The sequence below is a fragment of the Hemicordylus capensis genome, chromosome 6, assembly GCF_027244095.1.
Source record: "Hemicordylus capensis ecotype Gifberg chromosome 6, rHemCap1.1.pri, whole genome shotgun sequence".
Taxonomy (NCBI): domain Eukaryota; kingdom Metazoa; phylum Chordata; class Lepidosauria; order Squamata; family Cordylidae; genus Hemicordylus; species Hemicordylus capensis.
In genome coordinates this window covers 15,374,438-15,506,538 of record NC_069662.1, presented here as the reverse complement: position 1 = coordinate 15,506,538, position 132,101 = coordinate 15,374,438, and the positions used below count along the sequence as shown (strand labels likewise).

General features: G+C 44.4%; 4 protein-coding genes and 1 long non-coding RNA gene across 10 annotated transcripts; 2 read left to right on the top strand and 3 right to left on the bottom strand.

Moving 5' to 3' along the window:
* Nucleotides 1-12,715: 12,715 nt before the first annotated feature.
* On the bottom strand, nt 12,716-55,797 carry LOC128330664 (uncharacterized). The gene is given in 20 exon segments (XM_053263831.1): nt 12,716-17,711; nt 18,902-18,973; nt 20,635-20,925; nt 21,398-21,460; nt 22,086-22,224; nt 28,807-28,935; nt 30,339-30,595; nt 31,297-31,520; nt 32,543-32,604; nt 34,057-34,133; nt 34,411-34,659; nt 36,472-36,699; nt 39,948-40,190; nt 43,383-43,628; nt 46,070-46,111; nt 47,018-47,266; nt 49,679-49,921; nt 50,765-51,013; nt 53,463-53,711; nt 55,258-55,797. Coding segments are annotated over 20 exon segments (6,240 nt in total). The 5' UTR covers nt 55,535-55,797; the 3' UTR covers nt 12,716-15,060.
* Nucleotides 19,479-30,576, top strand: LOC128330665 (uncharacterized). Its single transcript, XR_008310199.1, has 3 exons — nt 19,479-19,628; nt 22,168-22,291; nt 30,292-30,576. It is a non-coding gene; the product is annotated as an uncharacterized LOC128330665 (long non-coding RNA).
* Nucleotides 55,798-61,676: 5,879 nt separating the features above from the next.
* On the bottom strand, nt 61,677-82,552 carry LOC128330663 (interferon-induced very large GTPase 1-like). The gene is made up of 8 exons (XM_053263830.1): nt 82,489-82,552; nt 80,160-80,476; nt 77,614-79,212; nt 76,825-76,975; nt 75,514-75,809; nt 75,151-75,207; nt 74,209-74,280; nt 61,677-70,281 (listed from the first exon to the last, which is right to left on the bottom strand). The coding sequence occupies exons 2-8, from the start codon at nt 80,455-80,457 to the stop codon at nt 65,570-65,572; spliced, it is 7,185 nt and encodes a 2,394-aa protein (XP_053119805.1). The 5' UTR covers nt 80,458-80,476; nt 82,489-82,552; the 3' UTR covers nt 61,677-65,569.
* A 5,354-nt stretch (nt 82,553-87,906) lies between these two features.
* LOC128329418 (interferon-induced very large GTPase 1-like) lies at nt 87,907-113,810 on the bottom strand. Of its 6 annotated transcripts, none has more exons than XM_053260588.1 (9): nt 113,786-113,810; nt 106,748-107,343; nt 104,155-104,473; nt 102,444-103,004; nt 101,626-101,776; nt 100,729-101,024; nt 97,097-97,168; nt 95,290-95,361; nt 87,907-94,632 (listed from the first exon to the last, which is right to left on the bottom strand). In XM_053260588.1, the coding sequence occupies exons 2-9, from the start codon at nt 106,898-106,900 to the stop codon at nt 89,918-89,920; spliced, it is 6,339 nt and encodes a 2,112-aa protein (XP_053116563.1). In that variant the 5' UTR covers nt 106,901-107,343; nt 113,786-113,810; the 3' UTR covers nt 87,907-89,917. The 6 variants fall into 6 exon arrangements, with proteins under 6 accessions (XP_053116563.1, XP_053116560.1, XP_053116561.1 ...); XM_053260585.1 differs by lacking the exon at nt 113,786-113,810 and adding an exon at nt 111,524-111,864; XM_053260586.1 differs by lacking the exon at nt 113,786-113,810 and adding an exon at nt 111,613-111,864.
* Nucleotides 113,811-114,001: 191 nt separating this feature from the next.
* On the top strand, nt 114,002-131,798 carry LOC128329419 (up-regulator of cell proliferation-like). The gene is given in 6 exon segments (XM_053260592.1): nt 114,002-114,106; nt 114,532-114,651; nt 116,401-116,689; nt 122,521-122,769; nt 125,721-125,789; nt 126,479-131,798. Coding segments are annotated over 5 exon segments (5,340 nt in total). The 5' UTR covers nt 114,002-114,106; nt 114,532-114,618; the 3' UTR covers nt 131,179-131,798.
* Nucleotides 131,799-132,101: the final 303 nt, after the last annotated feature.

Below are 132,101 nucleotides of genomic sequence, written 5' to 3'. Positions count from 1 at the left end.
CTAGTCAAAGAGGGAGAGGCTGAGGAAGCTCCGCTGAAAGGGCATTCCAAAGGGGGAGGGGCCGCTACTGAAACAGCTCTACCACTAATGGCCTTGATGGCCACAACAAACCCCTTGGTATATTGTATGCACAAACCCAAAGTCTTGCTATACCATGGTCACCCAGAAGGTCCATTTCTGCCCACCCAACAGCATGCTTCTGGGTATCCTTTAATTACTATGAGAATGGCAAGAGGACTGAATACATGGCACCAATATATTAGATCCATTTGTTGGGTGGAGGAGTTTTCTGAGGCCAGATTCAACTCCTGCTTGGAGAAAGGAAAAGCAGCCTGGCCTGGCTGACTGATAAAGACAGCCTGGCCTTCCTGGCACCTTTAATGACAACTATTTATGCAGGAAATTAGCAAGTGGGGCTTTTCTAGGCACAGAGAAAACATTTAACCGGTTTTTAACTGGTTAATATTAATAATTAACCAGTTCTTAATTTTTGCAGGTCAATCTCAGTTAATCACAAATGCTTAGGGCCGGCTCTAGGGGATCTGGCGCTCCGATGCAACATTCTTTTGAGCGCCCCCCGCTTAGGAGTCAGCCCAGCCTTCCTTCCAAACCCAGCAAATTAGAAACACCACACACACACAATACAATATTCACATTGTGTTATACAATTTACGGAACACGCTTCATGCGTGTTGGAAACTTCAGGCTTTTTTAGTCTCTCAACTGTTTTGTTGGGCTGCATACAACCACCTTCACAAAATTCTTACTTCCCTCCATCTCATCATTGAAACTTACACAAGATCACACACAGGCTTTTTTCTTTGTGCCAATTAGTCTCAATTTTGTGCATACTTTCATGATTAAGCAGGCAAAACACTCAAGTAGTCCTTGCTGCTTATTTTCACCTTTTAAAAAATAGTCCCTACCTACGCCTGTAAATTCAACTCAATTAACTCATAATAATCATACTGAAAATTAAATTGAACATTATACTGCATTAAGGAATTAAAATGTACTGCATTTTTGCCCTGGATTCTACAGGCACTGCATGTTTTGCATTCAATGCACTGCCATCCCCTAAGGCCTTCACATTTGCTGTCAACTCCAGATACTTTTAAGACACGATGGATGTTCTATTAAAAGGCAATATTTATAGATGAGGTTTATTTCATGCTCGAGATAACCAGAAGCTCTATGACATTTCATCGTAGAGCAACATCAATGCTGACTATTCCCAGAGTTCACTTTTCTTCCCTCTCAGTGACACTAGGAGCACTGTTCCCTCTATTAGGGATTCCCAGATGTTATCCACTACAACTCCCAACATTCTCAGCTGCAGTTGCAGTTGGCTGGGGATTCTGGGAGCTGTAGTCAACAACATCTAGGAATCCCTGTTAAAGGGAACACTGTGGGTGGCTATGTAGTTATAGGTTGCTAGTTATTAGGCTACTGGAAGAGTGCTGTGCTGGGACTGGATAGGAACAATTGCTCTCCCTTTGTTTAAGACCGCTTTAAAAGGATCCACCACTTTAAGAGGTGCCTCTTTGCTCAGGTTCGCAGTTAGCAGCCTTAAACTAGAAGTGTGCAAGTTTTCCACTTCAGGGAGTGGAACCCTGTTCCACCTTAAGGCTGAATGCAAAGAGAGGAACTCTGATAAATTCTGCTGCTCTTCAGACTTCTGGAGTCTCCTCTCCTACACATGGGGTGGGGTGTCTTCAGAGGCGTATCTAGGGTTGGGCAGGCAGAGCACATGCCCCGGGCACCACTTGAAGGGGAGCGCCATTTTTTAAAAAAATTTTAAAAAATAAAAAATGGCAGCCAAAAACAAAATGGCCACCACGCATGCTCAAATGGCCTCTGTGAGGCCCTAGGCCATACCAAGTCTTGCAGAGGCCATTTGAGCATGTGTGGTGGCCATTTTGTTTTCAGTGGCCTTTTTTAAAAAAAAAATTAAAATGGCCACTGCACATGCTCAAATGGTCCCTGCAAGGCCCTAGAGGCCAATGGGGGAGGGGGGACCTTTGCAGACCCCCCCCAAAGCCCCCCACAGCCTTCAGTCCCCTGAAGGGGCTACAGGTAAAAAAAATTCTTTAAAAATATATATTATATAAGTCACTGTACACATATTCACTTTGGCACTATGTACAGAGAATCAGGGCCTGTGAATACTGAACTGAAGCTTATGAGCTAGGATTGAATTCATTTGCTCTTACTTTGCTTCTTGTGATAAGTGAGTTAAATGTGATGTCTTGCTAATATGGCTATTAATGGTGAGTTTGTCTTTGAATCAGTGTGAAATCCTTAGTATTAAGGCCCACTGGGAGTTTCTTACTCTCTTTCTCTCATTTTAACTGTCTTTCTGAAATACTAGAATATATTCCAAGCAGTGACACAGTTTACTCCGCATATCCTTTAGTTATTTTCGGAGTTTCTGGGAAAAGTCAAATTCTCCATTTATTTTTAAAATGTATGTAATAGTGATGCTACAATTAGGCAAGCACTTCTGTTTAGTTTTCCAAGTACACCTCCACATAGTATTTGGGTATTTCATGAGCCCCAGCATACTGAAATTTGTCGTTTCCCAGCATTTTTTGGTCTGGCTATGTCAACTGCTAAATAGTTTTTGAAATATTAAAAGATTAACGAGCTTGACTTGTATTTTTGAGCTGATATTATGGTAAAGTTATCTGAAAGATGGGTGTCAGATGTTTGGACAGGGGGCACAATTTCAGTGCTTGCCCTAGGCGCTATTTTCCCTAGATACGCCTCTGGGTGTCTTAAGCTTGCCAATCTAGAGGCAATGCAGGTGGTGGGGGGAGAAGGAGGAAGAGCGATTCCTTCAGTCCAGAAGCAAACTTTGCAGGGCTTGCACAACTTTTCAGATGGGAAGGGGGGAGCTGTTCCTTTCAACAAGCCAGGGAGGGGCTGCCCATGACCCTCTCAGTCCCAATTAAGAAAACAAGGAGGGGGTTTAGGCCTTCCCCGCCCCCCAGCAGATTAGCTCTGCAGATCACCTTATTGGTCTACAAACATAGAGGAACAATAGTTTGGATTTCCTGCATTCATCTCAGCAGACTGTAAGGTTTCCAGATCAATTCTTGCTGGTTTTGATGGGTTAACTCTTTGCCTTCCAGCTTCCACTTAGCACGCCCACTGAATTTCTTTCTGAAGCAAAGCCCCAAACCTTTTTCTTTCTTTCCTGAATTACAAATAGGACTAACTGAGTGGATCAAAAGACTCTCTCTCTCTCTCTCTCTCTCTCTCTCACACACACACACACACACACACACACAACACACACACACAGAGCTGCAGAAACTCTATCATTCACACTACTCTAGGAGTAATTGACTCCTGACCGTGGGTTCTCCTTTGGAGTTATTTCCACACAGAGAAAGGAGGTGGGGAACAAAACTCTGAATGTTTAAATTAAAAGGTTCTCAGTGATGTGTTCAGAAAACCAAAGAAACTGCATTTTGCCTAGAAAAGCTCATTTTAACTTAAAGTAACCTAACCCAAACTCAGGGACATCACTGCTCTCATGATTAACGTCATTATCTCTCTCCAGCTAAATTGTATCTATGAAACTTGCTAAGACAGCTAAGCTTCCCCACTGTAAGAAAACAGGATTTAACCAAATAAGGAGTAATCACCAGATGAACAATGAATCATTCGCATGCGTACTAGATACTTAAGACTACCATTTTATTGCCACATATACTGTGTCTAGGGTGTCAGCACCATTTAGATTGTCTGTATAAATGTAAGATGCACTTGTAACCAAACTGTAATCGGTTTGAGAGCATGAGCCTATTAATTACCTATTGCTGACTGCAGAGCAATAAAGCCTCAATTAATAAATCCCAATCCTTGTGTCTGACTGATTGGTTAAGTGGACCCAGGAACGAGCCCCATCCACATCATCAGGAATTCTGTACTTTGAGAAATCTGAACCTAATAGCAATTTTGACACACAACAGTGGATGTTTGATTCCAATGTGTGCAGAACATATTGGATCCCAGCAGCCATCACATTAAAAGGGCCATTTGGCAAGTAATATTAAGAATATATGTTTAGCCTCTTGTGCAAGCCTGACAGGAAGGCAGATTTATATTAATTAAAAATACTTGATGCATTGCAAATGAATGTGATTATGATGAGGTGCATTAACACCTTCCATGAAAACAGAAGTATCCAAATGACAATCTTTTGGCAGAAGGCACAGCCTCTTTCAATCTAAATTACACTAACATGCTTAATATTAAAAGGAGGAAATGCACAAATCATTCACAGTGCAACCCTAAGCATGTTTACTCAGAAGTAAGTTCCACTGAACTCAATGAGCCTTACTCTAGTAAGCGTGTTTAGGATTGCAGCCTCAGTTTATCTTTAGACAATTTCCACGGGCATCCCAATGTAAAGCTAATGAAGTTGGCAACACAGCAGTAGTTATTTCAGCTCTATCTAGAGGAGAGTAAAGGAGCTCACCTTAAATTTGGCACTTCCTTGAAAAGCAACGATCACAAATCCCCTCCAAATAGCACTAGATACCATAAGTGACTTTAGCCAACATGACTGTAATATAAGCTCCCTCCAAGCTCCCCTCAATCCATCCACTAAACTTTGAGACTCCTCTTGCTGCACATCTGAGTTACTTCTGGCTTTCTTTTTCCTCTTAAAGGTACACATTCTCATTCTTTATTTTTACTCTTTCCCAATCTGTCGGAAAATGCTAGCAACATTCAACAAGCATCTTCTCCGGCATTAATAGTTGGTTGTTTTTTAATCTAAGCTGCTTTTATTTATTTTACTCTCTGTGTGTGTTTTAAAAAAACTTTTACAGTTTAAAAACAAATAAGGACCAACTCCCTGGCAATTAAGTTATCTTTGAGACCCCTTTACACGCTATCTGTTCCTATTGTTGTTCTTACTACTCCCTCCTGTGCCACTTAACATAATAGATAACCCAATCAACACCATGGCACCAGGAAGACCTTGCTTAGACACCCTCCAGCGAGTGATGCCCTGATGCAGCGCATCGGCTGCTTACCCGATGAGCTGGACTTGGTAGTCGGAGGGCTATTGGCCACCTCTAGCCTCAGAGGCAAGATGCCTCTGAATAGCAGTTGCAAGGGAGTGATAGCAGGAGAGAGGGCATGCTCTCAACTCCTGCCTGTGGGCGTCTCAGAGGCATCTGGTAGAGCACTGTGTGAAACAGGATGCTGGACTAGATGGGCCTCCTTGGGCCTGATCCAGCAGGGCTGTTCTAATGCTCTTACGTTCTAATCCTTTTTTTTTTTTAAAGAAGGGGGAGTGGAAAGGGGGAGAAACTCCTCTCTTAAAGAAATGTACCCTTCCAAGGAGTCTAAAATACGATGTCATCTAAGCACCAGATCATTTTAAAAATGGCAACAGGAACAGACATTGACTGTGTGGTCATGAGCACAGGATTATTCCTTGGATTCAGTGTGCACTGAATACATAACAATGCAATGTACACATACTGTGTGTCTCAGATTTGAAAGAATGGCACCTACCTTCTGTTCCCTTTTCAATCGGCTAGAAGCACTGGGTGGGCCCTCTTTCACTTCAAACAACAAGAGAGCTCCGGAAACATGATCAGCCAACTTGAACACTGACTGGTTAACAAACTGAGAGGAAATGAAGTTCAACCCCTTCTTATCAGAACTGTGTGGATTTCCCATACAGGAAATCCACACAGTTCTGGTAAGGAGGGGTTGGAATTTATTTCCTCTCCGTTTGTTAACCAGTCAGTGTTCATGTTGGCTGTTCACTTTTCCGGAGCTCTCTTGTTGTTGGAAGTGAAAGCACTCAGTGCTTCTGGCCGATTGAAAACTCTCAAAGCATCTGCCTGCCTTGATATAACATGGAACTCAAACCAACTGTCTGCTCAGAGATCTTTTAGCAACTTTTATCTGATCTTTAGCTTTTTGTTCTAGATAAACATCTGTTTTGAAGCCAACTCTGCCCCACAAAGGAATTTTCTTTTTAACCAAGAGCTGAATTTGGATATATATGTTGAGCTGAATTTGAGCAGACTCACGAATGTGCCTTAACACTGGCTATTGGGCAGATTCATAGGAAGGCACTGAGAACATTCAGGAGCTCACTGGAATCTTTTCCTCGGGTTTCTGTTATGAGACATGGAAAACAGATTATTTGGGGGCGCTCACTCAAAGCTGAATGGTTGGTTTTCACTTTCAGTTCTGTGAGGAAAACTACAGCACTTAATGGGCTGTTCAGAGTTGGCTGTGGGAATGGTTCCATTACTGTGCTTTCCCCTGGCTAATCTGATGAGTGATAAGGGGCTGAAAGTTACTTGATCTGACCAGTGCTTTGAAGTCCAGGCCCTGCTAAACCTCCATCTCTGTGGCCTGTTCTTTGCCTCTCTCCATTTCACTGCACCTTCTCTGTTCTCTACACCACCGCTGGTCTCTCTCTACCTCACACTGTCACCTTGTCCCCCCCACCCCATTCTTCACTACTCCAGACTGGATTACTGCAATGCACTCTATGTGGGGCTGCCCTTGTATGTAGTCCGGAAACTACAGTTGGTCCAGAATGCGGCAGCCAGGCTGGTCTCTGGGTCATCTAGGAGAGACCATATTACTCCTGTATTGAAGGAGTTACACTGGCTGCCGATATGTTTCTGGGCAAAATACAAGGTGTTGGTCATAACCTATAAAGCCCTAAACAGCTTGGGCCCTGGGTATTTAAGAGAACGTCTTCTTCGTTATGAACCCCACCACCCATTGAGATCACCAGGAGAGGTCCGTCTGCATTTGCCACCAGCTCGTCTGGTGGCTACCCAGGGTCGAGCCTTCTCCGTTGCTGCCCCGAGGCTTTGGAATGCACTTCCTAGTGAAATAAGAGCCTCCCCATCTCTGACAATTTTTAAAAAGTCTTTAAAGACACATCTACTCACCCAGGCTTTTAACTGACATTGTTTTGATTGTTTTAATGTTGTTTTTAGAATATTGTTTTAAATTTTAAATTGTGTTTTAAATTTCTTGCTTTTAAATATTTTGTTTTCATTTTTAATTAATGTTTTACTTTTTAATCTTTGTAAACCACCCAGAGACGTAAGTTTTGGGCAGTATAAAAATGTTAAATAGATAAATAGATAAATATTAGTATTACTACCACTACAAACTACTACTACTCACTAATATTCTCCGTTTCTACTCGCTTCTCTGCCACCCCATCTGTTTTTCTTTCCTCACCTCACTGATCTCTGCCTCCCATCTCCTCCACCTCTTTTCTTCTTCCCATCTCTTTCTTTGCTATGTTATTGCTTACCACTTCTTATCTCTAAATACTGATAGCTGCACACAAGGCTTTTAGTCTCCCTGCAGTTGGTACAATGAGCGGGTTCCAGTGTCACTGGTACAGGGTGTACTTGCAACCTCCGGCCACACTCTTGCCAGTTGGCTCACACACTGATAAGAAGCAAAATACCCTCTTTCCTCACTCCAGCAAGGAAAGAGGCCATTCTGCTTCTTGCCAGCATGTGAACCGATTGGTGAATGGGGCCAGTGGTAGCTGTAAGAATAAGGCTCCCTCCTACCTTAATGTGGATTGTGAGAACAGCCCTATTAATTGCTTATGTCCGTTATGCCTTTTCTATCAAGGACTATATCCCATAGTGCTCAGTTCACTTGGAGCACATTCTGACTGCAGCTCCAAATGGCCAAAACTCACAGCATCATCATAATTTCAAACTGTACTTATTTGGCTTGCTTGGAATTAGGGATGTGGACAAAAACCAGTTTGGCCTGTTTGGTTAGAATTCGAACCAGCTTTGAACCAGGGTGGGTAAGTTCAGTTTTGGTTTTGTTGAAACCACACACACACACACACACACACACACACAGTTTGACCCTTTATGGGTTTCAACTCCTGTTCTGCCCCCGTGAACTCCCATTCATGCATAAAACTGGGCGGTTTATAAATCTGCAAATAAATAAATCCCGAATTCTTGCCAGCCATGAAAGCCTAAGGATGGCTAGAAAAGAAGGCCTAAAATAATTAATTAATTCAAAACAGGGTTCATTAGGGTCACAAAATCTGTATTTTAATGGCAAGCCATGGAGTCAGTCCATCCCTATGGTTCTGGGGTTATAGGAAAGGACTTCTGGATCAGATGATCCAGCTGCCAGTTGTGCCTGAACCCTAAGCACCTTTAAAGAGTATTAAGCCCTGGTTGAGGCTAGTTCTGCCTCCATGTGTCACATTTACCTTGGAAGGGTGGTCTCTGAGCCTTGCCATCATTCCAGCAGCATTTCATTAGCTCGATCATTCCATCTAAGTTCTTCACTGTAGAGATCTTCTTCTCCAGCTTCTTGGTATTTGGTCTTTGCGGATGAACAAGGGAATGAGGGAGCACCTATTTTCAGCATGGATGTCTGAGAGGGATGGAGACATCGGCTTTACAGAGAACATTCCAGGGACACATGGACTGATAGATAACTGAAAGGCAGGCTCACCTTAGGGATGTGCAAACAGGTTCGGGGGTTCGTGATTTGGGTTCGGGGGTTTGACAGTTCGAACTCTGAACCAACCCTCCCCCCCCCGGCTCAGTCCAGACCTGGACCAGACCAAACCTCCCCAGAAGTTCGGGGGTTAGCTGACCAAAATAAAATAATAATAATAATAATAATAATTTATTGTTGTTCACACAGTCAAACAGGTGTTATTGACTGGTTTGTTTTCTCCAGACATCGAGTTCTTCCCAAGGACCTGGGATGGCTGGATTTTATTATCAATATGTTGTTGTTGTTGTTGTTATAGATAGCGTCGCAAAATATAGGCTGTTCCCAGTAAAGTTGCTTTTTGTAATTGGCTGATGGTGATTTCTGTGGCCCCTATGGTGTTGAGGTGCTCTTCAAGTTGTTTTGGAATTGCACCTAGGGCGCCAATTACTACTGGGACTATTTTGGTCTTCTTCTGCCACAGCCTTTATTAATCATCATCATTATTAAAAATTACCTTGTACTCCCCTCAGGGCAGTTCCTGGAGGCGGCAGGGGGTCCACAGAGGTTCCCCCTCCCCCTGCTGGCCTTCTAAACAACCCCCTGGACCTGTTAGGGCACTCTTCAGCCACAGTTCAGCCTTCAACTCAGGGGCCATATTGGGGGCTGTGCGCCTGCGCACATGGCTTCTGCATGGCCCGGAACTCACCCGAGAGGAGTACAAGGTAAAAAAAAAAAAATCCAAACAAACATTTTTATTTTGGGTCCGCAAACCCCCTGAACCAAACCAAACCAGGGGGAATTCGAGGGGGTGCTGGACCAAACTGGCCCAGTTGGGTTCGAGGCCGGTTTGGCTTCGAACCAAACTGAGCCAGCCATTTTTGTGCACATCCCTAGTTCACCTGTCCTTGTTTTTCATTTGAGGACACCACTACAGATCTCACACATTGGAGCCTCAGGCTTCCTCACCCTGGGCTGGTGTGACTAACCCAGAGGTTCTTAAACCTGAGGTCCACAGGAAATTAAATGGATGTAACGTGCCCACTCTGACAGAGCTACGTTGGCTGCCCATTTGTATCCAAGTCAAATTCAAAGTGCTGGTTTTAACCTTTAAAGCCCTTAATGGCTTGGGCCCTAGATATCTGAAGGACCGCTTGCTCCCAAAGGCTTTTCCCCGCCTGGCAAGATCGCCAGAGGGGATTCTGCTCCATATGCCGGCAATAAGAGAGGCTTGAATGTTGTGCGCACAGGACAGGGGCTTCTTGGTCATGGCTCCCAGGTCACAAAGTAAAATTACTTGTTTATCTTTAAAAGAAAAATTATAGCTTCTGTTTACTCCACACCATGCCAGGGACAGTTTTCTCTTCATGAACCCCAAAATATTAAATAAGGTATATAAGAACTAGCATAGCCCAGGGACAGCATGCATTGTGTGCCTGGGAACAGGGGCGAATTGATGCATAGGCAAAGTAGGCACTTTATGAGGGTGGCGGTGGAGGAGGAGACTCCTTCCTCCATCATCATAAGAGTCTGGGCAGCAGCCACCTGCAACCCATTTAATTACTTTATCTATCTATCTATCTATCCATCCATCCGATTTGTACACCGCCCCAAACTTTCGTCTCTGGGCGGTTAACAATAGCATAAAACAAGTTTAAAGCACATACAAATAACCTAAGACAATTTAACAATTTAAAAATCAACCACAGATTAAAACCAAAAAATTTTAAAGAGCTGAAAAAGCTTTGGTGAAGAGGTGGGTTTTCAAATACTTTTTCAAAATTGTCAGAGATGGGGAGGATCGTACTTCGGTAGGGAGCGCATTCCACAGTCTCGGGGCAGCAACCGAGAAGGCCCGTCCCTGTGTGGCCATCAGCCGAGCTGGTGACAAATGGAGACGGACCTCTCCAGACGACCTCAATGGGCGGTGGGGCTCATAATGAAGACGCCGTTCTCTTAACTACCCAGGGTCTAAGCCGTTTAGGACTATATAGGTTATAAGCAGCACTTTGTATTTTGCCTGGAAACCTTTTGGCAGCCAATGTAGTTTTATCAACAAAGGGGTGATGTGCTGTCTCCGAGATGACCCAGAAGGTGCTTCTTTGTCCTCCCCGCAGTGCTCAGAGAGCCTACAGAAAGTTGTACATGGGACTGCTACTGAAGATGACTCAGAAGTTTCACCTACTGCAAACAAGGCTAATCTAAGTAGGGGTGTGCAAGCCGGCTCCACTCAAAGGGTTCGGATGGAACCTAACTGGGCCTGGTTCAAGCAAGCTCAGAACTTACTGTTAAAAGGGGAATCTGGTAGGGATTCCCCTTCACCAGGAAAGGGGGAGCAGGGGGCTTCGCTCAAACTAGTTGGGGCAGGAGGAGAGTAAATTCTTGCCTTAAAAGTGCCGCCACTGGCAGCAGCTGTGACGGGCGTGGGTGGCAGCTCCCCCTCCATCCCCACCAGAGCAGGTAGGGCCAGTTCAGGCCTCTGTGTGTGCGTGGGGGTCCACCAAATGGCTTCCACGCATGCACAGAGGCCATTTGCGTGACCACACATTTACCACCCTCTGTAAGCCAAATTTTGGGTTACGGTCCATTTGACTCATGAGTATACCCCCTCAGGTTCTGGCAACACTGCGACTCCCGCAGCTGCCACGCTGCTGCCAGAGGTGGCACTTTTAAGGTAAAAAATTACTCTTCTCCCACCTCAACTAGTTTTAGCAAAGCCCCCTGCTCCCCCCCTTGCTCTCTACTAGTAAAGGAGAATCCTTACCTGATTCCCCTTTAATAGTAAAGCTTCGAGCCCACTCAAACCAAGCTTGGTTCAAAGCAAACAGGGTCCAGTTCAAGTGTGCACAAAACTGAGCCGGACCCGGTTTGGCTCAAGCCCTGTTCAATTCAAGCTGAACCGGGTTTTCCAGATTTCTGCACACCTCTAAATCCAAGTCCCCACTGCCACAAACCTGATGCAATAAGGACCCACTCACTGCTCTTCCCCCATCAGAGCTTGCCACTGACTACTCTTCCCTCCCCCATGGTGGCACACCCCACTCCCATCCTTACCTACGAGAAGAAACCACAGCAATACCTTACACACCATGCCAGTGCTGTAGGGCCACATAAAGGGGAGAAAAGAGGTGGGGGAGAGAGGAGAAGTGGGGCATCTGCCATGGCAGGGAGGTGGCACTCCCCTCCTTCCACCTGTCTCTCCTCATGGAAGGGCCAGGCCTGCCATTCAGCCAAAAGGTTTACTGCCCACCTTGAATACTGGGGAGGTGGGAGGACATATTAGCGAATTTGCAGCACTTGCAAGCGGTCTTCCAATCAGCTTCCAGACCTAATTCAAGATCATGCTGTTAACCTTCAAAGATGAGGACTGGCATATCTTCAAGACCTTTTCTGTGCTCCATATTATATCACTAGATCCTTGAAAGAGGTCAGAAATGACTGCAGCAAGGAGCACATGCATTTCGGTAGTAGCTCCAGAGCTAAGGAACGGATGTATCTCACCAAAGCATACCTTTTTATAATGTTTATAAAGCCTCCCTCATTGGGGACATTTGGAAGCAGAATTCAGATGATTAGGCAATTAATTATGGCTGTTCAATTGCTTTGTTGATAGCTTTAATTTTATTAGATTTTTGTCATTTTAATCTATTTTTCCGAGTTGACTTGAGGGCAAATCAAATTATAAATCAAACTAGCTGAGCCCTCACAGAGCATCTGTGTGCTCTTTGGGGCTGGCGGTTCCCCCTCCCCCGCCTTCTGCCCCAGTCTCTCCTGCCCTCCCTCCCGCCTTCTGCTGCCTCCGTTTCCTCCGCTGCTGCCACCTCCCCCACCGCTGCCACCTCCCCACCTCGGCCGTTGCCGGGCTGCTCTCTTTTGTCCCCGGCTGCCGGCAACACTTTCCTTCCCGGCCAGGCGTGGCTCCGCCTCCCGCCTAGCTGGGCTGCTCTCGGCGGCATGGCTCTACCGCCACCGCCTCCTCCATTTCCTCCTCCCCCCCCCAACTCTGCCTTTCCTCCTTTCTTCCTCCGTTCCCCCAAGTCTGTCGATTCCCGCCTGCCGCCCTTGCTGCCACTCCCTCCCAAGGCTTCCAGACGCAGTTCCCTATGTGGTCAGCCATAAGGGAATTAAATATATAGATTATTGCTCAATTAATTCTGCTGATTAACAGTTTTAATGGTAAGCCACTGTATTACATGGTAAATAATACAATGAGATGGTAACCTGATATCTTCTGACCATCCTTTTATTACTTTTTTTGGGCAAGTGTTTCCAAAAAATGGGGACAACTTGTGAAAAATATATCAATCCACCAATACATAGATTTTTGCCACTCCTAATGGCCATTGTTGACAAATTTAACTCTTAACACCAATAGACAGAAAGCATTAGCTTAGAAAAAGAGGAAGAAGAATGTGGGATATTGTCCAAAGAAGTCTGTTTTGAGTGTGATCGCCACAAGCTCCTTTAAGATTCCAGTTTACAACAGCAGTTTATAATATCATAAAAGAGCAGATAACTCTGGAGTTAAGGACAGAGAGAGAAAAGAGGGAAGAGGATGGACATCCACATTCTTATGAAGGGAGCCAGACGAGCTGAACATATACAAACACACAAAACTAGCTGCTTGAAAACGCAGCAGAATTCAAAACATCCAGACATAGAACGAGAGAAGAAAACCTGGGTCCTGGATGCAAATAAACCTTTTCCTACCATACAGAATATAAGTGTAACTGGATATGCACAGGATGCCAAAGTCATACTTGGTGGCTTGATGCTGGCTGGGGCACTGAAGAAGCAGACGACCCCTTTAAAATTAAATGTCATAGGGTGTCCTGCCACTGCTGATGCACCCCCTCATGCCACTGCTAAGCTCCACTCAGAGTCCAACCCACCACATGGCGAGCATTTGAGGCATCAGTCCAGCAAGGTTTTTCTTTTACTGGGCTGGCTCCTCAAATTTATTCATTCTATCTATCTATCTATTAAATAAATAGATAAATAGAAAGATAGATAAATAAATTTGTACACTGCCCCAAACCGTCTCTGGGCGGTTTACAATAGCATTACAAAAAACTAAAAACAATTTAACGATTTAAAAATAAACCAGAGATTTGCCACCATACATGCGCTTCGGCCAGCTGAGAGGCAGAGCACATAATGGGGTGGACTCCACACAGAGCAGGACAGTGGCACAGGGGGGCAGCAGAGGTGGGACATTTTTACAGATTTTTAAAGGTATAATCTGCTTACACACACACACACACTCCAGCCACCACTGGGAGTCACTATGGCTCTTCACTGGAGCGGGTGGGGCAAACCCCTCAAGTTTTGGTGCCCTGAAGAAGGGGTTCCCAACCTGTGGGTGCTCAAGATGTTGCTGAACTAATTCTGTATGCACAATTCCTTGCTTTGCTGATATTACTGTTACTATCGTTGCTGTTATTATATAATGATTATTCACTATATGAAGCTGGTTATTGGCTGTAATAAAAATTTGACTACAACTCCCATCATCCCCAGCTACCATTTATTGTGGCTGGGGATGATGGGAGTTGTTGTTCAGCAAGCAACATCTGGAGTACCAGAGGTTGGGAACCCCTGCCCTAGGTGACCACCTCAGTCTGTCTCGTGTACAGGCCAGCCGTGACCTTGCCCTTGGAAGAGGAAGGTCCACGTTCACTCTCTGCCAAGTCCCCAAAGCACCAATGTCAGCAGCTTCATTTTCCTCATCCACTTCTGGCAGAGCAGCTTTAAATGGTTCAAGAGAATTGGAAATGTGTACTTTGGCAGTAATATGTTAGCATTACTTTGCAGTAAGACATTTTCCGTTTATCATAATAAACACTTGTTTCACTAGCTTTGACATACAACTCTGCCATAACACGTGGGGCTATGTTATGTTTGACAGTTGCATGTGGCACCTGAGATTTTCACAGAGAAATCACTTATTTGTTAACATTGGTACATGATTCATGAATGCCACATTTTGATTGAAACCTCTTCTGTTTACTGTTCTTTAAGACAGGCTCTGTCATGGTTATGCTGCTAACTTCATACTGTGTCTCTCTTCCAGTGCCTGTTCTTTCTTATATGTTCCATTTATATGCAAAATCTGCCGGTTTAGTATTGTAGTCTCTCGCAAAGTCATGATGGAACTCTTTAAAAACAAACTTCCAGTAATCAGAAGCATTAATACTAAGATCTGGTCATAGCACCAGTCTGAATATCAGCCACAGTTGTACTTACACAATGCTATTCCTGTTTGGGTGTACACATATCTGAAAGTTCATGCTTCAGACCCTTGACACTCTTTAACAAAATCTTCTCTGTACTTTTTTTTTTTAAACAAGATGCACAATTGCTGCTCCAAAGTATTGCTCCAAACTAATCAAAATCAGTTTTTCTCCACATGACAGGGTTGTTTTGTTGTTGTTTTTTGAAACTCATGTTTCAATAAACCCTAATGAATCTCAGCAAGGGAAACATTCCTTATCACAGTTTCCTCCTCCGATAATCAAACATGCATCTATCTGTAGAAACTTCAGTACCATTCAGTGCATTTAAAGGTTATAGGCTTTCTGCTATGAGGCTGTTTCAGAAGCTGAAGAGAAAATTTTCATGTTCCACAGCATTCCACAGGCTCTTCACCCACTCAATAAAATCTGGAATGTTCTTGGGCGTCCTTTTATATGAGCGGTACCTTATGCATTCAAATAAGTACTTCTTTAACTCAAAGACCTTTTCACTGTAGCCCCTGTTGACTGGAGCCATGGGTGGGACTCCATGCCACAGACCTGGGATATACCAGTTGTGCAATTCTGGGTCATAGTCCATGATGTCTGAAAACTTGATATCTCTGTCCATGTTTTCCCTTTTTGCTGCAGCCTGAGTCATTGCATTGAGCTGTTCCAAAAGGCGTTTCCTGTCCCTCATGCTTTTGTCATGAGCAGAGACATCACTGACGTTCTGATGAACAAAGTGGCAGTTGGGTTTTTGCCCAACCATCTCCATCCTGAGGAAGGCATGGGTCACAATTTGCAAGAGGTCCTTAATTTCATTCTCCATGGCCATGTTCACTATTGTGATGTCACTCAGCCCAATCACTAGAGTGGCCAACTCATTGTCAGGTTGATAGCTTTCTTCCAATGTGGTGAATTCAGGGACTTTCAGTCCTTCAGTGTCTATCACCAGGATGAAATCACAGCCAAGCTCCTGAGTCATGGTTTCACCGACATTAAGAAGCGTCATGAAGGCGCCTCGTGTACTTTGGCCACTGCTGACAGCAAACTGCAGGCCAAACATGGTGTTGAGGAGGGTGGACTTCCCAGTGCTCTGCACCCCCAGCACAGTGATCACCACCATTTTGGATCGACCTCCAAGCTGGTTATGGAGTTCAGTCAGAACATCAGTTATCCACTGCAGGGGGATACTGTAAGCATCTCCATCAATCAGCTCTAGAGGAAACCCTTCCAGCAAAAGGTTAGCTGCAATGCTTGGGAAACAGGCAAACTGCCTTTGAGTTTCCGCTAATTTGCCCTCTTTAAGCCTTGAGCATTCAGCCTCATACGTCTGACCCAATTTACGCATGAAGTGCTCAACCTCCAAAGAACAGGAAGATATCTGTCTGTCTGCCTCCAACATCTTCGTGTGATCATCTCGTAAAGTCTTGGATTTTTCTTTGTACTCCGCCCGTAATCTAGAAAGATTCCCCCTAGTGATCTGATTCAGGATTAACCTCATCCATTTTAAGAAGTATTGTTTCTCTGTGCAACTCAAATGTTTTATTGCATCAATGAAATCAACTAAACCAGGGGAGAGGTTACACTCATCCTGCTGTTTACGCAGTTCCAATAATCTTCCATTCAGTTCTGATTTGTACTTTTCTGAAAGTGTGTCTCCTTGTCTTTTCATTCTACACAATTCTTTCTCCACTTTTGTCAGGCTTTTCCAGAGGTTGCCCTGGAGTTTCAACATATCTTTCTTATAAAGTGCTACATCTTTTATGCCCTGTGTAATTTTTTGAGCACATTGGAGGGCATTCTGACATTCTTTGCTGTTTTCATCCACCTGGATTGTAACCTTATGGGCCGTAGCAGCCATCTCTTCTACACTCACTCTCCTGGGATGGGTCTCAGCACTGAATAACCTTCCAACAGTAGTCTGTAGCTTTCCCACAAATTCTGCTTCATTTTTCATGGCAGCTTTTGATAGAATGTGTGATTCGTTGAAATGAAACCCTGGAATCAATTTCTTTAAGACATCTAAACTTTCGTTTAGTTGTCTGTCATCACAGTCTAAGATAAAGTAGCACTGAGTTGAGAATGCTTTCAATGACGACAAGTGGATATATTCTCTCTTCCCAATGGTTTTAGCAAATATAAATACAGCAGAGGAGGCCTCTATTAAGAAGCTAAACTGCACCCAGTGGTGTTCAACATCCCCACGGAGGTTTGCAACTGCAAGTGGCTCAGGGAAAAGATCTGAGCTCTTCTGCCCTCTAGGGAAGTACCAGGCCATCTCTACCAGCCCATCAGCAATTTCTCGAGGGACGTTCCCACTCTCCATGTCTTGGTGGATGAAGAAATTGTGGTGATGTTGGGAGGGACTGAGAAACAAATTGAGGAGTTTGGACTTGGAAAGTCCCAAGTTCCCCATCCGCACAAAGGAAATGGTGGGCATGGAGGTCATCACCAGGCTCTCTTCTCTAAAACCTCTGCTTTCAGCCAGGGAATGGGGCCTCCATCTTTTCACAATGTCTCTCATGGCCCAGAGCATCAGAGTGCACTTGGGAGTCTCCAAGGGAGGCAGAAGCAAAGGCAGAGCAAACTGGCACATGGACATTTTGGAGAAGATCCCCTGTTGGAGGCAACTATCTGAACAAAGCAGAACAGCACAAAGGACGTCAAGGGGGTTCACAGAAATTCTCTCAGCCAACTCGTTAGTAAAAACAATTCCCTCATCAATCATCTTTTCCTTCCCTTTTATTTTTCTTCCTTGGCCATCCAGCGTTGCCTGCTCAAGAGCTGTGTCCCTGGCTGTTATATTCAAAGCAAAGACCCTCCTCAGAAATTGCAAAGGCAAGTCTCCTAATGTATGAAGGGTGCATTCCTTTAGGCTTCCTGAACTTATTTCCAGAACTTCTTTCAGGGAAAGTCCTTTATCTTTTTGCTTCTGTAACTTTAATTTGGAGAGAAAATTCTTCAATGCTTGACTTCTTTCTGTAGAAAGAGACAAAAACAGTAGTAGCAGCAGCAGCACTGGTTTCAGAGTAGTACCACCAGGTTCACTGTGGACCTCATCAGCTGTATTCCCTGTAACTCCCAGCACGCCCAGCTGCAATGGAATTGGGCTGAGAATTATAGGAGTTGTAGTCAACAACATCTGGAAATCCCTGTTACAGGGAGCAATGCTCATCAGGCTCTCTGAGCTTTTCTTCTTTTTTAACTAGCTACTCAAGACTCTGCCTCTTGCTTCTTCCATCACCCATGCTCCTGCACTTTCAGAATAGCCACACTATGTATTGCACTTTATTTATTATGAAATATGCCTGCCATGTTGGGGCACCTGTAATGACTAAGAGCAGCAATTTGGTTCTTCTATGGCAGATCAACAAGTGGGATTGGCCAAATGACAGTTTCACCAAGTAACACTGGTCTAGAACCCTCCATTATAGAAAAGATGCATTTTATTGACTCTCCCTACTAGATTGCAGAATGAAGGATAAAGGATCAGAGGACCCGGACTTGTGTCTCTTTTGAGATGTACAATAACCAAAACTATGCCCATCATGCAAAAGAGAGGAAAAGTTTGCAACTAGGTAACTTAGATTCTGTAATCAAAATAATTATGTTAATTAATAATATAGATAGAGAGATATTGCTTGGCTTTGGAACCATTTTTCATCTCCTGCAATACAGTTTCCAAATAATTTGGAACTTTTAAGTTATATCCCCAAGATATGGGGATGAAAAGGACAAAGGCATGGAGACATATCTCAGCTGTCTTTCACAACCATGAGAGCGAGATGCTTTCATTTTTTAATTAAATCAAGCTGGTATTCTTAAGAACCACTCCAGCAAACATCTTTAATTTCTAGAGAGTTAATGTTATAATAAAAATGTAATGGAGATTATATATTCCTTAAGAGTTCTTTTTGCATTGTGCTACTCTGATAAATATTACTTATCAATTAAAAATAAATATAGTCTCATTGAGCTAATTCATCTAAAAGGAAGTGAAGTAAGTAGGCTGAAAGCTCCTCTGATATATCCATCTCCATCTCCAAAGCTGAGAAAATCTGGTCTGGGTAAAAGCCTGTATGGGGCACTATCTGGCAAAACACTCCTAACTGCTTGTAGGATGGACGCAGTTTGTTATAGAAAGGTTTGGGTAAGTAAACAAGAATTACCTTCGGCAAGGTGTTTCTCCTCTTGTTCTGGTTCTTGCTGAATTTTGTCTTCTTGTTTCAGATCTGAATAGTCTAGAAACAGACACTCACATTTAGTCATCAGTTTAAAAAAAAAAGAACAAGAGTTCAGGTCCTCCTGAGAATTTACTCTTCTAGCCACAATCTTTTTTTTTTTAATTTAAAAGACAGCCTTGTGTGTACATCTCAAATCAAAAGGACTAGATTATTTGAACAACTCTTAAAACTATAGCCTATTTCAGGAGTTTCCAACTGGTGGTACTCCAAATGTTGATGAACTACCCAGCCACAGTAAATTGTGGTTGGGGATGATGGGGATTTTAGTTCAGCAACATCTTGAGTACCATAGGTAAGGATGTGCAGGTCCAAGTTCAAACCAATTGAGCCAGGTTCAAGTCAAACCGGTTCGAAGGTTCTAGCCTCCATTTTAGGTGCTATCTCCATTTTGTGTCCCTTGTGTTGCTTGATTTCATTTGCTGAGACCATGCTTCCCTGATTAGCCAGATGAGTCTGGCTCTCTGGTAGGCTCTGCAGTGGTGCCAGACCTTGAGAACTGGGACCCTATTGGCCAGGGGGGAGAGCAAAGGTGGGGGCTCCAAAAGGAGGAAGTTTCAAATTTTATTTAAAGGCAAGCATCTGGCCTTGCAAAATCACTCTGGCTGCAGTCCTCCTTGGCTTGCTGAGTGCTTCTGTGACTGCAGCTTTGCTGGTGAGAGTCTGCCTGCAGACATGCTGTGTCTTTGTTCCCTTCTGCCTGCCTGTTTTTCTGCCCCGCCCCCCGCTTTAAACCTTTTTCTCCCTGGTGTGACTGTGTGTGTGCGCACATGCATGCATGCTTCTGCTGCTCCCCACCCACAGTGTGTGTCTCTCCCCTCTCCTGCTCCAGGCCCTTTGGCCTGAGGCCTGACTCTGGCCCATTTCCCTAACCCCCAGGCCCCACTGCCCCCCCCACCTTTTTTGTTCCTGTGGTGGCTCTTCCTCCTCCTCTTCCTCTTGCCAAGCTTGTTGCTAGTGCTAGCATGCAGATAAGGGGGAGGGTGGTGGTGTGAGAGAAGCCAGGGCTGCAGTGAGCTTGGGTCAGAGGGCGCTTCAAGAGCACCACTGCTTCTCCCATAGCACCGGTGCCGTGTCAGGCTGGACGTCCGCCAGGATTTTCAGTTGCTTCAAAATGGCACAGATGCAGTTTAGACAGCAGCTCTAATGCTCAGGAAAGGGACTGAGGCTCAGGAACTCATAATGTCTGTATGAGTTCTCTACTTCTCCCCTGCCCCGCAACAGGTTTGCTATAAAGTTAAAATACTACTAATAGACAACATAAAATAAAAAAATTAAAATGCTCTGTAGGATAAACTGAGCATTCAATATATAATGCACAGATAAATATTAGTATCGTTTCAAACAAGGCTTATTTCCCAGGTTAAAATTATGCATAGAGATAATGGGTACAGAAGAAAAGGGAGGAAAAATATGTAAGAAGACCGACAGCTGACTTAGAGTTTCCCCTCCAATTTTGCCAGGACACCTCAAAATTTATGGCAATGATTTCTGAGGCATTTCACCTAGTAATGAAAGTTACTCTCACTTCGAAATGAGTTGATCTGGTTCTATCAGCACCTCTACCCCGGGTAATTTGGATGATGTAAAATTATCCCTTCATGAGATGAACTAGATCAACAATTCCGTCCACCCCAGTGTTGGGACTCTCCTTTCCTTACCAGTCCCAACATCAGAGGAGAGCCTGTTTGCTTGGTGCTTGAGGTTGACAGCATTCAGCACCTGGATGGCCACCTCAACAGCATAATCTTCAGTATAGTACTCGATCAATTTTGCACTGAGGTCCAAGGCGTCCGCATCCTCCAGCTCCCCTCTGGGGATGTTCTTGAAGTTCCACTTCACTGGGAACTCATTGAGTTTGACCTTGAACTTCTTCATCTCCTGCTTTTCCAAGTTCTCCAGGATTCCCTCTAGGTGATCACGGTTGGTCTTCAGTAGTTTGATTGATGCTGCTGGTAAAAGGGGAGGAAGGCATGGTTTATGACCAGCAATGAAATGGTCCTGGCTGCCCTTCCCCACTCAGCTTCCCTGTTGTGAAGGGTGATGTGGCCCAGAGACAACAGAAATTCCAGTTCTGCAAATGTAGGATACAGTCTAATGCAGGCCTTTGGTTGGGGATTATGGGAGTTGAAGTCCAATAACATCTGGAGACCCAACATTGAGAACCCCTGGTCTAATGCATTCAAATAGAGTGAGGGTGGAAGTGGCACGCATTATATAGTCTTTATAATGTAGTCCAGTGCAGGCATGGCCAATCTGAGGCTCTCAGACTACAACTCCCACCATCCCCTGCTGCAAAAATGCAGTTTGAGATTATGGGAGTTGTTGTCCAGCAACAGCTGGAGAGCTTCAGGTTGGCCATCTAGTCAGCCTAGTGGATTTGGGCACAGAGGAAGAGCCTAGTGACACTTTCTCAGTCAGTACCTCTTGCTGCTTCTCTGGTTCCCATAACAGACACATGCTGATCTTCCGGTATCAGCACTTCCTCTGTGACAGAAGAAAAACAAGTTGAGCCTTTTCTTCTGAGATTCTTTTATGCTTTTGCTTCTGCCCTGCAGAGAAAGGCAATCCTGTACCGCTAACACATGAGTTGCCAAACCAATATATACATTCATCTGCTTTACACTGGCATACCCTTTAACAAATGTAATTCAGGGCTACCATTTAAACAAAGGTAATCTTCCCTCAACTCCCACACTCAGTGTTTCAGATCACACACAACTTATTCTTCAGGAGCAATTCTCTCCTCTCTCTGTTTATTATGAGATATTAAAAAAGTCATCACAACAAGTTCTCCTAAGCCATACTGCTTGATTTGCAAGCTAATCTTGACTATATCCAAGAAATATGTTCAAGCTTATAAAAAGCTGCCCTAGGTTTACTCGCCTGCAGCGAGTAAAACATCCAGGTGATTAAGAAGAATCACTTTTGTAAACTAGAAGAGCGTTCAGTTGTTTTCTGTTTTTAGTTCTTTCCAGGTTGTCAAAATGCAACCAACTACTAACGTATGTAAGTATGAGCAAGAAGGCTAGTAAATATTATTTGAGGCTATTAGCTTTGAAAGGCTTTATTACAGTTTATCCATAAAGACATATTATCTCACAGCATTTACCTGGTTCTAGCCAGATATCCCAAACAGAGCAAAGACCATCCTTCTTTTTCAAGCTGAGATACACCCTTTCTTTTTTCCTCAGATAAACTTCCACAAAGGGCAGCAGCTCTCCTGACTTCTGGTAGGAGAACTTGAGTTCCTGAAGAAGAGGAAAGACACCAAATTAGAAAAAGATGTCTCCGATATCTTACCTCCTTTACTCTGAGGTAAAGGAGCACAAGTCAACATCACATGCAACAATTAATCTACAGGCGACCCTTGTCACACTTGATAATTTACTAAAACAATAAAAACTATCATAAATAAAACAATTCAAAAGGTTGTGATAACCAAAGGGGACTCGGAATTCTGCATCAAGAGGATGAGCTTTACTATTCCAACTAAAGAAATCTTAAGGCTACAATTTTATGCAAGAGACTGGGCTGTAACTCAGCTTTGTTGGAGTTCCAGTTAATGGATTAAATCTGAACTATTTCAGTATGAATATAAAAATAGTTGGTTGGGGGTTAATGGTATCCCTTTTGCCAGTAGTCATCATCCCTAGAAGACACCTTCTTTGCTATGTGAAAGAGAAGGACAATAGGGGTGTGCACGGACCGGTCTGGGGCCATCTGGACCGGGCTGGAATTCAGCTGGCCCGGCGGTTCAGTGGTGGGGAGGAGTGTGTCTTTAAGGGTGTGGGGGGGGTAGTACTTCCCCCCACCCACCCCCGCCGGACTTTTCTAAAACGTTCTTGGGGCGGCAGAGTTCCTCCCTGCCACCCCTGCCCCTGTCATTGTCTTCCAAGAAGCCAAAAAAGATGGCGCCACACATGCGCCCGTCGCGGCACACGGTGCCACATACATCATTGTGACGTATGCGGCACACGCCGCAACGGGCACGTGTGGTGCCACTTTCTCCCACAAAAAATGGTTAAAGTGGGCATTGTAGGCCTGATAGTTGGCCACCCATAAGTGGAGAGCCGAGGCCGAGTAAAGCCTCTTCCCAAATGAGTCAGACTTTCTGCCCTCCTTGTCACCCGGCGTCGACTGGCTATGACCCCTGCTCTTCTGTAGAGACACCTCAACGACAAGAGAATTAAGGGTGCGATGATTCTTTAAGGCAGCTTATCCCGTGGTTGCACCCAATAGAAGTTCTACAAACGTCTATTGGGTTGTTAAAGGGTTGCAGGCTTCTTCCAATGACCCCGCATGACCCCCAACAAAGCGGAGTTAATGGGTAAAGTGGCCGGTACCTTGGCCTCCACATCGATGAGGCTGAACAAGGGATCCAGTTCCCCCTTCAACCGGTATCGATATCGGGTTTTCGATTTCTATGGGAGCGGATTCTGAATGCTCCAACTGTGCCGAAGAGGTCATCTTCACGGATGACTTCAACAATAAGGCTTTCGAAGAATGGAGAGCCAAGTCCCACAGGGCTGTGCACAGGCAAGAAGCCCTATTCTTTCACACCTGCTTCGCAAACTGCTCTGGCAATGAAGACAGGTCTTGACAATGTGGGATTCCCCCAGGCACAAAAGACACTCGGTCTGAATATCGGGGGAAAGGATCTTAGATCCGCAATGAACACACTTCTTGAAGTTCGTTGTACCCAGCATAAATGCTGTAGGCTAGCCGGCCACCATGCTCCATCGCAGCCAGGATCGGAGCTCAAGAGGGGAAAACCCGTAAATAACAAAGCTCCAAGAATAAAAATGCTACTAAGCAAAAAGAAAATAAAGGAAGAAATAAGAAGGAAAAGCAGGAAGAAAAAGCAAGAGGATAGATAATAATCCTACTCATTGCCGAGCTGCAGATTCCACAATGTTAACTGAAGCGTGGATGATGAAAGACTGAGGGGATGAGGAGTGGCGCAGCCGCATATAATGGCTGGGGGTGGGATTCCTACCCCAAAGCAAGAGAATTGAGCTTGTTAGGTTCTGACGAGGCCTCTGCACAGGCGCATAGCCCATTTGTGTAAAAGACAGAGACCACATTGAAGAAGTTAAGCAACTTTCTGTTTGGCTACTTTCTGACGACATTAGCTCTAAGTTTCACCTACTTCCTACTTTTCTATACTTGTGTAAGAAATGTGGATTCCAGTAAGCCAGCAGCATCTGGGGACTTTCCTTGACCTGCAGATAGGGTCGCTGTATTCTGGCATATATATCCTATACCATAAAACCCTTAAGCGTGCTGCCCGTGCTGCCCGTGTCTTTTTGGGCCGTTCTGGGCATGCACGGAGCGCATGCCCAGATTGGCCCAAAAAGACACGGGCGGCCATGTTGATCGGCCGGCTAAGGGGAGGCAAGAGGCATGGGTGGCCATGTTGATCGGCCGGCTAAGGGGAGGCAAGAGGCGGCCACGGGAAGGCCAGAGGGGGCGGCGGGTCCGGCCCGGACCCAATGAGAGCAGAGGACAGAGGCGGCAGGTCCGGACCGGCCGCGGGGCCGGTGGAGGAAGCTGGGTGAGACGGCGGCGGGGGAAGGCGGCCGAGGCTGCGGCAGAGCTGCAGCCTCGGCCAGAGAACACGATACGGCCAAACGGACGCGGAAGGGAGACTGGGCCTGCTGGCAGCGTTGGCCGCTGCGGGCCGACTGTGGCCAATGGCGGCAGCGGCCGAGGCGAGAGCACTGGGTCCGGCCCGCTGGCGGCGGCGGCTGCACTCGGCCCAGCCAGAGACCGAGGGAGCAGGAGCAGAAAGGAAGGAAGCTGGGAGGGCAAGAGAGTGAGCATGTGAGTCTTCTCTACTAGCGCCCGTTAATGAAACGGGCTTAAAGCTACTAGTGTATATGTGTGTGTGTGTGTGTGTGTGTGTGTGTGTGTGTGTGTATATATATATATATATATAATGAAAACTGAAATCTGGGTGAATCTGGGTGGGCTAAGCAATCTGGGTGAGATGCTTAAACTGCGGGTGAAACCCAGAATTCCAGGGGGCATGGCAACCCTACCTGCAGACCAGAGGCAAGTTGCAGACCAAGTTGTTTGGTTATATGTCAACAGGCAAACCTGTAATTGGCCACCACAATATAGATGGACCATTTTTTAAAGTTGTCCAGTTATGGATGAGAAGTTTTAAATCCAACTATCAATTGATTAAATGTTGCATTCCTAGCATAAGCACACGCTGAAACATCTTATTTCCTGTAGTGTATTCTGCCAGACATGGGGCAAAGAGCTATGCAGAGCTAGTGTTGCGTGGCGGTTAGAGCACGGGTGGGCAAACCTGGTCCTCCAGCTGTTGTTGGACTACAGCTCCCATCATTCCTCACCACTGGCTATGGTGGCTGGGGGTGATGATGGAGTTGTAGCTGGAGGACCATTTACCCACCCCTGGGTTAGCGTGTGGGACTAGGGCTGGGGACACCCAAGATCAAATCCCTGTTCAACCATAAGACTGACTGGGCCAGTCACTTCTCAGCCTAACATACCTCAGAAGGTTGAGGTGAGGATAAATATAAACCATGTACACTGTTCTGGGCTCCTCACAGGACGAGCAGGATAGGTTGGTAGGTAAAACACTGAAACCCTCCCTGCAGCCTCTGCCCTACTGGTCATCCTGCTTGGCTTGCCCTCTAACCTCAGAGTTTGCTAGTTGCCTTCTTTTATTTCTTATGTACTCCTAGTCCTGCAACTCCAACTAAAACAAGTTGTTCTAGTAAGAACTAATCAGCCTACTTTCCTTTCACTGTCTCTACTACATCTGGACTAAATTTGGTGCAAATCAAGGTCCACAAGTTGGATCTCTTGCGCCTCAAATGTTCATGTGTCTTCCATCTTGGATCGGGGTGGATGTCATCATTACAAACTGCACCACTGAGGTGTCCCTGTGTGTCACTCACTACAGCTGTTCCAAATTTGGTTCAAATCAGTTAGACAGTCCTCAAGTTAGTGCACTTGTGCTTCAAAAGTTTACATGTCCACCATCTTGGATCGGGTTGTGTGACATCACAAACTGCATCATTGGGGCATCCCCATGTGTCCATTCAGCTAGAAGTGTGCACGGTTTTGGTCCGGCCTCATTGGCCAGACCGCCGGACCGGTCTGGAGGTTCGGAGTCCCCCCCGGTCCGGAAGGGGGGGGGACTGTGACTTTAAGCGGGGGGGTGGTAGTACTTACCCACCCCCGCCGCGCTTCCCCCTCCGGCGCTGTTCCTTGTTAAAATCTTCGCGCCACTAGCGCTCGTCTTGCTGAAAGCCTTGCAAGCGACGATGGGGGCAGGGGCGGCAGAGCGGAGCTCTGTCGCCCCAAGAAGATTTTAACAAGGAACAGCGCCGGAGGGGGAAGCGCGGCGGGGGTGGGTAAGTACTACCACCCCCCCGCTTAAAGTCACAGTCCCCCCCCTCCGGACCGGGGGGGACTCCGAACCTTGCACACCCCTGCATTCAGCTGTAGCCAATTTGTTTCATATCGGTTAGACTGTCCAAGTTAGTGCACTTGTGCCTCAGAAGTTTACGTGTCCACCATCTTGAATTGGGGTGGATGACATTGTCACAATCTTCACCTTTGAGGTGTCCCTATGTGTCCCTAGAACTGTAGCAAATTTGGTTCAAATTGGTTAAGCGGTTCACAGGTTAGCTCACTTGCACCTCAAAGGTTTATGCTTCCGCCATCTTGAATGAGGGTGGATGACATCATCACAAACTACACCACTGAGGTGTCCCTGAGTGTCACTCACTACAACTCTATGTAATTTGGTTCAAATCAGTTAGCCAGTCCACAAGTTAGCCCTCTTGCGCCTCAAACATTCATGCGTCCACCATCTTGGATTGGGGTAGATGACATCATACAAACTATGCCATTGAGGCGTCCCTATGTGTCCCTACAGCTGCAGCAAATTTGGTTCAAATTGGTTAGGCAGTTCACAAGTAAGCCCACTTGCGCCTCAAAAGTGTATGCGTCTGCAATCTTGTATCAGTATAGATGACATCACCACAAGCTATGCCACTGAGGAGTCTGTGTGTGTCACTCACTGCAGCTGTACCCAGTTTGGTTCAAATAGGTTAGGCAGTCCATAAAATAGCCCACTTGCGCTTCAAAAGCTGGGGTGAATGACATCATCAGAAACTACACTGTTGAGATGTCCCTACAACTGTACCCAGTTTGGTTCATATTGGTCCAGGCATTGCAAAGTTGATGGGGGTGGGCGGGGGGACACACGGACACGCACAGAATGCCGGGTGATCTCATAAGCCTACTGGAAAGTAAGCTAAAAAGGGTCAAGTTCATAGGAGGGTCTTCTTGTGGCCGTCCCTCTTCTTTGGAAACCCTCCCCCCCCCCAGATTTGTTCAACTACCTACTTATTGGCTTTCAAGGCCCTTCTCAAGACCTCCCTTTTTTGCCAAGCTTTCGCCCTTTAAAAAAATAAATAAATTGCTGTTATTGTTATTGGCATTATTCAGCTCCTAGAGTTTTGGGAGGAGGCGGTATACAATATTTTTAAAATAAATAAATATAACTGCCTTAGTACATATCCAGCTGTTCGGACTCTCCCATCATTCCCCTCTCTTTGAATTTTTTTTTAAAAAATCTTGTCTTATGTGTGCTTATTGGATTTTTTTTTTTTTAATGTTGAGTTGTGAGCCACGCAGACAACAATTTGTTATGGGGTGGCTAACAAAGTTTAGTCGTAGTCGGCCTTACGGTCAGAATTTAGACTGTAAGCTCCTCAGGTCTGAGATATGGCCTTTTTATTGATATTAGTCTGTAAACAGTCAAGTGCATTTTGTATAAATAAAAATTGTCATGTGTCATTGCCACTGTAAAACCTAACCCCTTACCTTTCCTTTTAGAAAGGTCAGAGCCGCTTTTAGTGGGTTCCCATCCACCCACTGAGCAAGTCCATTTTTAGGCAGCTTCAGTGATGCTACTACAGTCACTGGGCATTGCCCACACAGACTTCCAAGGAAACCTCTGCAGCTTTAAGGGGTTAAAACTTGGTTTTTAAAAAAGAATTATTATTTTTTTAGTTTTAGTTTATTGAGTATTAGAAATATAGATTAATTTTACACAGGGTGGTACAGCAAGATACAAAAACATTTGCAATATGTACAGTTGGTATAGATTTTGTTAAACTGATATATCAATCATACTTATATATTCAATCCATCATCTTCTTAACCATTTCAACCAAGATCTTACTTGGATAAATCCTATTTATCTATAATGTATCTATAACTGGCTTCCATACTTGCTTAAATTCATATCTATTTAGCTTCTGTCGCATATTATTACATTAAAATAAAATGAGTTCTTCAAGCATATATTCCCATATTATTTTATACCAGTTGCTGATGTTAAGATTTTCAGTAGTTTTCCAATTACAAGCAACTATTACTTGAGCTGCTGGCATAAGAAACCTTAACAAAACATTGTTATCCTTTTTTTTTTAAATTTCCAGTGAACAAAAGCAGTAGTCCCAATTCAATATTGAGCATTATCAAAACTCTAAATTTAGCTATTTATTTTTTTAAAGAAAATTAAAGCCAAGAACATCAAAATGTTGGGTACTCTGTTTTCAATAGTCCAATGTAATATACACAGGTCTGCCCAAGTGGTTAACTAGCTGGAGATTAACTAAGAAACCTAAACCCATCCTCCACCACCCACAAAACCCACAGCTTATGTATCGTTTCTCAGTAAGATTCTAAAGGTTACAAAGGCATTCAAACAAAGAGGGTTACCGAAACCATTCATCCCAATACTGCAGACACATATTTGAGATGATGCATCTACTGACCTTTGGGTTTATCCGGAGGTCTGCTGAGCTAGATACAACATAGTGAGAGCCAAAATACAAAGGCTCGTCTGTCTGAGGGTGTTTCTGCACAGGTAAGGAATGGTACTTCTCCTCCTCATCTTTAACTGCCTGTTGAAATAGGAGGGGGGTATTTCTGGTCAGAGGACCATACAGAGCAGTGATCTTCACAATTTTTCAAGCCAGGACCACACAAAACCTTGATGTGAGAGCCATTTCCCACTGTGCTGACCTTCACACACTGCTGTGCTTTCCCAAGTGCAGGGAGGGCCCTTTAAGAGAGGCAGAGCCTCTGTGGGTAAAGCACAAGGAAGAGCTACACTTTCCAGAATTCCATGCATGCTTTCCAAGATGGTGCAGGGGCTCAAGGAGGCTCTATTTCCCTTAAAGGAAGCTTGGTGCAGCACCGCATGGTGGGAATGGTAGTCTCTTCATGGTGCTGGGGAATTGTGCAGAGTATTCAGCTTTGGTCAAAGCTTCTTGCTGGCCCAACGAACCACTAGTCAGGGCGGCACACTTAGGGCTCATAGAAGCCACCACTGGCTCCTGGGCCTTAAAGTGAAGAGCACCGACACAGAGGAAAAACACCCAATGCAGAGCAATATTATTTGGATCTGTATCCAGCTGTGAAATCAGGCTCTCAAGATCCTCCAATGCAAACAAACATTGAACAGAAGGCAGGGGAGGCCCTTTCATGAGTTGAGGGGAAACAAGTCACCACAGGTGGCAGATTGCTGGGGCACCAGCAGGGTGGCCCAAGTGCCCCCTGCCACAGGAGCAACTCTTTGGGACCAATGTGAACCTTGCAAACTTTGCAAGGAAGACTTCTCCTCACACTCCAGAAATATGCTCCACAGGGCTGGGGACCCATAGGAGAAGAGTTGGGGAATGCAAGGGACTTGCAGAGGATAGAGATGTGATTGCTTTGGGGGTTGGGTGGTAGGCACCCATGGGTGCCAACTACCACCCCACCCACTTTGGGAGGTTCAAACTGGTTCAAACCAGTTCAAACTCGAAACGAAGGGTTCAAGCAAAACCCAAACTGAACCTCCCCCTCCCAGTTTGAATTCGAACCGAACTGGGCAAACTGGCTTTGTGCACATCCCTAGCAGAGGAAAGGGGGAATCTGCAAAATTCATTCCTCCCCCGTTCCTTTGGCTAACAAAGCTACTTCTCTCCACATGAATACTAGTTGGGATCCAACTCATTGTGCTGACAATCTCAGCATTGATAAGATCGTCCAATAATCTCAGCATTGATGGTAGTTAACATTCACTGGCATATGTCTGAAAAGTAAAAAATATATTTCTAGACATTCAATCAATGCAGTTGGGATTGTGAGCATTTATCACATTTCGTACATTCACTGTACCATGTAATCTCCCTGAAAGGCTTATAAATATCAGTTCTCAAGGAAACCCATCCCTGCTTGCCCTAGCCTGCATTGTCTCTCCTGTTGTTCTGCAGGGGATTCTTTCTGCAGCTTCAGAATCAGCTGATCAATTCCAGCTTACCTGTATATAGTAAGAGTCGTTGGGAATCACATAGAGGTGAAGGATTGTGGGTCTATTCCTCTGATAAAGCTGCACCACAGAATGGATAGGGATGAAATTAAATAGATTGCAGATGCATTTATATATCGCGCCCAGCAGAGAGAATTTTGGATTCTCCAACACAACATGAAACGGGCTCACCCGCGATGGTGTCTCCAGGATCATTACTCCATCAATAAAATGAGCAATTTTCATCTGAGACATGTCTACCTTTGCCTCTGCAAACAGATTATTAAGAAACAAGTGTTTTCATCTATTACCTTTGTTATTATACTCTCAAGGAGGGAGCAAATTTCATGCCTAGGAAAGGGAAGAAGGGCTAGTGAGATTAGGGTTGGGGCGCCCCTTTTATGAGGCAATGTGAGGCAGTAGCCTCAGGAAGCAAATTACTGGGCACAAGCAAGGGGAAAAGATGCCCTCCTGCCCCCTCTTTTGAACAAAGAGGAGAAAGAGGGGGAGGAAGGTTCACCCAAGGGGGTGCCAACATTTGGCACCTGCTTCAGTCTTTAGTTGCCACTGATTAGGGTGACCCAGAAATCAGGATTTTGCCTGCTGAGGCAAAGCCACAATGAAAGGGGTCTAATCTAATAAGGAGGGATGAAAAGATGGCATCCAGATTCCTAGGTCATTTGTTCTAAGCAACAACTCAAGTGATTTAATATTCTCCCAATACTGTTTGCAATCTCAGTTGTAGTGACTAAGGGTTTCATAATGATCATGATTGGCTGAGCAACCATGACGTCACAGAGAAGCCAAATGGGCAGACAGGACTCTGGTAGCCATTAACGGAGCTGTCTGGATCCTGCAGATGGGTGTGGCAAGCAGGACCCTAAGAAAAGAGATAGAAAAAAGGAGAGGCCCAGGGAAGGAGGAGGCTGAGGCCTGAGAAAGCAAGAGGCCTTGCTTAAAACTTCCCTACCTTTGAGACACATAATGAGAGGGAGGTGAACAGCGGCCACCTCTCCTGCAGCATCTGCCTGGATGTCAAACAATGGGCCAGCCATCATCCAGTCCTGCATCTCGACCTTGTTCAGGTGCTCATTCCAGGGGCAATATGTGTATTTGACAGTCCCTGCTGTCCTCATCTCAAACTTGAATTTGGTTACTGAGCAACGGACGTTGCCTGCCTTGGGGAGGTGGATGCTGCATGTCACAGAGAGAGAAGAGAGGAAAACACCCACAACTGGTTTCTCAGAGAGAGTCAAAACTCCGATTTTTGTTAACACACAGTGGCAGCAAAGGGAAGTGGTTCTCCGAAAACTGCACGAGTTAGCAAAATACAGACTAACTGGGAAAGTTTCTTACAAAACAGGCCAGACAACATTGATTAGCGACTATGCTCAAGAATGCAGCATTAGTTGACTGACTCTGGGGAGGAGAGCTGGTCTTGTAGTAGCAAGCATTAATTGTCCCCTTTGCTAATCAGGATCTGCCCTGGTTTACATTTGAATGGGAGACATGTGTGAACACTGTAGGATATTGCCCTTAGAGGATGGGGCCACTCTGTGATAAGGTCCCAGGTTCCTTCCCTGGCAATCTCCCAAATAGGGTTGGGAGAGAGTCCTGCCTGAGAACTTGGAGAAGCCGCTGCCAGTCTGGGTAGACAACTCTGTTGCCTGATTTGGCTTTTTTAAAGCCAAATTTTGGGTTACTGGACAATACCGATGGACCAATACTAGATGGACCAATGGTCTGACTCGGTAGAAGGCAGCTTCCTATGTTCCTAAAACTCACAACTTAGCATGAAATACTTGTCGGTCTAACTTTTCTTAAGAGCTATGTTCAAGCATTGTGAAGCATGAATCTTAAGACACATGCCAGTAAGAAGAGGCCCCCAAAGCAGGACTAATTCTCAAGTTAACAGATGCTTTAGAGCAGGGGTGGGCAAACTTGGCTCTCCATCAGTTGTTGAACTACAACTCCTATCATCCCTCACCACAATACACTGTGGCTGGGGATGATGCAAGTTGTCATTCAATGCCACTGAAAAGCCAAGGTTGCCCACTCCTGCTTTGGAGACTTGTTAACATGTCTGCACAATAAATATTAACCGAATGCATTTGGAAGAGAGTGGAATGAGAGATGAGGCCCACTTTAGCTATGCTTCGGGCTCAAAGAGGAGAGAGTGGCCCAAATGCTCCATGGTAGGTACTCTGGATCCTCACCTGTACATCTTCTGCTTTCCACTAACATCTGGAACAACATCTGGTTGTACTTCTGGAAAATCCTGGAAAACAGGAGATTGCATTAAAGCAGATCCTACAGTGGTGGGGTTAGGATACTTAGGTTTGGTAACCAGGATCTTTGCAGATCTAAGGCAGAGTTAAATGTGTTGGCTGACATGTTATGCAGCAAAACTCTAGTGTCTCTCATTAGCCAGTGCTGCTGCTCATGTCTAGTCAAGTCCCAGTGGTGTCACACAAAAGCACTCTTGGAAACCATGTAAATAGTGCAGCACAAATGCAGCCATGCTGATTTAAATGTTTGCATAAGCTTTTGCACAACACCACTGGGGCTCAATTCAATGTGCACAGCAGCACTGACCAATGGGGAATGCCGAAGCATGTCTGCACAAAATGGCAGACTATCTAAGACCCATAAACACAATGTCCAGTTGCATCACACACCTGCAGTCAGTGAGGTCCTCAACTTAGGAACATAGGAACATAGGAAACTGCCTTATACTGAGTCAGACCGTTGGTCTATCTAGCTCAGTATTGTCTTCACAGACTGGCAGTGGCTTCTCCAAGGTTGCAGGCAGGAATCTCTCTCAGCCCTATCTTGGAGATGCTGCCAGGGAGGGAACTTGGAACCTTCTGCTCTTCCCAGAGTGGCTTCATCCCCTGAGGGGAATATCTTACAGTGTTCACACATCAAGTCTCCCATTCATATGCAACCAGGGCAGACCCTGCTTAGCAATGGGGACAAGTCATGCTTGCTACCACAAGACCAGCTCTCCTCTCCAAACTTCTACCATGCTATAGAAGTAGATACTTGGGACACATTATACGAAAACCCAGCTCCCTTGAGAAGTCCATAATGCTGGGAAATGTTGCAGGAAAGAGAAGAAGAGGATGGCCAGCAGCAAGGTGGATGGACTCTATTATGACAGCAGTGAATGCACCACTGTGAGACCTTAAAGGCCAAGTTGAAGACAGATCATCCTGGAGAGAATCTATCTATGTGGTCACTAAGAGCTGACACCAACTTGAATGCACTTAATCAACCAATCAACTGAAGTGAAGAGGGCTGCACTCCAGTCTCCCCTCCTGCTCAGTCTTTCCCCATCTCCTTTTACCTGGTGGTGGTGGTGACAGCAGCTCTTACTATTCATCCCAGTTCGTGTTTTCAAAAGGCAGAGGGTGGAGAAGAGAGTGGCAGGAAGCTATTGAAAGACATTTCCTAACACTGTGCCACCCTCTGGCTTGTGGGACGAGGGGGAGGGAGGAAGAGGGGGAAAATATTTCACCATTGGGTGAGGGAGGGGTGCTGGCTGACAGAAGCAGCACACAAGCAGTCTACTGCCTCTGTCAACTGATCTCATTTCTGCTTTAACCTACAAGGCCTGAGATCCCAAGTGGAAAAGAAGGTCCAAGATTGCTGGTTATGACCTCTTCCCAGTCTATTAGGTTGCATTCTTAAATGAAGGATACATGAACAACAACGAAAAGGCCCATACCTCCTCTTTCTCACACAAGTAGCATTTATTCTCTGCAAGGGGATCAGGTATCATGCCTTCTTTGCTGCTTTTCCTTCCTGCCTCAGAAGGAGAAATAAGATTTTAGCTGAACAGTAGTAAAGAATCAGCATATCACCTTTGAGCAGGTAACATATGCCTGATCTCTTCAGAATCGAGCACTAACTATAATCTCCAATTAGCTCTTGGGCAAAAAGAGCTAATAATAACTTCTCATAGTGTGCCAGCTTCTGTACTCGTGGTTTCCAAGTCTAGACGGAATTGTTTTCAGCGAAGGCACAGGCACTAGCCAATAAGTACTCTGACAGTGCGAAACAACCACATTCGTCAACTCACCCTCAAGCTCTTTGATCAGGTGTTCGTTTGTTTCCCTCAGTGCCTGGTAGAGACGGTCTTTCCACTCCCCGTTCCACCCTGGCACCACATTGTAGAGAGTCTCCATTTTTTCCTTGTCCGTGGGCTTACTTAAGATCTCCACATACAAACGATGGCAGATTGTGACTTGTAGTAGTTGTTTTCCAACCTTCTTGGCCCCAGTGCCTCTCTGGGTTAATTCTTTCTTGTGCCTCTCAACAAAGTGTCCCTCTGAGAAAGAAGAGATGTCAGAAACATGAGTCTTGCTTAAAGGAGAACTGGTCTTGTGGTATAAGTATGAACTGGCCCCTTTGCTAAGTAAGGTCTGCCTTGGTTTGCATTTGGATGGAAGACTACATCCCCTACTTAAGGGATGGGGGCATAGCTCAGCGGAAGAGCATCAGTGCAGAAGGTCCCAGGTTCACTCCTTGGCATCTTCAGGTAGGGCTGGGAGAAACTCCTACCTGTAACCTAGGAGAGCCACTACTGGTCAGTGTAGACAGTACTGAGCTAGATAGGCCAATGGTCTGACTCTATGCAAGGCACATTCCTATGTTCCTATGTCTAGAACATAACCACCCTGCTGGATCAGACCCAAAATCCATTTAATTCAGCTTTCTGTTTTGCACAGTAGCCAACCAGCAGCCTCTGAAAGGCCCACAAGCATGAGATTGACAATTCTCTCCTCATGACTGTTGCCTCTAAACCGGAAGGTAGCCTGGAGGTAGTTGAACCTAGAGATAGCCTAGGGCAGGGGGCCGCCAGTGCTTCTTTCTCTTGCTGGAGGTACACGTTGCCGACACCAAGGGCCCCCATCTTGTGCCCCCCTCTCTCTCTTGCACTCCCCATCCTGTATTATATTTACACTCTGCTTTTCTGGGAACCATTCAAAGCAGCTTACAAGTACTGAATAAAACTAAACACAATAAAAAGAGATAAACATACAAGGAAAAACTCTACATGACACAAAATTGAGAGCGTTCAGGGTGGCAGCCTCAAGAGCACAGCGGGCAGTTACGTGGTGTGCAAGTGGCTCATTCTAGCAAACAACCTTCACCCATCAACCTTTCAGCTCGTCAGAGCTAACATGGGTCATTCTCTCCAATCAAAATGAGAGCATAAAGGGAAAGCAGGCAATCAGTATACAAGTAGCTGGGCACTGCCCACATGAAGCCTGAGCTTCAATACAGGCCCATCCTGCAGAGGAAGAGGACTGTTGCTGAAAGACCCAGAAGAAGTGTGGAGACTAATTTGTAAGCAAGGAAGATATGTGAGGTTGCAGAACGTATTTCCTGCTTACAGAGTGCTGAAGTTAAGGTGAACACCTTAAGTTACGATGCATTAATATCAGAACAAATATTTACTTACTCCTTTTTAAACAAAAATTCTCAAATGGTTTACACAGCAGAAGAAAACAGAAGATGGTTCACCATTCCAGAGCAGTCTAAAACACCACACCACACCAGCAACAACAGAGATGCTGTGCTGGGCTGAATACAGACATTTTAAGAGAGGTGCCTTTTAACCATTTAGCAAGAGTATTTCCAGCCTTTTTGGTGCATGAGTGGATTTCTGGATGCCTTAACTTTAAAAGGAAGGGAGGAGGTTAATCCTAAAAATAGCTCTCTTGTAGATCTGGGCTTGTCTGCTTGTCAAGGAATAGTAGACCCACAAAAGGAGAGTGGTGATAGGAACAAATCCCAATATAAAATATATATTGACTCATTTTAATTTCTACTATATGTACCTGAACCCAAGACTAGGTTTTTTCCAAGTTGTTTGATATTAGAAATTGGGAGGTCATCTTAAATTCAGATGACCTTTTTGAGTAAACGTGGGTATAACCTGTATCTATCCTCTACTTTTTAAAGGGGCTTGTCTTACATTCAAAGTCATCTTCAATTTGGGTACAGTATTTCAGCCCCCTTGTGACTCCAGAATCTGAGTCCAAGAAGAGACTCTGTGAGTTAGTATGCAGTTTGCCAATTCCCAGTCAAAGTTCTAATTCAAGGAGAGATTATTTTTCTGACACCATCAACTTACCCTCAAGTTCTGCAATAAGGGGTCCGTGTGTTTTCTTCAGCACTGTGTGGAGGTGGTCCTTCCTTTTCCTGTCCCATCCCGGCACCAATTCATACAGCTGTTCCATTTTCTGCTGGTCAGAGCCCGTCAATATTACAGAACATCGATCTCGGAGCCGGCGCAATACGGCATCGGCACTGGAAACTCGATGAATCAGTTCCACTTGGTGCGTTTCGATGAAATGTTCCTCTAACAAGAAACATATAAAACTGCAGTGGCTGAGGTAGTAATAATTCATGGGATCTGGGGCTAGTCCCCAAAAGTGCTCTTTAGCCAGTTGCCCAACAATGTATTGGAAGCAAAACCAGAATGGTTGTGAGTGGGGATGGACAGACCTTGAGACAGATTCATTGCTGCAATGAGTCTATCTAGGGTGGAGACAGATGCAATATAAAAGGTTCAGGATGGAGCCCAGCTTGCTCCTAGCTTTGAAAATAAAACTGAAGACATGCCCACTAGTGAATTGAAAGCCCTTCCTACTCATACATCTGGTGGCCTGTCTTTTCTTAAAAACATATTTAACATCACTGAATGAACATTCACACATCTGTTCACATATTTATTAATAATTATAATTATTAATTATAAAGGTACATTCATGTGTACCTTATTTAAAAAGTATACATTTTAAAAGTTTTTTTTAAAGTTCTTTGAAATGTGAAACTGCTGAGGGGATTGGGGAAGATCTCTTCGTGACATCACAGGTGCCAGCCAATCAGTATTTTGCAAAGTCAGCTCCTGCTTCAAACTTGCTCAGCCTTTTAAAAAAACAAAAAAACCACAGCCTGACCCGGGAGCAGAAACGCTTGTTTGGACTGAAAGCCGTGAGAGCACTGCCAAAGAGCTCTCACTTCTCTAAAAAGTGACACATCCGTCTTCACTCCAAAGGTTGAGAAAACACATTAATACAAACTATAACTATATTCGGGGAATGGAACAAAGGCCAACACCCACAGCCAAAGGAAGCCAAGCACACATTTCAGAGTTTGTTGCTTCCTTCATAAGAACATCCTTCTCAGAGTTTATTCTCAACATTCTATAGACAACTGGGGAGACCAACAAAATAGTCTCACGCTTTTATTGAATTTGTATCCCTCCCTTCCTCTAAGCAGCCCAGACTAATATATATGGACCCCCCACCCCCATTTCAGTCTCACAGCAATCATATGAAAGATCTGGCTGCCAATTTCCAGGTCCAATTCAAGGTGCTGGTTTTGACCTTTAAAGCCCTTGTTTGGGCCCTGGATACCCGAGGGACTCACTGTTCCCAAAGGTTGCTGCCCACTTGATGAGGTTACCTGGGGATGGGGGCTCGGCTCCATGTACCAACACTGGGAGAGGCTCAGCTGTTGTACACACAGGACAGGACCTTCTCAGCTGTTGCCCCCAGACCCTGGAATGCTCTCCTGGTGGGCCATCGGCTCCTCTGTCTCCACCACAGTTTTTAGAAAGCGTGTGACCCAGGCTTTTATACGATTGTTCCTATTGCTGCTGCTTTGTATCTTTTATGGTTATATTGTGCTTGTTGTGCAACCTTTTAATCAGATCTGTATTTTTATATTTTAGCTGATATTTTAATTGTGTAATGTTGTATTCTTGTTTTAAGTTTTGTGTGAACCACGTTGAGGTTGTTTTAAGGCAGTACAGAGATAGATAGATAGATAGATAGATAGATAGATAGATAGATAGATAGATAGATAGATAGATCTTTGCTCAGCCAGGAAGCTCACTGGATGAGCCTAGCTGAAGCAATTTTGGCCGAGTGACCAAAATTATTATTACATAAAGTAGGGGTGATCTCAAGCTTGAGTTCCCAGATGATGTTGGACTACAATTCCCATCACCGCCAGCCACAATGGACTCCAGCCATTGTGGCAACATCATGTGGGGACCCAAACTTGAGGATCTCTGAAGTAGGGTCTTGGGGAGGAACACAGACCCCCATGGTCCAAGTCCGCAGGTCTCCCCGAGCCCAACTTCTTTCTTGAGAAGGCTCTTCTGTCATAAGGAGTTTATCAGAGAACAGCCAATCCTGTGACAACACCACGATAGCTGGGCCTCCCTTACTAAATGGAGGCAATAGTCATGCTGCTGTTTTGCCACAGCAACACATGACAAAAAATGGCTAGATGCGTACCATTTCTTCACCCAAGCTTTTTCAGCTTTTTAAAATTTGTAGGCATTAATTTTGTGGTTGATTTTAAATTGTTGAATTGTTTTAAATTTTTATGTGTGTTTTGTTTTATTTTTTATTATTATTATTTATTATTATTAATTCGATTTCTATACCACCCTTCCTATTATCTATTTATCTGTTAACTGCCCAGAGACGAAGGTTTGGGTGGTATATAAGTTTGATAAATAAATAAATAATAAAATAAATATTGCAGCCGTGCACAAAAGGACAGTTCTGAAGGGATTTGTAATAGGAGTGGGGGAGTTTTTCTACCATTTGCAGTTTCTAACCCAAATATTCCAGATAAGTATTCTTGTGCTAGAGCTGCAGAATACAAAATATGTAGCCTCTAGAGTGGGGATAGGCTAACTTGACCCTCCAACTGTTCAATTTATTGTGCCTGGGGATGATGGGAGTTGTAGTTCAACAGCTAGAGGGTCATTTGCCCATTCCTGCTCTAGAGAACTACATATAAATAGGATTTCGCCACTCTTCATTAAAGTCACAACAGGACACGCCAATGGGGCTTGTAGCCCTCAAGCTACAAACCAAAATTACAACAGCAATGAAGGTACTATCTGGAGAACAATTGTATTTTCCCCAGGTAATGAACACTGGTCAAAATCCTGACTAATGCTATGTCCATGAAGCAAGAGGATGCCCAGCTGCATGGTGGACAAACATTAGCATTCCCACTTAAGCACCACAGATGCTTGTGCATGGGGGAACATTTTCACCAACTTCCCTTTCCGCGGGAAGCACCGAGAGAAACCCAGAAACATGTCCCCGAGGGCTGCATGACCTTCAGTGATGTGTTTCTGTGTTGCAAAGAGCACCTCTGAGGCAAGGAGAGATCAGCTAAAACCGCCACCATGAGCAAGCTCCCACATTTCTGAAGTATAGGTGCTATTGCTGTGATCTTCCACTGCATGGAAGTAGCATTAGTGCAGATGTAGGTCAGTGGTTTGGAAGCAGGAATGAAGTTATATCCCACACCCAACATGGGAACTGTACCTAACTAGTGAAAGGACACAGTTCTGTGGCAAAGCAGATGATCCCAGAATCAATTTCTGGCATTTCCAGCTAAAGGTTTAGCAGATAGTTCAGCAGCAAAAACCTTGTATTTGAGACCCTGGAAAGCCCCTGTCTGTCAAAGCAAACTATCCTGGTCTGAGAAAACCTCTCAAGAGATGCTCTATAATCATGAACTCCTCCATAAATATCCGTAAGGCACAACAGGATAAGTTGCTTCTAGACTTACCCTCAAGCATTTCAATGACGTCTCTATTTGTTTCTGCCAGCACTCGATAGAGTTGGTCTTTTTGCGGCCTCTTCCACGTGTGTTCTATCTGGAACAGGCCTTGCATTTTCATCTTCTCAGTGGTACAGTTCACCAGAGTTTGATATTGCTTCTCATCTAGCAGAAGACCATGAAGCTTCCTCAAGGGGATGTCTTTCAAGTTCTCAGTCAGCTCCTCCCGATGCCTATCCAGAAAATGTCCCTCTGGGAACAGGAATGTGTGACAATCATATTCACAGGTTACTGTAGGAAATGGCCCCCAAGGGCATAGCTACAACTAAATGGGGGGCAGAGGGGAGAGAAGTGTCCCCAGGTACCCCGAGGGGGGAGCCCACTGACTGGATGATGACTTGCTTTCCCCCCTCCCCCCTTCACCCTCTCTGAAGAAGAAAGCAGGGATCAGAGGGCTTGCTTCCTGAAACAAGAATTCCCAGATGATTTTGATTACAGCCACTATTCCCTCCAACAGGGATTTCCAGATGTTGTTCACTACAACTCCCAGCATCCCCAGCTGCAACGGCCTTTGGCTGGGGGTTATGGGAGTTGTAGTCAACATCAACAGGGAATATCTTCATGTTTTGTCCCAGGGCCCACTCCAACCTTGCTATGCCCCTGATGGCTCCCACATGCCCCTCAACTCACGGCCATTAAAATGAGGGGCAGGAGTGAGAAGATCCCTAGAAAAGAGGAGCCCACAAAAGGTCATCAAACTTTACATTAAAAATGAAATGAATACTTTCTGAAAAGCTGTAGATCTTTGTGTTAAGGCAGGATGCCTCTGAGTACCAGTTGCAGGGGAGTAACAGCAGGAGAGAGGGCATGCCCCTTTCAACTCTCGCCTGTGGCTTCCAGCGGCATCTGGTGGGCCACTGGGAGAAACAGGATGCTGGACTAGATGGGCTTCCTTGGGCCTGATCCAGCAGGGCTGTTCTTATGTTCGTAATAAAAATAATGGCTGGCATACAGACTCGCAAAGCACCAGGGCAGCAGTGTTGCATTCCAGACTAAGGAGAAATGGTTCCACTCCCTCCCTTCCACAGCTGCCTGAACCACCCAAAAATATGCTCCTGAGCTTGACAGCATTTCAGTAGTCTGTAGTGTATGTCAGCCAATATGTATTTATATATGTAGTGATGGGAAGGATTTGAGGGAGGACTTGGCCTCACTTAGAGCAACTGCTGGGAGGGTAGGCCTTTCCTGTTAAGCGGGGACTACACTCACAGTCTCACAGCCACTTTGTTCTTTCTCAAGAGTGCCCTGAGGAAGCAGCTGGCCAAGAAGCCGCTGGGGAAATGGGAGGTCACAACCTGAAGTCTGGAGACAGCAGGCAGATCCCTGCCTCTGAATAACAAGATAATGACAAGTTCAGTTAGATGAGATGGTCTGACTCAGTATACGGCAGTTTCCTATGTTCCTATGTGCGAGGGAAGTTATTTCCCTGTACTGTATTGCTTGAATCTGAGTTGCCTGGTTAATAAAAACTTCTCTCTCTTACAATCTGCTTGATTAAGAGACAGTTGTTCTTATTGGATACTCTTGTTTTTCTTTTGCTCTAATAATAAACCCTTGATGGTGACGTGTGCTACTCTTCATTTTGGGTCTGCCTTATCTACAAGCCACTGGAGAACTAGGAACGCTCAGCCCCTTCGAGGGAAAGTTTTGCCACTCCCCCACCAGGAATCTTATATGGAGAGTGGTTTGTCCCACATTAAAATAAAGTGGATGGTGGCAGCTAACCATGAATCCCTTACAGTCAAGGATTCACTCCAGTGAACTCCCCCTTCCTCCTCTGGCAGGAGCTTTGACAATATAGCATGTTGCTATATAGATTGCTTGTCACCTTAAGTGGCACAGTGGGGAAATGCTTGACTAGCAAGCAGAAGATAGCCAGTTTGAATCCCTGCTGGTACTATACTGGGCAGCAGCAATATAGGAAGATGCTGAAAGGCATCAACTCATACTGAGCAGGAGGAGGCAATGGCAAACCCCTCCTGAATTCTACCAAAGAAAACCACAGAGCTCTGTGGGCGCCAGGAGCCAAAACTGACCTGACAGCACACTTTACCTTTACCTTATATAGACTGCTTAAGCTGCTTCACATACGCAATCTCAGTAATCTCAATAGCCTGCAAAAGGGCAATATTATGCCCACATTACAGACAGGGACTGAGGCTGAGAGATAGTGGCTTGCCTAAAGCAAGGGGGCTCATAGCTCACGTCCTGATGCCTTGGCTCCTCAGATGTTGTTGGACTACAATTCACATCGCCCCCAGCCACAATGGCTGTTGGCCACTGGCTGGGGATCATGGGAGCTGTAGTCAACAACATCTGGAGACCCAAGGCTGGGAATTCCTGCATTATGCTATACCAGTCCTCTCTTACAACAGGATGGCAGCTGGTCTTGAAGTGAAAACCTTCTCTGCTGCAGCAGCAGGAGGGAAGACGATGATAGATGATGATGATGATGATGATGAGTTGAATCCAGGGCAGATCCCAGTCCCTCCCCACACCGCCATGCTTCCACTATGGCCGGTGACACAGCAGCATGAAATATCGTCATGTGAATGAATGCAGTTATTAGAATATCTATCCTGATTTCTCTGCTTTGGCTTTTATCAGGGGTCAGGACCAAGGATGGGGACACCACCATTCAAGAGAGGATGCCTAAATCTCTCTTTTTGGTGTTTCCAAAAGGTGGCAGACATGTACTACACTTACCAACCACCTTATCAATACAGCCTAAAAAGGTACTCTCGGCATGGTAATGGGAGACTGAGGGTTTTTGAAAGGCTTCTGGACTGGTCCTGACAGGGACTGGAACAACTCCAGTGCTTGCTTCCCCTTCTGGGTCAGTTGTGGATGACCAGCCCTTGAATGTATGATCCCTTGGTTTATTTAGGGTGCATTATCTGCCATTTTATATCATTTGATCTTTTTAGAATTATTTTTTGTTGTTGTTAAGTACCCCAGTGATGGGACAGAAAAATGGGAGATATACTAAAGAACGGGAGGAGAACTGGTCTTATGGAAGCAAGCATGAATTGACCCCTTTGCTAAGCAGGGTCCTCCTGGGTGGATTGCATTTGAATGGGAGACTACATGTGTGAACACTATAAGATCCCCTTAAGAGATGGGGCTGCTGTGGGGTGATTATCTGCACAGTTGCATGCAGAAGGTTCCAAGTTCCCTCCCTGGCACCTCCAAGATAGGGCCAAGAGAGACTCCTGCCTACAACCTTGGAGAAGCTGCGGCACTGCCAGTCTGTGTAGACAATACTGAGCTAAATGGACCATCGGTCTGACTTGGTAGAAGGCAGCTTCCTATGTTCTAAAGAAGAAGAACTACAACAGGCTAAAATTAGAGCACCACCTTCACGTTCAACTTCAGTATATTCACCTGCAAGCTGCTCAATAAGCCGTCTGTTTGTTTTCATTAAGATACGCTTCATCTCATCTTTGTCTATAGTTATCCAGCTTGGCACCAGTTCATACAGTTTACGCATTTGCTGCTGATTGGGACCTTTCATTTCCCTTATTTGTTCACGAGTTATTATATTATTCCACTGCAGGTGAACGAAAATAATATCCACTCCAACAACACGTCGAATAAGCTCTTCCTGGTGCTTTTCAATGAAATGTTCCTCTGAGAAGAGATGATACAAAAGAAAGGCACTAGATCATAGAGACTGCATCCCATCCAGTTCTCTTGCACCATCCTGTATAAAGATATCAAGTCCCATGGAACCATTTTTGCTCATCAAGGCCACAAAGTGAAGCATTTTAAAGTCCCCTTTGTCCAGGCCTGCTCCACTTAGGCCCCCCAGCTGTTTTTGAACTACAACTCCCATAATCCCTAGCTACAGTGGCCAATAGCCAGGGATTGTGGGAATCGCAGGCTAACATCTGCAGGAGGGCCGAAGTTGAGCAGCCCTGCCTTAGTCAATGGCAAGGGTTCCCCATCTCGGGTCCTCCAATGTCATTGGACTACAACTCTCATCATCCCCAGCTAGAGCATTTGAGGCTCGGCGTGATGAGAACTGTAGTCCAACATCATCTGGGGACCTATGGTTGGCAACCCCTGATCAACAAGATCAGAAGTGCTTCTGCTTGGTTGGAGGTGTGTCCTTAAGATAAATCTGAAACAGAAGCCATTTTAAAAATCAGGTGGCTTCTCCAATTATAGTTTCAAGTTAAAGATAAACAGGAATTAGGCAAGATATAAATAAGGCAGGCATATATACACACACACAGGAAAGAAAAAACTGGGGGTAGATTATGCCTCACTCTCCAAAGAAAACAGCCAAGAAATTAAGAACTAGAATCAAAAGCAGATAATCTGTACCTATCTATATCTTCTATATCCATATATAATTCGCTAAGACATACCTGTTGCTAATCCCATGCGTGGCAGCTCTCGCAAGATTTCGCAAGTGAGGGGAGGGGGGAGAGGAAGGCAAGCAGCCACCGGCCAGCAAAAGGAAGCAGCAGCACTGGCCACCAGAAGAAAGCGCCGCCCAGCGAGAGGGAGCAGCAGCCAGGCCAGCTGGCCACCTGCCAAGAAGAAGTGGCGGCCACGGCTGAAGGGGTAGGGGAAAACAGGGGAAACTAGGGGCGCAGATGCTCTGTGCCAGGTCAGCTAGTAAAATATGGTTTGTGAAAAGGCAAGGTTCCAATGACAGCATTTGATGCCAGGGGAAATGCTTATAATTGTAAGTATGAGGAGGGACAGATGTAGATGTGCTCAGTTAATCCTTGGTTGAAATTGGAGTGGATTGTACCCCCAGGTTATTGTCTATGCATCTAATAATGGTTAGAGTCTTACAACAGCATGTTGGAAGTCTCTTTGGCCTCTAGTACCACAAGTACATAGTACTTTCAGTTAACATGAGAGCCAGAGTGGTGTAGTGGTTAGAGTGCTGGACTAGGACTGGGGAGATCTGAGTTCAAATCCCCATTCAGCCATGATACTTGCTGGGTGACTCTGGACCAGTCACTTCTCTCTTAGCCTAACCTACTTCACAGGGTTGTTGTGAGGAGAAACTTAAGTATGTAGTACACCACTCTGGACTCCTTGGAGGATGAGTGGGATATAAAGCATTAATAATAATAATTTTTAAAAACATGCAATGCAAAAGGGGTTATCCATACAATAAGGAGATGGTGCATGAAAGACCACAGGGCACTTAACCTTATTAAGGTTGATTCTAACCTGGAAGACAGAGTTGCAGAGCACTGAACACAAAGTTCTACTATTTTTTCCCTTCTCAAATGGCATATGATCCACCTCAGTTTTGACCAAGGGTTAATGTTCTTCTTATAATCCGAGCATATGAAATTATTAGATATCCCTTGTTCTGGACATGTCCTTGGACTGAGAAGCCCAATACATAGGACAATCGAGGAAGACAAGCATTTAATGGACATTTCACACATTATGTATCTCCTGTATGGAAGCATCACCTGCCATGCTCTTACACAGCTCTTGTTCATTTCACAGGATAGGGACATAAACACAAGGCCTTTTCCTAGGATTTTGACCTGCAGGTCAGATCTGTTTGTCTCTGCTTTGCAAAACATCCCACTTGGGGCAGCTGCCTTGCTTCATTGCTGGAACACCCTTACTTGGAAAGCACTTCCACAAGAAACAGCATAACTCCCACATACAGAGTACCATGATGTGATCATCATACATACATGTACATGCAGTAAAAATGCACACATGGTTAGTCATACAATTATCAAAACAATATTTTAAAATATTGTTTTAAGGTTTAAAATTCTTGTAATGTTTTAACTTTTTGTTGTCATTTATTTTAACCAATGTTTTACTTTGTCATTTATTTGCTTTAACTAATCTTTTAACTTTTTGTTTTTGTTGTAAACCGCCCAGAGACGTAAGTTTTGGGCGGTATAAAAATATGAAAAATAAATAATAAAATAAATAAACATGGACCTCCTGCTGTTTTTGTGTAGGAAATGCATCATATGTGAAGCAGGTTTAAGACAACAACATTTCAAAAGCTAAGCTGTGCTGTGGAGTAACATTCCCAGTGCAGTTCAGAAGGCAACTTTTCCACCACTCACCATCACTAGCAGAGGCCACAGGTTCTCCTTGTTCACTTGCACCTATGGGAGACAGAGTGGAGAATGACTGGGGAAGAGGAAACACAGTTTGGATATCAAAATGGAACACCATCTCAGAGCTCTGCCTAGACCTCAATTCTTTAAAGTACGTTTTTCTTGGATTCCCGCCCCCCTCTCCCACTGCTACTCATTAAAAACACATTGATCCAGCTGCAGTGAGGCTTGGTATCCAACATCTGTGCAATCAAGAGGTTTGGATTATTGCTGTCCATTTGTTAACCATGACATCATCATCACCTTTTCTAAAGACAGTTCGTCTTTTGCTGAATTATCACACTTCCCCCTCCAGAGCTCAAATGGCAGGTTTTGCTGCTGGGAAAATGGGGTCTCCACCACTCCCAGCTCACACCTACCTCTATTGCAAATTGGCAATGCCATATTTATTGTTGCTGGGCGAGTGTCACAGTAGCAGCCATTACATCTAGTGCCTGTGGCTGCACTTAGAGCAGATGATACAATCCCACCACCATCCCTGCGCCCTTCTGAGATCCTTTTCAAAGTGAAATTTAAGAAGTTTTCTCCAGCTGTGTTGTAAGACCATTAAAAACAAAAAGGCCGGTGTATGAATACCAGTAAGACTGCCCCCCCTCTCTCTCTGCAGCTATGTTCTGCCATCTGGTGAACTTGGCTTTCAGTGTGGCTATCTAACTGTTAGCAGACTGCACCCTCCAATATTGGTGCTCAGCTCCTCCTGCAACACGCAGCTCTTATAGTTGGGAAATGCCTCCTAGTGTCTAGCCTCAATGTCAGCAGGACAGCAGTTAGATGTCCAATTAGATGTCCAGTTGCAGTTATGCTCCTGCTCAATGCCACCAGCTAGCACAATGCCTTTGCACAAGCAGAACATTACTTGGATATCAGCCAGTGCTTCTGAAGCTATCCATTTACCCTCAAGGGCTGCAATTAGAGGCCCATTTGTTCGAATAAGTTCCCGATAAAGCCAGTCCTTCTTTCTTCTGTTCCAGCTCAGAGCCAGCTCAAGCAGCTTCTTTGTCTTCCTTGCGTCCGTTTCCTCAGCCATAATGTGGCAATATTCATCATGATTCAGGGCAAAGCCAAGTAGCTGGAACAATACAACATCTATCCCAGAGACTTGCCGAATCAGCTCTTGTTGGTGCCGTTCCACAAAATGCCGTCCTAGGAAGGATATTAGAAAACCTGCTGAAAGCTGTTCGTTCTTATTGGAAATGTATCCGTCCCACTGAATCGGAACTACAAACTCCAAGCTCAAAAGGGAGTCTCCAGGTTAGAGCATGACACAGCTTGTAGTACTGCTCTTAACCCTAGTCCCCTAATTCTCAGGGAAATATGCCCACTGCTGCCAGGTTGTACAACCCTTCTCTTTGAAAGCCACAAGGCAGGCATTCTCTTCCTTGGGTCCCCATGCTGGACTATAACTCCCATCATCCCCAGTCACAGATAAAGCTGGGGTGATGGGAACTGTAGCCCAACAATATCTGGCAACCCAAGTTTGAGAACCTCTGCTTTAAGGGCTAGTTTTGTTGTTTCTCTTTCAGAGCTGTGTGGAGCCTTCTAATGCATATGCCATTCTGTCTATGTCCTCCTCATCCCTAATGTCTAAAAGAAACACATATACGCATCGAAAGTGTTTTCTGTGCTTCCATACATATAGGGGGTCCATTTCTCAGCATTTCAGGCTGGAGAGAGAGAGAGAAGATGCAGCACCAAAAAGCTAAGATGGGGTGTGGGGGCGGCAGAATCCCCAAAGATGCTGAATACATACAGTGGGTATAGGAAATAATCACCCCCTTTGATAGACCTTAAATTCTGGTTCCCTTACATCCTGAAATGAAAACACAAAGAAAATTCCCTTCACCAGCTGTACCTATCCAATGCAACCTATAACATCCAACTGAAAAACATCACAATTACAGTCCAGAAAAAGTGTCAGAAATAAAAAACAAGAATTACTGAGATTGAAAAAGGATCCCCCCCCCATGTCAATATTTTGTTGAACCACCTTTTGCTTTAATAACAGCCTTGAGTCTGTTGGGATACTTCTCTATCAACCTTGCACATCTAGATGGAGCAATATTTGCCCACTCCTCCATACAGAACTGTTCAAGTTCAGTCACATTGGACGGGAGGTGTTGGTGGACTGCTATCTTCAAATTTCTCCACAGATTTTCTATGGGATTTAGGTCTGGGCTCTGACTGGGCCACATGAGGACGTTCACTTTTTTCTCCTTCAGTCACTGTGTGGTCAATTTTGCTGTGTGCTTCGGATCGTTGTCATGTTGAAAGGTGAATCTTCTGCCCATCCTCAACTGTCCGGCAGAGGATGGCAGGTTTTCTTCCAGAATCTGACGGTATTTTGCCCCATCCATTTTTCCTTCTACCCTAACGAGAGCCCCAGTCCCTGAGGCAGAGAAACACCCCCACAACAGGATGCTGCCACCTCCATGCTTCACTGTAGGTATGGTGTGTTGTGGATGGTGAGCTGCGTTGGATTTACGCCAGGTGTACTGTTTGGTGTTGAGGCCAAATAGTTCAATCTTGGTCTCATCTGACCATAAGACCTTTTTCCATTTGGCATCAGAATCTTCAAGGTGCCTTCTGGCAAAGCTCAAACGAGCTTTAATGTGGCCTTTCTTGAGAAGTGGCTTTCTCCTTGCAACCCTCCCGAACAAGCCACATCTGTGGAGCGCTCGTGAAATTGTTGTCACATGCACAGAACAACCACTCTTTGCCATGAAGTCCTTTAACTCCTTCTCCACTCTTTGCCATTGGCCTCTTGGTAGCCTCTCTTACCAGTTTCCTCCTTGCTCTTCCATCCAGTTTGGAGGGACGACCGGATCCAGGGAGGATAGCAGTCCAACACCTACCATCCAATGTGACCGAACTTGAACAGTTCTGTATGGAGGAGTGGGCAAATATTGCTCCGTCTAGATGTGCAAGGTTTATAGAGAAGTATCCCAACAGACTCAAGGCTGTTATTAAAGCAAAAGGTGGTTCAACAAAATATTGACATGGGGGGGGGGATCCTTTTTCAATCTCAGTAATTCTTGTTTTTTATTTCTGACACTTTTTCTGGACTGTAATTGTGATGTTTTTCAGTTGGATGTTATAGGTTGCATTGGATAGGTACAGCTGGTGAAGGGAATTTTCTTTGTGTTTTCATTTCAGGATGTAAGGGAACCAGAATTTAAGGTCTATCAAAGGGGGTGATTCTTTCCTATACCCACTGTATCAATTCTAACTTCAATTATTGCCCAACACATTTAAAGCTTAAAAGTGCTCTTCCTCAGACAATATTACATTATTATATGGTAATATCTTTCTCTGGGGATTGCATCCCGCCACAGGAAGAAATGTTGGTCACATTCCTCCTCTCCGAGGAAGAGCACTTTAAGCTCAAAGCACTCCAGACAAGGGAGGAATAAAGAACTGGTGTTTATTCAGCATCCTTGGGAATCCCTCCCCGCCACTTTTATCTTGGCTGGGCTGCTCAAAAGTACCAACTTTGGGTGGGGGGGAACGTAAGATACAATCCCTAGACACACAGACATTGGGATACCACAGGCCTACCTCCAATCTCTCTGAGGAGTTCTGCATTTGTTTCCATAATTATCTGGAGCAGCCGGTCCTTGTTCTCTCTGTCCCAGCTAGGCACCAGTTCATACAACAACTTCATTTTCTGCCTGTCTGTGCCTGCAGCCATGATTCGCTCATACTGATAAGGATCCAACTGAGACTTCAATGCACCCATGACATGCTGCACCTTAGAAACTCGGCGGATCAACTCTTCCTTGTGCTTTTCAACCAGATGTTCTGATGATGAGAAAGAAATCAAAAGATATGATTGCTAAACTGTGAAATATAAAACTGTTATGTGCTTGTGGGATAAGAGAGGGAAAGGGTCAATTTTTACATGAAGGGCATTTCCCTATGTCAATCAAGTGCAGGATGTTCAAAGCTTTCGTGCTAGTTCCAAGCACAATGCTACTCCCCATACACATCCAGCAGCAAGTTCCCATGCTGCTTCCTAGCACAACCTTGCGTGATTTTCACAGCGCCATCTGGTGGCCAGCTCATACATTTTGAAAAGATCCTGCCCTTTTTCATTTGTATGTTTGGGGCAACTGGGGAAAAGGGCAGGTTCTTCTCAGAATACAAGAGCCTGCCCCCAGATCATGCTGTGAAAATTGCATAAGGTCCCTGCTCAGTGTGTGTACACATAAAGAGTAAGCACCATCTGGAAAAAACCTTAGGGTCATACATGATCATCATCAAAACATGCCATCTTACCAGAACTCAAACCCACCATAGGCCCTGAAGGATATTTGCCACCAAAACTCTGGCCAAAGGAGGGGAAACCAGCAAAAAATCCCATTGAACCACAATACAGAGCAAGTCACAGGATACGTATAAATGCTTCCAGGTCAGGCTTGCTCTCAGGACTGAGCCATGCATCTAACTTGGCAGGAACCCGATCTGACACTTACTTCCGGTTTTAAGAGGTGGGGAAGAGAAGGGACAGAAGTCAAATATCCAGTTTGATTGATGGTGTTGTGAGAAAACATTGCCCCCAAATTATTTCCTTGTCACCCCAGCACCATATTTGCACCCAGGAAAACCAGCCATAGAGCCTTGCACGGCCTTCCGTTTCTTTACCCTCCAGCTCCAAAATAAGGCTTCTGTTTGTCATCTTCAGGGCCTCATAGAACTGATCCTTGCTCTGTCTGTCCCAGCTTGGCAAGAGCTCACACAGCTTCTTCATCTTCTGCCCTTCTGTGCTCTCAGCCTTGATGGCCTCATATTGTTCAGGATTTAAAACAGAATGGAGGAGCTGCTGCAGGATGTTGTCCACCCCAGAGACACGGTGGATCAGCTCGGTCTTATGTCTCTCCACAAAGTGTCCCCCTGAGGACGAAGGCATTATTTTATTTATTATTATTTATTTAAAATATTTCTGTACTGCCCAGAACTTGTGTCTCTGGGTGGTTTACAATTAAAATAATTTAAAAGATTAAACCAATTAACAATTAAAATCATTCAAAACCCAGTATTGAAATTATTTAAAGCCATACATCTAATTAAAAGCCTGGGTGAATAAATGTGTCTTCAGTGCCTTTTTAAAAGTTGCCAGAGATGGGGAGGCTCTTATTTCATCAATTTTATTACAGCCATTGGCCAGCAGAAATAGAAACAACAAACATATTCAATACAACAATATTAAAACACAATAAAACAAAATACAGTCATTCATAAAAAATTAGTTTAAAAAGCATAAACAGCTCCCACAGTTAAGCACTTAATTGAGGCCTTAACCTAATGGCAATATTAAAAAAATTTGCTACAATTTTTGTAATCTCAGAGCTTACATTTCAACAGGGAGCGCATTCCAAAGTCCAGGGGCTGCAACGGAGAAGGCCCGTTCTCGGTTAGCCGCCAGATTTGTTGGTGGCAGCCGCAGGTGAATGTTTCCAGATGATCTTAGCAGGCAGTGGGGCTCATGGCGAAGACGACACTCTCTTAAATACCCAGGGCCTAAGCTATTTAGTGCTTTATAGGTAATGACCAACACCTTGTATTTTGCCTGGAAACGTATCGGTAGCCAGTGCAATTCCTTCAACACAAGAGTAATATGGTCTCTCCTAGATGACCCAGAGACCAACCTGGCTGCTGCATTCTGAACCAACTGAAGTTTCCAGACTACATACAAAGGCAGCCCCACATAGAGCACATTGCAGTAATCCAGTCTAGAGGTTACCAGCAGATGTACAACCATTTTGAGGTCGTTAATCTCAAGAAACAGACGCAGCTGGCGTATCAGCCGAAGATGACAAAAAGCACCTCTGGCCACCGCCTCAATCTAGGACACCAGGGAGAGATTCGGATCCAGAAGCACTCCCAGACTGCATAACTGTTCCTTCCGGGGGAGTGTGACCCCATCCAGAACCGGCAGATCAAAGTCATCTCCAGAGTTTCAACCCCACACAATAAGTACCTCCATCTTATCTGGATTCAGTCTCAGTTTGTTATTCCTCATCCAGCCCATTACTGCCTTCAGGCAGGCATTTAGGGAGGTTATGTCTTCTCCTGATGATGTTGACATGGAGAAATAGATTTGGGCATCATCAGCATATTGATAACACCCTGCACCAAATCCACTGATGATCTCTCCCAGAGGTTTCATGTAGATGTTAAACAACATCGGAGACAATAAGGAGCCCTGAGGGACATCGTACGAAAGTTCAGATTTTGAAGAACAGTCTCCAAGAGACACCATCTGGAATCTGCCCAGATGGAGCAGAACCATTGCAAAACAGTGCCTCCCACCCCCAATCCCCTCAGATGTTCCAGAAGGATACTATGGTTAATAGTATTGAAAGCCACCGAGAGATCCAAAAGGACCAACAGAGTCACACTTCCTCTGTCAAATCCCAATTGGAGATCATCCATCAAGCCGACCAAGGCGGTCTTCACCCCATAGCCTGCTCGAAAACCAGTTTGAAATGGGTCTAGATAATCAGTTTCCTCCAAGACCACCTGGAGCTGGGAGGCTACTACCTTCTCAATCACCTTGCCCAGCCATGGAAGGTTGGAGAAAGGCCTGTAAGTTGCTTAACTCTGAGGGATCCAAGGCAGGCTTCTTCAGAAGCAGTCTAATGATTTCCTCTTTAAGACAAAGAGGCATCCTGCCCTCTCTCAGAGAAGCATTTATAATCTCTATCAGGCCCTCTACAACAGCCTCCCTGCCAGATAGTATAAGCCATGTCGGGCAAGGATCAAGAGGATAGGTGGTAGGCCGCATCATTCAAAGCAACTTGTCCACATTCTTAGGAATCACGTACTGAAACTGATCCAAGGTCATCACATTAGAGGAGCTGCTAGACATCTTGGCATCAGACTCTATTACAATTGTGGAGTTTGAATCGAAGTCGGCCCGAATACGAGAGATTTTGTCCACAAACAACTCATTAAAAACGTCACAGTGAGAAATTGTTGGTTTAAACAGGCCTGCTCAACTTTGGCCCCCCATCTGTTTTTGGACTACAGCTCCCATAATCCCCAGCCATAGTGGCCAATAGCCAGGAATTATGGGAGTTGGGGGCCAACATCTGCAGGAGGGCCAAAGCTGAGGAGGCCTGGTTTTGAAGAAAAGGTTAGTGAGTAATAGATGTGTGTTTGTATTCCTCTTGCATAAAGGCCGGACTATATCAGTCACATACTAGGCCAGATCAGAGAACATACAGAACCTCACTTAAAGCCAGGCTGTACCTATTGATTAAAAATGAGTGAGCTAAAACCTTTATTTCATTGCATCGCTTTTAACAAAGATGGATTTCACATTAGCAGATTGGGTTACCATTCAGTTCTGCAATAAGGAGTCCATTTGTCTCCTCCAGGGCCCGGTAGAGACCATCTTTGCAGAGTTTGTTCCAGCTCGGCACCAACTCATACAGCTTCTGCATTCGCAAGGCATCTGTGGGCTCAGACATGATATCTTCATATTGGCCATCGTCCAATACAACACCAACCAGTCTGTTCAAGACCTCGGGTACTTTGGAAACACGTTGTATCAGTTCATCCTGGTTTTGCTCCACAAAGTGCTTTTCTATAAAGGGAGAAGTGAGAATTACTCAATCTTTGTTCTCTGTCAGGAATGGGAAATGCTTTCATCATCTTCTCCCAGAAACATTTCTGCAAAATGAATCTGCAATTTCTCCAAGCTGCTCAGTTTCCCGTGGTCTCTCACCCAGACATTGATCAGACCCAGGTCTGCTAAAATGCTACATATTGGACAGACTTTCATGCCATAAGAAAGCAGTGAGGCAGTAAGACACACACACACACACACACACACACACGTGCCTACTGCTTTACCAAGAAAAGGGAAAAGGGAGAAGGGTTTGCACAAGAGGAAGAATGGCATTTGGCACCCTGCCTCAAGTGCACAGAGGTCTTGAGCCCCCAAGAACTGCAAGAGACCTAGCATATGCCCACCCCCTCTCTAGCAACTGCTACCCAAGATAGGATCACAGCCTTATTCCTTCCACTTCCCCCAAATCCATTGATCTTGACTAAAATTTAAGAAGGTCTGAAAGAACACTACTGCTTTTTTCATGATATATAGTTTTGGGACCATTTTTTCCATCTGCACATGTGTGTGTGTGTGTATAAAACATTTTACATTTTTTATCCCACTCTTCCTCCAAGGAGCCTAAGTACTACATACTTAGGTTTCTCCTCACAACAACCCTGTGAAGTAGGTTAGGCTGAGAGAGAAGTTACTGGCCCAGAGTCACCCAGCAAGTATCATGGCTGAATGGGGATTTGAACTCAGGTCTCCCGGGTCCTAGTCCAGCACTCTAACCACTACACTACACTACACCACACTGGCGCGCTCTCTCTCTCTCTGTCTCAGGAGTGTAACTACTATTAGGCAAGGGGAGGCAGCTCCCTGGGGGCCCCCACGCCTCGAGGGGCCCCCCAGAGACAAGTCACATGTCTATATATTGTGAAGTGTGTGTGTGTGTGTGTGTGTGTGTGTGTGTGTATCAGTGAGGGGCCCATTTTAAAATGTTGTCTCTGGGCCCACTCCAGCCTTGTTATGTCCCTGCACACACTCTCTCTCTCTCTCTATGTATGTATGTATGTATGTATGTATGTATGTATGTATGTATGTATGTATATTGAAGTGAGTAAAGGCTAGAGTTATATAGTCAGATTTGTCTCCAAAGTTTCAGGCAGGAGTCCTTCCCAGTCTAATCTGGAGCCTCCGTAATGTAAAGTAAAACAATGCAAAGAAAACAGGATGCAGACGTGGGAGCTCAGGAAAGGCACATTAGGAATAAATCCCCAGGAGTTGAACTATGTAGAGAGCAAGCAGCGAATATGTCAGGTTAAACTGCAAAGAATTCTCATTTATTTACTGACTTCTCTGGCAGTTTATTTTCAATAAAGGCTGGAACTGAAACTAGGGGAGACTTCCAGAGGTTATCCTCACTGAAACCAGATGCACAAGAAATCGGATGAGGTCACCAAATAACACGAAAGGGTTAAAACAGCCCCCCAATCAGAACAGGCACAAAAGGCCGGTACCCGGAACAAAGCTGAGGCATGCCACTTGCAGCTTCTCTGTCCCGGCTCTCATCTCTTACCAGCTCTCTGAGAGTCCACGAGGTCCTTCGCCAGGGTGTCCAGCGTGATCATCTTAAGTGCCTCCACGGCGACCTCCACCCCACGGTCCACCCCATAACAAGAGATGAGGTGATGAGCGAGCTCCTTGCGAGTTGCATTTCGGAATTCCTCCCAGGGGGTGCGCTCAGAGCTTTCCCTCCGGCAGACGACATCCAGCTGGTCCTTGAGCAACCTGAATTCAATCTCTCTCAGCTTTTCCAGTGTCCTCAGCAAACAAGCTTTTGCCGCGGCTTCCATTTCTGCTCGACGACCAAGCCAACCATCACGTTTAGCAAGACAGGGGTGAGAAAACCACCGCTCTGCTGCATCTCACTGGCAAAAGGCAACCACATTTCCCCCGCTCGCACGCAACTGGGCGTCGGCTGTCTTCTGCTCGACTCTGCTAACCACTTCCCGGTTGTGTGTGCTTTGCGTGTTGGAGAGCTTGAAGGGGAGGTTTCTCGATCTGCTGCAGCTGGCTGAAGCAGAAGTGCACAGGGGAAGAGAGCACTGTTAATATTGTCTGGAGACGTGCAGTTAAAGTTCCAAATAAAATAGTTTATTTAGGAAATCCATCCATCATATAGATTAAGCCTGCATGCTTAGATGCTGGGCGGGGTCAGGTGAGAAAATGAAACCTGAGACCATCAGCCTAGGGGAAGCGGGCAGAGGAGAAAAAGGTAACCGCCCGAGAGGGACTGCATTTACTGGCTAGCTCTACCCCTGAAGATGCCCCTAGTGGTCAATCAGGTTGCTGGTGCTAAGAGTGATGACCTCAGGAGCTGCATCACCAACACTGAGGATGTTTGTTTAGCACTAACATGTTTGATAAAGGTGAGTGGAGGTCAATGTCCTGATTGTTTTTCCCCTGGGATTGCACTTCTATGAAGCTCCATAAAGGCTCTCTAGCGCATTCCTTGCCCCTCTGCTGAAAATGCCCAGACATGCTTCATTCCATCCATGTTTCTAATACACTATGTAGCCAGCGTGGTGTAGTGGTTAGAGTGCTGGACTAGGACTGGGAAGATACGAGTTCAAATCCCCTTTCAGCCATGAGACTTGCTGGGTGACTCTAGGCCAGTCACTTCTCTCTCAGCCTAGCCTACTTCACAGGGTTGTTGTGAGGGGAAACTTATGTAGGACATTGCTCTGGGCTCCTTGGAGGAAGAGCGGGATATAAAATGTAAATAAATAAACTACCTATTACATCTATTTTATACTATCCTAACTGTTAGTACTTTCCCCAGAGAATCCTGAAAACTGGGATTACTGTTTGGCCACTTTGTCTATGGATATGGCTAATAATTCACTTACCCAGAAATCAAGGTCTGCAGTTTAGCCAATAATCTCTAACACAAGGGTTCTCAAACCTGGGTCCTCAGATGTCCTTGGACACTCCCTTCATCCAAGTCATCCAATCAGCCAAAGACTATTGTTGCTGTGGATGATGTGAGTTGTAGTCCAACAACATTTGGGGACCCAAGTTTGAGAACTCCTGGTGTAACATGATTCTGTTTGTGCTCTGTGCTAAATAATAGATACAAGTAATTTTTTTTAATTTATTTTTATCTTTATATCCCATTTTTCCTCCAAAGAGCCCACAGTGGTGTACATGGTTATGTTTCTCCTCACAACAACCCTGTGAGGTAGGTCAGGCTAAGAGATGAGTAACTGACCCAGAGTCATCCAGTGAGTCTCATAGCTTAATGGGGATTTGAACTTGTGTCTCCCTAGTCCTTGTCCAACATCAAGCAACTTTAAGCACAGATTCATCTCTGCTTTTTGTATCACTTCTACTACTGGTCACAGGGAGGAGCAAGGAGATATACAGGATACAGAAGCAATGGACACACACACATGCCCAGATTCTGCTATCTCAGCATATTTTGCAGTTTCAGATAATTTCAGGCCTTTCTGTGCAGTCATAAGGTATCCTTTTGAGGATACCATGGACAGCAAGGAAAACAAACAAGTGGATCAAAGAAAAAATCAATCCAGAATGTTCATGACCAGGTTCAAACTATCATATTTTGGACACATTATACGAAAACCCAGCTCCCTTGAGAAGTCCATAATGCTGGGAAAAGTTGAAGGAAAAAGAAGAGGACGACCAGCCGCAAGGTGGATGGACTTGATTACGACAGCAATTAATGCACCACTGAGGGACCTTAAAGGCCAAGTTGAAGACAGATCATCCTGGAGAAAATCTATCTATGTGGCCGCTAAGAGTCGACACCGACTTGATGGTACTTAATCAATCAATAAGGGTAATAAAATTGTTTTAATCAAAGAAAGCTGCCATTCCTGGAATGCCCAATAGAGGGCCAAATTACAGATTATTCAATTGAACGGTATCACAGATATATATTTTGTAATACCTGGACAATCCCACAAGTCTGTTGAAACCTTGTCTGTGGTAGTTTTATTTCACTGTTCTTCTGCTTGTCATGGGACTCTCAAGTTTGCTATTAGAGGTTGTGAGATGGTACTTTCTGTGGATCCACATCTGCTGACAAATCCCCATAAAGCTGAAAAAATGACACTTTCTGTTGGGCAGAGGAAATCTGGGGCAGCATTCCAGAAAGCTACACATGCCCTAAAGTTCCCTGCAAAGTGAGAAAGCCATGAAAACAAATTCCCAAAATTACTCTGGACTGATCCAAGGGAAATTCTTTCCTGATCCCAAATACTCAAATAAATAAATAAATACCTGGATACACTTCAATTCTCTAAAACAAAACCAAAAAAGTCCACAAAACACTAATAAATTTATTCCACATAAACTCTTCCTTTGAATGAATGAATGAATGTGCATATAAACAGTGTGTCAACTACAGGCACAATGTTACTAAAAGAGACTGCACATCTTGGGGAAACATCCTGGGAAATTAAGGCAAGTACAGTGTGATGAAACAAGAAAGCAACTGCCCCACAGCAGAGAGCAGGAACAAAAAACATATCATCATACTACAATGTCTCACAATCTGTTCCAACACCCTTCATTTGACACAGAAATTAGGCGCACTGTGTGAGGCCAGCAGGAAATGGTCACAGCTACCTCCCCCACATCCTCTTTGTAACACGTGGCATTGCGACAGAGTGCAGGGATTATATGGGAGTACAGGTGAAACTCGGAAAATTAGAATATCGTGCAAAAGTCCATTAATTTCAGTAATGCAAATTAAAAGGTGAAACTGATATATGAGACAGACGCATTACATGCAAAGCAAGATAAGTCAAGCCTTAATTTGTTATAATTGTGATGATCATGGCGTACAGCTCATGAAAACCCCAAATCCACAATCCCAGAAAATTAGAATATTACATGGAACCAAGAAGACAAGGATTGTAGAATAGAACAATATCGGACCTCCGAAAAGTATACAGTGTACTGTGCTTGATTGGCCAGCAAACTCGCCTGACCTGACCCCATAGAAAATCCATGGGGCATTGCCAAGAGAAGGATGAGAGACATGAGACCAAACAATGCAGAAGAGCTGAAGGCTTCTAATGAAGCATCCTGGTCTTCCATAACACTTCATCAGTGCCACAGGCTGATAGCATCCATGCCACGCCACATTGAGGCAGTAATTGCTGCAAAAGGGGCCCAAACCAAGTACTGAATACATATGCATGCTTATACTTTTCAGAGGTCCGATATTGTTCTGTTCTACAATCCTTGTCTTCTTGGTTCCATGTAATATTCTAATTTTCTGGGATTGTGGATTTGGGGTTTTCATGAACTGTACGCCATGATCATCACAATTATAACAAATTAAGGCTTGACTTATCTCGCTTGGCATGTAATGTGTCTGTCTCATATATCAGTTTCACCTTTTAATTTGCATTACTGAAATTAATGGACTTTTGCGCGATATTCTAATTTTCCGAGTTTCACCTGTATATTCTCTGGTTCTCCTTTCAAGATTACGAAACTGGTACACAGGGGCAGAGCCACAATTACGCAAACGGGTTCAAAGAACCTGGGCCGCCACACTCAGGGGCCGCGCCTCACACCCCAGCCACACCTCCTGCACCTGATGTCAGATGCAAGGGGCATGAATAGGGGGGCCATTGGCAGCGGACTGAACTAGGGCCACCACTGGCCTCCCTATGCTTCTGCTGGTACACTGAAATAGATTAAAGCATGCCCTTTTCCCAAGATGTGGGCCTTAAGGAGCTTCAGCTGATATGCCAACTGTGACCTTACCTGAGATAGCTTGGCCACAATTATTCATGCTCTGGTAACCTCTTGCTTAGATTACTGCAATGTGTTATACACGGGGCTGCCTTTGAAAACGGTCCAGAAACTGCAGCTGGTACAAAATAGGGCTGCAAGATTACTAACTGGGACTGGCCATTCTGAGCATATTACGCCAGTGCTTCATCAGCGGCACTGGCTCCCAGTCCATTTCCGGGCCCAATTCAAAGTGCTGGTTTTAACCATCAAAGCCCTTAATGGCTTGGGACCAGGTTACTTGAGAGAGTTCCTTGTCCCATTATGTTCCAACCCAGTCCTTAAGATCTTCGGAGGCCCTCCCCCGGGTGCCCCTGCCAAATGAGGTGCAGTGGGTGGCTACTTGAGAGGGGGCCTTTTCAGTGGTTGCACCCCACTTATGGAATAGCCTCCCCAGTGAGGTGCCAGACATTGTTGACTACAACTCCCAGAATCTCCAGCTGCAATGTTTTTTGCTTGGGGATTATGGGAGTTGTAATCAACAATATTGTTCCTATAGGTGCCAAGAAAAGACCTTTTTGTTCACTCAGGCCTTTTAAATTTTAGATTTAAATTTTTAATGTGATTGTTAATTTTAAATTATGGTTTTTAAAACTGGTTTGGTATTGTATTTTCTCCCCATGCCCTTTTCTTTTGGTCTGTTATGATTTAATATGTGTTGTCGTCTTATGTTTTAATGTTGTGTTGTAAGCCGCCCAGAGAACAATTTGTTATGGGGTGGCTAATAAAGTTTATTATCATTATCATTATCATCAATGCTATTATTAAAAGGAAAGGAGTAAAGCAGAGCTGCATGACTTCAGACCTACAGCTGTTGCCCTACAACTCCAACTATCCCTGAATTTGGCCACTGTGGCTGGGGATGATGGGAATTGTAGTCCAACAACAGCCAAAGCAGCCCTGCAATAAAGCAATGCAAGGCATTGAACAGGAATATATGAAGAGAGTGGCTGACATCCAGTCTAACCACATGTGGAATTAGTGCAAGGATGTTGCACAAGCTAGGTATGCTGGCTGTCTGGATGAGGGAAATTAGCCAAAGTAGTCCCATTGCAATTAAAAGGACCAATTAGGCAAAGTGGCCCCTAATTTTGATGGGGCTGTTTTGACTTATTTTCTGCATCCCGTCAGCTGCCAAGTCTTGAACTTGGATTCCAGACTAGTATTGCCCGAGTGCAAACTTCTTGTACAACCTGTGGAGCACCTCCTGCTGTGGAACCACCACCACATACATTTTGCAGGGCACGTTTGCACAAGAGCATTCTTGAGCAGACGTATATAGGGCAACTCCATGCACCCCCAACAATTCCACACAGCTGCCCGGCAGTGTTCCCTTTAACAAGGATTCCCAGATGTTGTTGACTACAACTCCCAGAATCCCCAGCTGCAATGTTTTTTGCTTGGGGATTCTGGGAGTTGTCATCAACAATATCTGGGAATCCCTGTTAGAAGGAACACTGCTGCCTGGCCATCTTGCACTAGTGCAACTTTGTTTGTTGCACTAGCACAGCGTTAGTCTGGATGTTGGCCAGTATCTCCATCAACATTTGATTATTTAATATGCTATGCTGCTCAGCATATAAGAAGACCCAACAAGGGAGGAATTTTAGTTTTGCAAAGACAGCAGAAGTCCCTTGGCTGCCCTTTGGTCAGAGACGTTTCTACCCCCCGGAGAGCAGGAGAATGTTTCTGATTATCAATATTCAACTGGTCTCACATACCATATATCTGCCAAACCGATTTCCCTTTGTTCTTCCCTGTCAGGTCGAGTACCAGTCTTCCTTCCCTTCCCTGCAGGGAGAAGTGAAAGTGATGTATGCTAACTCAGCCCCCAGCTTTGTAGCCAGCCCACCTTTCATGCAGGGTAAGCAGATCTTAAGACTGAAGGAACCCAGGTGCAATTCTGACCTTTCCCATGCGTCTTGGTTCTCTCCTTATCCTTAACCATCTCTGTGCCTCACCTGAAGTCTCACATCAATTGCAGCTGCCTTGTGTGCAAGGAAGTGTGGAGAAGCAAAGGAAAATACAGAGACTAAAGGCACATGACACAGCAACCTCACTGAAGCTAAGCAGTCTTGTGGTAGCAAGCATGAAGTGTCCCCTTGGCTAAGCAGGGTCTGTCCTGGTTTGCATTTGAATGGGAGACTTGATGTGTGAGCACTGTCAGATATCCCCCTTAGGGGATGGGGCTGCTCTGGAAAGAGCACCAGCATGCAGAAGTTCCCAGATTCCACCCCCACCACTCCCGGCATCTCCAAGATAGGACAAGATTATTATTATTTTAATAGGACAAGATTTTTTTATTGAACCAACAAACTACCAAAGCATACAGTACGTTGCCAAAGCACAATTATATACAAAGTGGTTGTTTGTACATGATATATCTACAAAGATTTACACACAAGAATTTGGAAACACACAAGTTATGAAGTATATGCAGGTAGTACTGTAACTCGGGGGTGGGGGTTACAAGGGACATCAGGTAATCTGGGGGGGGGTTATGTCCAACGTCCATTTCCACAATTTGTCCCATTGCTGTTTAGAAGAGATACTCTTGTCTTTTTGCACATAACCATACAAACTTTTCCAGAAGAGATTTACTGTCTCATCTGCATGAACCTCTTGGTCGTGTCTTCCCTCCCTATTCCTATGCACGAGCATTGCATAAATGACATACAAGTTTACTAACCTGATTACGAGAAGGGGAACATTCCAATTCCCTAGTATGGGGGCACCCGTTCCGTCCCGTTTCCTTGAAGGTTTCTTTCTGGGACCTCGAAAGGAGGTACTATCGCTCAAACCCGAGGTTAGTTCTTCCCAAGTCTGTTTTTCCAAATCAGGCCACTCTAACAGCTTGCTTACTCCCTGCCACACTCTTTTGGCTACCACACACTCTTTTAAGAAATGTGAGTGGGTTTCCCTGAATGTTTTGCCTAGCTCACTAGCTTTCTGTTTGCAGGTGATTTTAGGGCACTCTTGCTGGTCCTCTGGGAGCCATGGCTTAGCCGCATTAAGTGGTAGTACCTGATGGTATAAGCGCCACCTTGTTTCCCATAAATGGAAAGGGACTTTTTTCTCTTTAAAGAGAGCGATAGGGTGATCGGGTTGCAACAAGTATTGTGAAGTGCGGTGTTTGTAGTGTTTACGTTCTAAATCAGGTTTTAAGAAACCCACTTCTAGAATCTCTCCATAAATTGTTTTCCTTAGCTGCTTAACTGAGGAGGATCCTTTAAATAGATCCAGTTCAACCTTCCATTTTTTAAGTGTGAATAACAAATCTCTCAAGTAGTCTGGGTGTTCTCTTTTTAATACTTGTGTGATATTGCCATTGAATGAAACCTTTGAAACCTTTCCCCCATCATGCTATGCCCCATGCTGACTTGCGCCAACGCAGAGCGAAAAGCGAGACCCAGGTTTTTTGCAGGAGGTTGGACATATCATGGACATTCACGAAAATCCAGTTTCCAAAATTGTAGGACATGAATTCAGTTACAAAATAGGGTTGCAGGGCAGGTAGGGCTAGGCCTCCCCGCTCAACCTCCTTAAATGTACCGCACGGGCCAAAGGGAAGGACGCCGTGTGCCATACTAGACGGAAGATCTGGCTTTCAACTCTCCAAAGGAGATCGAGTGGGGGAGGATAGACTACTGCCAGGTTATGCACCAAGGGTATCAGGTAAGTCCGGATGTAAACTGCTTTCTGGTACATGGCAAGGCTCCATTTTTTCCACATGGTGATTTTAAGCATTACTTTTTCTTCCCAATCTGTCCAATTTCCCCCCCAGGCTTTTTCCTTAATCCCACATTCAATCCCCAAAATGTTTACTGTATCTACCCACTTCAGTTTGGACTCTGGGGCCCCTTTGCTTTTACATTCAGAGATGGGTAGGCACGAGAGTTGCTGGCGTCCGGGGTCCATTTTAACAAATACGCTTTTGTCAGCATTTAATTCTGAGCCCGAGATCTTGCCATATTCCCAGAAGAGGTTTAGTATTACAGGGATTTCATTTTCATTCGATAACAGTAATGTAACATCATCAGCATGAGCTACAAATTTTACCTTAAACTCAGAATGCGGTTCTGATTGGACAGGTGGTTCGGCTATCCATCACTCTCCCTCCTCCTCCCTCCCGGGAAGGTCTCGCAGGGCGGGGGGATAGAGACCAAGAGTCCTTGCAGATGGGGTTCTCTCTGAATCCTGATCAGGATCGGATCCAAGGCCAAAACATAAAGTAATGGGCTCAGTGGGCATCCTTGGCGGACACCCAAGATAGGGCTGAGAGAGACTCCTGCCAGTAACCTTGGAGAAGCTGCTGCCAGTCTGTGTAGACAATACTGAGCTAGATGGACCAAGGGTCTGACTCGGTATAAGGAAGCTTCCTATGCTCAGTGCCTGGATGGGAGCTGGCCTTGGAGCCCTGTATTTGGGCCAAACAAGAACCCTCTTCAGGCATTATGTGACCATGTACACTGTTGGAAAGCCCTGCTCCCGTGCTGGCATGCTCCTTCATGACTACCACCACTACCCAGTCTCCCTGGACATAGCGTTTATCTGCATGCAGTTTTCCGGTAGCTCCAGGCTTGCAGGGTGGCCTCTGGAAGGAAGTGTTGAAAAGGGGTTTTAAGAACTTCAGGAGAGTGTTTGGGAGCCAAGTCCACTTTCACTGCTCCGATTTGCTGGCTTATTCCCACCCACCCCCACGAAATTTATTTATTCCTATATAAGGTCAAAGTTGCTTTGATCTTTTATGCCAAGCCACCTCACAGGAGGTGTAGTATAAATATTGTTGCAAGGTTTAGATCTGGTCATCGGGAATAGCCTCTCACTGTGGTTTTGGACCCAGGGCAATGGCTAGTCAACGTGCCTGGATCTGATAAAGGGATGCTAATATTTCCTCATGGCTGGGGAAGATCTGTACATGTCTCTGGAATGTAGGGTGAATGGCTCTGTATGCATTCTGAATGAGTGAAGCCCGGAAGGGCCACGTAAGATTCACTTATGCCACCCAAGGGGAGTGATGGTGGCAAACAGTTCCTCCCCCACACATCCACTTTGAAGATGTGTCTGCATGAGGCCAGTGTGAAGAAACTGCAGGCAGCCTGCTGTGCAATAGATAGACAGATTGCAGTAATTCTAGACAACTGGAATGAAGCCCTGAGGCAGAAGGCTGAGGCATCTTAGGGTTAAGGGTCTGTTCTCTGGGAATGGATGTAACCTGTTATTGATGTATGGAAATACTCTGCTTCTACTGCTCTCCAACTCCATCCATTGCTCAAATATCACACAGACACTGTAAGACTCCAGTGACCTCTCCTCCAAGAGAAACCAGAACCCGAGAAGTGCAGCACTCCTGGAACTTCTCACCACTTGGAGAAGTGGGGTTAGAAGCACATAACAATATTTTGAATAAATACAATTGAGTAATGCTGCTTATCTACATGCGTCTATTGCAAGCCATTGATCAGATAGTAAACGATACACTATATAACCCATTGCATCTTTTGGCAATTTCTGTTATCTTTTTTTCTTTTTGAGAAATGTTACTTAAAAATTTACATATGAAAAAAAGATTTTTTAAAATGCATCAAGACAAATTCTTAAGCATTCCTAAAGTCCAAAGATTTGATTGATTAAGTGCCGTCAAGTTGGTGTCAACTCCTAGCGACCACATAGATAGATTCTCTCCAGGATGATCTGTTTTCCACTTGGCCTTTAAGGTCTCTCAGTGGTGCATTCAGTGCTGTCGTAATAGAGTCCATCCACCTTGCTGCTGGTCATCCTCTTCTCCTCTTTCCTTCAACTTTCCCCAGCATTATGGACTTCTCAAGGGAGCTGGATCGTCACATAATATGTCCAAAGTATGATAGTTTGAGCCTAGTCATTTGTGCCTCGAGTGAAAATTCTGGATTGATTTGTCCTACGAGTCCAAAGTTTACAGTTTTGCAATTCTAGTCTTTAGCTTCCCAATGAAGAGGATAAAAAGAGAGAGTGACTCTGTCGCAAGTGCTACCATTGCAGGTGGCTTTGAAACTCCAACTTGAAACAGCATCTCATGCTTACTTCATATTATAGATTTCCTTCAAGGCCTCCAGTGCATGTTCTTTGGTGATCTTTGCCCAGTCCTCTGGCAGATCTGCTGGTTCAAACTTGTAGTAACAGGCAAAGTCATGATTAAATTCTTTGAAAATGAACTTCCAGTAATCAGAAGCATTGATACTGGGATCTGGCTGGATGCACCAGTCTGGGTAATAGTCACGGTAATCCTTGTATGGACGCCATTCCCAATTGGTGTCAACATATCGGAATGTGCGGTTGGAAGCCACATTAGAAGAACAGAGATCGCAAACAAGCTTTTTTGAATCACCATATTTGAATCCCCATAGTCCTTGTGGTCGATGGACTGCAACAAAATGCTCCTTGTGAGCACTCCCTCCAGCTTCACAGGGGGCTTTGCAGAAGGGGCACTGCTGCCCACAACCAAAAACCCGCTTGAAGATCTCATCCTGGGGCTTCACAGGCAGTTTGGAGATTTTTGATTTAATAGACAAGGCTTCAAAGTCCAATAATATTTGTTTTTGCAAGCCGGGAAGGATGCTTTTAACACAAGCAGAAAACTGGACAGGATCAGACATATTTTTAAATTGCACACCTACTAGACTGTCGTCAGAAATGACCAACTCCTTCTGCATTTCTTTACAAAATTTGTCCAAGAACACAGAAATTGTGCCAACATCTTTTTGCTCTAGGTTTTCTAGAGTTCCCCTAATTTTCTTCAGTGCTGCAGAAAGAATCTCTTGCTCCAGCTTCTTGAGATCCTTATTTTTTGTATAATGATCCAACATTTGTCTCCAGATCCAGGTCTTGACAAACTCTTCATAGGCTGTGATGTATTTCACATATTGTTCAAAATTCTTCTCTTCCAACAGTTGCTTCAGAATAGTAAACTGGAAAAAGCTCCGACTGGCATACCCAATGGACTGTACGCTGCTGAGAAAGTTGTCCACGATTTCAATCCCAAGTCTCTTTTTGACATAATACAATAGGGCAGGCTGGAGACATTGGTTACAGAAATCCTTTGCTCTGATTTGTTGGGCATCTTTTTCCAAATAAACAGATTTGAAAGTGGAAAAATACTGAGGTTTCAGTTTCTCCAGACGTATCTGGGGATTATTTTTCTCAATAAATTTCTCATGCATTGCCTGAAATGCATGAGCTGCTTCTCCCAAAATGTGAAGCTTTAGGTCCACTTCAAAGCAGGCAGTTGTATGAAGTTTCTGAATATCACACTGATGAAGCTTCTCGTTGATTATACGCAGAAGTTCACCACAGTAGGTCTCATCATAATCCCCTTCAGAGTCTACCTTCATCTCAATGTATGACATACATTTGGTCTTCAAGGAGTGGACAGCTTCTTCTACTCTACTTATATATTCTTTTTTAGCAAACAAGTGCTTCATGCGGTCAAGGATCGACGGATGTATATACTTTTGCTGTATTTGGAAACTGTTTATCCTGTAGGTTAACAAACATTTTGCCCCTTGTATGTTCTGATTGACTGAACTGCCACGATGGGCCAACTCTTTTCTCAAATATAAATCAACATCTAAATATATTTCACGTTTCCTTAAGGGAATGAGTGATATTTCTAATAATGTTTCTGTCCACATGTTCTCAAACTCTCTTCTCAATTCTTCATCTCCTAATTTGTGCCTTTTCCCCCTGCATTCTTCAAGAAGTCTTTCAACCTTCCCTTCAATTAATTTCAAGTAGTCAGCTTGGAGATTGTCGATCTTGTGCCGACCCCTTTTAATCTGAATGGCTTCCTTACATTTGTTAGAAGAATAACTTTCCAGTTCATGCTTTAGACTGTTGGCACTTCTGACAAAATCTTCTCTGTACTTTTCTATTAGATGCAAATTTCCCCCTCCACTTTCAAAATATTGCTTCAGACTCTCTAGAATCTGCTGTTCACCACATGATAGCTTCTGTTGAAGTTCATTTTGCCAGTTATAATGATCAAGCTGGTCAAGAAAAGCATTCTGTATCACAGTTTCCTGTTCAGATATCCAGAGGTGCATCTCTCTACGGAAACCCCAGTCCCATTCTGAATATTTCATGGACAGCTGATTATAGGCTTCTGCTATGAGGCTGTTTCGGAAGCTGAAGATGAAGTTCTCATGTTTCACAGCATTCCACAGACTCTTCACCCATTCAATAAACTGAGGGATGTCCTTGGGCACTGTTTTGTGAGAACGGCTCGTGATGAATTCAAAGAGATACTTCTTTAGCTCAAAGATCTTTTCACTGTATCCCATGTTGACTGGAGCCATAGGTGGGACTCCATGCCACAGACCTGGGATGTACCAGTTGTGCATTTCTGGGTCATAGTCTATGATTTCCGAAAACCCGATATCTCTGTCAACCTTCTCCATTTTTGCTGCAGCCTGGGTCATTTCATTAAGCTGTTCCAAAAGGTGTTTCCTATCCCTCATGTTTTGGTCATGAGCAGAGACATCACTGACATTCTGATGGACAAACTGGCAGTTGGTTCTTTGCCCAATATTCTCCATCCTGAGGAAGGCGTGGGTCACAATTTGCAGCACATCCTTCATTTCAGTGGCATTCTCCATGGCCATGTTCACTATTGTGATGTCACTCAACCCTATCACTAGAGTGGCCAACTCATTGTCGTGTTGGTAGCTTTCTTCTAATTGGGCTAATTCTGGGGCTTTCAAGCCTTCAGTATCTATCACCAGGATGAAATCACAGCCGAGCTCCTGAGTCATGTTTTCTCTAACTTTAAGGAGCGTCATGAAGGCTCCTCGTGTACATCGGCCACTGCTGACAGCAAACTGCAGCCCAAACATGGTGTTGAGGAGGGTGGACTTCCCAGTGCTCTGCACCCCCAGTACAGTGATCACCACCATTTTGGATCGACCTCCTACTTTGTGATTGAGCTCAGTCAGAACATCAGTTATCCACTGCAGGGGGATGTTGGATGCATCTCCATCAATCAGCTCTAGAGGAAACCCTTCCAGTATCAAGTCAGCTGCAACCCTCGGAACATCAACGAACTGTCTTTTGCCTTTTAATATATTGCCTCCTTTAACCATTGAACATTCTGCCTCATAAAACTGCCCCAATTCACGTATAAAATGTTCAACCCCCAAGGAAGAGGAAGATAATAGTTTGTCTATCTCTGAGATCTTCTGCCCATCATCTCCTCTATCCTTGCATTTCTCTTTGTATTCCGCACGTAACTTCGAAAGACTCTCCCTAGCAATGTGATCCAGATTAAACTTCATCCATTTCAGAAAGTAGTGCTTCTCTGCCAGCTTCAAATGCTTGATGCCATTGATAAACTTCGTCAAACCACTCGTGAGATGGCACTCATTTTGCTGTGCACGTAATTTCAACAATTTGCCTTTCAACTCTGATCTGTATTTTTCTGAAGGAATGTCCCCTTGCTTTTCCATTCTGCACAGTTCTTTCTCTACTTTTGCCAGGTTTTTCCAGAGTTCCCCTTGGAGTTTCAGCATTTCTGTCTTGTAAGTTGATATCTCGGTTACATCTTGTGTAATTTGATCCGCACATCTGAGAGCATTCTGACATTCTTCACAATCTTCATCCACCTGGATTGTAACCTCTGGGGCCACAGCAGCCATCTCTTGTACACTCATGCTCTTAGCAGGACAACTGACTATACTTCTAATGGCAGATCGTAGCATTCCCACAAATGTTGCTGTATTTGTCATGTCAGATTTCTCTAGCAACTGTGAACTTTTAAGCACAGGAACCAATTTATTAAAAAAAACCCTAGTTTCATTGGATTTTTTACTATTCCGTTCAAGAATAAAGTAGTAGTGAGTTGATGATTCCTTCAGTGATGACAAGAGAGCGTATTCTCTTTCACTGATGCATTCAGCAAATATAAATATAGCTGAGGAAACTTCTGTTAAAAAGCGAAACTGCACCCAGTGGGACTCAGCATCTCCTCGGAGATTTGCAAATGCAACTGGCTCTGGAAAGAGATCTGACCTTTTCTGTCCTGGGAAATACCAGGCCATTTCCACAAGCCCATCAGCAATTTCTCGAGGGATATTTCCACACTCCATGTCCCGGTGGATGAAGAAATCATAATGCTGTTGGGAAGGGCTGAGAATCTCATTAAGGAGTTTGGACTTGGAGAGTCCTGAGTTCCCCAAGCGGACAAAAGAAATGGTGGGCATGGAGGTCAGCACCAGGCTCTCCTCTCTGAAGCCTTTGCTGTCAGCCAGAGAATGGGGCGTCCATCTTTTCACAATGTCTCTCATGGCCCAGAGCATCAGGGTGCACTTGGGAGTCTCCAAAGGAGGTAGGAGGAAAGGAAGAGCAAACTGGCACATGGACATTTTGGAGAAGATCTCCTGTTGGAGGAAGCTGTCTGAACTAATCAGAACTGCACAAAGGACGTCAAGGGGGTTCACGGATGCTCTTGAAGTCATCTCACTGGTGAAGGAAAATCTCTCATCAGCCCTTTCTTCTTCCTCCTTTCCTCTCATTCCTTGGTCATCAGATACCCCCTGGTCAAGGCTTGTGTTCCTGGCTGTTGCATTCAGAACCAAAATATTCCTCAAAAAATGCCAAGGTAAGTCTCCCAATGTGTGAGGGGTGCTTTCCTTCAGACTTCCTGAACTGATATCCAAGACTTCTCGCAGGACAAGTTTCTTGCTTTTATGCTTGCACAACTCTAATTTAGTGAGAAGGTACTCAAGTGCTTTTCTTCCCTCTGCAGAAAGAGATTTTAAAATTATTATTATTTCTACTAGTACAGCCTGGTACCCTAAGATCACATCAGATTGAGTTCACCAAGTGTCTCCATTAGTCTCTGCATCTTCCCGTTCCTGCTCCCATCACTCATACTCTTACATGGAATGGTTACACTTTGCACATAATAATAATAATAATAACAACAAAAACAACAAACAGCAAGTGCCGCCTTTGTAAAGAAGCAGATGAAACAGTGGACCACCTGATCAGCTGTTGTAAGAAGATCGCACAGACTGACTACAAACAAAGGCATGACAAGGTAGCAGGGATGATACACTGGAACATCTGCAAAAAATACAAGCTACCTGTAGCCAAGAATTGGTGGGACCATAAAATAGAAAAAGTTGAAGAAAATGAAGATGTAAAAATGTTATGGGACTTCCGACTACAAACAGACAAACATCTGCCACACAATACACCAGATATCACTGTAGTTGAGAAGAAAGAAAAACAAGTCAAAATAATCGACATAGCAATACCAGGGGATAGAAGAATAGAAGAAAAAGAAATAGAAAAAATCACCAAATACAAAGATCTACAAATTGAAATTGAAAGGCTGTGGCAGAAGAAGACCAAAATAATCCCAGTGGTAATTGGCGCCCTGGGTGCAGTTCCAAAAGACCTTGAAGAGCACCTCAACACCATAGGGGCCACAGAAATCACCATCAGCCAATTACAAAAAGCAGCTTTACTGGGAACAGCCTATATTCTGCGACGATATCTATAACCATTGACAATAAAATTCTGGCATCCCAGGTCCTTGGGAAGGACTCGATGTCTGGATAAAACAAACCAGTCAATAACACCTGTCTGACTGTGTAAACAAGAAATAATTTGATTATGAAATGTAGTGGCCCAGACTGGGGCACCAACAGGCATGGAGTAGCTAACAGATGGGAAAGGTGAATGGGTTGGCCTATTTGACATTTAAACCTGGCCTACAACTAGAAATTTAAACCTAGGTACTAGACATCAAAACATCTTTAAGCCTAGACATTTAAACCTGACAGTTAATGCTGGGCTAGAACTTTCAATTAAATGAGAAACATTTGGATCCATGAAGGGGCAAATTGTAGCCAAACATGTTTTATTCTCTGCCACAAAGTCTAGTTTCTGCAACCAGCGTTAGTTATGAGTGTTTGCTGGGCCTGTGCACTGTAGAAAAGGTCAGCTATGATACAACATGATTCAATCCGAATGCAGGACTCTCAAATTCAGATTGTGTCAGATTTTAGTCAGAAATGTCAGAATTGATTTCTCATAAGGATCAAATGGAATTTTTTTTAAAAATCTGAATGGTTCGGTGGAGACTTCTCAAACTGGTGGTAGTACTGATTATAGCATTAGGTATGGGGAGACTGAAGGAGATTGATCCACTGTTTTTAAACAAATAATAAAAACATTTTAATGCCTTATTTGCTTTTTTTTATGATAAAAGTTACAGACCACGAAGCACAAAGATGAAGACAGAAAAAACAAAAACTCCTCTCCCTCGCCATAGAATTCCTTTCAGCACTCATCAGACAGAGTACTAGCAAAAATGTGGAGAACAGCAGCTGAGCAGGGATAATAAAAGTATCTTCCTCCCTTCCCACAAGCTGTGATTGGAAGGCAACAGTTTCAAACCACTGTCATGCTCAAATGCTAATAGCCAACTTGATCTGTCACTCCAAACATCTTCCCCCTTTTGTGTTTTCCAAGTAAGGCATTTGCAAACAATTCCACTTAAGCAATGTTGCTTGTGCTTCCAGAAACCTCTAAACACCACATAAATCCAACAATTCCAACAGCAAATCCAACACAAAGGAGTTGAATTCCGATAATTCTGACATGACAGTTAGGGATGTGCAAACAGGTTCAACGGTTCAGGGTTGAACCAAACCATCCCCTGTTCGGTCCGACCCCGGACCGAAACCCGCCTCCCACTCCGGACAGGGGGTTCGGACTGGGGACCTTTTTAAAACAAACAAATAAATAAATAATTTTTACCTTACCCCCTTTGGGGGAGTTGTTAGAGGCAGGGGTGTGTGTGTGTGTGTCCGCAGAGGTTCCCCCTCCCCGCACTGGCCTCCCTTACAGCCCAAACCTGCTATTCGGCCCATTCGGGCCTTCCCCCTCCGGCGCGGTGGCCATTTTGGACGCTGCCACACCTGTGCAATTGGCCTCTGTGTGGGCTGGGTCACTGAAACAGTTCAGGAGGAGGCAAGACTAACATAGCTGGAGAGAAGGGATCCTCCTTTTGCTAGCATGCTTTTATCTCTCCCTGCATTCTTCCCAGAGGAGCTGCACTCAAGAACAGAGGAATATCCTTCCTCCTCCTGTCCCTTCCTGCCCATCTTGCTTCTGGAGAAACCAAACAAGTAGGGAGAACAAGACCTATTAAAGATACCCGAGGCAACCAAATGTGTGCCCATGTGTGCAACCAAATGTGTGATCATGAAAGGAAGGGCCAGGTTTGGAATGTTCCTTTAGCTTTCCTGGTCCTTCAGATGTGCCAAAACAATGATTTATTTATACATCACGGTGCTCTCTCGCTCTCTCACACACACACACACACCAGCCACCTTTCAAGCTCCCTGAAATAATTCCGAGGAAGGAGGAAAGCCAGAGGGGGGAAGTTCAGATTGTTTTCAAGACCTAAGAAGTTAAATGGTTGACTGACAGAGAAGAGCCCTGGAATATAAGCAGGGAAACCCCTGTTAGAATATGGGGAGAGAAGAAGCAGTTGGCAGTTAGAGAGAGCAGGGACTGTGGAGAGGAGGGTTGGGGAAGAAAGGGGAAGGTTTCCGGCTGCAAAGGAAGGAACCGGGATATTTATGAGGAGAAGCTGGGGGAGAGAAGAAAGAGCAGCAAAGGAATAGGTCACTCAGGATTGCGAAGACTAGGGTGATCTACATTACAAAGTAACGCCATACAATAAACAACAACTACCACGGCTCTGCTGTAATTTCAGTGTTATAAGTTGCTGAAAGGAATTTATTCAGAAGTGTATGCAGGGGCGTAACTATAATAGGGCAAAGGGAGACAGTTGTCTGGGGGCCCACTGCCTTGGGGGACCCCCAGAGGCAAGTGACATGACTGACTCCCCCAGCCGCACACCCGCCCAGGCTTCCTTCAGTTGTATTCATCCTCCAAAATTGATGTGAGTGTTAAGACCTGGAGCTACCAGAACAGCACGTCTTTCTCTAGTACCATAAAATGAATTGCATCGTCCACAATTTACAAAACCATTTAAAAAATAATTTAGGATGATGTTCTATTGTGGCACATAGGAGATAGATAGATATATAAAATAAATTTTACTATGCTTTTTGTTACCACTATTCAGCCTCATTTAAGATGTCTTTACTTCATGAGCTGAGCTTCAGTGAGGGGGCCCCCACTCAAAATCTTGTCTCTGGGCCCACTACAACCTTGCTACGCCCCTGAGTGTATGCTTATCTTTAAGTAACCTTTTGTTTAAAATAGATGGTGTTTTTTGTGTTTTTAAAACTGGTGTATCTTGTTCACCTCACATGCCTAATAAACCATGCACCACATTAAAGATGGCAGACTTAGGGATGCAGGTTAAAGAAGTCTCTTTGTGGTGGAACCAAATATTTAAACCACTAAGCTGTGTCAGGGTTGTTCTGCCATACTTGCTTCTGAAGAAAGCAGTCCGGAAACAAGAACAAGACCAACGAGTCGCCAGGTGACAGGTCTTATTTTAAAGATACCTTGGCAACCACTGAATATAATTCTTAAACAGAGATATTATTTTTATATTTATATTATCTGTACTTTTAATTTTAATTAAGCGTTATTTTAATTGTATTGTAACCCGCTTTGAGATTATTTTAATGAAAAGCGGTATATAAATCAAAAACAAATAAACAAAAGGAAGTACCTTTGAAATCTTTGTACTTTGTCCCCTCTGATGCTCTTGGGCTTTCAGCTTTAGCCTCTGGAATCAAATGCTCTGGAGAGAAGAACATGACTGGTAAACTTATTTACATAGGGCAAAAATGCTGAAGGAAACCCAGAGAAGCTATTTGTAAGTGTGCCAGTAAAGGAGATGGATTTAGGGTGGCGATCCTTGTCAGAGTGTGAAGGCTTTGTATGTGACAGTGAGATTGGGCAAGGTAAAATAGTGTACAGAATGAAGATCCCTCTACCCAGAAAGGCAAGGTAGGAGCTAGGCCACAAACCGAGCTCCACTCTTATGAAAAATCAATCCTTCCAGGCTGTGCTGATTGTCCTGACCAAAATAAGTTGGAGTGGGAGGAGATGGCAGACTAGTATTCAAAAGGAGGGGTGGCGATTAGAAAAACAGCCTCCCTCAAATACAGCAGCCCTAAGATGAGGCTACTTCCTCCCTACTCAAGGAAGCCCACCTCAAATTAGGAATCACACTAAGCCCACAACCCTCATCTGCCACTCTCTGCTCTCCCCACGCACCCTTTTCCTCAGGTAACAAAAGGGAGTTGAGCTGGTGGTGTAGTAGCAAGCATGAAATATCCCCTTGCTAAGCAGGATCCACCCTGCTTTGCATTTGAATGGGACACTGTATGTGAGCACTGCAAAATATTCCCCTTTGGGGATGGGGCCACTCAGGGAAGAGCACCTGCACGCTTCCATTTCCAGAGAGGGCCGAGAAGGACTCCTGCCTGTAACCTTTGAGAAGCCGCTGCCAGTCAGCATAGACAATACTGAGCTAGGTGGACAATGGTATATGGCAGCTTCCTATCACATAACATTAACTTCACATATAAGAATCGGAGATTCTTCATTTCAGGGGAAGGTGAAGCTGCCTCAGAGATGTGACTTTTCGACTGAGCCCAAAACTCACCTTGAAGGGATTCTGACTGCAGTCCTGAGTGGCATAACGACTGGACTGGAGGTTGACCTATAAAATCAGGATAACAAATGGCTTATGTGAAGACTTGGCTTTTTACTCAAGCTTTTATGTGATTGTCTCCATTGCTGCTTCTTTGTATGATATTTTTATGTATGTATTTTAAAAAATTTTAAATTAGAACTGTTTTTTATATTTTAGCATATTTTAATTGTGTAATTTTTATAGTCTTGTTTTTAACTTTTTCTATCTGAACCGCCTTGTGATTATTTTAATGAAAGGCGGTATATAAATTTAACAATTTAACAATAAATAAATATCTGATAAGTTCAGTGTGAGAGTGCATAAAGAACTCACCATGGACTAGAAATTGCAGAGCCTGAGTTGACCATGGGCAAGTGACTTCTAAACGTTCCAGGAACTGGCAACAGGCTGTTTCACCCCTTTTCTGAATTAGAAGCAGCAATTTTCTACTTTTCTTCTTGGCATCTCCCTCTATTTTGTCCAAGGTTTCATAGTCTTCCTCTGTGATGACAGACTGGGAGAGTAACTCATCTAAAACCATGTCTAGGTCTTTCTGAAGGATTTCAATCACTTGTTTTCTCCCTTTGGATATAATGTCATTGGCAGATGTCATTAACGAGTCTGCTGGCCTGTGATACAAAAAGTGCATTTTATCATATGCATTACAGTAAAACAAAATAATTCAAATGTGTAAGACTGTAATAAACTGAATTATAGAGTCTCAGAATAATGGTCAATCCAGGGTAGCAATGTTCCATTTCATTGGTCTTCAGCTTGTGGGTTGGAGCACACAATTAAGTCATGTCCTTGTCCAAAGGTTCCCTACCTTATGTTGGTGGACAACTGCCATCATCCCGAGCCACAATGGCTGAAGGCCAGTGATGGGAGTTATAGTCCAACAATGTCCGAGGACCCAAGGTTATGAACCCTTGGACTGGTCTAACATGGGCCATAGCAACAACTCCCCAACATTCTCTCTCTTCCCCCACCCCCACCCCCAGAGAAAGAGAAAAATGAAGGGGGAGCAAAGAGAGGGACAAAGGAAAAAGACAGTCATATTAAAAAGCTGCAACCGAGTCCCATCTTTCAGACTGTGTCTAGAGGTGGATCTCAGACCTAGAAAAGTGTAAGACTAGATTGGCATTAACTTTCCATGGGTGCTTCCACACTAGCCTTTTCCTCTGGAATAGCTTTTTTGTTCACTCCCTTTGAAGCATCCCCATGACATCGTCTCCATCTCCACGGAGCATCCCCACGACATAGTTTCCATCTTCAGTGTTTTCTGCTCTCTCCTTCCGTGTTTTTCAGATCCCACTCATTACTATCTTTTTGTAATAAAATGCAATTCCAGCTCCAGCTGATCCGGTATGGACAAAATACTATAAGACTTTTCAGGGCTCTTGTGCCTTTGAACTGAAAGCTTCTTCTTTGCATGTTCAGTCCAATTTAATGCTTCCTATTGATCTCAGCAGGTAATGAATAGCCTGTAATGCCAGTTTCTGTTCCCTGGTGTGGGGAATAACACTTAATTATTGATTCCCCCTCTCTCTTTTTTTCACATTTTAATAATGAAAGAGTACTACAGTGCTAATGCTGGACCTTTATTAACAAGGCTTTGCTTTATCATTTAAGCACAGCAATTACCCTTTGAGGGCTCTTTCTGATGAAGACTCTCTCTCCAAACACTCTTTTGTCTTCCTTGAAAATGATGTCCTTCCAGCCAGTGTTGATACAGGTACATTTCTCACACTTTCAATCTCAGCAAGACTTTCTGCATCTTTTAAAGAATGTGGCTCTGTTGGTAGAAATTGAGAATGTGAGCACATTTTTAAAAACTGCTCTTCTTAGTCAAATGGATGGCCTATCTGCAGTCTAGCAATGCCAAAATTGTATGCTGTTTGCACTAACGCAACAGACATAAATTATTCTCCTTCTAAAACTAGTGGCTGACATCCAGACTAAGTTACTCCGTATTCTCTAAGTTACTCAGGTTACTCATACTCTATATACTCATACTCATACTATACTCTAAGTTACTCAGGTGTTACAGTAAAGAACTACTTAATTTCAATAGGACTTCTCTCAAGTAATTTAGTCAGGATGCCTGCCAATGTCTTCAAAGAAGTGTGTGTGCAAGAGTCACAAATTTCTATGCTTAAGCAGAAAAACCCCATACCGACATTACAATGCTGGGGAGTTTGCAATTAGATCATTAGGAACATGAAACTACCCACAAAATCCATCATGCAGGAGACACAAAAGAGTACAAATGTGCTACCTTTTCTCACTCCTTTCAAAGTGGGGGGGGAACCCCTCAATCGCATCAAAGTTTTCCCAAATCAAAGCTTTGATTTATTACATCAGAGACTTTGGTCAAACTAAGCTACAAGTCATGCCTATACTCTCCCAAGTCCCCTTGAACTGAATACAAACCACTGTCCAAAACTTTCTCGGCATTCTCCCTTCTCACAGGGGAACTGCTTCTTCTTGAGTAATTCCGATCTTTGGGTCCTCTTTCTTCCTCCTTGAAGGTTCCTGGGATCTCAGCCCAGTTTCCTTTTCCTGGGGATCGAGAAGAGTTCCAATTCTTGGTTCCACTCCCTTTTCTACAGAAAGAAGGAGAACTGGGGTTCTCAGCCTTACTTTCTATCCCCCGAGATGCAGAAATCTCCAGTTTCTCAACTCTGTCATCCTTCTCTGGACACAAGACAGCAGAGTCTGTGTCCTGAGCTCCGTTAGGAGCATCCTGATTCTTCACTCCACATCCCTTTCTGGAGAGCAGAGTAAGCTCTGGGTTTTCAGCTTGCCCATCAAAATCTGTGCTCTCAACTTCCTTTATTACTTCAAAGGACAATGAACTGTCCATATTTTCTGCTTCACTGCCTTTCTCTAGGGACATGGCCTCATCCAAGTTCTGCATTCTGGCTTCCAGATACTGAACTCTGCTTTCTGTCTCTGTAATGCCTATGATTTCAAACTCACTTCCTCCCAATGAGGACAGAGGAAGGGGCAGATTCCCATCTTCCTTTTCTTTGCGCAGTAATATGAAAGATGTGGCAGAATCCATGTTCTGATCTCTGGCCTCCAGGTTTTTGACCACACTTTCTGTCTCTTTGGGCAAAGCAGCATCTGAGATTGGGGCTCCATTTTCTTTTTCAGGGGATCCAACAGAAGACAAGCAAGCAGTTGCACTTCCTTTTCCACAGGATGGAGGGAAATTTGGGCCCCTTGTTCTGCTCCTTGTCCCTGAAGGCATCACAGCAGGGTCTGTGTACTCCCCCTTGCTTCCCATCTCTGAGAGCACAGTACTCTCCTGATATCGAGCTCTGTCTGCTTTCTCCAGGCATGTGGCACTAGCTCCCAGTTCCTTGGCTCCATTCCTATTATGAGATGTATCCAGATCCTTAACTCCACTATTCTTTCTGGAGGAACCATCTGGATCCCCAGCTCTGCTTTCTTTCTCTGGAGGCATCGTAACAGTGCCAGAGTTCTCATCTTCCCATCCTGTCTCTGAGGACAAAGGAGGATCCAGATTCTCTGCATTTCCTTTTTCACGGGATCCAACAGAAGACAAGCAAACAGTTGCACCTCCTTTTCCACTGGACGGAAGGGAATTTGTGGCCCCTGAAGGCATCACAGCAGTGTCTGTGTTCTCCCCCTTGCTTCCCGTCTCTGAGAGCACAGTACTCTCCTGATATCCAGCTCTGTCAGGTTTCTCCAGGCATGTGGCACTAGCTCCCAGTTCCTTGGCTCCATTCCTATTATGCGATGTATCCAGATCCTTAACTTCACTATTCTTTCTGGAGGCACCATCTGGATCCCCAGCTCTGCTTTCTTTCTCTGGAGGCATCGTAACAGTGCCAGAGCAATCATCTTCCCATCCTGTCTCTGAGGACAAAGGAGGATCCAGATTCTCTGCTTCCTTTTCTTTCTCCAGGGACATTGCAGCATCCAATCTCTCAGCTGCGCTTCTTTTCTTCAAGGACACAGCAATGTTTTCGGTCTGAGGTTCATTCCTGAGATTTAAGGGGCCTGATAAGGAAAGGTAACAAAGATTCAGAACATTGAGGTTTTAAATTTCCTTTTTTCAAAAAGGCAATTTTTCTTTCTTTTAAACTCAACTGGTGGTAGCATACACAGAGTTTTTTCTTAAATCATATCCATTAGTGCAGATCTTCCTGGCATGAAAGGGCAGTAACTGGAAAAACAGCGTATTTTGAATTTTTGTAAAAATTATTTATTATTATTATTTATTCGATTTCTATTCCACCCTTCCAAAAATGGCTCAGGGTGGTTTACACAGAGAAATAATAAATAAATAAGATGGATCCCTGTCCCCAAAGGGCTCACAATCTAAAAAGAAACATACGATAGACACCAGCAACAGTCACTGGAGGTACTGTGCTGGGGGTGGAGAGGGCCAGTTACTCTCCCCCTGCTAAATAAAGAGAATCGCCACGTTAAAAGGTGCCTCTTTGCCAAGTTAGCAAAGAGGTTAGAAAAAAATGGCCCCATTCTTCCTGTCTAGCCCCAATTTTGCACCTGGATGGGGATGGGGTGGTAATTGTTCCTCCTGTTGCTGGGATTCCAAAGTCCTCTGTACCCCAGAGCGACTGTGGGGTCAGATCTTCACGCCACAGACCAAGTGGAGTGGAAGACTCTCCTAACTCCCTGGTCAGAAAACTCAGGGTGCTATCATATGCATGCTGGCCTGGGAGTAAGCCCCATAGACTTCAGTGGTGCTTACTTCTGAGTAAACATGCACAGGCTTCCGCTGAAGAAAAAGTTCAGCCAAAACTTGTGGAATTCTGGCAATACAGGATTCAATATAACAATACAGAGGAATCCTTTCTATATAGTCATGGGCAAAAAACAACTAGAGCATAATTGCTTGGAGATAATTCCGTGTTTTTACTGGATGTGAGAACCAAGCCCTTGGAAAACTCCCCAGCCCAAGAGTTGTAGGAAGCATCACTCACCATCTTCTACATATTCAGAGATGGCCTGCACACTTGGGAAGACGTGCCTCAGGATTTCCAGGCAATCTAGGAATCGTGTGTGGGTTGATTCTTCTTTTCCCAGCACTACATCGATCAGGTTTTCTACTAAATCTTGTGGATTCTTTATCTGCTTCAGGGCGACATACTCGTCTTTTGTGAAGAGCAGGTATGACTCTGCTGCATCCAAGATCAATTCTGAGTCTATTTCAGAAAGTGCTTCCACTAACTTCCTTCTGGCTTTCTTTATGACACTGAAGGCTTTTTTACCATATGACATAGTTTCCGAAGTTGTAGAGCTGGAAATTAAAAGAAAAATATTCACTTTTTTGTTTAAAGGGGCTATTTGAAGAGCGCATACTACATAATTGCAACAACAAAAACACAAACGGAACACAGGGAGCTGTCTTATTCAGAGTCAGACCCTTGGTCCATCTAGCTCAATATTGGTACACTGCCTAGAAGCCATTCTCCAAGGTTTCAGTTAGGAGTCTCTCTCAGTCCTACCTGGAGATGCTGCCAGGGAGTGAATCTGGAAAGTTCTGCATGCAGAGCATATCCTCCACCACTGTCCCCATCTGACATATCTTACAGCATCATATCATACAGCAGACAGAGCTCACACATGACTGTGTTCTTTGGGAAAACTGGATAAAAAGATTTGATCCACATACTGCAGCTATGACTCCCTTTTTTAGATCACCCAGTATTTTATAACCTTACAAAATTACTCCATTTAAGAGCTGGAAAGGATAAGTCCTCTATCGTGATAAAAGTCATATACTGGGGTGGGGTGGGGGGAATGAAATGAAAATTGAATGAAATGAAGAATTGAACTGGAATAGTAAATGGGAATTGAACTAGGAATAGTAAATGGGAATTGGTTCCTATCAGTCCATGTTCAGTTATTCATTTCTAACCCAGTTATCAAGGCGCAGGCTCCTAGACCTTTAACAGAATTCGAAGTACTGGGTGAAATACACAACCAAATAATGCTCTAAAAATTCTATAATATCCTAGCAGCACATTTAAAGGAGCTTTCACAGGGTCTAAAAGTTGCATGGGAACCTCATCAGGAATGACATTTGGTCTACAGATGTTGGATTACAACCCCCATCATTTCCAGCCACAATGGCCAAACGCCATTGTGGCTGTGGCTGATGGGAGTTGTAGTGCAAAAACATCTGGGGTCCCAAGGTTGGGAATCTCTGGTCTACAATATAGAATGATTTACGCTCCCAAACAATTTCTGACAACATTCTTTGAAAGTTATTCGGCACTGCCACTTAACACTTGTGAGGCTGAATAAAATATACAACGGCCTTTCTTCTTAATGTTAGCAGAAGTGCGGTGTTAGAAGGAACACGTTCCCCATGTAGTGGGCCTCTGCGTCCAGGCCTAATCATATTGGAATGGTATCTTCATGGAAAATATGTAATTCTTGGCTCTGAAATACAGCCTGTCTGAATGGTAGCTTTGTTAGGGAACTCTATTGAGATCTAAAGGTATATTATAAAGATTTTGTTACATATGGTTTAACGTATGATTTGGCATGGCTCAAGGATTATTTAGGGTGCAAAACCCTTTATTCCTAAGTATGGCCTGGGGGATCATGAATAAGCATAGAATGCAAAAATAGCACTTGGGGTCAGAAAGAATCCTTGTGCATAGCAATGGGGACAGCCTTCCAGCCATGCAGGCATAGGATATGGGGTGGCCCAAAGATTGTTTTGCGTGCAGGAAGAAACGGAAACATCTGCAGCTTTTTATTCAGGCTGCTTATGCAGTTCTCTGTCAAATAAGAAACTGGGAACAAGGAACACTCTAGAGTTCTTTTGTGTTGCCTCTAGAAGCTGTCTCCCGCCCTTCCCCAACATAGGTTGGATTGGAAGCTCAAGGCAGCACTGACGGAGGTTTATTCTGACATGCCATTAAGAACGAAAGGAAAGAAGAACCTTCCTGAAGCAGATGAGGACCCAACTTCAGTCTCCAGCATTAGCTAGCTGGATCTCTCTGCGAAACTCAGAAGCTAGTAATGAAGGCAACAACTCCCCACCCTCACCCTCCTCTGTCCACAGCCTCTGATATTCGGAGCAGGTAAAGTGCCTGTGGACAGGGAGGTTCCATTTCGCTGCCAAGGCTTCACACACAAAGCATGCCCCGACTCTGCACCTTCGTTTTCTATTGACTGAGGAACGGGATTCCTGACAAGATAAGCAACCCAAGGAAGACTACGAATATGTGGCAATCGGAAATCAAGTCCATCACTAACGATTTGACTGGGATATTCCTACGGAAAAGAAGACCCTACCTTCGGCTCCCTGTAAAAGCAACCGAAAGTGCCGGCTGCTCCCCTTCGTGCCTTTCCAGGAAGTCTCCCAAGCACGAAAACGAAAGCAGAACTGAAAAGAAGCCAAACGCCTCGCAGAGACTTCCGGAGACACGTGGGAAAGCCCGAGTGCTCCGTTCTCTGGATTGACACACTCGGGGGAATGTAGCTCCTCCCCCCAAATAGATTTTAAAAAATAATATGTGGAGATCTGCAGATTCTGCCACAGAGGCGTCGCTAGGGGAGAGGGGGCCGTGCTCACCCCCACTCCCTGGTAGCCCCTCCGAGTAAATGAAGACAATAGGGAGGGGTGGAGCTGGGGCCGGGTTCTTGGAACGCATTCGCTCGGGCTTCAGTCCCACTTTCTCGAGGCGCCGACTGATTGAACGGCCTTGAAGTTGATTCCTAATTGCCGTTCATCACACAGAGCCCGAGAACAGCAGCCTGAACAAGGAACCACATTTGCATGGCATCGCAGCCCAGAATAAAGTCTTGGGGTTGCCACATATCCTGTATGTCGTTGCCCATCCCTGCAAGCCCGTCTTCCACAGAGGCACGCCGCACGACGGCTCCGGCCTAACCCCGAGAGGGGTTTTCGTGGGAAAGGAAAAGGACGTTGACATACGACGATGTCCGCTCACGCTCAAAGAATTGGGAGAGACGGGGAGTGCACCCACTTTGGGGGAGGAGGGGTGCAGGCAGAGGGAAAGCTTGAGAGGAGCAGCTCTTCACTTAAAGGGGGCGGGGCAGGGATAGCCATGGGTTATGCTGGGTTTGGCGGGGGGGGGGGAGAGTTCTTGTTTAATCAGCGAGGACCTCCCCAAATTCTTAGGGGAAGGATCTGCTGCACTCCTGTCCTGCGTAGCTTTAAGAGAAACAAACTGCAGTGCAACCCCTTTTCTCAATGCATAGAGGGAAGACACGGGGAGGAAAGCTTCAGTCCATAAGGCTGCTGTCTCCCCCGAGTCTAAGCATGTTCCCCTGCACCCAGAGGGGCTCTTACCCCTGGACTTCAGGGCCAAAGTTCAGGGCCTCCACAGCCCCTGGGGGCCCCTATATCCTCTTTAGTCTGTACTGGGTGGTGTGGTCGCCTGGTTGAGCATGATGATGCTTAATTGGCGGGGGGGGGGAGGGCGGGGACCAAAGGCCTTTACGTCCAAGCTCCAAAATTACCTAGATGCACCTCTGCCTGCACCTGGATTCCCCACTTTCATTTCTTTTTAACTAAGGGAAAAAAGTGTGGGGGGGAGCTCTAACCCTTGTAGAAATGGAATTAAGGAGCAAAACATGTGGTCACTATTCTGTTTAACTGCTGGACATAGAGAAAGGCAGGTGAAGCACAGGTGGCTGGATGGGAGAGGTTCACAATATTTTATGTTTGAGTGTTTTTAATTTTTTCCCCCAGACACCACGAATTCTCCCTGCCCCTTGCTCTTTTCCAGCCTATACTGGTATTCTAAATCAGTACTAGTACTCTAGTTAATAGGATACTATTCCTAACCCTTGGTCCCCAGATGCTGTTGGACTACAACTCCCATCATCACCCAGAACAATGGCTGAAGGGAGTTGTAGTCTAACAACATTTGGGGAGCTAAAGTTGGGAACTTCTAGTATAGCACCTTGTAGAATTGATGTATTGCTTCTTCCAGCAGCCAAGAGGAGCTTAGCCTGCAAAGAGAGGACTTTCTAGCTGCAGAAACTCTCCTCTTTGCTATCCGTGTGGTTGAGGTAGACAGACTTGTCCGTGCCAATACCCTGCAGGGAATGACGAGTCAAGGTGCCTACCAGATATTCAGCTGAAATCATTAACACTGGAAGAAAAGGAAGAGCCAGGCTGGACAGAGCCCCAGACCTGTGCTGTAACCAGAAAAAGAGCCTGCTCAGCAAGCCAGAAGCTGAAGGAAGAAAGGACAGAGGACTCTGAATCGGGACCAGTATAGAGCCAGGTAGTGATTGTGTTTTTCCAGCTTTTTATTTCCCCCTGACCTGCTCTGTAAGTAACTGTTCTGAGTTTGTATTTTTTGCTGTAAAAGAAATGTTTTAATTGAACTGATTTCCCCCCCCTAAAAGTAAACTTGCTTGTTGAATTGTCACAGAACTCTGCTGTCAGTTTTGGTCTGTTGCCTAGTGGTTTTTCAAGAACCAGGCAAAGGAAGCAAGAATGGTATTTTATTCTTGATCAAGAATGGTGTCACCTCAGACTCGGGTCCAGAGGTAAGACCCCCGAATACAAAACTTAACTAAAGCATGTAAAGCAAGCTCATTGTAGTACCGGTACTATGGCTGGTATGCCAGCTGTGACCCTACTTTGAGAAATTGGACGTGACCACTGTTCCCTTTAAGGCGTGTTCATGCACGTGCGCTCACAAGTTTTTGCATGTCCACTCAGTTCATTTTCAATCCCGCTCAGGTTGAATCAGGAAGGCCCCACTCTGAATGCAGGTGCGCGCCCACTGTCTTGATACTGCCGCCCAGAACAAAACTTATTCCGCACAGAGATGAAAATAATTAGAGGGACCACTGGACCTGACCTCAGTCACTCATACGTTGGTAAAATCCAGGTTGGACTACTGCAATGTGCTCCACATGGGGCTGCCCTTGAAGACTGTTCGGAAGCTTCAGCTGGTTCAGAATGTTGCTGCAAGGATGCTTGTGGGTGTGGGTCATTTCATGAGTATCACACCCATCCTGCGGCACCATCATTGGTTACCGGTCCGCTTCCAGGCTAAACTCAAGGTGCTGGTCTTGACCTTTAAAGCTCTACACGGCTTGGGGCCGGGGTACCTGTCAGACCGCATTCACCCATATGAATCTGCCAGGGTCCTTTGCTCATCGTCTCAGTCCCTGTTCATGGCCCCACCATTAACAGAGATCCGGTTGGTGGGGACTAGAGACAGGGCCTTTTCGGTTGTGGCCCCTCAGCTTTGGAACGCCTTCCTTGCAGGGCTTCACCATGCTCCCTCCCTCAGTGTTTTTAAAAAACAACTTAAAACACACCTTTTAAAGGAGGCTTTTTAATGCTCCATTCTTTTTTTAAAAAGTTATATCTGGTAGGTTCTTTAGCTTTTTATAACGTTCAGTTTTTTCATTTTTTAAAAAATAACTTTTAATTTGAAACTAATGATGATTGTGGTTTTTAACCTTTTAACTTGTTGGTTCAACTTGGTTAATTTTATTACTTTTATTGTGTCTTGTATCTATTTTATTGTTGCAAGCCGCCCTGAGCAGTAGTGCACTGGAGGGTTGGGGTATAAATATTTTAAATAAACAAACAAACAAACAAATAAATAGCAAGCATGACTTGTCCCCTTAGCTAAGCAGGGTCCACCCTGGTTGCATATGAAAGGGAGACTAGAAGTGTGAGCACTGTAAGATATTCCCCTTAGGGGATGGAGCCGCTCTGGGAAGAGCAGAAGGTTCCAAGTTCCCTCCCTGGCTTCTCCAAGATAGGGCTGAGAAGAGATTTCTGCCTGCAACCTTGGAGAAGCCTCTGCCAGTCTGTGTAGAAAATACTGAGCTAGATGGACCAATGGTCTGACCCAGTGTGTTGCAGCTTCCTATATTATTAATTAATTATTACATTTATAAACTGCCCCATCTAGAGGCTCTGGGCAGTGTACAACAACTTTTTAAAAAGACATAAAACCCACAATTCAAACACAATGCTAAAAACAATATAAAAACAATTCAAAAATGATTAAAACCAATTAAAATACTTTTAAAAAACAACAACACTTTACAAGCCTTGGAAGGCCAGGCCAAACAAATAGGATTTTAGGGCTCTCTTAAAGGCCAACAGCGAACCTAAACTGTAGATACCCGTATTTTACAGACTATAAGACGCTACGGACTAGAAGACGCACCTTAATTTCAATCTAGTTTTTCAGAGTTTTTGAGCTTTCCTTCTCCTCTCCCCTCCAAGCCCTCCCACCGCGCCCCGCTCTGTCCTTTCCCTCCTTCTGCCATGGAGCAGAGCAGAGTGCCTTGTTTGCAGGGCCTAAGGCCCAGAACGGAGAAAGCGAGGGCGCAAACGGTGAAAGCGGACCGCTCCGCTGCGAGTGCGGCCGCCGCCAAGCATGCCTCAGAAGGACCACCAAGCATGCCCAGGACCACCGTGTCCCCCCCCCCCCGGGCAAAGGGCCATCCACGGCGACGCTCCCCACTGCGGGAGCGGGCGCCTCAAAGAAGGGCTGCCGCGGCGCGTGCACGCACAGCGATGGCCGCCATTTTGAATTGGAGTATAAGACGCACCTGAATTTGGGCGGATATTTTTCGAGGAAAAAAGTGCATCTTTTACTCCATAAAACACGGTATCTGCCGGGAGTGCATTCCATAGACCAGGAGTAGCTACAGAAAGGGCCCGGTTCCAAGTCGCCACCAGACGTACCGGTGGTAACTGGAGACGGAAATTTCATCATTATTGCCATGGTTACAATGCAGAATCAACCATTTGCTTGTGGTATGCGAGTTTAAACAGTTTCAAGTTGCCCCCTCCTTTGTCTTGGTTATCTGGTTTCAAGTATATCCTTATCAGTCTCAGTCCTACTTGTGTAGCCTTCAAACTGATGTGTGCACAGTTCAGTAATTTCTCACTTTATACACAGAGGCTGCTTGACATATGCTCAGCCATCTTACTTTACTTTCACAATATAAAAATTAGAGGCTTGTTGATCTGTCTTCACCCCACGCTTATAAGCCTTTCCACTCCTAGGATGATGTTGGTTTTTTGTAATTTTTGATAATGGCTGTTGTAGTGGACCCAGTCATACAGAAAGTTTACTTGGTGGCAGCAGCAAAAGGTTAGGAGGAATAGAGAGCTATTCCTCCACACCCCAGGATTCCTAACCCAAGTGAACAGTGGCTGTTGATTCAAATGGATGGAACTGAACATCAGGTCAGCTGCTGATGGAATCCTGAAGCAGCACATTCTGGATTAACAAGTCCAGAAGTTTTATGTTATGTTGGGGAGGAGGGAGCACTTATTCCTTATCCAATAGACCAGGCCTGCTCAACTTAGGCCCTCCAGCTGTTTTTGCACTGCAACTCCCATAATCCCCAGTCACAGTGGCCAATAGCCAGGGCGTATGTATGGGAGTTAGAGGCCAACATCTGCAAGAGGGCTGAAGTTGAGAAGCCCTGCAATAGACAATGGTTTATTGGGCCTGGACATATTAACTGGGGCATGGATTCCTCCACCAGCCCAACATGCTGGAATCACTGGGAGTATCTGAGGCTGGCATCAAGAATCCCACTCGATTATTCACCACCTCTGTTTCTCCAGAAAACCTGACCCAGTTCATGACATACTAAAAAGTGCCTCCCCACCAGGAGCAATCTGTGCTTCCATAGAGAAGCCCATTTAGCATTTTGAGAGCTTCTGATTTAAAAAGAGAGAGATCGTTTTTTCAAAAGCAGAAGCAATTTATTAAGCTATTGGTTAACATAACACAAATGGCAAGTCATTGCACAACATAGCATGCAATAAAAATGAGACTGTAGTCTGAATTCTGACAATTGCTTTATATTTTTCAGGCATATTGTAAAAAAAGAAAAGAAAGAAAAACGCTTTTAAACATCCTATTAGTTCACTCAACTGTTTTCCTATATATTGCACTATTCCTAAAGGATATGGGGAAAAACAGAAAGCATCCAGCCAAAAAAGCAGCTTTACAGTACACTGAGATTTTCCTAAAGGCCAATGTTTACTAATAAAATTCTTCTAAGTGGCTTTCTTATAAATGCACTAGTAGGTAGAGTTACAAACATACATTATACTTTTTACTAACAAGAAGAAGGAATGTAAGAGCAACTACAATCTAAAGAACCCTGTTACGAGCACCCATGAGTTTGGGCAGGCCTGCTGTTGCAAATTGCTTTTCAAAGTCCAAATTCACAGCATTTCATACAGAATAGGGAAGAGAAAGATTGCTGTTCAGAGAAGAAAATAGCTTTCCTGTTCATAGATATTTGTACCAAGGACCGAGAGAGTGAGAGAACATAGGCCGGTATGGATGATATTGATCTTGCCCACACAATTTGGAAGTGCACACACCAAAAGCATAGACATCTCAATGCCCTCCTGCGCATCCCTTGATCTGCAGCGGGCGGGGGTGGGTGGGTAGTTGTCTAAATGGCCCTCTAAACAAGTACTTGGAGTGCTTCAAAGCAAGTATTTGAAGAAGGAAACTTCAAGGAGAGGAGAGCTGGTCTTGTGGTAGCAAGCATGACTTGTCCCCATAGCTAAGCAGGGTCTGCCCTGGTTGCATATGAAAGGGAGACTAGAAGTGTGAGCCCTGTAAGATAGTCCCCTCAGGGGATGAAGCCACTCTGGGAAGAGCAGAAGGTTTCAAATTCCCTCCCTGGCTTCTCCAAGATAGGACAAGATTTTATTTTATTTTTAATAGGACAAGATTTTTTTATTGAACCAACAAACTACCAAAGCAAACAGTACGTTGCCAAAGCACAGTTATATACAAAGTGGTTGTTTGTACATCATATATCTACAAAGATTTACACACAATGATTTGGAAACCCACAAGGTTATGAAGTATGCAGGTAGTACTGTAACTCGGGGGTGGGGGATTTCAAGGCACACCAGGTAATCCGGGGTTACATCCAAGATAGGGCTGAGAGAGATTCCTGCCTGCCACCTTGGAGAAGCCGCTGCCAGTCTGTGAAGACAATACTGAGCTAGATAGATCAATGGTCTGACTCAGTATATGGCAGCTTCCTATGTTCCTATGAAACTTGTATAGAGGGTCATTTGGAGAACAGTCCCCCCAGCCATGCCAGGGGAGGGGGACGGTAGGGAAGGTGTCAGGATGTCTGAGGAGGATATCAGGAAGGACACAATCCTGGGATGTCCCCCTTCCTAATCATGGAGACAAGAAACATCCCAGAGTGAGAGAAAAGAAGGAGAGAGAGAAGAAAACTTTCACATGAAGTGGAGGCCAAAAGGACAGACATAGATCATTAGGGTGACTGAAAGGTTTCCTTCATAAATGGCTGGAAGTTAAGGCACAACACAATCCAAACATTCAGATGGAAAACGAGATGAAGCAAAGAGGACTCTGTATCTATCACAAGACTGGATTCTTTGAAATGAATCAAAGGAATTTCAAAAGGAGCTTCTCTGTGTTATCCATCAGAGTTGCATACTTCGGGTTACTCATCTTTGACTTGCAAGGTGAAGGTTCATGTTCCCCTTTTGCTAACTCCAAAGGACACCCAAACCACTAATTCTGAGTATTTGTTTATCATTTAAAACACTGAGGTAGGGGAATACTTGGTGGTTTTACTAATGTTGTAATGTAACATCTGGGATTTTAAAGAGAAAAATTATGGAAGTATTCCATAAATATCAAACATTACTTCAGCATCACATATTTACTGTAAGGCAGACACTCTCAAATTAATTCATATTATAGGTTTCTTTTAAGGCCTCCAGTGCTTTTTCCTGAGTTATATCTTCCCAGTCTTCTGGCAGATCTGCTGGATTAGCAAGATATTCTCTGGCAAAATCATGATTGAACTCTTTTAAAATGAACTTCCAGTAATCAGAAGCATTGATGCTGGGATCTGGTTGGATGCACCAGTCTGGATAATAGACACGGTAATCCTTGTATGGATGCCATTTATATCTGGTGTCTCCATTTCTGAATCTTTTGTTAGAAACCACATCAGAGGAGCACAAAGAACAAGAAAGCTCCTTTGTTTTATCCGATCTGTATCTCCCCAGTCCTTGAGGTCGATGAACTGTTGCAAAGTGCTCCTTGTGAGCACTCCCTCCAGCTTCACAGGGGACTTTGCAAAAGGGGCACTGCTTCCCACAGCCAAACACTCGCTTGAAGATCATATCCATGGGCTTCATAGGCAGTTCAGAGAGCTTGGATTCAAAATCCAACCTGTCAAATGCAGAGAGTATTTCTTTTTTCAAATCAGGAAGAAGGGTTTTAACACAAACAGAAAATTGGCCAGGATCGGACATGTTCTTAAACTGAATCCCTAGTAGACTGTCATTCGAAATAACCAGCTCCTTCTGCATTTCTCTGCAAAAACTGTCCAAGAATTCTGAGATAGTGTCAACACCTTTGTGCTTCAGGTTGTCCAGAGTTTCCCTAACTTTCATTAATATTTCAGAAAGAATCTCATCCTCCAGGTTCTCCAGGTGGTCATTTTCGGCATAATGATCCAAGATTTGCCTCCAGATCCAGCTCTTGACAAATTCTTCATAGGACATAATGTAAGTCACAAAGTTGTTGAAATTCATGTCTTCCAACAACTCCTTCAGAATAGTAAACTGGAAGAAGTTCCGACTGGCATATCCAATAGACTGTCCACTGCTGAGAATATCATCCACTATTTCTATCCCAAGTCTTTTCTTGATGTAATCTACTAGGGCAGGATGGAGACATTGGATACAGAAATCCTGAGCTCTGATCTGTTGGGCATCTTTCTCCTGATAAAGATATCTGAAAGTGGAGAAATACTGAGGCTTCAGTTTTTCCAGGCGCACCTGTGGATTGTTTTCTTCAACAAATTTTTCATGCATGTTCTGAAATGCATGAGCTGCTTCTCCCAAAATGTGAAGCTTTAGGTCCACTTCAAAGCAAACAGCTGTATGCAGTTTTTGACCACCTTGCTGAAGCTCCTTATTGATCATATGCAGTAGTTCACCACAATATGCCTCATCATAATCTACTCTGGAATTGATCTTCTCCTCAATGTACAACATGCACTTGTCCATCAGGGATTTAGCAAACTCTTCTGCTATATGCAAATGCTCCTTTTTGGAAAAAAAGTGCCTAATACAGGATAAAAAAGATGACTGTATATATTCTGGTTTCATTTGAAAGTTTTTTATGTTGTAGTGTGGCAGAAATTTAGCTTCTTGTACTTTGAGGTTAACTGAGCTTCCTCGGTGGGCCAATTCTTTTCTTAAATATAACTCAATATGTGGATATATTTGCCGTTTCTCTAAGGAAACAGGTGATATTTCTGACAACGTTTTTGTCCACATCCTTTCAAACTCTTTTTTCAATTCATCATTTTCTAATCTACATTCATTTTTCCTGCATTCTTCAAGAAGTCCATCAACCTTTCCTTCAATTATTTTCAAGTATTCAGTTTGGAGGGAATTAATCCTGTAAAGACTGTTTTTAATTCGAATGGCTTCCTGACATTTATTAAGAGCATAACTTTCAAGTTCATGTTTCAGGCTGTTGGCGCTCCTAACAAAATCTTCTTTATACTTTTCTATTAGATGCAGATTTGTTGCTCCGCTTTCAAAGTACTCCTTCAGACTCTCCAAAACCTGCTGTTCCCCACAAAATAGATTCCTCTGAAGTTCACAATTCAGAGTGGTAGAATCAATTTCTTCAAGAGAAATATTCTGTATCATAGTTTCCTGTTCAGATACCCAGAGATGCATGTTTCTACGAAAACCCCAATCCCATTTTGAATAGTTCATGGACAGCTGGTTATAGGCTTCTGCTATGAGGCTGTTTCGGAAGCTGAAGATGAAATTCTCGTGTTTCACAGCATTCCATAGACTACCTATCCACTCAATAAACTGAGGGATGTCCTTGGGAGCCCTTTTAACTGTGCGGGTCTTTATGAATTCGAAAAGATATTTCTTTAGCTCAAAGACCTTCTCACTGTAGCCCCTGTTGACTGGGGCCATGGGTGGGACTCCATGCCACAGACCTGGAATGTACCAGTTGTTCATTTCTGGGTCATAGTCCATGATGTCCGAAAACTTGATATCTCTGTCCATGTTCTCCATTTTTGCTGCAGCCCTAGTCATTTCATTAAGCTGTTCCAAAAGATGTTTCCTATCTCTCATGTTTTGGTCATGAGCAGAGACATCACTGACATTCTGATGAACAAAGTGGCAGTTGGTTCTTTGCCCAATCTTCTCCATCCTGAGGAAGGCATGGGTCACAATTTGCAAGATGTCCTTCATTTCAGTGGCATTCTCCATGGCCATGTTCACTATTGTGATGTCACTCAGCCCAATCACTAGAGTGGCCAACTCATTGTCATGTTGGTAGCTGTCTTCTAATTGGGCTAATTCAGGGGCTTTCAAGCCTTCAGTGTCTATCACCAGGATGAAATCACAGCCAAGCTCCTGAGTCATGTTTTCTCTGACATTAAGAAGAGTCATGAAGGCACCTCGTGTACATCGACCACTGCTGACGGCAAACTGCAGCCCAAACATGGTGTTGAGGAGGGTGGACTTCCCAGTGCTCTGCACGCCCAGCACAGTGATCACCATCATTTTGGATTGACCTCTTAGTTTGTGATTGAGTTTAGTAAAAACATCAGTTATCCACTGCAAGGGGATGTTGGATGCATCTCCATCAATCAGCTCTAGAGGAAACCCTTCCAGCATCAGGTCAGCTGCGATGCTTGGGAAACTGACAAACTGCCTCTTGGTTTTTGATATTTTGCCCTCTTTAACCATTGAATATTCTGCCTCATAGAACTGCCCCAGCTCACGCATGAAGTGCTCGACTCCCAGGGATGAGGAAGATATTAGCTCATCCAGCTCTGTGATCTTCTGGCTGTTGCCTCCTACAGCCATGCACCTCTCTTTGTATTCACCCCTTAATTTGGACAGATTCTCCCTAGCAATTTGATCCAGGTTAAACTTCATCCATTTCAAGAAGTAGTGCCTCTCTGTCGACTTCAAATGTTTGATGCTGTCAATGAAATTAATTAAACCAATGGTGAGATCGCATTCATGCTGATCTTTACGCAGGGCCAACCACTTGCCTTTCAGTTCTGATCTGTATTTTTCTGAAGGTGTATCACCTTGACATTCCATTCTACACAGTTCTTTCTCTACTTTTGCCAGATTTTTCCAGAGTTTGCCCTGGAGTTTCAGTGTTTCTTCCTTGTAATTGGCTACATCTTTTATATCTTCTGTAATTTCTGAAGCACATTTGAGAGCATTCTGACATTCTTTGCAGTCTTCATCCACCTGGATTGTAAGCTCTTGAGCCACAGCAGACATCTTATCAACATTCACACTTTTGGGACAAGAGTTGATTATTCTTCCAACTGTAGATCGTAGCAATTCTACGAACTGTGCTGTATTGGTCCTGTCACCTTTCACTAGTATATGTGAACTGTCAAATTTAAGCACAGGAGACAATTTCTTTAAAAAATCCAAACTTTCATTGGATTTTCTACCATGACAGTCAAGGATAAAGTAGTATTGTGTTGATTCCTTCAAAGATGACAAGAGGGCATATTCTCTTTCACTGATAGACTCAGCAAATATAAATGTGGCTGAGGAGACCTGCGTTAGAAAGCTAAATTGCACCCAGTGTGACTCAACATCTCCACGGAGATTTGCAACTGCGACTGGCTCAGGGAAATGATCTAAGCTCTTCTGCCCCCCTGGGAAATACCAGGCCATCTCTACCAGCCCATCAGAAATTTCTCGAGGGATGTTCCCACTCTCCATGTCTCGATGGATGAAGAAATCGTGGTGCTGTTGAGAAGGGCTGAGAAATTCATTGAGGAGTTTGGACTTGGAGAGGCTGCAGCTCCCCACCCGTACGAAGGAAATGGTGTGCATGGAGGTCATAACCAGGCTCTCCTCTCTGAAGCTTCTGCTTTCAGCCAGGGAATGGGGCCTCCATTTTCTCACAATGTCTCTCATGGCCCAGAGCATCAGGGTGCACTTGGGAGTCTCCAAGGGAGGCAGAAGCAAAGGCAACGCAAACTGGCACATGGACATTTTGGAGAAGATCTCCTGTTGGAGGAAACTATCTGAACAAAGCAGAACAGCACAAAGGACATCAAGAGGATTCACAGAAACTTCATTATCCATTTCAATAGTGAAGAAAATTATCTCATCAATTCCCTTCCCCCTCTCCGTTATACCAGTTCCTTGGGTGTCCAGTACAGCATGTTCAAAACGTGTGCTTCTGGCCGTCACATTCAAAGCCAGCACCTTCCTCAGAAAATGCCAAGGCAAGTCCCCTAGTGTATGAGGGGTGCTATCCTTCAGACATCCTGAACTGATTTCCAGAATTTCTCCCAGGCTAAGTTTCTTGCTTTTTTGTTTTCGCAATTTTAATTTATTGAGAATGTCCCGAAGTGCTTTTCTTCTCTCTGTAGAAACATTTTAAAATATATATTATTGTTATTGCCATCAGTAGTGCCCAAGACCCTGTGGAACACAACAACCTAGCTGAGCTCCTCCAAATAGCTCCTTTAGCTCATACTTCTCCTCCTTTCCTCACCCACACTCCTGCACCTTTCTCTGATGCTTACATGGAATCACTACAGTTTTACCACTGTGCATGTTTGTCTGGAAATGACAGCTAGGACCTCGGCACTGACAGTAAAGGAGAAAAGAAAATACAGGGGATAACACAGACCTCATACTTGGAGGATTAGTGGTGGGGCTAACTGCCTAACAATTTAACAGTGTTTATAGTTACCTAGAACCTTCAATTCAATAACAAACATTTGCTTCTCTGAATGGGCTACATACATACTGTCTAAAGCTTATTATGTTCTTTGCCAGAAATGCCAGATTCTCTACCTCAATCATGGAAGCACAGAATCATGAATGTAATGTATGCCCCTTCAGACAAACACTGCTTTAATTGTGAGTGGTGCACTGAGAGGCATGACTGATGGGACTCAGGTGGGGCTTCTGGCCTCTGGTCCCGTTTTGGATACTCTACTCATGTAGAGCAGATTCTGGATAACATCCAAAGAGAGCCAATATTACAATTAGGGGACCAACAGACATGAAAATACCTTTGGCAGGGTATTTCTCCTCTTGCTCTGGTTCTTCCTCAACTTCATCTTCTGGATCCTTACTTGGAGGATCTAGAAACAGACAAATTTAACCACCAAAAAGCACAATGGTTAGGCATTCCGGGAAAATGTCCATTATAGTTTATATTCACTATATTTGTTCACCCAGACTTTTAATTAGATATTGTTTTAATTGTGTTTTAATAGTTTTAACATTTTAAATTTTAGTTGTTGAAATGTGTTAATCTTTTTATTGTTTGTTTGTTTTTAATGTCTTGTAAACAGCCCAGAGAACTTGCGTTTTGGGTGGTATAAAAATGTGTTAAATAAATATTCTGTAAAACATGCTTGGACATGCTCTCTCCAACTAATTTCAAAGGACTTGATTCTTAGAGAGGCAGTTGAAGTTTTAAAGCCTCTTGCTAAAGTCCTCAATAGATATCCTCAATAGATATAAGGTCTCCTCTACTGCAAGGGGAACATTAAGAGCCAGAAATATTTTAATATTGGTCGTAAGGAGGCTTGCAGGGGGGCAGACCTCTCACAAGATCACTGGCCTCCACTCATCCATTTGTTTCCAATTTGTATGAAAATGGATTGGGCCCCCAGGGATATTTGAAGAGGAGAAAGGCAGTCAAATCTACCTTTGAGAACAGCGAGCTTTAAAAGACAACACAGTAAACAGAAAAAGGAACTTGAGCATGGGTATGAGTCAAGAAATGTTCATCTTTCCTCCCCACCCCTCCTCTCAAAAAAGCTGGGCTGGATAGGGGTTGAGATCAGAGATAAGAGGAATCTTACTCCACTTGACAGAGCCCTTTATGACTCGCTTGCTTTTACAGCATTTGTGCAAGTAAGGTGAACAAGACCAGTAAGCAGCAGCTATTGTGTTCTTCATCTTTCCTCCTCCAGAAGCTGCTTTCAGATATTCAGACAACTGGTCCATCCAGATCAATCCTACCTGTACTGACTTGAAGTAATTCTCCAGAGGTTCAGACAGGGGTCCGTCCCTACCCTACCTGGACGATGCAGGGATTGAACCCAGGACCTTCTGCGTGCACAGCCGGTGTTCTACTGCGGATCTATGGCCCATCCAGGCAGCTCTTACAGTGGCAGAGGGAAGTGCTGTTTTCAGAACATCTGTTCCCTATACTCCCAGTGTTCAGAATGCTACTGCCTGTATTGATCCTCCAGTGGCCAACCATCGACAGGGACCAGGGATCATCATGAGCTGTGTAGTAGTCTGCACAGCTAGTTTTTGGCAGTGAGAGTTTAATCATCTTGTGGACAGGATATAAGGCATTTCCAATTCCAGGGTCACTTCCTGTGCTAGCCCACCTAAGAGGGACCATGCAAAGCCGATGCCTGCCCAAAAATACAATTGCCGTTTGCAGCTCAGATCTACCATTAAGCAGCAGCTAGAGGTATTTTGTTGCAGGTAAGGGGGAAGAGAAGTTTTCCTGGAGAAACTAGAGCACTACTAGAGTTGTAACATAGGTGAAGATGGTGATGTGAAGATTCTCCTTTGGCAACATGATTTTGCTTAGACACGTCTTCCTGTGCTGTTGTAATCTTATGTTCCATAATTGATTAGTATGCTTTTAATGGTTTTTGTCCTACATTTTTAATTTTTGTTATATTGATCTGAACTCTTAGCCACTGAGTACAATTCTACTGAAGAAAAACAAGATATTAAAATAGCAGCAATAAACAGGACTAGTGGGCCACTGGGTCTTATTTTAAAGTGACCAGATGTGTGCTGTTTTGTTGGCTAAATGTGGGCCCTTCAGATTTTGAAAAGAAATACCTTTGAAAGGTTTGTTCTTTGTCTCCTCCAGTGCTCTTGGGCTTTCAGTTTTGTCCTCTGGAAGCAAATGCTCTAGAAAGTAAAATGTAATTGTATTACTGGGAAAGAGTCATGTTTGAAAAAATTTGGAAGAAAATCAGGAAGCATCGTCTGTGAACATGCCATCAACTGGGGAGATGGGTGCAGGGTTGAAATTCTTGCCAGGAGGCTTTACACACAGGGCTTTTATTTTGAATCCACTCCTGATTGGGGTGTGCCAGTCCACATATTAGCTGGATTTACCCCGAAGCCCCTGCGGGCTATCAGGGACCAGGACAGACAGGACTTTGTTTTTCCCTGAATGGAGGATGCCTTAGCCTGAAGTATGTCTGGCTTTTAAAAAATCCTTTAGTTTCAGAGGCTTTTGAAAAAAACAACCACCCAGGGCTTCTGTTATGCCCCACAGTTCTTCCATTATGTGTGGAGTGGCCATGCCAGTAAATCGGCGTTTTCCAAAACTCAGTGAAGGGGAGTTTGACAGCTCTTTGGGGTATGGTCTGCTCTAAGTGATTTGCAATTGTAAGCACTGGGGGGTGTTGTTGTTGCAGATTGGTGATACTCTGATGAGGGAAGGGGAGGGAGAAATTCCGGAATTAAAAACAAGCACAAACTACAAAAAGTGTGTCTTCCTATGTTTTACATTGGCTTTAGATATGCAGAATGGATGTAACCCAAGACCCTTTTTGTCTAAGCTGATTCCATTAGGTGTGCGGGGGTGGGGTGGGGCGGGGGCGAGCATGATGTGATGAAGATAGTCACTCACAAAGGAAAGGGTTAAGCATCCTGCTGTTTGATAACTCCTCATGCTGGTCTTCCACTCTTAGCTGTCAGACTATTTTAAAAGAAGCTCTTGCCTCTTCCTCTGTGGTTTGATTTCTGAGTGGTTGGAGGAAAAACCCAGAGCAAGTAGGTGGGAATGCACAAGGAAAAGATATGCCAGGGAGTGCGGGGAGGAGCCGACAGCTATGTGAACTGTCAATTTAATCCCCCAAATTAAACATCTTGCAAATCTGGTGCGAAGCAGATTCACTCTTCAGATACCCCGGGGCATGAAGCCATGTGTGAAGAACTCCCAGGAGGCACAAACTCTCCCTGCGACAGCAATACACAGTGGAATGAGGCACTGAAGATGTATATGAAAGGGTGGGTAGGAGCTGGGCCACATCACCGTTCTTCTGAGACAGTGCTGAATGTCCTGGCCAAAGGGGGTTGAAGTGAGGGAAGAGGCCCTCATCACTCCTTTCCCTGAGCCCTTATCCAGTTGCAGATGAGCACAGATATTGGGAAGAAACAATGCACTCACTGTTCCCTCTAAGGCGTGCGCATGTGCATGCGCTCACACGTTTTCTGATGTCTGCTCAGTTCATTTTTGATCCCGCTCAGGTTGAATCAGGAAGGCCCCACTCTGAATGCACGTGCGCGCACACTGCCTTGATACTGCCACTCAGAACAAAACTCATTCCACACACAGATGAATGAAATTAGAGAGAACACTGGTGCACACATTTGCTCACTGTCTCCCTCCCCGACTCACACAATTCCATCCTGCTCTTCTCTCTGTTCCATTTGGCTTCCACTTCCCAACTGGCTGCCCGTCGCTTTCCAACCACTCCTCCCCACTGGCTCCTTCTCCTAACATTCCAACCTCCCTCCCCTCAGTGATACTTGCATGCTGCCCTCCAACTATCCCTCCCGCCACCAAGGCACCATTGCCCTCCCCTGGCAAAGTTCCAAACCTCCTTCCCAACTAGTAAGCTCACTGTTGCTGGGTGGTTGGTTTTTTGCATCACAAAGCCCTTGGGACATGAGGTTGAAACAAAAAAACAAGGAATCATTCCCTCACGTAACAAACTAAGGTGGTTTAGTGACTATCAGTCTGGAATCTCTGGATGCAAAGTTGAACTACCCCAAAAACTGGGTAGTGCTATATTGCTATATACCCTGAGTATGTCTGAAAATTGGGGCCGGGGGTGGATTAAAGCACAAAATGGCCGTTTGAGCTTCCTGTGTAAGCATTCGGTGCCTTTCAGACCATTCAGAGGTAAGAAAATATGGAAATCATCTTATTGTCTGTAGAGCGGAAACTCCTACCTTTCTTCTGTTCCAGGAGGGAAACACTAGTCATCATGTTGTATGAGTGCACAAATGTCTGTACTTTCGAACACGTATCTGTGTGAATGACTGTACCTACATTCATTTTAAAAGTGAGCTTGGGTACCGGCCCCCTCAAATGCATGGTACAGATGGGAAGTATAATGCTGTACCCGAGTTCAGCATAACAAGTGAATAACTGTACCTGTGTACACATCAGTAGTACCTGGGCAAGTTCAGATAAACAGTCTCCTCTGCACAAATGGAATATAGGGCTGCAGCAAGAATGCACCCACCCCAATATCACTAAAGGACATTTAAACAGGGTTTTGGACCACATATACTGTAGGTGATTCAGAAGATGACCCCCACATGCATTTAGAGTATGTGCCAAGTTCGTGTCAGCACGTCCCTTAAGGAGATGGGTGCATTCTCACCATCGCTCCATCCCCCTCACATGTACAGGAGACTGTACATCTGAATCGGGCCTCTCTGTACACTGTACGCTCATCATACAAGCATTCAACATAATGTGTGAACAGAGATACTGCTGTTGCCTGATCTCAACTATGTTAAATCCTAGATATCTCCACTGTCTTCTGTAAGCAGCAGAAAAGGGGTGGCAGCTCTCGGAGAATCATGGCCCTGTCTCAGCTGTACCACCTGTCACAATGGTGGCCATGCTCGTTTCAACTACTGGGTCACGGAACTGGCCTCAGCTATGCAGGTCCAAACCAGCACATTTTGGGTCACATTCTCCTATTCTGAAGCAGGGAATGATGGGAGAGGGGGTTTCTTGAGTGCTGTTCAGCCACAGTAGGAAGATGGGGAAAGGAAGTAGGGAAATTTCTTGGCCCCTGCTTGGCTGAAGCACTGGCCAACGGCTTGGCTGAATGGGCAAATGTGCAAGCTCTATCTCCCACAGATGGGAATGTATGAATTTAGTAATGCATAGCGGGAGATGCATTTCTAGACTCCCCTGCGAATAGGATGGAGGAGCTCTTCTTAACCCCTTGCTTTCGCCATAGTGCTGATCCAGATCAAAGCCCCCCACAGCTGTTATTCTCCCAGGGCGGGGGGAACTCCCCATGGTGAGGGAAAGGCTGCACATGGCCAATAGTTTTGTGTGTGTGTACACGTGCATGCATGTATACACACACAACTTCCCTCTTTGACTTAATGGAAAAATATTTTCATTATTAATGAATAACATTTGAAGTGCATGCTTATCTTGTGCAAATCAGCACCCTTTCACACCCACAGCATGGGAGTTGTCCGAACTGCAAGCCCCCTCCCCCACTTCAACACTACTCTTGCACGAGGGCAGTGTTTGGACAATCCCCACCCTATGTGATTAGGGCAGAAAGAACACATGGGAAGGGGAAGCACAATTTTTGCAATCATGCCCCTAACTGCATGACCCCTGGCACAGATGGTATCATCTGAACCAGCCCTATGTTAATGGTCTTTGAGGCTAAGAAAAAATGCTAAGTTAGACTCACCATGTACTGAGCACTGCAGAATTTGATCTGAACCTGGATATGCCATTTCTACACATTCCAGGAACTGGCAACAGGCTCTTTCCCCCTTTTTTTGTATTAGCAGCAGCAGCTTCCGAATTTTCTTCTTGGGATCCTCCTCCATTTTGTCCAGGTCTTCATATTCTTCCTCTGTGATGACAGACTGGGAGAGTAGGTCATCTAAAGTGAGCTCTAGGTCCTTCTGAAGGACTTCAGTCAATTGCTTTCTCTTCTTGCGTATTGTTTCATCACCAGATGTCACCACTGAATCCACTGAGCTGTGGCACAAGCATTGAATTTCATTTCAGGAGCCAGTGAGGGGAAAAGACAAAAAATGAATGATGGAATAAGAGACCCTCCAGTGCAGTTTTTTACTCCTAAATAAAGATGCATAGGTTGTGTTATTAACACCACACACACCTTTCACACACATTTTGCATTTTTAATATCAACAGCCAAGCCAATGATTCTTTTCCTTTGCAGTGCACGGCGACACATGAGTAGACCCCTGACCAGGATGCTGCAAGCAGCTTCCCAGGCTCGGGGGTCTCTCCAGGATGCCCTGCACACTCGTGTGGGGCATCCTGACACTTCCGGGGGCCATGTGGCCCCCGATCCCCACAGCCCCTGCAGGCTCCGTGACGGAGTTGGCAGCTGTGTGGGCAGCCGATCCGGCTGCCCAGCTAAGAGGGGATGCTCATCTGTGGGGAGAGTGGACTAAGCCCGCTCTCCCCACAGAACCCTGTCAGGCGCTTTGCACGTGTCGTGCGAAGCGTCTCAGTGAGTGGGCAGAGCAACAAGCCCCATTTTCTCTATAAGTTGATTGCTTGCTAAATGTATCATCAAAGCACTGGCTTATCATTTAACCTCCAAAATTACCCTTTGATGGATTCTCTCAATGAAACATCGCTGTTCAGACCCTCTTTTGTGTTCCTTCGACGGACTCCTTCCCCAGTTGATGTTGGCCCAGGTGTATTTCTCATGGCCTGCATCCTGGCGAGATCTTCTGTGGCTTTGGACTGCTTTTTGGCTAGAAATCAAGAATGCAAGGACCAACAAACCGTTTTACTAGTTCTGTTCACATGACATGTCAGGATAGCATCCACTGGCCCTGCCCCCAGCCGCCCCCCTCATGTTCATACAAGCAGGATACCCCTAGACACAGATCAGGCAGAAAGGATCTACATGCTTGGATGTGCAAGTGTTCTGAGGAACGCAGAGAAGTATCGAATGCAGTGCGATACTAGCAGTGGCGGATTTATAGCAAAGTCACGCCAGGGCTATGTGTCCTTTGCATCTAAAAGAATATTCAAATTCTAGTCAGAAAAATTCCTGCAGATCAAGCACATCAGCTGCTTATGTGCACCGAACATGTTTGAATAACTGTAGATGCATAGTTCTGCACATGTGTACATAGATTGTATCTGTGTTGAACATAATGTGCAAATAGGGCTATTGGTTTAAAATAACCCAAAACATTAACATCAATGCTTTGCTGTGACAAAGCTTTGATTATTATGGTGACGGTTGGCCAGAGTGAGCTACATCCAATTCATGAGTCCAGTCATGATCCAGTTGGTTGTAATATTTTTATGTATTTGTTTGTTTTAAACTCTGTATTTGATCTTTGATCAAAATAAACATTGATTGATTCATGATTCTGCAACTTATAGAACTGCCTTTGTTTGCATACAAACCCGTATTTGAATTCTCAGAAATCTCTCTTCTCACTGAGGGTCCGCTTCTGCTTCGTCTCCCGGAATTATCAAAGATCTTTGTTCTGCTTCCTTTTTCCTTGGACCCAGAGACGTTCAGAGCCTTGGCTTTTTGTCCTTTCACTGAGGATCCGGTGGTGTTCTGGATCTTAGTTCCCCTTCCTTTTCTACAGGATGGAGGGACATTTGGGCTTTCAGCCTTGTTTCCCATCTCCAGAGACACAGGAATTTCCAGGTTCTCAACTCTGCCACCTTTGTCTGGGTGCACAACAGTGCCTTGTTTCCCAGTTGTATTCCCAGCATCCGGGGAGGCCAAATTAGCAACTCCACTAATACTTGGGTCTTCAGCTCTGCTTCCAGCCCCTAGAAGAATGCCTGGATTTTCAACTTCCTTTCCTGTCTCTGACCCTGAAGGCTTCAAATTCACAACCTCATTTCCTTTCTCCGGGAACAAAGCAGCCTGCAAACTCTCAGCTCCATTTCTGTTCTCTAAGAACACAACAGTGCTTTGGGTTTGAGGTTCATTCCTGAGATTTAAGGGACCTGATAAGAATCAAAAGAAAGAGTTAAACACAACTTCAGTTTCTTGATATTTTAAATTTCTTTGAAAGTAATTGTACAAGGAATAAATGAATTAACAGGAATCAGCAATGTGAATGTGACAGAGGGAAATCAACAGTTGCAGGTCTTCCTGGCATGGAGAAACAGCAACAGCAAGAGCTGCACCTGTTGAATGTGTGCCTTTTATACAGCTATTAGAGCCACGAAAATCTGTTCAGAAAAACAGTGAGACTCCTCTTTCCCAGTAGGCTTGCCAAATGACCAAAAAACCCAAGCAAAAAACCCTCAGGCCCATTCTGTTCCTTTAACAACAACTCTTTATGCAGAAATTAGTAAGTGAAGTTTTTTAAGCCACCTAATGACGCAGTGGGGAAATGACTTGACTAGAAAGTCAGAGGTTGCCGGTTCGAATCCCTACTGGAACATTTCCCAGACTACGGGAAACACCTATATCGGGCAGCAGCAATCTAGGAAGATGCTGAAAGGCATCAATTAATACAGTGCGGGAGATGACAATGGTAAACCCCTCCTGTATTCTGCCAAAGACAACCACAGGGCTCTGTGGTCACCAGGAGTCGATGACACCGACTCGATGACACACTTTTACAATATGCTATTTACTAATTGCTGCAGATCAACCCTCAAAGGCGTAGGAGTTGAGGCTGGTTAAAAAGGTTGGAGCCCTCAAGGGAGAGAGAGTAGAGAAGGGACCAATGTCCCCTCTAACAGGGATTCCCAGATGTTGTTGACTACAACTCCCAGAAACCCCAGCTGCAAAGGCTTTTGCTTGGGGGTTATGGGAGTTGTAGTCAACAACATCTGGGAATTCCTGTTATAGGGAGCACTGGAAGGGACGTATATTTCCTTCTCTCATCAACAGAGTAAACTGAGAGGGGAAGGAACATTTCCTGTTCAATGTCTTGTTAAATCAGTTCTCTTTAAAAAGGTATTGTGAAATACACTTTTGTACAAGAGCCAGATGAGGTAGCAATATTTACACATTCACAGAATGGCCACAGAACCTTGGGACATGTAGAGAGGATTCAGTGCTGCTGTCGGAACTTGTAAAATACAGCTATTTGAAAGGGCAAGAAAATCCCCCAGCTCAAAGAGTTTTAGAAAGCATACTCACCATTTTCTACATATTCAGAAATTGCCCGGAGCCTTGGGAATATGTACCTCAGGTTTTCCAGGCAATCCAGGAATCGTTCATGTGTTGATCCCCCTTTCCCCAATATTGTGTCGATCAGGCTTCCCACAAATTCTTGTGGATTCTTTATCTGACTCAGGGAGAAATACTCGCCCTGGATGAGGAGCAAGTGGGACTCGGCTGCATCCAAGATCAATTCTGAGTCTATCTCAGAAAGCGCTTCCGTTAACTTCCTTCTGGCCTTCTGTATAATGTCTGAAGGTCTCCCACCAGAAGCCATGGCTTCCAACGAAGCTGAAAACTGGTTTTAGAACATTAATGAACCTTTTTTTTATTATCTAGAAAGATCATTTCAGAAAAAATGAAATAGCACATGACATTGAAAACATCATTAGCCTTGATGGGCTTAGCTTTTCTTTGGGGAATAGCAGCCAGAAAGGACATTATATGGATCAGGCCAGTGGTGGGAGAGTAGGCTTAAGAACATAAGAACAGCTGCATCAGGCCCATCTAGTCCAGCATCCTGTTTCACACAGTGGCCCGACAGATGCCTCTGGGGAGCCCACAGGCAAAAGGTGAGGACATGCCCTCTCTCCTGCTGTTGCTTCCCTGCAACTGGTATTTAGAGGCATCTTGCCTCTGAGGCTGGAGGTGGCCTATAGCCTGACAAGTAAAGGGGGCTTAAAGCCCCTCTGCCCCATGCCCCCACCAAGTACTGATCCAGTGCTATTTACCCTGGAAAATAAACTCCTCATAGAACCAATTAGCTACTGGTGGGGGGGGGGAGTCAGATTGCCTCCCATGGATCCAGACTGTGGAAAGGGTAGGATTAAAGCCCCCTACCCCAGTCACAACAACCACAGGTCTAATCTGCAGGTGAGCCTAATCCAGCTTCTATTTCCTTTTTATTTATTTTTTAAAAAACAAAACCTATTTGGACTAATGACTGTTTAAACATCATGTATACTTTGGCCATAAGCATTTGGCATATTTTATCCAGAAAATAGCAACCGAATAAGGATGGTGAAACCCACTATCCCATTCTTGGCTGTTATATATACACAAAGTGAGGCCTTCTAATAGCAGAATGTAAGAAACATAACTGATTAAGCAGACATTCAATTCAAGTGGATTACTCTAGGGTATAGGAACATTCTCACACAGAAGCCCTTGGCCCTGTCTAGCCACGCAGATTAGCAGGGACAGGGGCTGGAAACCAGGAGGTTAGAATAGGATTGCCACCTTTCTTTCCGGCTGGGCTTTTATGCTCAATAGCTATGTGATGAGCTGTTTAGAACAGGGTTTCTCAACGTTGGGTCCCCAGGTGTTAATGGACTTCAACTCCCATAATCCCCAACCAAAGGCCACTGGAGCTGGGGATTATGGGAGCTGAAGTCCAAGAACATCTGGGAGCCCAATGTTGAGAATCCCTGGTTTAGAAGGTGCTACACATGATCCACCACAGCACCAACATTCTTGGGAAAGCTGCATCTGTTGATCTCTACTAGTTATCTAGTAATAGCAGAAGTAGTAGTTAAAGCCAGATGTACTGGATGGAGATTCCCTTGTTCAAGACACTGAGCCTCTTGCATGGTGGCAATTTTACAGCACAAAAAGGAGATTGTCTCACAATAACTCAAATCTCCAAAGGTAAAAAACCTCAGAGAGAGACAATGATGAGGGGGTGGGGGGAATATTTACATTAAATATAAGATAGGATTAGTCAAATGGCTGAAATGCTGGCTAACAAAGCACAGGTGCAAGATCCAGACTAAGCAAAAGTGATTTCCTCTTCCTTCTGCAACTGCCTGAAAATATGCCCCTGAGCCTCTAAAGGCAGAGGTAGCTGTGGGAGGAAGGGGAGGCCATTTCCCCTTGGGCTGGAATGCAGCATTGTTGCACTTGCATGTTGTTAGGATGTCAGCCAGATGTTTGCAATTCTGTACAGATTAGAATTACTTAATGCACAGGATTCTTGAGCATGATCATGGTACAAAGTCACCAAATGCCTGTATGCAAAACTCTGGTTGATCATGAGCCAAATTATACACAAATCTCAGGATTACATAGAAATTCAATTTATGATAGTTCTGCAGCTTCTCGGTGGTGGTAATGATATGCAGCTATATAATATGCAAAGTAATACAAGGCTAATCTTGAGCTAAAAGCCAATTGCAAAGTTAAAAACAACAATCACCCAGGGCCCCCCCTCCCATTGCCCTGAGCCCTGCACAAAGGACCTCTAGCTTTATAGAAGCTCATAAACAAAGAGCAGAGATACAAGGGCTTCTGCAGGAAACAATCTTCAGGGTTCAAAGGCACCCCAAATCTGCAATAGAAAAACCAACCCTAACCTTACTTTGGCAAATAAAACTTGACTGCATATTGGCATTCCCAAATGTGTTGTGCCAAATTAAGTTTAGGTGTGTGTGTTTCATGGTAGGTTGTGAATGCCTTTGAACTTTGAAGATTGTGATTTGCTTCTTATATTTTGCCTCCTTGTTTATAAGAGTTATTGAAGCTAGAAGTGAAATTTATATACTACTTATCTTGGATTTAAAGGAATAGAACCTACCTTTCTTTCCCTGTGTGAGTCAAGAGTTCTTTCTGCTGCTGTTGTGATGTATGTGAGTTTCCTGTAAGGGCTTTCGCTCCACAGAGCAGAGGAAATGAAAGTGAAAACAGGGAGATGCTGAAAGCCTATTGGAGGAGATTTCTTGGCAAACATACTGAATGAGTTTCTCTCTCTCTCTCTTTCTCTCAATACACATCAGTGTTTCTTTGTAGCCAGAGCTTTGATTGGCTATTCTACTTTTCTGTTATTCTTCTGTTAAATATTGTAGTGTTTTAAGGGGTGTGGGGGGTGAGGTTTAAAGAAAACAACTATCTGAATATGGTTCCTCCCTAAAGAACAGATACTTTTAAAAATAATTTCTGCAGCAGCTGACTATGGGCTCAAATGTGGGACACGCCTTTTTGCCATGAATTTTGATCTGGTTGAAATGGATGCACAGAGTCTTGAATATTTAAGTCTGCTATCTGTTCCACGCACACTGACAAGTGGCAAAGCCTCACCTGTGTACTTCTCTGTAAGCCCAAGGCAAGACCACACCGACTTCATTCAGCTATTTGTCACTTGACCAGCATATGAACTCTGTTGATATGAATTCTCTTTTCAAAAACACAAGGCAGGACAGAGTGTGAAAACTCTATTATGTGTGACTGGCAACAGCAATTTCACAAACATGTGAGTTACCACTGAATGTTAACTGAGTAATAAACATGCACTTGCCAGAATTGCAAATAACTCTGAGTAGTTAAAAATTTCCTGAGGTAGTCTTGCCATTGTCTTTTTGCAAAACTTGTCCAAAATGCCCGATTAGACTCTCTCATTACCCTGTGATGCATCTTGTCCATAAGCTACATCACTAAAAATTGTGAATTATTACTGACTTCTGGGGCAATAGAGGTACAAAAATTAATTTGACACAACTGACATGGGAGTACCAATATGAATTAAGTTTATTGATTAATCATCTGACCATAGCAAAACCATTTTTAAAAACCCATTAAAAATAGCAAAAGCTTTTAAAAATTTTTAAAACCCCTATTAAAAATAACAATCATACAAAATAAAAAAGATTAAAACAAAATGTTAACAGCAAATACATTGATTCTAGAACAGTAAAGATGTTTTTTTTAAAATAGACAGTAATTTTAAATAAGAATGACAGTACTTAAGCATTCCCATTTAAAATCTTCCTCAGCATTCAGAATCTCTATGACAATTAACCCCAATGGACCCCACATAGTTTTCTCTTAAAGCTAAGGCGTTAACAGTAAAAATGGCCACTCTCTCCACGACATGTTGATTTGTTCCCTGCTGTAGGAAAGTCAGTGTTTCCTTTATGCTACAATATTTCACTTTCTTTAAATGAGGTGCTAAATATTGTAAGGATATAATGGGCAGATCTTCCAGAACGGCAGCGCCACATACAGTACCAATGTGCAGCCTAACCCTAATTTGCCAAATTAAGGTCAAGTTGGTTTTTGTATTGTAGATTGTGCAGGGGAGGCTCCCCCATGAGGCAAGGTGAGCCAGCAGATTCGGGAGGCGAGACCACTGGCTCTCTGTGGGTGTTACCCGCCTGCCTCAGGCTGCAGTCATTATGAGCAGACTGGCAAAGCAGTGGAAGATTAAGTGAGCAAGTAACTGCCATCTTAACCACACACCCGTTCATGTGACTTTGTGGGAAGATACCAAAGTTACGGGCGTCAGAAAGCAAGCTGGGTCTCTACTGAAAACAGTGTAAAACAAATGGATGTCTCCATCCATTGACCCACAGAACCACAAGTGCTGCACCTCTACCACCTGTTTCCCATCTCTTGGCATGTAGACTTGCCCAAAACCACTACCTGCTTTGCTCATTGGAGATGGTATTTCAGACCTGGTTTAAGGATTTAATGTGGACAGACAGGTTGGTCACATTATCTCCAGTGCTGTGTGAAGGGGTCCCTAACCTGCATTAAGCGTTGATTACTAGAGGTGCTAACTCAAAATGACCAGGAGAGGTCAAAATAAGAAAAGGCCAAATATTGGCAAGCAGAATTGAGGTAACCACAGCCCTATTCACAGAAGCAAGCACAAGCTATTGTACATTCTGATCCTACGAGGTATGGACCACCTGACCAGTATTCCCTCTGACAGGGATTCCCAGATGTTGTTGACAATTCCCAGAATCCCCAGCTGCAATGGCTTTTGCTTGGGGATTCTGGGAGTTGTAGTCAACAACATCTGGGAATCCCTGTTAGAGGGAACACTGCACCTGATTCACTCCCACCCCTAAGGCCAGCCCAGGGGTACACCCCACACAGAATATAACCCAGGCTCACCCCTACCTTGGCCACCTCCTCCTTAAATGTCTACACTTCCTCTGGCAATTCCTTTCCATATCCCCTGCCCAGCTCCATGCAACTAGGCAGACTGCGTTTGTTAGATTTTGGAATCTGTGGTGGTTGTTTATTTAACAAGGTATACAATTAATTTTGTTCTACCTCTCTCTAATGTGAGGGGGAAGGACAGAAAGAAAACCCTTAACCTGCCCCCAAATTTAAAAACAAAAACAAATGTTATCAGCAACAAAAAGAGGAAAGAGGAAAATAAAAATTGCACTGTCATGTTAGGAAAAGGAAGAACATTCTGGAATCTGGACTGCATAGAGCAAAGGTGCCAACTTAGCATCATGGCAGTATTTTCCCCATCATGGTGGTGGGAACATTTTGGTTTACACAACAAAAAGTCTTCCCTTCCTGAATGCTATGTAGATAGGACCAATCCCCAGTTTGAGATGGCCTACTCTGTGGGTGAGGTTCATGATGTCGTGCAGTGTCACAAATTGTGCTAACAACTTGCCCTCCATGCACCCACATGGACATGGTGAATCTTTGCTGGTTTCAGGCAGTCCATCCTGCCCTCATTTTGATTTGGACCACAAAGATCAGTTTATGTTCATAACTCTACCTACTGGTGCATTTGTAAGAAAACCAGTGAGAAGTTCATGAGTAAACACTGGCTTTTAGGAACAGCAGAGCATAGGCTCATGGGAAGCAAGTTCTAAGAGAGCACAATTTGTGACATTGAGCAAGACCATTACTGATCACAAGTTAAATCTTTTAAGACTGTAGGTTCCCATTTCCCAGCTTTGTGGTGCTTGAGCCAAAATAAGTTAGCCTTAACTCTGTTCTTAAGGTGGCACGGTTTTTGACTATCTAATATATGTCTAGGTGGGTTTCTGCAGTTCCTTATTCCTACTTCATCTGAGAACTGGGCAAGTTGTTGCCAGTTTCAAGAAAGGAAGACTGTGGTGGGATTTCCAAGTAACAAGCTCCTAGTGCTGCTGCATCTCTTTCAAACTGCAATTTGTTTTTGGGAATTAGGTAAACTACAAGGTAAAAGCCTGGCGAAAGAGAAAAGTCTTCAATAGAGACTTAAAACTCGAGAAAGAAGAAACTAAACGAATCCGTAGCTGAAGGAAATTCCAGAGAAGTGGGGCAGCAACCGAAAAGGCCCTTTCACGGGTCCTAGCACCCCGAACCTCCCTTATATTGTGTAAACAGCTTGGAGACATGAGTCTGGGTGGTATATACATGTGTAAAATAGCATTAAATAAACCAGAGGACGACTCCATCTACTACTATGAATATTTATATACAGCTCTGTCTCAAAGCGGTTTACATAGAAAAATAAATAATACATAAATAAGATGGCCCCCTGTCCCTAAAGGGCTCACAATCTAAAAAGAAACACAAGGCAGATACCAGCAACAGCCACTAGAGGGATGCCGTGCTGGGGCTGGATAGGGCCAGTTGCTCTCCCCTTGCTAAATATAAGAGAACCACCACTTTAAAAGGTGTCTCTTTGCTCAGTTAACAACAGCAGAGCAATTAACTCTTAGCTCAGTTAGCTGGCCTTGCAGAAGTCCACAAAATTCGCAAGCTTGCAAAAATGTTTGCAATTCCGTTATGCCCACAGCCTAGAAAGCAAGATCAGTTTTCCAGCGCGACTGAACAGTGCAATCTTATGCATATAACCTTAGTAAGCGTCAATGGGGCTTACTCCTTAGGTCGGAAGTGTGTTTAGCAAGCAATCCTTGCCTAGGAGTAAACCCCATACACGTCATGGGACTTACTCCTAAGTAAAGATGCAGATTGTACCCTTAATATTACACACAACACTCCCCACCCCGCTGCACAAATTCTGGATTCTTAAAGTTAGCAGCAGTCAATGACTCTTCACAGAAGAAAGGGGGAAATTCTTCCATTTTACACATTTTACCTAGTAACGGTTGGCCCTAAAGAGCCACGCTCTCTCCCGCCAGCCCGAGAGCCGCGCTGCCTGCAGGCTGGCTATTCGTCAGGTATAGCACCTGACGCATAGCCAGCATGCAGGCGGCGCGGCTCTCTCGGTTCCGGCGTGAAAGAGAGGAGGAAGCTTTAGTGGCCTCCTCCTGGCTCCTTTGCTTAGGATCAAACCCTACTGATTTTTGCTAAATGTGTTTTGTCTTAACCCTAAAAAACAGCAGACTTAGTAAGCCTGGTTTCAATCCTTGCCCACCCACCCCCTTCTCAGCCCCTTCATCATCGCAAAGTTTGTTTCTCTGCATGCACAGGTGCCCCCACACCACACACACCATTATGTGAAAGACAACAGAATACAACAGATCACAAGGCAAACATCCCACTAGGTCTTGCTTACTGTTTTTCCACCCCTGATTTTGCTATAAACTAAGCCAGCGTCCAACACCAGAAAGTGCACTAGATAATCTGTTCCATCCTTCAGTTTTTTCCCCACCTGTATGGCAAGCCACGCCAGAGTTATTATTTAAAGCAGAACTAAATCCTCTTCCTTTCCAAAGAGGAAAACATGAAGAACAGACTGACCTCGCCGAAAAAAAGATCAACGATTCCTCCAGGCAGCTTAGCGCCTTGTCCACTTTACGGTCAAAGCAAGGAGGCGGGAAGAAAGAAGAGAAAAGATTCGAGAAGGCGGGAAACTCGAATTTGTTGCTGGGGGGTGTTCTTCATAGCCATCCCTTCCAATGCAAAATACAGTATGAAAGAAAACCACCAGAAAGAGAGACGAGGGGAGGGAAAGGCACAAAACTCCACTCCAAGTTTTCTAGCCACCCCTCTCCACAGCCCAGTTTACAAAGTACAAAGGAGATAAAGATGAACTGGGAGGAAGTGCTTGACTGGAAAATATTTGGGGCCTGGGAGAAAAGTAAACTGCAGTGCAAAGGCTCTTTTGCAGCTGAATTCCAGGAGGAGAATATTGCTGGGAGAGAGGAAGCTAAAGATTTATAGACTGAGCATCCAAAAAGAGAGATTGAGATTTGGTTATTACACCTGCATCCTTATTTCCATCTGCGAAATATTAGAGGGAGGGCACAGCAGTGGGCCTGGCTCATCTGCTTTGGTAATCTGGAATCATGTTAAAGCGCTGTGTGTGTACTTTATGACCTGCTTTCCATTTGGGGCATGCTTCTAGCCAGAACTCCCAGGTTGCTTGGCTCCCTTACACATTCACAGGCATATTGCTGTTTCCATCCAGGATAGATTGGAGGGCTTGCAATAGCTTCAGCCAGGGTTGGCAACTCTAGAAGGCAGAGCTAGCCTGACTGCGAAGCCAGGTGAAGTCAGCAAATATGGGGCAGCAGTGTTAAAGCCCATGGCTGCACCATTCTCATCCCAAGGACTGCTACCCAAGTCCCCCAGCCAGTATCACACATTGCAGAAGACTGGATTGCCGTCCATTGCAAAATGCCTTTGTCTCATGCACCCACTGACATGTAGGTGCACCAGAGTCAGGCTGCAAACACCAGCAGCCATGCCTGGAAAGATTTCTAGAGACTCTGGGGAGAGCACTGAAAAGTGACAATTGTAGCAGCTCATGTGAAAACAGGCTGAAGAACGCATCACAAAAAGGCAAAAATAGGGACAATGGTTTATCAGGGACAGATTACAGAAAACAGGGGCAGTCCTTGGTCAATAGGAAACAGTTGGAGCTATGCTATTTCTGGTGATTATTTTTTTTTAATCTATACCCCAGTATTGTTCCCCAATATCAGTCTCCAGAATTGCTTTCAAGTTTCACCAGGAGATTGATGCCAATTGCTGGAGCTGGAGACTCACTCAAAAGCCCAACATCTTCAAGTTATGTAAGCAGTGTGAAGAAGTCCAAGGCTGAACCTTTATTCCATAGTTTGCCACTGCCTTTTCACATGCCAGCTACAGTCACAGAAAGGGTACGGGTCAGAACTTGTAAATTTTAGACATTGCCATTTAAATATATCTATATTGTACAAATGATCCAGAAGGTATATTTTGAACATATGGGAAATTAAAAATCTGTTTAACCACAAGTTCCACAAGATAAATAACCGGAAGACCAGATGTCCAACAGAAAGCAATTTAAGAAGATTATTTAAACCCATGAGAAAGACACACATTTTGTGCACCTATAAAATGTTGACCATGCTGAAGGCAAGTTGGACAGTATCAAGCCAAGGGGATACCCCTTTGGCTGACAGTCTCCTCAGACCTAGGAGCTGTATATGCACCATTGACTAGAGCAGTGAGGTCCACTTTGTGCAATCCTTTATTGTTGTTGTTGTTGTTATCATAGCCATGGGAGCTACCCAGAGTTTTGGGGTGGTAGAGTCAGTCACAAAATGGCGGCTTGGGTAGACAGAGCCAATTGCAAAATGACAGCTTCTTTTGTGGGGGAGGGACATAACTACAGAATGAGGGCATTTATTTATGTAAATTATCCATCGCATGTATATACCATCCCATATACAATATCTGGGTGGTTTACAAATTAAAATGCAACAACAATTAACACCTTAAATCATATAAACCCAATTTTTAAAACCATCCATATAACTTTAAAACATTCTAAACTAAAAGCCTGATAAAACAGGTGTGTTTTCAAGCCAGAGATGTGGAGATTCTGATTACATTGGAGAGCCTGTTCCAGAGCCCTGGAGCAATCAGTCAATCAGTCCTTTATTACGGTCATGGACCAGTGCATAGCTAAAACATACATACTTACATGCTTACATATACATTCTTCTGTCTGGAGCATTTATATCCCACTTCCTCCAATGAGCCCAGAGCGATGCACATGGTTATCTTTATCCTCGCAACAACCCTGTGGGGTAGGTTAGGCTGAGATACTCTATCCCCACTTAGTCATATCCTCCCCCGCCCCAAATTAAGAAGCTATAAATGTTTTAACCCTTCCTCACAAAGACAGACACTGCAGTCCCTCAGGGTCACTTCGATTGTTCTTTTCTGTATCTTTTCCAATGCTATGATTTTTGAAAAGGGATGACCAGAACTGAACTAAAATTAACCAAATTAAGTAAACAAGGTAAACAGGCTAAAACCACAATCAGAATTAAGTTTCAAATTAAAATTTATTTTAAAAGCTAAAAATTGAGAGGAGGAAAAGCAAATATTTTAAATGTCGGTCATAACTTTTATTATTGTAACCACAGGTCATAACAGAGATATTTTAAATAACTGCATGATTTGGTAGAGAAAGGCAGAAGGGAAATGTGATGAGTAGGAATGCCAGCTTTTGAACCAGTTGAGCATCTTAACAGCAATTTGCTCGACAGCAATTAGTTGACGATCATGTTTACCTTCAGAGCAGCTGAGATCCTGAAAAGCATAACAGACATCTGTTTCAAAAGGATCATCAGGACAGACTGGTTTGGGGGCAAATTGCATTTTAGGTAAAAGATATCCATATTGGAGTTCAATAAAAATCTCTAGGTTTCATTTCTTTAAAAGGAGGTGGATCTTCGGTTTCATTTCTTTAAAAGGAGGCGGACCTTCTGGATTCCTCTGTTTTAGATATATAATCCCATTCCCAGGCAGATGCCTTTTGTTCCTGCTTCAGATGAGGACTGGGTAAGTCATTGCAGGCTTCAAGAGAGAAAAGGAAGATGGTGTTAATTAGACTTTGAAATTAGAGTTTAAAAGTAACAAGCTTCTAGTACTGATGTCTCTCTGCAGTTTCTTCAAAGTGTTTTTTTCTTTCGAGGTACAAAGCCAAAGGCTGAACTGAGGGGGTGGTGTGGTTTTCTCCAGTGAATGGGTTTGTTCCCCAAATAGCTTTAATACTGGAGGTATGAGTAAAAGATATTGTTGGCAGTCACTTTTATGGGCGGGCCCCCCCTCTTTTTAAAAACATAAGGGCTAGCAACTTGAAATTTCCCTTTGGACTGATGTTTATGAAGGGCATGTAATATACAAGTGTGTGTGTGGGAAGGGATGGACAGTCTGGACACAGAAAACCAAAAGTTACTGGTTGTATTATTGTAAAGCTCCAATCAATGTCTAACTGAAAATAAGATTCAGACATGCAATCTCATAGAATTTTGTTGTTTTCTATTCGGTAACATTTTGCACTTTTTGTTAAGATTTCTTTTATAATTTTTTGTCCCTAAGAGAATCCTGCAGCGAAGGCATTGAGGAAAAGGAGAAAATGGAGTTGTTGTTGGATAAACCTTTAGTTAAATTTACTTAAGATTTCCTTGTATGTATGAGGGAAGCAGCTATAAAACTTGTATGCTTGAATCTTCTTTTTTAAAAGCATAAATTTAGAGCACGGCTCATTCTTATTATTTTAATCACTTCTTTACACACACAATTATGGGAGGGTGCACTGCTTATGATGACAAACATGTTGGAAGTTTTTCTAAATATAAAGACTGCAGAGACCATCTTAAGACTCCGGGGCAAACTGCAGTAGCTGCACCCTCAACCTAAACTACCTTAAAAAGAAATATGATGATAAATTTGTTTATTAATAATTGATACAAACTACCTTAAGGCCACCTAATTGCACAGTGGGGAAGTAACTTGCCTAGGGAGAAAAAGGTTGCTGATTCGAATCCCCGCTGGTATGTTTCCCAGACATTGGGAAACACCTATAGTGGGCAGCAGCGATATAGGAAGATGCTGAAAGGCATCATCTCATACTGCGTGGGGGACTGCAGTGGTAAACCCCTCCTGTATTCTACCAAAGACAACCACAGGGCTCTGTGGTCGCCAGGAGTCGATATCAAGGGCACAACTTTACTTTAACTTAAGGTTACTAGTCTTTTCCTGGCAGGACTCCTGTGTCAATATTTGATGTGTAAACAAGCTGAAATTCAGCTAAGTGAAGTTAGTACTATCACGCAGATGCAGTGACAGAGAAATGCTTCACCTGCTGAATTTCTTCCTGTTCATGCTGTGATTAAAAGCTCTGGGCTCTGTCAGAAACTAAAGCTGCAACCCCTCCCCTCCACACTGTGCTGAACATTATCTTCCTTCTAAGTCAGAGCTCCTTAACCTAACTTACATTGGGATCTCTATATTGCTTTGCTTCCCCATCTGTTGCGGGCCATCAAAGTGGCCTACAATAAACTAAAATAGTCAAAATATTAAAGACATTAGGAACAGTAAAGCAAAAAGAAAGTGGTAGCATACAAAATCAGAACATGATGGCACAGGCTAAGGTTAAGGTAACAAATTTAGCTCAGACAAGGTTTTAACAACCCACCAGACAGTCTACAATGCAAGGCACAAATGAGCCTCTGGTGGAAAGGGGTTCCACAGCCTACATGCAGTCTAATCCCAACAGTTCTGTGTTAAGGTTTCTCTCCAGAACAGTCACCACTGCCTCCAGCCATGGCCTTTGAGACGATCCGGAGAGGCCGTGAAAAACTCATCACTTTCCTCCAAGTGGCACCTGACCTCATCTTGGATGATGTGGCCTCCCAGGGCTTCATCTCTGAAGAGGATTACAGCGTTCTAGATAAGCTGCTGGACCCAAAGGTGAAGATGCGCAAACTCTTGGTGAAGATACAGATCAAAGGAGAAGAGACCTGTCAGAAGTTCTTGGAGGGCATAAGGAGCCTTTTTCCAAATTTGCCTCCGGATCTCTGGCCTCCAACAACTGGTGAGTTAGTGCTAGTGCTTAATAGAGTTGTGGTTATCCAGGTCTCCTGGTTACTCCAGACAGCTAACCTGTGCAGTGTGAAAAGCTTGTGCACAAATTTATTCAGAGTCCCGGAAGGCTTCCATCTTCCTTCCCAGCACAGATTCATGTTCTCTGTTTAGATGCAAATCAGGGACCCTTGTGGGGTTTTGCAGCACCTCCTGTTGGCTACTCTTGCTTTCTGAGAAGAACTGACCCTTTCCCCCATTTGTTGGGAAAGTAGTAATCGGCTCTTCTCCGAAAGCAAGAGCTGGCCAGCAGATGGCACTGCAAAAATCGTGCAAGGTCCCTGCTCCACATGTGGCCATAGGATAAGATTAGGCTGGGAAGGAAGTCTGTAGAATGTGAGTAAATTCATGCTTGGAATTTGTATATACTGTAAGCTTCTCATGTCACATAGCTTATTGCTGGCTGGAAGGACACTGTGTCCCTCAGATTCATGGCGGTCAGGGCTGTCATCAGCTACTAGCCTTGGTAGCTATATAGGTCTATTGTGATGAGAGGTAGCATACCCCTGATGGTGCTAAGGAGCACTGAGGGAGGGGTGGGTGGGTTTTCCTCTTCTCCCCCTCCCACCCACCCGCTATGTTCCTGAGTGCACCGGATTGGCTGCTGCTTCAGGAAGGATGCTGGACTGGATGGGCCTTGGCCTCATCCTGCAGGGCTTTTCTGATGTTCGTTTTTCACAAAGAGCCATATATATATCTATGTATAATCTATATATAAATCTCTATATAAAAAAGAAGAGAGGGGTCATGAGGGAGGAAGGAGCCCCTTCAGGAGAAGGAGGCTGCCGTTGTGTGAATTAGAGGAGGAAACAAGATGAACAAGGGTGGGGAGGTCTCTGGGGATAGGGGGCTGCAGCTTGGCCAATAGGCACCAGCAACTCTGCAGCTGTGACCAAGAAGGGTGAGGGGGATGGTGCAAAGGGATGGAGGAGGAGGAGGAGCAGGGGTTCGGCTCGGGTGAGGGTGGGGAGATCTCTGAGGTGAGAGGGGCTGTGGCAGGGGTGAGGGAGCAATCAAGTACTAGGCGCAGATGTTCTGTGTGGGTTAAGCTAGTTATAATTATTACACTATGAATGCTGCATCCTATCTCATCAGTGTTTTTATGGCTTAATAGCTATCCTTGCAGCACACCTGTGAGTGTAAGCTGCTATTATCCCCATTTCACAGACCAGGTAACTGAGGCTGAGAGACGGTGACTTACTTAGTAGCGCCCAGCTGGATCCAGGGCTTAATCTGACCCAGATTTCAGCCCCAGAACCTCCTCAGCAATGTTCTCTCTAATTTTTCCATCTGAGTGTGGAATGGATTTTGTTCTGAGCGACAGTATCAAGACAATATGTTTGCACATGTGTTCAGAATGGGGCCTTCCTGATTCAACCTGAGCGGGATCTAAAATTAACTTGAGTGGACATAAAAAAACTTGTGAGTGCACACACCTTAGAGGGAACACTGCTCTTCAGGAGCAACAGCACATTTAAAGGAATAAAAAAAGAGAAACTGGCCCCGAGGATGTGCAGAAGATGGACTTCTTGCTTTGCTCCTTGCCATAGTCTTCATGCATCTCACTTTAGGGGAAAGGCCCCCTGAGTGGGAGGAGGTGGCTTCTGCGCAGGTTTGAACCCCAGGACCTACCTAAATCTCTTCCCCTCTCTCTTTAATTAAAGTATTGTCCTGGTTTCTGTGCCCACTTTCTGGACAGTTTATATGGATTAGAACAATGTTTGGCTTAGGGCAGACTTTATATTTAAGAGTTCAGGTCTGAGAAGAAAGTGTGAAATATACCAGATACTTCACTTTCTTCTTGGACCTGATCTCTTAAATTAGAGTTAGAATAAGTTAAAACAGGCAGAGGTGGTGCAAGGATTGGGCCCCAGGGCTTTTGAATGACACCACCCATTCGAAATTATCTTTGGAGTATTCAGTTCAGAGTTTCGATTTCCCCAGGCCAGTAGCTTTCGTTTCATTCTGATGGTTTGGCCAGCAGGAACTTATACAAGCTGGACTTCTGACCCCCTGTGACAAACATCTGTTTTCTCCCTGCCTCTTGCAGCCTGGGGTTACAGAAGCACTGCTATGCTCTCCCTGCTTCCCAAGCAGAGGGGCAGCAATCCTACTGGATTAATTTCCTTTTGGATGAGAGAGCATGGCATCTGCTTTATTTAAAAATCTACCAAGCAGAGCACAGTGGAACCAAAATGATTCTTACTGCAGACAGCAAAGGTGCTGACCCTGCATTGGTTTCACCAAATAACTGCACATTTCCTGCCTTCCCACCCACCCCTCTCTCTCCTTCCAATGTTTCATTTCTTTCTGCCTCTAACTCCGGATTGAACATGCTACTGTCTTTCTCATAGCACCTCCTCCCTGCAGCAGAGGACTGGTTTCAGCCCCATTCCTGCAGTTAAATTACCTTTCAGTAAAACATCTTCAAGTCTTACTTGACTTAACATACTTAATGGCCACTCAGCAGCCATAATAGTATCCTGATTGGACACAGAAGGATAAATAATTTCCCCCTTATTGGCAAGCAAATAACCCATTCATATCTAATCAATCAAATCTTTATTTCGGTCGGTGACCAGCACAGCTTATTTTTATTTTTATATATATATTTTTTCAACCTCTTCAGCCATGAGATTTACAATCCTGCTTAAAGTTTTAAAAACTCATGTTTTGCCCTCCCAAGGGAGGTAATGGGAGAGCTCCATCTGCCACTGGATCATAGAAACATAGGCGTGGTGTAGGAGCCATCGTGGTGTAGTGGTTAGAGCGCTGGACTAGGACCAGGGAGACCCGAGTTCAAATCTCCATTCAGCCATGAGACTTGCTGGGTGACTCTGGGCCAGTCATTTCTCTCTCAGCCTAACCTACTTCACAGGGTTGTTGTGAGGAGAAACTTAAGTATGTAGTACACCGCTCTGGGCTCCTTGGAGGAAGAGCGGGATATAAAATGTAAAATAATAATACTGAGTCAGACCATTGGTCTATCTAGCTCAGTATTGTCTATACAGACTGGCAGTGGCTTCTCCAAGGTTGCAGGCAGGAGTCTCTCTCAGCCCCTCCAAATCCTTGTGTGTAAATCTTTGTAGATATATGATGTACAAACAACCACTTTGTATTTAATTGTGCTTTGGCAACATGCTGTATGCTTTGGTAGTTTGTTGGTTCAATAAAAAAATCTTGTCCTGGTAAAAAAAATAAAAATTTTAAAAAATCTTGTCCTACCTTGAAGGAGCCAGGGAGGGAACACGAGTAAGCAGATGATGGGAAAGTTAGTAATATTTTGTACAGTGCCATCCAGGCACATGGAACTTTATGGGGCAAACAAAAAGGACAAACTTCTGCTCTCATGCTCTTGCAAAAATAAATTGACAAGACAAGAGAAGTGAGAGGAATGAGAGAGTCAAGGGCATCCAAGAATTAATGTAAGCACATTCAGTTTCGTATTCCTGGGCCAGAACATGCTAGGAGGATATTCAGCCCTCCTAGACTGAGTAACCAACCCTCCCTTGATAATTTCAGCAATACTTGAACTTCTAGTTCCCCCTGATGAAAGGCTGATAAAACTTCAACAGATCATGAAAGTGGAAAATGAAATCTGCCACTTTTTTGCATCCTACTCAATATCTTCAAGTCTTCATTTTCCTCCCTTTGTAGACCTCTTATGTCAGCTTCTTTTGCTCATCAATCTTGGACCCTCCTCAGGTCAGCAGCAGGAGACTTGGAGCTTCCTTTCTTGCAACTTGTTCATAGAAATCTCAGTGAATAGCAGAGCTTGTCAGGGGTACCAGAAGCCCATGGGCATTCTTCTCCTTTTCTCAGCTTCCCTTTGGCACCGTGCAATTTAGCCCTCCCTGCTTGCATATAGGCACCAGACTCCATGGGCCACTTGAAGAAGTATGGGGTTGCTCAGCAGTGAGTCTGAGCACTTTTGGAATATTTGACTGGGAAACTAAAGTCCCCATATACCTATGAATACAGAGATGGGCTTCCTGGTCTGCAGGTTTAAGTCCTAGCAAGTATCCACCACAGGTTCCTCCTGCCATATCACTCTCAACCTCCCTTGATTTTTTTTTAGACCCAGGTTCCTATTCTTTTTTTAAAAACAAGTTCTATTGTAAACCAGAACTCATGTACCCCATAGAGATTTTTCTGGGTCTGTGTGTATACACATACACATACATTTAAATGTTACCATTATGGGGCAGGCTTCTCCTGTCACTGGCTTACATCCAAGCTAAATGACTCATGAGTTGGAAAAAGGAAAGGTTGTGCTGTCGAGTCGGTGTCAACTCCTGGCGACCACAGAGCCCTGTGGTTTTCTTGGGTAGAATACAGGAGAGGTTTACCAGTGCCTCCTCCCATGCAGTATGAGATGATGCCTTTCAGCACCTTCCTATATCGCTGCTGCCCAATACAGAAGTTCCCCATATTCTGGGAAACACACCAGCGGGGAGTCGAACCAACAGCCTCCTGTTCTCTAGGAAGGTTGCTTCCCCGCTGCGCCATTACGTGACTATACTTGTAGCCCAATACTTGAATTTGGGTGTTTATGATTACACACCACAAATGTATATGTTACCATGATGAGGCAGGCTTCTCCTGCCACTGGAACACACATCCACACTCTTACCCAGAAGCAGTCTTCTTGAAATAGGACAAGTGAACTTGTCCCATTAATTTCATGGGAGTGCTCATGAGTCGTCCAACAGCAACTTAGTCCTGTCTGAGGTTGTTCACAAATTCTTTGATGAGGTAAGTGAAGAAGGTCCTGAGGCAGCTGCTGCTACTCTAGCTATTATGATGATGTGGTGTGCAAAGATGATGTGGAGTACTCCGAAGGCTCTAGGCAGTCCTTGCTGGGGCAGGGGGGAGGGAATGAGTTTCTGTTTCCCTTGTAGGGTGGAGGGCTAGCCACCCAAGGTGTTGGGCCAGTCATGGATCTTGTCACATGTATGATGTTAGCTTTAAAAATCCAGTTGTCAATATTCTGTTGCAGTCTCGTGTGACCAAGAAACAGAACTGAGTATCTGCATAGGGGCTGGTGCTTGCTTCTCAGTGGTTGGAGGATCACACGGGGCAGGGCACAGGTGTAGCCTCGACCTCAGTGGGTGTCGCCAGATGTACCTCTATGGGGAAAAGTCGAGCACTGTTCTTAAGGACACATCTGTAGAGAGGGCAAAAACCTTCCTTCTACCTTTAATGCCAGGTGCCCAGCCATCACTGACAAGGATACCACAGCAGAGCGCGGTATTCATAGACACATATGCACTCTGCTCTGTCTCTACTCTACATGCACATGCAGCCTATTACACTTACAGGGATTTTGTTGGTAAAGAAGGTTGCTTTTTGGGAAAGCTGGGAAATAACACAGGGGGGTCATGCTGAAAAGAGTCAGTCAATGTTTCTCCATGACTCCTGTAGGTATATGACAGTATTGGGGACCCCTGTTAACTGGGCAAAGAGGCACCTTTTACCATGGTGATTCTCTTTATTGAGCAGGGTAACTGGCCCTATTCACCCCCAGCACAGTGCTTCCAGTGACTGTTGCTGGTGTGTGTCTTATGTTTCTTTTTAGAATGTGAGCCCTTTGGGGACAGGGAGCCATCTTATTTGTTTGTTTGTTATTTCTCTTTGTAAACCGCCCTGAGCCATTTTTGGAAGGGCGGTATAGAAATCGAATTATTTTTATTATTATTATTTGAGCGGGAGACTATTGTAACAAAATAGAATCTTAGCCATAAACATTTGTATCCCCTAATTCTAAATATCATTTTGTCTTAGGTTGCTCCTCTGCAAAATTCCCAGATCAGGGCTGTGACGATGCTGCCAAAGTTTTGGAGAGGAAGGAATCGGAAAATCCAGAGGTGGACCCAAAGGACAAAGGATCCTCTGTGATGAATGGATGTGGGAACTTGAGAGGGGCCCCGTGCTCTGAGCAGAAGGGTCCTGAAACTCCAGAAGCTGTCTTGGAAGGAGTGCCAAAGTCAGGCGAGAAGATACCGTCAGTGAAGCTATCACAAAATTCTAAAGGTATGTGTTAAGTTTTTATACTGTGTCAGTATTTATAATTGTTAGTTGGATGTATAAAGTCTTGGCTGATGCTCCAGAATAAGTGGTAAACCCACAGTGAGACTTCGAAACTGTTCCTATCCTTGAAGTGCTCCCATGGGGTCCTTGGAGCCCTCATGCCTTCCCACACTGCCATGCTATTTGTTCCCCATTTGAGGATTGCCAGCTTGACATTGACTCATCCTCATAGCAACATAGGAAGCTGCCATATACTGAGTGAGACCGTAGTTCCATTAAGCTCAATATTGTCTACATAGACTGGCAGGGGCTTCTCCAAGGTTGCAGGCAAGAATCTCTCTCAGCCCTATCTTGGAGGTGCCAGGGAGGGAATTTGGAACCTTCTGCTCCTCCCAGAGTGGCTCCATCCCCTGAGGGGAATACCTTAAGAGTGCTCACCTTTCTAGTCTCCCTTTCATATGCAACCAGGGCAGACCCTCCTTTGCTATGGGGACAAGTCATGCTTGCTACCACAAGACCAGTTCTCCTCTCAGCAATATGTCCACTGCAGAAGGACAGGGAGGTCCCTCCTCTGCTCCTGCTAGGCTGGCTATGCTCAGCCTAGTCTATCCTGCTTCCTTCAGCCTGCTTGACAGGGTTCCTCAGTCTGTCAACCAGCATTCTCTTGCAGAGAGCTGTGACACCTTATTACAAACTAAGCATACTGCTTTCCAGGAACCAGTGGGAAGGCCGGCCGCCGCATCCTCGTCGCTTGCCGGAAGGGGTGGCAAGGCAAAGCCAACCCACAGGTAGGCAGGCCCGGCTCTGTCTTCCGGCTGAGATCCTCTCGCTGTTCGAGGCCCAGCAAGAAGGCATGCTGCCAAAGTGACACCTCTGCCTACTGCCCTGCTGCCAGGGAAGGCTTGCCGAAAGACCCCATCAGGCAGAATGGAGATGGGAAGGGGCTCACATCTCTAAAAGAAAGTTAGTATACTCCACACTATTTTAAATCCATGCCTCTACCCACCCACCCCCAGAAGAAAAAACAACACACCCATTTACCCTACATGGTATATTTGTGAAAATACAGTGAGGCTCTTCTCGTGATTGGTGAGAAGAGCTGAAAGGGGGATTGCGGGGAGAGCGGGTTTGACCCACTCTCCCCGCAGATGATCAGCTGCCCATCTCTGGGTGGGCATATCGCCCGCTCAGACAAGCAGCGGCTTGGCTCTGGCACCCGACCACAGCTCACCCAGCAGCTCCAGGGTCGGCCAAAGGGAAGCGCTGCCGTGAGGCGCCCCCGTAATGCATCGCGCAAGTGCACAGAGCATTTCTAGGAGTCCCCTCAAGGTTGGATACCCGTGCTCTATTGTATACGATGCTTTCCTAGTAAGAGCCATAACACTGCTAATGTTTTTCTCTAGCGATGAAATCTAGGAACCCTCTTAAAACTAAAATGTTGGCATTTCTGAGGCTACAAAGCTGCATTCAGTCCACACACGGCCTCGATTTATATTATACGTGGGACTTGCACCTTAGTTTTATTCAGCTCATGGAATCCAGCCCCCTCCCCTAATATTTCTCCATGTGCTTCCCCATTAACACAAAGTTCCATCGCCCTAGCTATAAAGGTAAAGTGTGCTGTCGGTGTCAACTCCTGGTGACGACAGAGCCCTATGGTTGACTTTGGTAGAATACAGGAGGGGTTTACCATTGCCATATCCCGCACTGTATTAATTGATGCCTTTCAGCATCTTCCTAGATTGCTGCTGCCCGATATAGGTGTTTCCCGTAGTCTGGGAAATGTTCCAGTAGGGATTCGAACCGGCAACCTCTGACTTTCTAGTCAAGTCATTTCCCCACTGCATCATTAGGTGGCTTAAAAAACTTCACTTACTAATTTCTGCATAAAGAGTTGTTGTTAAAGGAACAGAATGGGCCTGAGGGTTTTTTGCTTGGGTTTTTTGGTCATTTGGCAAGCCTACTGGGAAAGAGGAGTCTCACTGTTTTTCTGAACAGATTTTCGTGTTTATAGGTGTTTCCCATAGTCTGGGAAACATATCAGTGGGGATTTGAACCGGCAACCTCTGGCTTGCTAGTCAAGTCATTTCCCACTGTGCCATTAGGTGGCTACTCTTAGCTATACTGTAAGCCCTCTTTCCATCCGTTGCTTTGGATTTCTGCCTCTTCAACCACTGTGCAGTGCACAGTCCAGGGCTTTAGGCTTCCTCTGGTTCAAACTGACTTTTACTTCCCTCGCAGCAGCTGAACTAATGCTCAGCATTCTCTGGGTAAATCTTCCTCATCAGCATTTCAGATATTGCTGTGAGTGGGTCGCTAGCTGGCTGGCCATTCTTGTATAAGTTAATCACCCAGTTAAGGACTCCGACTTCCTGGAGAAGGACGCCATTGGAAAATGTGAGAATCGCATACTTCCCATCTCCTGGCAAAGGCTCCTGGGAAGGAGTAGGATTACCCGATTCCTACTTCCCTGCAAGGTAGGGGAGTGTGTGAAAGAAGGAAAACCTGGAATGGAGCTGCCAAGACAGAGAACTCATCTTAGGATGCCGCACTTGGCCTCTCTGATGCAACCTGCTGCTGACTTCTGAGAATGATCTGCTATCTTTCGCTTCCATTTGATACACAACTTTTATATTTGTATAAATGAACCAAACATTAAGAGGCCTAAGACTGCAGTGACTCTTCTTGGAAAGGAAACCAGACTACACAAGGCTAACAGCCTCGAAGTTCTCACTACACGGGAAAGTGGAATAACTGGAGGCAGCACTAGCCCATTTATGATCATTTTGGAACACTGCAACCCCTGAATTAGTGGGGAGGCGTCTCTTTGACATACACATGTCAACATTCTAGTCACTGTGCTGTGTTCAACCCATCCTTAGTCCTGGTATTTTCCTGTATTGAAAAATGAGTGATACTAATTTTCCACTTCATTATATCCTGTCGTTTCCTAGAATTAGAAAATGTATCCAGTCAGCAAGAGCCTGGACAGGAAGTGCTGGAGGAAGAGAATATTGTTGATGGTAAGGATTGCCTTGACTCTAGTTTTCTCTCTCTCTCTAGGTTTGAAGTATGTTATGGGAGCAGTTCAATTTGGGGTTTTCACTGCAGGTTAGAGTGTAGCCCAGCTTATATCTGGGATTAAAAATAAAATACCCTTTTTGCATCAGTTTTTTGGAAGAACGTAGAGTTCATAGTAAAGCCTCCCAGTAAACCCGCAGTAAAACCTGCTGTGTGTAAAAGTCCCATACACACATTTGAAAAATGCTGGTGTAATGCCCTAGCCCTGTTATGGGGCTGCTTGTGACTGACAGGAGCCTTCTGAGGCAGTTGGAATCCATGGTGGAGGGTCAGCTAGAGTGAAGGAGTCAGTCTGTGAGGGAAGGGAGGTTAGCCTGAGGGGAGAGGAAGAGAGAAGGAGAATACAGAAAGAGACAGTTTTCAGTTCTTAATTTCAGGATATACTAATGGTGGTGATGAACAGGTTACAGGGATTGTTTAATAAGTTACTGTATATTCAGTTTTTCAGTAATTATTGTTAAGTTGTTAGACAGCTGTCTTGGTCTGAAGTAATATTTCTCCCTAAATCTCTCTGCTGGGGCCTGGCACTGGTCACTCCCATGCCCAGCCTTCTCTTCTAAGGAAATTTGCTTCCTCCTTCCAGAATGTTTCATATTTCACAGGAAGTAATGACTTCCTCCTTTTTCAACAGAGAGAGTGAAGAGTTTCCTGGTGAAGCTGGGCCTCAACAGGCAAAGAAACAGAAAACTCACTATGGGAGAAGTCCTGGAAATCAACTCGGAAGTTCTCAAAACATTGCCTCCTCAGACACTGGAAGATCTACCTTGGTGCTTCTTGAGGAAATTGATGGCTCTCAATGGGACAGCCAGAAGCACAGGCCTTGTCCTGAAGGCTGAGGAGGGGTCAAATGAGGACGGGGAGGATGATGGATGTGAGGTGTTTTCTCTGAGGGAAATGGACACTGGAATCCGTGTGAACCCCCTTGATGTTCTTTGTGCCACAATGCTTTGCTCTGATAGCTTCCTTCAGCAGGAGATCTTGCTCAAAATGTCCATGTGCCAGTTTGCTCTTCCCTTGATCTTGCCTCCCCTTGACAGTCCCAACTGCACTTTCATGGTCTGGGCCATGAGGGGTATTGTGAGAAAATGGAGACCCCATTCCCTTGCTGAAAGTAGAGGTTTCAGAGAGGAGAGCCTGGTCCTTGCTTCCATGCCAACCATTTCCTTTGTGCGGATGGGAAGCTGCAGTCTCTCCAAATCCAGGCTTCTCAATGAGGTCCTCAGTTCCTCTCAGCAGCACCATGATTTCTTTGTGCATAGGGACATGGAGAATGGGAATGTTCCTCGTGAGATCAGTGATGGTCTGGTAGAAATCTCCTGGTATTTTCCTGGTGGGAGGGAAAATTCAGATCTTTTTCCAGAGCCTATAGCAATAGTGAACCTGCGCGGAGACATGAAGTCCCACTGGCTGCAATTCAGTATGTTAACAGAGGTCTCCTCAGCTGTATTTATAGTAGCTGAGAACATCTCCGATGAAGAATACAACTTGCTATTGACACTCCCTGCATCGTCATCCAAATACTACTTTATTTTGAATATTGAAAGTGGAAAGTCGGAGGAAACATTGAAATTCCTTAACAAACTAGCTCCGGTGTTGAACATGAACAAATCACAGCTCCTGGTGAAAAAGAAGAGCCAGAATACCACAGAATTTGTGGCAAAGCTTCGGTTGGCCATGAGGAGCTTAGTGAACTCTCACCAAAAGCTGATGAATATGGAAGAAATAGCCAATGTAAGTCGCAAACTGGGGTTCCAGACAGATGAGGATTTGAAAGGCTGGTCTAATGGAATTTTACATGCCAAGGAAATTGTGGAAGAAATAGAAGATGTTGCAAGCTACAAGAAGGAAATGCTGAAACTGCAGGGGGACTTGTGGAGAAACTTGGCCAAAGTGGAAAAAGAGCTGTGCAGGATGAAAAGGCAAGCAGACACCCCAACGGAAGACTACAAGTCTCAACTTGGGGAGAAACTGATTGACTTGCGTGTACAGCAGAATCAATGTGACCTTACTAATGGGATAACCAAATTTATTAACGGAATACAAAATCTTCAGCCAGTGGAGAAGCATTATTTCCTGAAATGGATGAAGTTCAACTTAGATCATATTGCTAGGGCAAACTTGTCCAAATTACGAGAAGAATATAAAGAGAAATGTCACATTGCTGGAAATGATCCACAACAATTAGCACAGCTGGATGAATTAATTTCTACCAGTTCCTTAGGCGTGGAACACTTCATGCGTGAATTGGGGCAGTTTTATGAGGCCGAATACACTATGGTGAAGGAAGGTAATCTGGCAAACAATCAAAGACAGTTTCTTCATCTACCTGGGATAGCTGCTGACTTGATGCAGGAAGGATTTCCGATGGAGCTGATTGATGGTGATGCATCCAACATACCACTGCAATGGATAACCGATGTTCTGACCACACTCAATGAGAAACTAGGAGGTCGATCCAAAATGATGGTAATAACTGTGCTGGGGGTTCAGAGCACTGGCAAATCCACCCTTCTCAATACCATGTTTGGTCTCCAGTTTGCAGTGAGCAGTGGCCGATGTACACGTGGAGCTTTCATGACACTCCTTAGAGTTGCAGGGAGCTTGCAGCAAGAAATAGGTTGTGACTTCATCCTGGTGATCGACACAGAAGGCTTGAAAGCCCCTGAGCTGGCCAAACTGGAGGATAGCTATGAACATGACAATGAGCTGGCCACCCTCGTGATTGGTCTGAGTGACATCACAATAGTGAACCTGGCTATGGAGAACGCCACTGAAATGAAAGATATCCTGCAAATTGTAGTCCATGCATTTCTGAGGATGGAGGAAATAGGGCACAAACCAAACTGCCAATTTGTGCATCAAAATGTCAGTGATGTGTCTGCCTATGAACAGAATATGAGAGATAGGAAACGCCTCCTGGAACAGCTCAATGAAATGACCAAAGCTGCAGGAAGAATGGAGAAATACTGCAAGGAAGTGTCTTTTTCAGATATAATGGAATATGATCCAGAGAAACACAACTGGTACATCCCCGGCTTGTGACATGGAGTCCCACCTATGGCTCCAGTCAATATGGGATACAGTGAGAGTGTATCAGAGTTGAAAAGGTATCTATTGGAGTTCATGAGAACTGGCTCACAAAATAGATCCCTTAAAGATATTTCCCAGTTTGTTGAATGGGTAAAGAGCCTGTGGAATGCTGTAAAACATGAAAACTTTCTTTTCAGCTTCCGTAACAGCCTTGTAGCTGATGCTTATAACCAACTCTCAATGAAATATGCAGAATGGGAGTGGGATTTCCGGAAGGAGATGCATCTCTGGGTGTCCAGAGCTGATACCACAATTCGGAATCAATCCCTAGAAGAGATAGAAGCTGGTGCATTTGAGAATTTAAGACATGATGCTCAACAGAAATTGCATGATGGAGAGCAGAAGATATTACATTGCATAGAGAGCTATTTTGAGAATGGTGGAGAAAGTTTGCACCTTATAGAAAAATACAGAGAAGACTTCATCAGAAGTGCCAAGTTCCTCCGGAACCAGCTGGAGAACTATTCTATTAACAAGTGCCAGGAGGCCATCCTTATTAAAAAGGGACAAAGCAAGATAGAGAGTCTGCAGGCCAGATACTTGAAAACCATAGAAGGGAAAGTGAACAAGCTCTTGGGAGAGTGTAAAGAGCAGGAAAGCCAACTGAAGCTTGAGGAACTGGAACAGGAGTTCAACAACATGTGGAAAGAATCCTTATCAGAATTGCCACCTAGTACTTTAACTCATCCCGAAATTCATAGAGATGTCCACAATCAGCTTAGAAAAGATTTGGAACCTCAGGGCAGCTTGGCCAATCAGATCTTCCAGAAGCTACTCAGCTCTTCAGGCAATCACAGGACAACTTTTGCCATGAAAAAGGAATATCTAGAATCTTCATTCATAAGTACAGTAAAAGGTCTATTCAAGGATTATCTAGGTGAAGCAGAGGAACATGCCAGATCTCTGATTCAAGACTGCAGGAGTTATGTTGCAAATAAAATCAATACAAAAGGGGACTATGATGAAACATATTGTCGGGAATTGTTGATGATTATCAATAAGAGTATTCAAGGAAAGAAATTTCAGAAACTTCATACTACCATTCACTTTGAAGTAGATCTGAAATATTGCATTCTGGGAGAAGCAGTGGATGCTTTTCAAAAGATGCATGATAACTTCTTCAAGGCAAACAACCCTTATCAGCGTCTGGAAAATCTCAAGCCTCAGTATTTCTCCATTTTCAAAGACCTTTACTATGAAAAGGATGCTTGTCAGAAGAGAGCCAAGGATTTTTGTGATCTGTGTCTGAGACCAGCTCTGGTGGACAACCTCAATAAGAAACTTGGGATAGAAATAGTAGATGATATTCTCTGCAGCAGGCAATCCATTCAATATGGAAGTCGGAGCTTCTTTCAGTTCACTGTGCAGAAGAAACTGCTAGAAGAGGAAAAATTTGAGGACTATGTGAATTATATAAACCACTATGAAGATTTTGTGAAGTCTTGGATCCAAGCACAGCTGGTTGACCATTATAGGCAGAGAGAGGATCTAGAAACCTTGGAGAGAAGAATCCTATCTGCTGTGATAAAGAAAATAAAAGAGGCTTTGGGAAGCTGTACAAACCAAACGGGGACTTTGTCTGAATTCTTGGAGGACTTCAGCTATGAGATGAGTGAAGAACTTGTCATTTCCAAAGACTCTCTGGATGTCATCCTTTTCAACAATGTTGCCAAAGCAGGATCCTTCTCAGATGAGGTTCAGGCCTATGTCCCTGAGGTGATGGAGGACATCCTTTGGGATCAGAGTTTGATGAGTGTAGAGAAAATACTGTCAAACATCCACTTGAAGCCCCAGGAGGAGATCTTCAAGCGAGTGTTTGGCTGTGGCAAGCAGTGTCCCTTCTGCAAAGTCCCCTGTGAAGCTGGTGGTGACAACCATCAGGAACACTTTGCATCTGTCCATCGACCTCAGGGGTTAGGGAAATATAGATATCTTTCAACAAGCAAGCTTGTATATTCCTTATGCTCCTCTGATGTTGTCTCAAATGCCACTTTTATTAATGTGGACACGGCTGGAAAAGAGCATCCCTATAAAGACTATCGCCACTACTATCCTGACTGGCGCATCCAGCCTGATGCCAGCATTGCTGCCTCAGACTACTGGAAATTTGTGTTTGTGAAATTCAATCGTCAGTTTGCAGAAAAGTATAATGCCGTCCCTGCTCATCTCCCTCATGCATGGAAGGCAATAACCAAGAGCCGAGCACTGGAAAGCATCCAGGACGTCTTTAACATGAAATAATGGCCGTTGCTGCTATTTTCAACTTGACCCCAAAGTGCTGATCAGGTTATGGACACATTTACTGAACATCAACCCATTATTAAAGACCCTTAATCTGCAACGTTATTGACATGGTATACTTTATTTAGTGATATAATTATTGACATTGATACTTTACCTGACAGGTTTTAAGGGCAAACAGCCAGAACAGCTCTTCAAAAAGAAGAGGATTCTGGTGGCAAAGTTAATCTAGAGTTAAGCTACCTGAGATGGAACAGCACTGTGTCTTCATAGCAGAATAGGAAGCCAGTGTGGAAGGAGAATAAATAAGTTTCCTCATAGTTTTGGGATGTCCTGACTAACCTGCATAAACACACACACACACACACACACACACACACACACAGATGGACAACCATCTTCAGCTGTGGGAAGAGTTTTAGTGAGGAAGGGTCCAAGCTTGCAGGTTCCACTTAAAACACTCTAGGCCTAGTGCATGTATTTTCTGCATAGGAAAGCACTTCAGAAGATGGCACCGTCAGTTTGTAGGTTTGATCTCACAAATTATTTTGCTTTGTACTTAGATTGTGTTGTGATCTCTGTCTCAGCAGTATGAAGAATTAAAGCACACAAAAAAGTTAGCACAACTGCATTCAGAATCCACTTTTTTTATCCTGCTCTTGTTTTTGTTAGTCTTTAGGTGGAAGCAAACGCAGCTGACTCTTACAGAACAAGGGGGAACTTGAGAGTGCCACAGCCACCACAGGAAGCGTTCTCTGGTTATCTGCCCATCTCCTATCACACTATCACGAGCCACCTAATGGCGCAGTGGAGAAATGACTTGACTAGCAAGCCAGAGATTGTCAGTTTGAATACCCACTGGTATTCTACCAAAGACAACCACAGGGCTCTGTGGTCACCAAGAGTGCACACTGACTGGACGG

Coding starts and splice junctions, on each gene's coding strand:
- LOC128329418 (XM_053260588.1), bottom strand. CDS start 106,900: ATGTTTGCCAAGAAATCTCCTCCAATAGGCTTTCAGCATCTCCCTGTT. Junction 103,005..104,154: donor TTCTGAATATGTAGAAAATG/GTGAGTATGCTT, acceptor GATTCTTATCAG/GTCCCTTAAATCTCAGGAAT. Junction 95,362..97,096: donor AAAGAACAAACCTTTCAAAG/GTATTTCTTTTC, acceptor GTCTGTTTCTAG/ATCCTCCAAGTAAGGATCCA.
- LOC128330663 (XM_053263830.1), bottom strand. CDS start 80,457: ATGTCATATGGTAAAAAAGCCTTCAGTGTCATAAAGAAAGCCAGAAGG. Junction 74,281..75,150: donor GCAGTCAGAATCCCTTCAAG/GTGAGTTTTGGG, acceptor TCTTCTCTCCAG/AGCATTTGATTCCAGAGGCT. Junction 70,282..74,208: donor AAAGTACAAAGATTTCAAAG/GTACTTCCTTTT, acceptor CTCTTTCTGCAG/AGGGAAGAAAAGCACTTGAG.